Raw genomic sequence first — 144,179 nt, 5'->3', positions numbered from 1 at the left:
TAGTGGACTGGATCATAAAGATTAATGGCATTTATGGGTTAGCCTCAGCCCCACCACCCCACCGCTGTACTATCTCGTGACCGCGGGAAGAATTTTGTGGCACTTCATCACTGGCTGCCCGTATATGATTTAATAATCGTTGCTTTTTATACAATTTATAAATACTCAAGTTCATATCAAGAGATCTTTCTCTTGATATGAACTTGAGTCGGATGACACGCGCGACCTCGGGAGACCCTTGATACAGCACCGGAGGGTGCGAAACATGTCATGTCGGGTCAGACTCCCAGGCGGTGGCTGATATAAGCTAAGTACACATACTATTATTTATGCTCAATTAGAATTGGAGACTATACTTTTTTACCATAGAAAATATTTATAAATTGATTAAAAAGCAACGATTATTAAATCATATACGGGCAGCCAGTGATGAAGTGCCACATAATTCTTCCCGCAGTCACGAGATAGTACAGCGGTGGAGTGGTGGGGTTGAGGCTAACCCATAAATGCCATTAATCTTTATGATCCGGTCCAATTAGTGGGGGCCATGCATAAAATAAACTAGGCTTTTCTGCAGGTGTGAGACATTAGGATGTCCATAATTCCGAGTCCTAGGTCCCAGAACCAATTTATTGCTATATGTGGGGGAAAAGATGCAGCCACTAGAACTGGATTATGGGAGGAAGCGTTCCAGATTTTATTTACTGCTTTACAGCTAGGGAAAAACACACAGATACCAGGCAGAGATGAAAGACAAGGCCTGATCAAAAGGGAAATGGCCTATGCTAAGAAAGCCTCAGAGGTAACTAGTCATTGTCCTTAATATTTATTTCGGTTTCTATCCTATTGTCCCCAAAGAGTTCAGAACGGCTTGCAGGTTAAACATACATATTATAAGGTTGACAGGTTACAATTTGACATACGTAATTACAGAACAAGTTTACTATACAGTGGTGCCTCGCATAACGAACGCCTCGCACAGCGAACGCTGCACACAACGAACTTCATGTCTTGATTCATACAACGAACTTCGTTTCACACAACGAAGTCGCCCGAGCTGCGTTACTCACTGCGCTTAACTGCCCTCTCTCACAGCCCTTCGCCTGGCTCCCTGTGCAGTGGCGGACCGTTGGCTCGCCTCCTTTTATGGAGGGGCCCGGCGCCTACTGCTGATGCTGATGCGTTGGGGGGGGGCGGAGCTACTCTCGCCGCTTCCCCGATGCTAGAAAAAAAAAAAGAAAAGTTAAGTCCCAGTTTTTGCCGCTGAGACTCTGCCCTCTCTCACTGTATACAGTCGTCCTTTTAAGATAAACTCAATATTTTTTATATATCATGGCTTCTAAAAAAAGCAGGAAGGTGATTTCTGTTGAAATGAAATGGGAAATAATTAGAAGGAGTGAATGTGGGGTAAATTTATCTTTTTTTATGTCATCTTAGCATATTATATGCTACAGAACGAATTATTTTTTTTAACATGTATTGTTATGGGAAAACGCGTTTCACATAACGAACTTTTCGCATAACAAACTTGCTCCTGGAACGAATTAAGTTCGTTGTGTGAGGCACCACTGTACAAGGTTGTATCCTAACTTGATACAAACCAGGGATCTAGTCCAAATAGCGTTTCCAGGTTACAATTTGCATAGCTATCCTTAGCAGTGCTTGTTTTTTTCAATACACGTTTTTAACTTAATGCGACACATATTGAGATCTAGTACCGATACATTTCTCTACAATCCATTTGTCATGGGCAGGTAATGGCTGTTACTTCTTTTCTGTGTCCTGGAGCCTGCTGAAAATGTGATAACGTAAGGCACATATACCTGGTGTAACTATCATTGTCTTTAAGCCAGGTTTTAGTAGAAGAGAAAAATGCACATAAACTGAGGGCTCCTTTCACTAAGGTGCGCGCTCAACGAAAAATACTAACGCAAGCTCTATGGAGGCGTCAGCGTTTATCGCGTGCGGTATTTAGCGTGCGCTAAAACCGCCAGCGCACCTAAGTAAAAGGAGCCCTAAACAGAAGGTAGTTACGGGATAGATCGAAGCACAAGAAGATTCAGGCCTTCTGTAATTCTGGTATCCCTTTGTCTTGTAATGTGATGTGTAGAATTTCTGAGAATTTTCTCTATGCAATTCCCTTTAACCCTTTTCTCTCTCTCTCTCTCTCTGCTTGCCACATTGGTTCTTCAGCTAATGTCAGAGAGCCTTAGTGCATATCAAAAATGGAAAAATATTAAAGCTCCATGCACTAACACTTCTTGCTACTGAGTGTCTTGTGTTTGCATCGCCGTTGGGGTTCCTCTGTTTTCTGGTTCTCTTTTCGGTTTCTGGGTTCAGGCAGCAAAGACCTGGCAGCCACTAGCAGGAGAGGGTTCAACCCAAAGAGAAGATAGTTGCTACAGTCAGAAGACCCTACTCTAGCTTCTCTTGGACTGGGGGGGGGCATGCCTCTTGGGAAATCTGCTCATGGACCTAGCCTGCTCATCACTCCTGGGCCTCCTTTGCTGATGAAAACCAGCATAGTTTTCACCTGAAGTATTACCAATAAATATATTTACAGATCAATTATAAGGCTCTATACAAGACATGTAAGAGGCTGCAGAACCAACAGGGGCCACAAGGTGTTGTGGCCCCTGGTGGGGTGAACCTTCAATGACCAGGAAACAGAGAGCATGTTATACTACGGTATAGTGCTGTAGTCTGAAGTGACTTGCAGAAAGGCTGAATTGGTATTATTTTCCAGTTTTAACTGGAACTGTTTACCAGCATATTGAGGCCCATGAGTTATGTAAGAGAGTAAGATGGCTAGAACTGCAGATCTACCAAGATAAGAGTAATAGAAATAAGAGTAGAGAAAGTTTGTGTTCTTTTTTTTTTTTTAACCTTTGAAGTGCAATAGGCTGAGATAGTCATGCTGGGATTGGAACTGCAGATCTACCAAGATATTTAGATATGATTCACGTGGTTTCATATCAGAGAGATACAAATCTATTTTTGGTGTGAAAACTAGTCCAGAAGGACACAGTTTCGATTAGATCTGAGTTTCAGTTTCAAAGAAGTGCTGGAACTTCTCTGGGTTTGACTGACTGTCCTAAATCAGTGATTCTGTAACTGGGAGGCCACCTATTTTTTTTTTTTTTTTTTAACATTGCTTTTGGATAATACATTCAACAAAAGACAAACCATGATGAGAATGATCTTCAGTTCCAGTTTAACCACTCCCACCATTATGAAGCACAGTGAAAAGAGGCACACGCAGGCTGATCCTTATCACAATTCTCTGTGGAGATCACACATATACCTAAAACATAGAGAAAGTACAGACAGCTGACGTGCTGAATTCTGTCAGGAAAAATGCAAATCACGAACAGAGTACAAACAATGGACATATAGATTCTTATCAGAAAACTATACAGATGTCACGTTGATATACGTGGCATCTGCACAATGCATGGATGGCTGGCATGTGGATCCTTTTCAGGACTCTATAAAGATATCAGTCAGATAAATGGAAAGCATGAACAGCTTAGAAAGCGATTCAAATAGAAAAAAAAAAAGTAAAGCAGAACAAGGAAAAAAAGGAAGACTTCAGTATAAGATTATTTTTAAGAAGGAACATTGCAATTGAGTTGATATTTTTAGATTTAGCAGAAACTACTGCTCTATACTGCATATTTCCAAGGGAGGCTCCGATTTTTAAAACCAAGCCCCCCTATATTTAATGATTTAAGGAGTCATTTCCTTTACTAATGAGTACAACACTTGTAGCAAGCAAATCAGAGAGTATACATTTAAGGAAAAACGTTAAAAAGAAGGAAATCCCAATTAGAGAATGACACGGTAACAAAATTCATCACCGTTCTCGTCCCCGCGGATAACCGCGGGAAACCATCTTCATGTCGTTCTTTAAGGAGAGAGGGAAGAATCAGAGTATGAATGGCCACAACCACTGACCTGCAAGCTTTGCTTTGAAGAATGCTGAGATTGAGCAGCAACATTCCAGAGCAGATATTGTGATGTCATAATGCCTCATTCCACCAGTGCCTAAGAGCCAATCACATCAGTGATGTCACAATGGCTTCATTATCCTTGGCTCCCATAAGAATCAGAGTATGAATGGCCACAACCACTGACCCACAAGCTTTGCTCTGAAGAATGCTGGTGTAGAAGGACCGAGGTTGAAATAGACACTAGAAAATAACATGAGATTGGGGACGGGAACGGTGATGAACTTTGTCACCGTGTCATTCTCTAATCCCAATCACTCTTCCATAGACCACTAATAAGAGGGGGCTAGGCTAATAGTTAAGGAGAACAAAGAAAGGAAACAACTTTTTCTGAAAAAAGAGTCAGACTAAGGAATCCTTTTATCAAGCTGTGGTAGGGGGGTTTAACGCGCGTTAAACCGCCTGCCGCGCTTGCCGCTAGCACCTGCATTGAACAGGCGTTAGTTTTTTAGCCGGCCGTGGGGGTTAGCGCGTGATGAAATGTCCGACGGGCTAACCCCGCTAGCGCGGCTTGATAAAAGGACCCCTAAAACTCTATTGGTACATAATAATTCCTTTATATAATCTATGATGTTTTGACATTCCTAGAGTTTTTCTTCATTTCTATAAAGGCCTTCAGGTGTCCTGGTTAAAAAACAAACAAACCATATTTGATACCGAGGTATCTTACTAAGCATTTACAAGGGTATGCCAACAAATATGAGGCACCTAATGCCTGTGTTTCCTCTCTCAAATTTCTTTCTTCTATCTTGTATTATTGTAGTCCAAATCTTCTAACCACAGACCAATATTTGAGAATTTCTAAAATACAGTTTCGTTATCGCATTAAAGTCTTGCTCAAAAACAAATAATTCCAAAAGTGGTTGATCACTGGAATAGTCTTCCACTAGAGCAGTGGTTCCCAAACCCTGTCCTGGGGGACCCCCAGCCAGTCGGGTTTTCAAGATATCCCTAATGAATATGCATGAGAGAGATTTGCATATAATGGAAGTGACAGGTATGCAAATCTCTCTCATGCATATTCATTAGGGATATCTTGAAAACCTGACGGGCTGGGGGTCCCCCAGGACAGGTTTGGGAACCACTGCACTAGAGGTAATTGAGGCCAGCAGCGTGCCAGATTTTAAGAAAAAATGGGGTTGGCACATGGGATCTCTTCACGGAGGGAGTTAGGGGGTGGGACATTGGTATGGGCAGACTAGATGGGCCGTGGCCCTTTTCTGCCGTCAGTTTCTATGTTTCTATCTTGCAAAACATTTTCACCCTCTTTGGCCTGAATTCCCTCTCCTTGAGGGCCCTCCAAATTTGAAGAAGTAGGTAAAAAGTAAATCTTATTAATAGGAGGAATCACAGTGGTGGTGGTGGTGGTGGGGAACTTCAATCAAATACATTTAAAAAAGATCCAGCGTTCAGAACCCTGAGGTTTAATCTTCTATTGAAATTCTCTATTTGTTTCAGTTTCTGATGTATACATGCATTATCCTTAATTATGGTAGCCACTGCCCCTTTTAACTCTTTTATATCAGTCTTAGTCTGTTCACTGCCGGAGGAATAATCTCTTTTTAAATCTTCAAAGTTTGAGAAAGTCCATCGGTCTTACACACAAACTGAAAAGTATCCTGGACAGATTTTAACATTGTAGTTTTAAGTACCCGAATAGCCTTCCAAATGCCTTCCAAAGTCATCACCATTCCTATAACAATCAGATAACAATCCTCCCCACTCCCATTTGCACTTGATTGCTCAAGTCTAGCACTGCTGCCTGAGGGCTTCTTCCCAGCACTCTGGGCTGCTAAGGATCTGCTCCAGCCTGAGTCTCTGCTGGACAGGGTGGTGGTATGAGGGATAGAGGAGACAAAGAGATATCAGGTCCCAAAACTGCCGAAGCTCCTTCTTCAGCATTTAACACAGGACTCACGCCTCCAACCAACCCCCAATGGAGTTCTGATGGTGAACCTGTCCAACGTTTCCTGCAAAAGGGAAGAAGCTTGGGCGAGCAGCAGCTACGCCTTCACACCTCCCTTCCGTTTGGTATGCGGCATATCGAAAGTAGGAAAAAGTTCAATTTTGCAGCAGTGTTCTTTACCCAAGTATATGCCGTCAGAGATTCAGTTTGCTAAATTGCCACGCCCCTCCATAAAAACATTATTTTTCACATAAAGAGTGCTACATCCTTTGCACTCTACTAGGGGGATGATGTAAGGAGCTGTACACTGAATTTCAGAACTGTTTCCTAATGCAGATGATTGTTGCATGCAATGCAGTGAACAAGCCTATGCTCAAACACAAGAGAGCATGCAGATCACTCTGGAAACGTGCATACCTTCTAGTGCATCGGGTGTGCGTTAACAGCAGAATCAGTAGTTTGCACAGAGATTGTAACATAGAAACATAGAAGATGACGGCAGATAAGGGCCATAGCCCATCAGGTCTGCTCACTCTACTGACCCACCCCCAAGTCTACTATCCTAGGGATCCCACTCTCGGTGACAGGTTCCCTTGGCTTAACCCTCTAAGGGATCCCACATGGGCATCCCATTTGCTCTTAAATTCTTGCACGCTGTTTGCCTCGATCACCTGCACCGGGAGCTCATTTCAAGGATCAACCACTCTCTGGGATCTGGAAGTTCCATAAAGAGGCACCTCATTTTAGACCCCAAGAAGGCATCTATCTGGAGTCTATTCTGTAAAGGGAAGTGTAAAAATGCACATGTGTAATTTAGGTGTGACCACATATACCAGCCTTAGAGCTGGTGCAAATGTTCAGCCTAGATTGCTGAAAAAAGGTGTGCATTATAGTATTCTATAATTTATGCACGCAGCTGTGCTCCTCCCCCAGGCTCCCACTTGTATGCTTGCCTTCAAACTACACGCAAACATATAGAATAGTGAGTGTCTAGAATATTGACATTTACATGTGATTATGCACACATATGCACCTAAATCAGTGTCCCGCAAACTTTTTGATGCCATGGCACGGATATTACACAACTCAGGGCCGTGACTTGAGGGCATCCGGAAATGCGCGGTTAAGTGGAAGACGACAGGGGGTAGTGGTCAATGGAGAGCGCTCTGAGGAAAGGGAGGTCACCAGTGGTTTTCCTCAAGGTTCTGTTCTTGGGCCTGTTCTTTTTAACATTTTTATAAGCGATATTGCTGAAGGACTGATTTGCCTCTTTGTGGGTGATACCAAAATCTGGAATAGAGTAGACACCCCGGATGGTGTGATTGACATGAAGAAAGGCCTGGCGAAACTTGAAGAATGGTCTGAAATTTGGCAGCTAAAATTTAATGCTAAGAAATGCAAGGTTGTGCATTTGGGCTGCAAAAACTCAAAATCAATTAGCGCCAATAATTGGGCACTAACAATCAATAAGTGGCACCAGCAGGAGGCCAGGAAAACTTACAGCCTGTGATGGGTGTGTGTGTTTGTGTGTGTAAGGGGCATGAATGTGAGGTTGGATGTAATATGGGAGGCTGAGTATAGGATGAAGGGAGAGATGGTTACCTATGGACCAGAAAGGTGGGTAAGGCAGAAGGTTGAATGGAGGCAGGCGACTGGGCTGGGGCATACCAGATGTCTTGCTCATATATAGAAAAATGACGGCAGATAAAGGCTGAATGGTCCATCCAGAGCATCCACTATCTCCTCCTCTTCCTATTAGCTAAGGCTCTTAACACTTGCATTGTGATGTCATAGAATTTTCTGATTATAGAAACATAGAAACATGATGACAGATAAAGGCCAAATAGTCCATCCAGAGCATCCACTAACTCCTCCTTTCCCTATTGGCTAAGGCTCTTAACATTTGCATCTCTTCTTCCTATAGGCTAAGGCTCTTTATACCTGCATTGTGAGGTCATAGAGCTTTATAGTTATAGAAACATTGTAACATGAAGGCAGATAAAGGCCAAATGGTCCATCTAGTCTGCCCATTCGCAGTAACCATTATCTCTTTCTCTCTCCAAGAGATCCCACGTGCCTATCCCAGGCCCTCTTGAGTTCAGACACAGTCTCTGTCTCCACCACCTCTTCCGGGAGACTGTTCCACGCATCTACCACCCTTTCTGTAAAAAAAAGTATTTCCTTAGATTACTCCGGAGCCTATCACCTCTTAACTTCATCCTATGCCCTCATTGCAGAGTTTCCTTTCAAATGAAAGAGACTCGACTCATGCGCATTTACATTACGTAGGTATATAAACGTCTCTATCATATCTCCCCTCTCCCGCTTTTCCTCCAGATAGCCAGATGCGAGGACTGGCATGCAGGCCTCTGGCTGAAGGAATGCAACAGTGTCATGGAGAAATGGGAGCGAAGAAAGAAAAGCTGAACTATGTCAGCAATGTTGCTAAGGCTCCCGTTTGTCCAGTCCAGCTGGATCTCACTCCCCTGCCCACTTATCGCTACAGTGAATCTGACACATCTGCTGTATTGTGCCAAAATTTCCAATGAGCGGGATGGTGTGGAGCTAAGGCAGAAGGGGGGGACTTTTTCTTGATACAGCCTTCGGGCGAAACATGTCGGAATGACAGGTCCCTTCCTGATAACTATTGATATAGGGAAAACTCAGAAAAAAAGATAAATTGAAAGATTATTTATTTATTTACTCAAGCACTGAAGTATAGAAGCAATAATGCACTAAAGCACTTTATATAAAACATAACGGTCTGATGAGGAGGCTAGTGCCACATAGTATTTGGCCATTCAAACCAATTGGCTAATACTGGCATTTCTGAAGACCAATGAATAAGTAAAAATTATAAATGAATATGTTATGAAGTAATGTTTGTGGAGAACACGAATATAATGATCACAGCACTGAAGACATGGATTTCTCTCTTTCATCTCATCTTGCTCAGCATATCAGTTAAACAGGAAACACCCTAATAGTCAACAGGAAGCTGGACTCGTTCGATGTCACACATCACCAGCATCATTCTGGAATTTTAATCTTATAATCCTCTGATTTATATATGAAGGAGCTGAAGTACAGTTTGTTTTTCTACGGCTAGGTTGGCTCTTTATGATACGACACTACAGTAACAAAAGTGTATGTTTGACTGTAAAACAGCCATGACATGGCGAGCACAAAGGAAATGATGCTTTTACAAAATCATGGTCTCACTTTTACAAAGCAATTGCATTGTAAAGCCGGACATTGTTTCTTGTGTCACAAGTTGGTATATTATCCTCTCTGTACTTTGCTTTTACAAAAAAAAAAAAAAGAAGTGGTAAACGTCACGACTGACTGTGAACAAACCAATGCAGAATACCAATTCATACATAAGACCTCAAACACCCAAGACCAGGGCTGCCCAAGTCCGGTCCTCGAGATCTACTGGCAGGCCAGTTTTTCAGGATATCCACGATGAATATGCATGAGAGAGATTTGCCTGCACTGCCTTCTTGGTATGCAAATCTCTCTCATGCATGTTCATTGTGGATTTCCTTGAAAACCTGGCCTGCCAGTAGATCTCGAGGACCGGACTTGGGCAGCCCTGCCCAAGACACTACTATAGTGTATTTTGTGTCCTTACTGGGGTGAAGTGTTCATCATCGGTCTTGTACAGGATTAATTTTTGAATACAGGTAAACTTATCTTTATGTTTACTCTATTGTGGTGGAATAACACATATTAAGAATATTAACTTATTGCCCGACAGCTACCCAGCCGTTTCACTGGTAATATCCTCAAGGGCTAATGCTCTTCCAAATTACACCTTTGTCTATTTTGACTTTACAAAGGAAATTATGCTCTTCTCACATCACCACAGATTCTGCTCTAAGTATTTGTTCTATGCCAGGGGTCTCAAAGACCCTCCTTGAGGGCCGCAATCCAGTCGGGTTTTCAGGATTTACCCAATGAATATGCATGAGATCTGTGTGCATGCACTGCTTTCAATGCATATTCATTGGGGAAATCCTGAAAACCTGACTGGATTGCGGCCCTCAAGGAGGGACTTTGAGATCCCTGTTCTATGCTTTCTTGAATTAAGATACAGTGCGAATCTCCACCACCTCCACCATTCCATACATCCAGTATTTCCTTCGATTACTCTATCTCAGGGATCTCAAAGTCCCTCCTTGAGGGCCACAATCCAGTCGGGTTTTCAGGATTTTCCCCATGAATATGCATTGAAAGCAGCGCGTGCACACAGATCTCATGCATGTTCATTGGGGAAACCCCGAAAACCCGACTGGATTGCGGCCCTCAAGGAGGGATTTTGAGACCCCTGCTCTATCTCATTTCACCTTCATCCCACGCTCCTTCATTCCCAAGCTTCCTTTCAGCTGAAAGAGACTCACCTTCTGTGCATTTTCACCTATAAAAGCCCTCTTTCCCTTTGGGTTGAGCCTGAGGTGTTCCCTGCAGAGCTGGAGAAGACCCTGGTCACCAGATAGTAGGAGGCAGGAGAAGGGCCAGGAGCTGATATAAAGCAGTCAGCGGTTCTCAAGTGAGACCTCTGTTTTGTCACTTCCTTTTTATTGTTCTTGTATAGAAAGAGGATAGTATCAAAACCTAACTTCACAGATCAATGACTATAACTTTGTTTACAATGCGCAGGAGTGATGTTTAAATGGAAGCAAAGGAAAACAAGTGGGGAGTGGGATGTCAACCTTGGGACCAACAATCTTTATTCCAATTTGCACAGAAATGGTACATATAAAACCATATATAATAAATAGTCCTATAAGCAGAATGTCCTTATTGTAGAAAGATCCAGTAGATATGGTTTTATATGTACTTTTTCTGTGCAAATTGGAATAAAGATTGTTGGCCCCAAGGTTGACGTGGTCTATCCCAGTGGTTCCCAACCCTGTCCTGGAGAACCAACAGGCCAATCGAGTTTTCAGGCTAGCCCTAAAGAATATGCATGAGAGAGATTTGCATATAATGGACTTGACAGGCATGCAAATCTGCTCCATGCATATTCATTAGGGCTATCCTGAAAACCTGATTGGCATGGTGGTACTCCAGGATAGAGTTGGGAACCACTGGTCTATCCCACTCCCCGCTTGCTTTCCTTTTGTTCAACTTTACTTCTCTTTCTTCTGTGTTTAAATGGCAGCTCCAGCAGTGTGGAAGTGAGCCAATGCCAGAAGGACTTCTACGGTCTGTGTCCCATATATGACAAGACAGATCAGGATAGGCTAGAGCAGGGGTGTCCAACCTGCGGCCCCATGAAGTATTTGTGCGGCCCCGGTCGAGGGCGATGCAGTGTTTTCCTCTGCTGCTCCCGGGTGTTTACCATCTTGCCGGCTCCCTCCTCTGTCTTGCTGCAGCATTTGCACATTTGTGCGGCCCCAGAAACATTTTTTTCAGCCAATGCGGCCCAGGGAAGCCAAAAGGTTGGCCACCCTTGGGCTAGAGTTAGCTTTGACGGCAGCTCCAGCAGTGGGGAAGTGTAGCCCATGCTGACGGACTTCTATGGTCTGCGTCCCATATGTGGGAAGACAGATCAAGAGGAGCAGGAGTAGGATTTGATGGCCCCCTTGGTAGCTGGGGAAGTAGGACCAATGGAGGGCAGACGTTTTTTATACTAACTGAGCCCTGAAAATGGCAGAGACGGATCAGGATAAAGTATTGCCTGAGTGCAGGTCTTGCTTATCTCAGAGGGAAGGGAAGACATCTTACAGCGAGACTGAGCAAGTAAAATGTAACAATATACTGGACTGCTGGTTCCACATTGCCTTCATAATCAATGTGATTGTTGGGCAGAATGGATGGACCACGTGGGTCATTTACTATGTTATTGTGGGGCTCATTATCAAGAGAAAATATGTCCAAAAATGGCATAAAGTGGCATTTGAATATATATATATATATTTTTTGCTAAAACATCCAAATCACTATTTTTCAAAACCATATTGTAGACGTCTTTCTCGGCTGGTTGTTTCTTGTTCATCTAAATTTCAAGGGAGCACGTTGAAGGCATGTTTGGGGGGAGGGGGGGCTCAGGGTTTGAACGTTTTGCAGCGATAATTGAACATGTAACAAAAATGTCAAAGGCACCATTTAGATGTTTGGGGGCTAGACCTGTTTTAAAAATGAATAAGGGCCAAAAAAGGTGCCCAAACTGGCCAGATGATCATCGGAGGGATTAAGGCATGACCCCCCCCCCTTTACTCCGCCAGCGGTCACCAACCCCCCCTTCCACCACCCAAAGATGCGAAAGAAACAATACACACCAGCCTGTATTACAGCTTCAGATGGCTACAGAGACATTTCAGCAGAGCAGAGGGGAGCTCTAGGGGGTACTGCAGGGAACGTCACATTAAAAAGTCCCAGGTACACATCTCACCATAACTCGCTTACATTGAATGGTGAGCCCTCCAAAACCCACCCAAAACCTATTGTACCCACATAAAGATGACACCTGCAGACATACGGGCTATTGTGGTGTGCAGTCACTGCAGTACCCCCTGGCCATGCTTTATAGAATCACGCCTTGGCGTCCTAACCTTAGGTGTACCATATTTATGCAGGGTTTTTCATGGCCTAAATACCAGCGCCTACCATTAAAACATGCCCACGATTCACCTCCTAACCATGCCTACTTTCTGATAGGCGCCTTGGATCAGGTCCCCATCTGAAAGTGGTAGGCACCTTCCATCTAGCTCCCTAACCTCTACTTGTCCTGTTTGATTAAATTGTAAGCTCTACTGAGCAGGAACTATCTCTTAAATGTTTTAATGTACAGTGCTGCATACATCTAGCAGCGATATAGAAATGATAAGTAGTAGTATCTAACTAAGTGCAATCAACGCGCAATTGCCAATTATCGGTGCTGATCCAGGCATCTAACTTTAGGCATCTTTTATAGAATCTGATCCAAAATGCACACTAAGCTATTAGTCCAGGGATCTCAAAGTCCCTCTTTGAGGGCCGAAATCCAGTCGGGTTTTCAGGATTTCCCCAATGACTGAGCATTGAAAGCAGTGCATGCAAACAGATCTCATGCATAGTCATTGGAGAAATCCTGAAAACCTGACTGGATTGCGGCCCTCAAGGAGGGACTTTGAGACCCCTGTATTAGTCTATAAAGACCATTTCATGTGAAACGTCCTTTGTAGAATTTGGGCTTAGCATGGATCATCCCAGTGCCTAACTTTGGGTATCATTTATAGAATTTCCCCCTCTGTGCAGTTGAAAGCTTTTTTTCTGTATTCAGGGCTATTCACATGACTTTCTGTCCCGAGTGACAAATCCAATCTTTTAAGCTGATTCCTCTCTTCTATGTATTATCTCCCAGTTTGCTCTTTGTGAATTAATTTCGGGAGAATTGCTTCTAATCTTCCTGCTAAGATTGGTGCTAATATTTTCATGTTGCAGTTCAGTATACCTATAACCCCCACATATATCTGTTGGTTTTTCAGGTTCGGGAAGGACGGTGTCAGGTCAAAAGCGCGCTGGGACAAAGGCGCGAGCAGACAACAGCGCAGCGCAGAGGCGTGTGCCGAAGAAAAATACTGTTTTTAGGGGCTACGATGGGGGGTGTGGGGGGAACCCCCTCACTTTACTTAATACAGATCACGCCGCATTGTGGGGGTGTTGTGGGGGGCTTGGGGGGTTGTAACCCCCCACATTTTACTGAAAACTTAACTTTTTCCCTGTTTTTAGGGAAAAAGTTACGTTTTCACTAAAATGTGGGGGGGTTACAACCCCCCAAACCCCCCCAACGCCGCCGCAATATGTATTAAATAAAGTGGGGGGGCCTCCCCAACAAAACCCCCCGTCGCAGCCCCTAAAAACAGTCTTTTTCTTCGACGCACGCCTCCGTCTTGCGCTCAGTTGTCGGCGCACGCCTTTGTCTTCCGTGTTACTGTCTATGAACCGGGAAGGACAATAGCATTTGCTTTGTACACTGACTTGGCTAATAGGTCACATTCTAAAACCCTGTTAAAGTATTTTGCTAAGAAAGGTGAAAGAAATGAATATAATCTTGTAATACTGAACAAAGGAACCATCTTCTCCTGCCACTTTCCCTTTTTTCAAGTTCTTTTTTTTAATAAGTCTTTATTGATTTTCAAGTAGTAACAGTGCATTACATGGGAATCTGAACATATAACAAATCAAGAAAATCACTTTGAACTTACAAATAATTAAAAGTAATATTCCCCCCCACCCCTTTACTTAATCAATAATAAAATGCAATTTTTTCAAGTTCTTGAGCGTTCTCTCAATGTCTTGTATTCTATTGGACTCTCTAACCACTTCCTGTTTTCTTCAGTTAACCTCACCATACTGCCCAGGTATTTCTGAATTTCTCCATTTGACTCTTTACACTCAGAGGAATATATGTAGTACTTCATAAATCTGTTAAATGCCGCCACAATTTCTTCTTTGGATTTGCAAACCTGTTCCCTTTCCTCTTTACTTTTCCCTATCCCCCTTGTTGCCTTTGAAATAGCCAGGCCAGAAATTTGCTTGCTTTGTTTCTATATTCCATGAAGTCATGTTTTGTTAATCTCTTCAGGTGTTCAGTTTTTACCACGTCTAATCATTCTAGTTTCTGCCCAGTTTTTCCAACCACGGTAATATTTTTTGCTTCCTGTCTTTTCAAATTCTGTGTAGTTCTGCTAGTAGTTATACCAGTTTTTCTCTTTGCTTAACTCTCTCCATACATCTGCCAACTCTAATCCCTATATTGTTTCTTTCAATGCCTTCTCCTCCTGTAATTCTTCCTGCTTCCCTGTTGATTATGATCCATCAGATGAAGTCAGACAGCAATGCATATCTCCTCTTAATACTCTGGTTTCTGTAACCACCTGCTTCAATGCTTCCTCAAAGAATTTCTCTTTGTTCCTAATAGGGGTGCTCATGGTTTCAAGCAGCGTCTTTTCCAAGGCTCTCCACATATCAGTTTTTTCCACTTATCTACTACCATAGGACTCCCAGGGACCCCTGAAGAAGACTTTTTTGTCGAAACGCAGACCGTGTTGGGTCCTACACATTCAACGGACTAGGTCCTTTAGGTTTTTAAGTGGACTATTTTATCTTTATGTGGATTATTTTATTGTACCTTTGAACTTTGATATTTTCAATAAAGTCCATTTCAGGAATGTCGTTACTCCACAGTGTTTTTTTGGTTTCTCCTGGATTTTTTTCTCTGTGGATTTCTTGGGGTCAATTTTCTTTGGTTTGGGCTCATGGTGACCAATCAGCTGAGGATGGGCCAATATCATCTTCATCCTTAACAGGGATAACAGTTGAGACTACATTTAGGCAAATGCTAGATCCAGAGGTGCTAAATGACACTTAAAATGTGGGGGTCTTGAAGTTGACAGAGGGCAGTGGATGAAACATTGGTGGATAGATAGATTGTGAGCCTACCGGGACAGATAGGGAAAATGCTTGAGTACCTGATTGTAAAGCCGCTTAGAAAACTTTGATAGGCGGTATATAAAATCCTAATAAACTTTAAAAAAAAAAAAAAATCTTATGCACTATGGTAATGGCATCTTTGCATTATTCATTATTTTATCCCAAATACCTTCAATGCCATTGGTTGCATCAGACCTTCCAAATATACTGCTTTGTCTGAAGGATGGCCTCTTCCCTTAAACCTCTCAGGTCCACCACACAGAATCACATCGTAAGCCCTATTTACGGTGACATAATACACAAACACATCCGTGAATCAATTTTTTCAGTCTGTGGTCCAGAGCTTTGGAATTCCTTTCCAATGTCCCTTAGACTCCAAACAACCCTTGACAAGTTTAAATTAGAATTAAAAACTTTCCTTTTTCTAGTGTTCAATATTTTTATTGTTATGTAGAACAGAAAAATAGTATAATATGCATAAGAAACAATCAAAGGTAACTTCAAAGAAGTAAAACTATGCAAAGTACCAGTGTCCGTCCACATTGAGCAGATAAGAGAGATCATCAGTCGACAAATGCACAATAATCAGCAGTAATGATAAAATAAAATAAAGGAAGCAATATGATATACAACACGTTGACTATACAAAAGAGCAGAAATAAGATACACAAAAGACAATGGAGCAATACAAGAGAGTAAAGTACTTGAAATCAAAAGAGTATCTGATCAAAGATGGCTGTGGATGTGGTACATTTACCGAAGCGACAATCATCGTCCTACCTAAGGCAGGGAATTTTCCTTTCTCTGATTCGTACTTATAACCCTCAATATCTGATTTTTCTAGATGACCATATGAAGACCAAAGAGCTATCCTTACATACTTATCTCCCCTGTCCTATCAAGACATTGTAGTTCTACCCTGCTTACCTCACGGTCATGTCTCTGTAATTTTTCTCAACACACCCTCCTGACTCCCCAAATAGATTCTACACTGCCTACAAGGCTTTTTGTCTATATGCGGGATTGGGATTCAGAATAAACTTGAAACCTGCCATTTTCCTTTGCTTCCATAGACTTCAACTGTGCCAGAATCAGAATCAGCCCTGTATTACTCGGAGATTTTGCTTTTTGAGTTAACTCCCCCTCCCCCACTACTACTATTGCTATTAATTATTCTTAGAGCCCTATAGTTAACGCACGTTAAAAGGGTTCTTTTTTTTGTCCATAGCAAAACTGTACTCAAAATAAGGTGTCGGATCGAAGCTTTGAGGGTCTAATTCAAGTTTCAAGTTTTATTTAAAATTTGATTGATCGCCTATCCTGGATAAAAAAATGGGGGCGTACAAAAATCAAAACAAAGACATATACAAACAAAGTACGTAGACACAACATACAATTGAATGAGAGGGGAAAGGGATGAACTACCATAAAATCTAGAAAAGAGAACATTAAGGAAAACAACAGAAATGAAGGGGAACAGCTTCATTGCCACTGGATAACTTAAAAAAAAAAAAAAAAAAGGGGGAAGATCAGTGTTCGAAGGCGTCTTTAAAAAGGGAACAGCTTCATTGCCACTGGGTATCTTTTAGGCAAAAAAGGGGGAAGATCGGTGTTCGAAGGCGTCTTTAAAAAGGGAACAGCCTCATTGCCACTGGGTATCTTTTAGGCAAAAAAAGGGGAAGTTCGGTGTTCGAAGGCGTCTTTAAAAAGGGAACAGCTTCATTGCCACTGGGTATGTTTTAGGCAAAAAAGGGGGAAGATCGGTGTTCGAAGGCGTCTTTAAAGAGGAATCATTTCAATGCCCCTTTATCTAGACTTTTTTCCTCCCTAATGTGTATTGGTAGTGAATTCCAGATCCTCGGGGCAGTTACTGAAAAAGTTGTCCTGCGGCGAGTGCTAATAATCTTTAGTGAAGTTGTAGATCTTAAAGCTCTGGGTGGTTCAAACGCAATGAGTAATTAGCAATAAAGGCAGAATAGATGCCATTCCTGGGAGGGATGATTTACAGTGTATGGGAGAACGGATAAGGCACATGCTCTGTGGCTGCCCAGGCACTGTTATGCTTATGTTATTCTGGGATATTTAACCAGCACTAAATCCCTCCAGTAAAATTATTGCTGTAAATTATTAAAAATTTTCCCGAGATGGACTGCTGAGTAGAGAATGACACGGTGACAAAATTCATCACCGTTCCCGTCCCCGCGGATAACCGCGGGAAATAATCCCATGTCATTTTCTAGTGTCTATTTCAACCTCGGTCCTTCTACACCAGCATTCTTCAAAGCAAAGCTTGCGGGTCAGTGGCTGTGGCCATTCATGCTCTGATTCTTATGTGAGTCAATGATAATGAAGCCATTGTGGCATCACTGATGTGATTGGCTCTTAGGCACTGGTGGAATGAGGCATTATGACATCACAATATCTGCTCTGGATACCAGAGACTGTCATTCTGTAGTGTCTGTTTCAACCTCAGTCCTTCTACACCAGCATTCTTCAAAGCAAAGCTTGCGGGTCAGTGGTTGTGCCCAATTCTACTCTGATTCTTCCCTCTCTCCTTAAAGAATGACATGAAGATTGTTTCCCGCGGTTATCCGCGGGGACGGGAACAGTGATGAATTTTGTCACCATGTCATTCTCTACTGCTGAGTATGAGTTGAATATTCTTCTTTGGGCTATTAAGCTTTTTAGGTCTGAAAACAGGTTGCACTGAAAAGGCTTTTCTCGGCTATCAATTTATTGTCATTTAATGTGACCTTGATATCAATCTGGAAATAACAGGAAAGCTGGTTACATACAAGTTCTAGTTATGTACCGAGAAAGACAAGAAAACCAGAACCGGGCCAGCAACTTAAAACTTGCTGGGGTAAATATTTAGCCAGTAATGGTAATTTTTTAACCTCTGCCAGTTTTATTCCCTGATATTCAATACTGAGCCATGTCTAGATACCAGCATTGAATATCTAGGTATGTGCAGACAGGCAACATTTGTGTGGTTAAAACTACTATTAACTGGATATTTTAAACAGAGCAAGGATAGGACTCCGGTCAAGAGTCGAAGTGCTTTAACCAGTCAGGAGTCTCTCTTGCCTGGTTAAATCTCCTATCGCCTCCTGAGTAGTAATATTCAGTGGCACTAACCAGACAGTGCCACTGACTATCTCCACAGATTGCCCAACACAAAAGAAGAAGACATAGGGATTCGGGATTAAAGTCAGTAATGTATGGAGAGAGCTAAGGAAAGAGAAAAAACTGGTATAACGAAGATTGACCAACACAAAAGTGGGCAAGTCAGGTCAGGACAGGGAGCGGCATTGGCAACAAGCCAGGGGTTATGCAGGTGCTAGGACCCGCATAGCTAAGTGGTTGAGTTTAGGACAGCTCAAAAGCTTACTCTATTGAGTTCTTATTGGGGGACAGATCCAGTGGGGTAGTAAAGGGGGGGAGAGTGGACCGTCCCAGGCACCATCTTAATAGAGGCGCCGTGTCTCTCCACCCACCCACCATGCTGGCGGCCTCCCTTCCCTCCTTCCCATACCTTTTTAAATCTTCGCCTGGCTCCCTTCTGAAAATCACTTCCATGTCATGGAGCCAGAACTCCAGGTTGCAGGGCCAAGAAATGACATCAGAGGGAAAGCCAACAGCGGCATGAGTAGCAGGCTGGAGAAACTATGCGCATTAGTGATTTAAAGAGGTATGGGGAAGGGAGGATGTGAGTGTGGCATGGAAGGAGTGGGGGCTGGAGAGGAAGGTGCAGGGGGCACCTCCACTCTTGTTTTGCCACTGGATAGATCCCTTATAGCCAGGGCTGGATTTAACATTTTGATGTCTAATGGTAAAATCTGAGAGCTGGGGTGGGTGGAGAGGATGGGGTTAAGAGATACATTACATTACATTACATTACATTAGAGATTTCTATTCCGCCATTACCTTGCGGTTCAAGGCGGATTACAAAAGAGATTAAAAAACGGAGGGTTACAATGGAAGAACATTTGTCCTTTCTAGAGAGGTAAAGAGTAGGTTATGTAGTTTCTGTGTGGCGGGAAGAGGGAGAGGGGAAGGACGGTAAGTTTGAAGTTAGGGCTGTTTCAGGAATTTCTTGAAGAATGTAGTTTTTATTTCTTTTCTGAAGTTATGGCTGTTTCAGGAATTTCTTGAAGAGTATAGTTTTTATTTCTTTTCTGAACGTCTTGTAGTCTGGTGTCGTTATCAGTAGATTGGAGATTTGGTTATCTAGTTTAGCTGCTTGAGTGGCCAGGAGGCCATTGTATAGTTTTTTCCATTTTACTTCTTTGATCGAGGGGGTGTGTGTTTTTCTATGTCTGATTGAGGTGGTTGTTCAGGTAGGTTGGGCTGTCTCCGTTTAAGGCTTTAAATCACATACAGTAGAATTTAAATAGTATTCTTTCTTGGATTGGTAGCCAATGTGAGTTGATGTATGCTTCTGTAATATGGTCGTGTTTTCTCAATGAGTAGATGAGTCTCAGAGCTGTATTTTGGATTGTTTGTAGTTGTTTAGTCATTGTAGCAGGGCAGGGGAGATAGAGGATGTTGCAGTAATCTAGTAGATTTAGGATTAGGGATTGTACTATAAGCTGGAATTGTGTTTTTTTCGAAGAATTTCCTGACTTGTCTTAGGTTTCTCATCACTGCGAAGGATTTCTGTATTGTTTTATTTATTTGCGGTTGCATGGTACAACATCAGTCTATAGTCATTCCTAGTAGTTTTATGGTAGTTTGAATGGGATAGTTGATTGTGTTAATTTCTATATTGGTTATGGTTGGGACTTTGTCATTTTCGAGGAGGATGAATAAATCCGCCAGGACCACCAAAAAGGTAGAGAATGATAGTGGTTAGTTGTCAGACGAGTGTGAGGAACAGCCTTGCGACTAGAGGGTGAAAAAGTAATTGTTGAAACCACAAATTGGGTTTGTACCCATGGCAGGTAGCACTTAGATAGGGTTAATACTCACTGGAGTAACTTTCTGTCCATCGGCAGAAATACATACCAGAATATGTTTTTGCAACCTAGAAGAAAATCATCCTCCATTAGCTATGAGGAAAATAATGTGGAGAATTGAAGCAACGTGAGACCTTTAGGAGACTCAAAGAGATCCATAGGAGGAAGTTCCCAAGGGGAGAGGATCTGGTGCCAGGCAGTGGAATGGAAAGTTCACTAGTGCAGTGGAAAAAGTACTGAGCTTGTAGAAATACAGCCATGAGGAAGAAGCAGGGCAAGATCATTCACTATGTGTGGTCTCATGACATGGTAGAAGAAACTGCAGATATCGTCGTGTGGTGATAAAACATAGTACAACAAACACAAAAATCCAAAAGAGAAAACCTGGAAAAGGAGGAAAAGCTGGAACTCTGGAAGAGGAGTGCCAATTAGTTACTGAGTGCAAGAGAAGTCCCAGACTATGGAGGAGGCTCATACGCATACATTGATGAATTTTGCGTGAAAGCACTATGTGGAAGATACATAGTAGAACACATCTTTATAATCTGAGACCACTGCGAGAGCAAAATTTATTGCAGAGGTAAAAGCATGCAAATGGGGTATATGCATAGTAGACACCAGTTTGTGTAGTAGGATAATTGGCTGTTAAATTGCAATCTTGTGGAAGGATAGACAATGAAAAGCAGAGTTGATATGAACTAAGATTTCAGTACTGATCTTAGAATTTCCATTAACAGAATTATTGCTCTGGGAGTCAATGTATTTGAGGAGATGAAACTTCTATTAGGTAAGCATCTCAAGAACGAAAACTTTATAACCCTCTAAGGATTGTTGGTGCTACCACACCTGAACAGTAAGTAAAAATTCTGGACAAAAAAACTAGTCAAAAGAGCATTATGAGATACGAAGTAAGTGAGCTGCATTTGCACATGAAGGTATAGGCAAATGCCTGTAAGAGGTCTAGTGAGTACATATAGACTCAAAAATTGTAGGACCTAAAGTATATAGAGGTCCAGCCACTGCACATATTAACATAGCAGATTTCTGCAGATAATCACTCAACCCTCCAAAACCCCACTGCTTCTATTCCCTGTCTACACTTCACCAGCATTTATAATATACTTGATAGACCAAAGGTTTTTTTTCAAATTTCAGTCGATTACATTATAAAAATCTGAACATAGCTTAAAATCACAATAATCAGAAAATAGTGGAACACAACTTGCTCAACTTGAAACAATGTTTATCCAGCAATTGAGGTATACCACTTTCAGGTCAGTATGCTATCCTGATTAGGATGCATAAGTGGCCTCTTCCTCCCTTATAGCCTCTCCCATTCCTCCAGATTGAGGTATACCGCTTTCAGGTCAGTATGCTATCCTGATTAGGATGTATAAGTGGCCTCTTCCTCCCTTATAGCCACTCCCATTCCTCCAGATTCTTCAGAATAAGGAAGTAGTTGGAGTCTCCCTTACATTCCCCCCTCAGTAAACCAAAGCAATGAATTCATTTAGTCTTTCCATCAAGACTTTGTCCTCTCTGAGTGCCTCAATTACTCAATCTAACAGTCCCACAGATTCCCTCCCAGACTTTGTTTTCAATGAACCTGAAATAATTTTGCTATGAATTTTTGCCTTAAGGGTAAGCTTCTTTTAAAATTCTTCTAGTCTTCTTTATCAGTGCCTTGCATCTGATTTGTCAGTGTTTATGCTGCATCCTTTTTTCTTAATTCAAATCTTTTTTTTCCCATTTTTTGAAAGATGTTCTTTTGGCTCTAATAGCCAGACTTAATTTGACCCTACAATGAATCATAGCTGACCTTTCAGAAGTTAAGTACTGCTATTTTTTCCTTAGTGTTTTTACACAAGTTCTCAAATTTGAGATGTTATGATCACTATTGCCAAGCAAGCCCAAAACCAATACCTTTCTTACCAAATCCTCATTCTACTCAGGCTTAGATACGAAATAGCTCCCCCTCTTGCCCAATCCTCAACTAGCTGCTCTAATTAATCAATCATTTTATTAGTATCTTTACCTCCCTAGTATTTCCTGACAATATTTATCGACAATAATGGGGTATGTAGCAACATAAGTAAAGGGGCGTAGGGTGCTAGAGTATTAATCACTGTCAGACAACTGGTTAAAAGTGAAACAAAGCAATTAATTGATGTGCAGGGGAGAGGGGTATGTTCCATTCACAGGTGGGGAGAAAAACATGCAAAAGGTCAATCTTTTCAATAATATCAATGACTGGAGATCCAGAAAAGAAGTAGAGGAAGGTCAAAATGTCACACAAGTGTCCTTTTGATTGGCCACATGCATATAGCCTGGGCATGGGCATATTCCAAGGTTTGCATCCTAGGCTGCCTTTGCCTAAATCCAGACTTGCTTATTATTTGGGTGTCAGGGGGGTGGGAGGCAGGATTGGGGGATGGAGCCACCAACTATTTTCTGTCAGGGGAGGTGACCCTGAAGGTCTTGTTTGTTGGAGGTGGGAAGGAGAAGAGCCCCTGTGCTAACCAGCCCTTACATTTTAAGCTAGAGGTTCTCAGCTTAATCCTTGGGGACTGCCTGACCACTCAAGTTTTAAGGATATCCATACAGTGAAGAAGGTGTGGATGCAAATATATCTCATGCATATTCATTGTTGATATCCTGAAAACTCAGCTGTCCAGACAGCCCCAAAGACTGGGTTGAAAATGCAAAATTACATGCAGCCTAGGACTAAGGCAGGTGTAGTTGAGGATACCCAATGGCAAGGTGTGTTGATATCATGTTGTGCTAGTATTCTATAATCCTGAGGTAAAAATCTATTGCGGGAAGCATAAGCCGTTGAATATAAGGGGGATTTTCCTTGATACAGCCCATTCGGGGCGAAACATAGTCTATGTCGGAGTGCCTACCCCCACCCGCGTAGATGAAAGATGAGTACTTTTTGATACTTTTTGATATTTCAAATATTTATACTTATATATATAAAAACCAAAAAAATGTTATAGAGGCCTATGACGACCATGGGTGCCAATTGATCTGTATGTTCTTTGAAGATGATAGACATACAGTAGGGTACTTCTGAGGTCTGCTAGCCTGAATATTTAATAAATGCTTTAAGACTTTCTTTAGTTAATGCTCTAGTGCTTTATATTTAAAGAGGTCTAAAATATTCGAGCCTGATACAGTGGACTAGTATTCTATAATGACATCTGGGCACCTAGTTGTCATTATAGACTAGACCAGGGGTAGGGAACTCCGGTCCTCGAGAGTCGTATTCCAGTCGGGTTTTCGGGATTTCTCCAATGAATATGCATGAGATCTATTTGCATATTCATTGGGGAAATCCTGAAAACCCGACTGGAATACAGCTCTCGAGGACCGGAGTTCCCTGCCCCTGGACTAGACTCTTATTGAACATTATCAGAATGTGCAAATTGAAGCTCTCTTGTTACGGAATTGCTCCTGTAGGTAGAAAAGAGTTTGGAGTCACATAGATGACATGACAGAGTGAGATTATAAAACCTTATAGTTTTCTAGAGATATGTTCACAAGAGACCCTGGAAGGTTAAAATGCACATCAAGATTATTCTTTTGATGCTATTTTTGGACATGGTGGATTGATTTTGCTCCCAGCTCTGTATGCGCTTATTGCAGATACAATGCATACGTTGACAGTAATCTTGACTGTTCCACTTCAACGCACTTGCAAATACTGAGGACCGCTGGCAGCAATCCCACACCATTTGATGTCAAGTGTATATGAGTCACCCGTGATCCCACTTCACTGATGTTCTGGAGGTTCCTGAAAGCCCCCTTTTAAGATTGCAAAGAATGTCTCGGTGGAGTGGAGCTGGCGACAGCTTCTCAATGAGAAACAGCTAGCTGGCCTTGCAACCTAAGCCTCAATTGGCCCATATGTACATAAAAGCCCAGATGTGGGAGGTGTAGATCATTTAGCATCAGCAGATAGCTTGAATATATCTCAGTTTTTGGAATCTTCTAAAGATTTTATTGCAAAAAGAGCAACGTGGCTAGTAACATTAAAATCTGAGATGGAAAAGCAAGCCATTCTTAAACGTTATTTTATAAACAAACAGGCTCTATTCTGTGGTCAGAGATTAAATGTGTTTTCAGACGTCTCCAGGCAAACACGGTTTAGGAGACGACAGGGTGCACTCAGAGAAGCTGAAAGGGGACAATTTTAGAACCAATGCTAGGAAGTTCTTTTTTACGCAGAGGGTGGTGGACACCTGGAATGTGCTTCCGGAGGTTGTGATAGGACAAAGTACACTAAGGGGGTTCAAGGAAGGATTGGATAAATTCCTGAACGATAGGGGGATTGAAGGATACAGATAGAGGTAGAGATAGGTTTTAGACAGAGTATGGATAGAAGGATAAAAAGGGATTAGAGAAGGATCACATTACAGGTCGTGGGCCTGATGGGCCACCGTGGGTGCGGACTGCTGGACACGATGGACCTCGGGTCTGACCCAGCGGAGGCAACTTCTTATGTTCTTATGACAGTTCCTACAACTCAAGACACGAGTCTTGGCTATAGGAGCTTTATTCTTCCTTAAATTTCCTTGCAAATGTTTGGTGACATATGAGAATAATAAGTACAGTTTTGTTGATCCATGTCATTTGGAAAGTTTCCTGAAAGATAAATCTAAAGTAGATAAATTACCTGAGACTATTGCAGAGGTTGATAAGAAGTGATAAAGTAAAGAAATGAACATTGCTTGTCTAAAGTTATAATTTTAATTACCTCTTTATTTTTGTGAGATCTATTGGGTGTAGTTACAGTCCTAATAATGTGGACTTGGATTTGAAAGATTTATTTCTTTAATGTAATAATTTTGTTTAACATTGGTGTTTATTCCCATTTTTATTTGTTGTAATAATGAATAAACTTGTAAATAAAAAAAAAAAGCAGCCCAGTTGCTCAAAAGGGTTCATAGACAAAACCGCGGAAGACAAAGGCGCGCGCCGACAACTGAGCGCAAGACGGAGGCGCGCGCCAAAGAAAATGACAGTTTTTAGGGGCTCCGACGGGGGTTTTTGTTGGGGAGCCCCCCCACTTTACTTAATACAGATCGCGGCGGCGTTGTGGGTGGTTTGGGGGGGTGTAACCTCCCTCATTATACTGTAAACTTAACTTTTTCCCTGTTTTTAGGGAAAAAGTGAAGTTTTCAGTAAAAAGTGGGGGTTACAACCCCCCAAACCCCCCACAACGCGGCGCGATCTGTATAAAATAAAATGGGGGGTTCCTCCCCCACACACCCCCATCGGAGCCCCTAAAAACAGTTATTTTCTTCGGCGTGCGCCTCCGCGCTGTGCTCAGTTGTCGGCGTGCACCTTTGTCTTCCGCGGTTTTGACCTGACACCGCTCAAAAGCTTTCTGTGCACGTAAGACTGATTAAAGCCAGTTTTACTTGCAAGGAAGCTCCGCCTCTAATGCTCAGAAAGGGTTCTGTGTGGCTGCAACTGATCCCGGTAGCAGCCACTAAGAACACTATGCAAATGCATTACAAGGAGCTCATTAGTATTACAGTGAGCACTCCATATAATGCTCAAAACAGAATGCCCACTTTTTTCAGGCAAAATTTTCTGGCAAGTCAGGAGCTGCCGTAGTTGTGCATGTATGTTATGTGCCAATAGGTCCAGTGCACACACCACATGCACAACAGCAGTTACCAAATAAACTGAAACCCATAAGCTGTAGCTGAGCGGCAGCCCTGCTCTCCCCTGCTGGCTTATCTGATTGGGGTTCCAGAACCATGATCCGCTGAGCCAGTAGGGGAAGCCCTAAACAGCTGAGCCAGCAGGACTCACCAGAACCACAGATCAGCTGAGCCAGCATAGGGAGAGCAGAGCTGTGATCGGCTGAGCCGATGCTACTGGCTTTTGGGGGAGGGGGGGAGCTGTGCCTATCCCTTTGCTCTTCCCAGCAGGCACCAGGCACAGATCCTCCCCTCTTTTACCAGGCTACTCTGCATAATTAGCATGCATGTGATTTGGATGCTATTGTGCTGAGCATAGACTGACAAAAGAAAATCGCTCCCAATCCGGCTTTCTTTGCCAGGTCGCCAGAGCTCTGTGCATCCCACACTCTAAGAGGTGCCATACTGGGACATACCAAAGGTCCATTAAGCCCAGTATCCTGTTTCCAAGAGTGGCCAACCCAGGTCACAAGTACCTGTCAAGATCCAAAGGAGTAAAACAGATTTTATGCTGCTTATCCTAGAAATAAGCAGTGGACTCTCCCAAGTCCATCTTAATAATTGCTTATGGACTTTTGTTTTAGGAAATTAGCCAAACCTTTTTTTAAACCCTGCTAAGCTAACTGCTTTCACCATATTCTCTGGCAATGGATTCCAGAGGTTAATTACACGCTGAGTGAAAAAATACTTTCTCCAGTTTGTTTTAAATCTGCTACACAGTAGATTCATTGCATGCCCCCTAGTCCTAGTATTTTTGAAAAGAGTAAACAAGTGATTCACATTTACCCATTCCACTCCATTCAGTATTTATAGGTCTCTATCATTTCTTCCTTGAGCCATCTCTTCTCCAAGCTGAAGAGCCCTAGTCACTTTAGCCTTTCCTTGTAGGGAAGCCATCTCATCCCCCTTATCATTCCTGTCGCACTTCTATGTACCAACCAACTCAGATTTAAGCCATATTACACTGGCATAGAGAACCGAGGCTCAGAAAGTAGAAAGGGCAGTGAACTAAATCAGTTTTGCAGGATGCCAGGGAGCAATCTGAACAGGTTTGCTCAGTCTTAATTCCTATTGCCTCTCACTTGGCTTTCATGACTGCCACAAATATCCGGGAGGAATGAACAATGGACATAACGCTGAGGGCCATGTTTAGAAACAGACAAAAGCAGAGCAAAGCAACACACACACAAAAAACAATGAATTGTTCTGACAGCCCAACGTTGACATGGTGCATCTTTACAGCAAGGTTTTAATGTCCCGCGGCATCTGAAAGGGACACAGATTTACACAGAAAAACTGTACCTGCGAAAGCTTGTCTCAACTCCACAGTGGGCCTTCTGCCAGACAGGCTAAACTCCAGAACTAGGGCATACGAAACAGTAGATGTTTACACAGCCATGAAAACATCTTTATGCAGATCTGTGCTAGAGAGTTGCACGGGGACAGAAATCCCACCCATCCCCGCCAGGATCCTCTCCGTCCCCACCCGTCCCTGCCAGGATCCTCTCTGTCCCCACCTGTCCCCGTAAGGATCCTCTCCGTCCCCACACATCCTCACAAGGAATTACCTTCATCCCCGCCCGTCCCCATAAAAAGCAGCAATTACTTCTGACAGGATCATCAATTCCAGTTTCTTTTGTGTTTGCGCTGCTGTTTTCCTTGTGGAATCTCTTTGGTGGAACCCTTTTTTTGTTTTCTGTTCAGGTAATTAACTTATAAACCCCCTCTTTTACTAAGGCTGACGTGTCCATTATATTATATGGATGAACCCTGCTTCCAAAGCCTTCCATCCCCGTGGGAGTCCCGTTGGCTAGAGGGGGGTCCCTGTGGGAATCCCGTGGGCCAGAGGGGGGTCCCTGTGGGAGTCCCATGGGTTATGGGGGGATTCCCGCAGGACCCCCACGGGACCCGCGGGATTCCCGCGATCCCCGTTTCCTTGCAGACCTCTAGTCTGTGCCTCAACCTCCCTTTCCCTGCATTGGAAAGCTTATAATAGTGTATAATTGCTTGTAATTCTACAATTGCTGTTAATTGGTGAATAGCTTTAGATACTTGGGGATTATGAACTTTGAAGAACAGGTATTTTCTCTGGTTGCTAAAGGATTTGGTGCACTGAGGCAGCTTAGAGCTATCTGAAATTTTTTAGATGAGAAATCTCTACATACCTTAATTCATTCATTTGTCCTATCTAAGTTGGATCATGGTGATTTACCCCCTCTGCTATTAAACTGCGCTAGAAGTTTCTACCGCGGGGAGCCGCGCTGAATGGCCCACGCTGCTACCAACGCTCTTAGAGTTCCTATGAGCATCGGGAGCAGCGTGGGCCATTCAGCGCGGCTCTCTGCGCTAAAAACTGCTAGCGCAGTTTAATAGAATGGGGGGGGGGGGGTATTAGTGTATGCAGGAATACCAGCAGAGCGACTAAAACATTTACAAACGTTGCGAAATGCTGCGATTCGGATGTTAGGTAATGCACGTATTAGACATCATGTGACTCCTTTGTATTTGAAATTCCATTGGTTACCAATGGAATATCGAATTAAATTTAAGATCTTGATGCTGGCACAAAGAGCACTATTTGAATTACAACCTTTGTATTTTTCCAACTTAGTGTTATTTTGGGCTCCTTTTACGAAGGTGCGCTAGTGGTTTTAGCGCGTGCTTACTGGGCGCTACATTGCCATGCACGCTACACACTAATGCCTCCATAGAACTGGCATTAATAGTTTCCACGTAGCACGAGGTTAGCACGCACGGCATTGTAGCGTGCGCTAAAAACGCTAGCGTTCCTTCGTAAAAGTAGCTCTTTATGCGCCCAGGCGATTATTAAGATCATTGAATGATAACAGAGTAGCTATATCTCATATATCGAAGGCTCATCTTCCCTTGACTAGAAATTGTGCATTTTTAAAAATCTAGTTCCAATTCCACGGAACAGTTTACCTTTAGAATTGAGAAACGAAGAATCTTTCCTAAATTGTAAAAGGCATTTAGGTTCATAGTCAGTGGCGTGCAAGACGCCAGCGCGCTGACAATCCAGCGCCGACAGAAGCGCACGGGGGAAAAAGTAATTTTTAAAGAGCTCCGACAGGGGGTTTGGGGTGGCAACCCCCCCCACTTTATTGGTTAGTGTTCGCGCTGCTGTTGGAGGTGGGTTCGGGGGGTTGGAAACCTCCATTATAGTGAAAATGGAACACTAATCAATAAAGTGGGGGGGGGGGTTGCCACCCCAAATCCCCAGTTGGAGCTCTTTAAAAATTATTTTTTCCCCCACGCGCTTCTATCTTGCGCTGAATTGTTGGCGCTGGATTGTCGGCGCGCTGGCATCTGGCGCACGATTATCCCGTCACCGGCATTTAAAGGCCCATTACTTTCAACTGGCCTTTTTGCATTGATAGGACTCAAATTCAGTACCTCAGCCTGCATGGTTTTATTTTACTTTGCTTATTTTTTAATTGAAGAATGTATCAAATATTGTGGATGATAGAGGTATGATATTTAGTTTAATTTTTGCTTTGCCTTTCCTATTTTTAAATGGCTTTCTTTTTATTACTTTGATTGGATTATATTGTTAACCGCTTTGATCCTATTTGGCAAACTGAGTGGTATATCAAGATTTTTAATAAACCTCATATTGGAATCTACAATCCCAATGACTTATGAGGTAATTATTTATGGAACACTACTGTATGTTAAGCCCCCCATGGATCGTTATAAATGCCGGCTTTTTCTGATTATGACTGGGGTAGGCATACATGATAACTCGAAATTGGAAAAACTGTGATCGACTTAATTTTTCTTTTTGGTGGGCGAGCTTATGTTTAAGTTACAGGTATGAGAAGATGAATGCCAACATTCTAGGGCATTCTAAGATATTTGACTTAGTTTGGGGTCCATTAACATCTTTTGTACAATTGTTATAGTTCTTTTAGCCTTCTTTTATTGGTATAATTCAGACACATCCGGGGGGAGGGTGGGGAGGGATGTATCTTTAGGGTGATACTTTAAGACAGGGGTGTCCAATGTCGGTCCTCGAGGGCCGCAGTCCAGTCGGATTTTCAGGATTTCCCCAATGAATATACATGAGGTCTATTTGCATGCACTGCTTTCATTGTATGCTAATAGATCTCATGCATATTCATTGGGGAAATCCTGAAAACCCGACTGGATTGCGGCCCTCGAGGACTGACATTGGACACCCCTGCTTTAAGATAATTGTAGGGTGGAGGGCTTATATTGTTGTACTAGTACTGATTGTGTTTAAGTGGTTATTTACTATTATTACTGATGTGAACATTGTGTTGCACTTTTTGTTAGTAATAAAAATTAATGAAGATTTAAAAAAAAAAAAAGATTTTTTAAAAAAAAAATCTGAAAGGTTTATTGCATTACAACGGGGATATTTTAAGAAATTTCAGGATGTGTGGAAACCATTAACAAAGTATTGTAAATATTAATTTGAAATTGTTTCCCTTATATTTATCAAACTTAAGGTATAGGGAGGGGGGAATTTTATTATTATTTGTTTTATATGATAATGGAATATATGGGTGGGAGGGATGGAAAAGGGGAAGGCATAAGAATTTATGAAATGCATCAATGATTGTTTGTAAGTGATGTATTTATTGTTAATGTGAATGAATATATTTAACACTTAATGTAATTTTGAAAATGAATAAAGAATTATTACCCTAGGAAAAAATACCTACAGAGATCTGGACCTACTTATTCTGAAAAACCTCCAATCAATAGAGGCAAATGTGTTTACATATTCATTGATGACAGGTATTTTCAAAGAGGCCCTTTTTTTCCAGGCAAAACTGTTTTGTACCCATGGAAATGGCTTTGAAAATTGCCCTACCCATGCATGTCACTACTCCCCCCCCCCCCCAAACACACACATTCTTGTCCTGAATTCTGGTAATTGCCCTGGTTGTCCAAACTTTGTTATAAACATAGCACCGCCTTGATTTGTGTAGACTTTAGGATTTCTAAAATTCTTTCTTGTTCTACAAACAGTTTCACTGGTTCCCCTTTGAATTGCTCAAACGTCACCAAAAAGAAACCTGATACCTTCAGGGCTTCGGCAGGTACATCATACCGTATGCAACTCAGGATGAACTTAACAATTGCTCTTCCTAGGATAGTGGGAAGGAGGGTGGGTGGAGATTGCTCCTTTGTACCTTAGCAGAGGCGATTTTTCACCTGTCCGCCTTACCCTCTTCACTTTAAGGCACTGCTATGTGGGAAACAGTCATTTGGCTGAACCTGCTGTGAAAACAAACCAGACAGGACGTGGAAATTAAACAGGGAATTCCTAGAGGGAGCCATCGCATCTGTTAGAGGAAGCACAGGTAAGACCACTTGCATGGTGGAGGGCTGCCAGATTTCTCTCTTAGCTCTTTAGAAGACATTCCCCAAACAGCACCCTAGAAATATATGGGGATGGATGGACCTTACTATGGTTTTATTTTTCTTTCTTTCTTTAGAAATAGTGTAGAGTAAATAGTATTTTTTTTTTAAGTCATAAAGGAACGATTGCCTTTTATCAGGCAAGATACCTGGCGACCCCCATGCTGAGTTAATCAGGAATGGACCTCAGCTCCCAATTTGGCACAGGGTCTCTAGTATTTCTTTTCCACTTATCTTAGAATAAAACTAGGCGACCGACGACAGACTCCCAATGTACATTTCTTAACAGTATGGGGCCAGGTGCTGTTTTGTGCTCAGTGGTCATCAGATGTCCAGTCTGGAGGGCACTAAGTGGCGATCTCGAGAAGCCACGTGGGCACAGAGGGGGGCCACCCCGTCTCATGGCGTAGCTTAGGATAGAGGCGAAGCTTGTAAATGAGGAACATGGTAAAAACCAGGATCAGCATGAGAAAGGCAAATATATCTCTTCTAGGCTCTTTTAGTGTGGATATTGCACAGAAAAGCTGAAGCTTTTGTCAGGATCTCATCATACCTGAGGACATAATTGAAACTCATGATGCCAGACTATGCTCTTTTTCTACCTGTTGTTTTTTTTTTTTTTTTGGGGGGGGAGGGGTGGCTGTTCTCTCTGAGCTCTCGGGCCACAACCACAGCTGAGATTTGGCACAATGATTTGCAACTAACTACCTGGGAATTCCCCCTGTCCTGAAACTCGCCTAGTTTAGTCACTGCAGCAACGGTCCTTCTCTGGGAGCCACACACCCCATTACAGGAGCTGGCTTTGTGGGAGCTGCAGCCTTCCCAGTACAGAACAAAGTTCTTGACTATATATGTCCAGGGAGATGTAATTTCCATCGGGTTTAGCACCCCCAATAATTTTGAAAAAAGTTGGCTCCCCTGCCTCCCAGCGTGTTTCCAAACCCTGCCGCTAGGAGCCCCCAGGACGGGGGTCGGGGTTCAGTCCAGGCAGTCCAGGCCTATGGAAGTGCTTCCATCCAGCTTACTTTTCTTGTAAAACGTGAATCCTTTTGCAACACGTTAGGAAAGGACTTTGGGCTAGATTCACTAAGCAAACCAATCGTGTACCGATCGATTTGCGCTCACTTTCCGACCACGGCTCGATTCACTAACCTTCCTCCAGACCCCATCCGCACCCGATCCGATCTGTGCATGCAAATGAGTATAAAGGCATGTACATTTCTTAAGGCATCGATTCATGAAACCATGTTGTCCAAACCGACTGGCCTTTCTGATCCAAAAAGTTTCGACTGCTGAGGACCAGTTGCTTTACATCCTCGCTGACTGTTCCTGCCTAGCAACTGCCATGTGCATGTTAAGAACCCCCATTAAAAATATATATCTACCCTGCAAAAAATCCCAAATATATCTAAACTTTATATGTAAACTTTCATGTACATAAGCGTTAGAAATATTTTTTTGATGTTTTTGGAATGCGCATAGCGAGTGCGGGAGTGAATCTCGGATTTGTAATGCGCATGATGAGAAAATCACAGATTAACCCCGTGCTCTCCTTGCGCATTGTACATTTCATATATCAATGCGAAATAAAAAAAAAAATAAAATAAAATAACTTTTAAGGGCCAACTATCCCTCTCCCCTTCCTTCTAGCTAGATTGTCGCGTGCATCTGACGTCACGGGGTCGCCTTTGGTTGCTTCGTGCTTTACGGCAGAAAGAGCCGCACAGCCTCCTGGGATTCGTAGGCTGTATATAGCAGCGCGTGATCCCAGCGCATTCAACTGCTGTTAACTGTTGTGCCTTCTAGCAACTTAACAGTTCTTTTCCTGAGAGAAATGGACGGCGCTCGTCGGCTGCGCTATCTGCTTCTTTTGGAACACGAGTATGCCGAGGAGAGGTTAGTAAAAACTACAGTTCTCGCATTGCATTTTTTACGATGACAATGCTTTGCGGTAGGCACTTTCGGAGCCCGCCAATGATGTCCGCGATTAAACCCCGCCCCATTTCTACGCAGCGCAGTCCTAAAGAGCTAGCGCATGCGTTATGTGCTTCAAAACCACGCACGCGCGTCGATCGATGTTACAGCGAGACGTGTGCGCGAATGGGGGGGCGTGTGTACGATTTTGATCATTTGCCTGGACAAGCTTTACTGAATCGATCGGCCAGAATGACTTGGAAACGGCTAGGACACGAATCGGAGCGATTTGTGGACTTTCGTGAATCTAGCCCTTTATTGGGTATTTTGCCATACAATTAGAACATACAGGGAAGGGTTTGCAGGATTCAGGGATGCTGTGATCTTGAAGCTAGGAATAGCTCAGTGTAAAGTACTGCCAAAGTCTTATCAAGCCGATTTCAGCATATCTGCTCCACAAGTGGCTCTGGGGAGTCCCTGCTAGGGATCACCCATAGAAATCTGAATTCCTGCAACTTTTTAGCCAACTTTTTAACCAGTAGCACCAACACCACTCCTATATGGGTTTTTTTCCCCAGTAAAATGCCCATCCCCCCCCCCCCCCCGATTCATTGTGTCCAATATCGAGGTTAATAATGAGCCCTTTTGCTGCCTGCCTTGTACACAGCCTCTCGGGTGCCTTGAGGCAAAAATGCAAGTGTCGCATCCGAGCTGTGAATTAAGGGACTCTCGGCTGTAAAACGGATGATTAAAATAATAATAATAACAGCTTATATACCGCAATACCGTGAAGTTCTATGCGGTTTACAAAAGATTAAGCAAAGGTACAAATTGACTGACTTCAAGAGGGGAAGAGGAAAGAGAAGTAATTAGACAGTAAAACGCATGTCACTCTTCCCAATATATTCATAGGCGACTTCTTTACCTACTACACTTTTCTAAGACACAAATCCACATATTTTGCACGGCTCCAGCTTGTTTGCTTTTTTGTGTTTGCAAAGTGAAGGGTGTTACTATCAGTCCACTCATAAGCGTTTTTATTTTTTCACCGCATTTAGTGCCTCTTATAATAATAATAATAATAACTTTATTTTTATATATCGCAATACCACAAACAGTTCAGAGCGGTTTACAGAGGAAGAGACTGTATACAGACAATGATATTACAAAAAACTTTCAAAATTACATGAGCATGGTAAGATTAATCAATTTTTCCTGGAAGTGTTTTAGAAGTACATCATGGTAGAGATGGAGTCAGAGAAATTTGTCAAAAAAAATAAGTTTTGATTGACTTCCTAAAAGTTTGGTATGAAAGAGCGTTTGAGATAAAGTTGGTTAAACATTTATTCCATTTGCCTGCTTGGAATGATAATGTTCTATCCAGGAATCTCTTGCAGACACAATTATGAAAGTACAGTCTGCTTTGGCAGTAGTTCAGCTACAAAAGGTGAACTATAAAGCTTGATTCAAATTGACATATTTTAAGGATACTCATATCCAGGGCACTTTAAGATGAACTGTAGGGGGTAAATAAGGCTGTTAGCACATCTCTTCCCAGTGGAATAGCGTCGGGTGCAATTAGTCATGATAACATAGGCGCTCCATTTGATTAATGGTGGTGAAGAGAAACGCAGCCTCACGACTTTGCATCTATTTTGCCTCGGTTAATTCTCCTCGCCTGGTCTTTTGAGTTCAGAAGTGTCACGTGCTGTTGTTATGATACAGAGAATTAGGTCAATCAATGAGCAACAGGTGGTACCTTTTTCTGGGATTAATTTACTGCATTTGCGAGTAGCTTCTGTAAACTGCACCCTCTTCAGGTACCCTTAAAACAAAAGGGCACCTGAATATGCAAAGAAACCACAAGCCAGCATTACAATGGAGGTGTAAAGTGAAGGGGGAGGAGAGGGACATTAGCAAGGTTCTCACCAACCTGGTTACCAAACAGTTAATTTACTGACAGTTATTACCTGGATGGTGTAATTTCTTTGCATTATTGTATGCATTTATAAGCTGACATGAACTTTAAAAAAAAAATTGTACTAAGTGAGAAGAAATTGGCATGTCCATATTCCTAAAATATGTTATATCCATAAAAATGTTGGTTCGGTGTGCCTTCACTCCTGTACATTTCTGCAGTGTTCACATAAAGAAAATGTTTCCCCCACAGTATTTCAGAACAGTTGTTTCAAGGCATGCCCAACTATAAATCTGCGCAGAAAGCTCGGAGGGCTTTAGCATGGCAAAGTGTGTGGCAGATTGTATTTAGATGTAGTCAAATGTACCGTATGTTAATGGCGTTGTTTGCTATGCCTTCCCAATGCTACGAGAACAGCACACAAACCTTGCTCGTACTGCTGGAAAAAAATAACGCCAGCTAGGAACAGGCGCAGGAAGGTTTGGAGAGAGGATTTCTTTTGGAAGTGGAAGAAAGTACCAGAATTGAGAAATAAAAGTGTAAGTCCAACCAAACCTGAAAGTGAAAGTACACATTGATGCCTGTTTTCTGTGCTTAAATATAAGCTTTCCAAGTAAAAAAAAAAAAAATTGAAAAGCTTATATTTAAATGCACAGATGAGTGGCGTCGATGTGTGCTTCATAGTCGGGATTGCCTGGCGCACTTGCACAAGAATTACACTTAACCGCAAAACTCTTTTGGTTTCTTATTCATATAACCAGATCTTAATTTATACCCCTGGGTGGCCTGATGCCCTAAGAAATTTGTCTGGAAGCATAAGGACCGGCAAGCTATATTGATTTTTTACATTTCGCCAATCAGGGAACCCCTTCTGAATGGCTTGCTTCAACTGCAACCACTTATAAATTTGAGACTTTGAAATACCGAATGATTGTTGCAGTCGTGAAAAATCAAGCATTTTCCCATCTAGTGTACGTATACCTGCCTGCATCCAATGCTTCCAGAAGACCTTAGACTCGCCAATTAGAATCTTGGAGTTCAGCCATAAGGATTGACACGTGGATTTTTCTACTGGAATATCTGTTAAGTTGTTAATAAATTTCAAGGTTTTCCAGGTGTCAAATAAAATACTATTGTCCTTAACATAGCTGGTCAACTTGATACTCAACACATGAAACAACCGTAATGGGGACATAAGTTGCCACTCTAAGTAGAACCAATCAGGAAGGATTCAATACATACCAGTATATAGCTTAAAGAACTTTAATAGCTCTCATTTTTAATTTTTTTGTTGGTTTTGCAATTTTATCATTTCAGTTATAATGTGCCGTGAAAAACATTTGCTCCGTATAGTGTGCTACGGAAAACATGTAATCCATTTAGTGTGCCGGAGCTAAAAAAAAGTATGAGAGACACTGGTATAAACCCTAGCTGTTTAGGTAATTTTCTTTGAGACTTTACCTCCCTTTTTAATGGACTGATGAGCACTATTTGATTTCTAAGATTTATGAAACTTTCCCATATTAATAGTGCTAATTTTGTGCTTTGCTTTACTTATTAAGGGAATGAGGACTTGTACACTGCCTTTTTGTGGCTTTGGCATTTCAAAGCAGTGGGCCCTGGAAGATTAAGTGACTTGCCCAGGGTCACAAGGAGCAGCACTGGGATTTGACCTTGCAATCTCTGGGGGCACAGCCCTTCCTCACTGAGTTGAGGATATCCCCATAAATGTCTATAGGTGCAAGGAAGGCGTAATGAGTGTGGGTTCTGTGGACAGCAGTGTGTGAGTGGTGAGGATTGCATGGGAATCCCAAAATAGCTAGATTGCCTGCACATTTATTAAGTGAATTCTTGTGAATTATTCTTTAAAATGCAAAAAAAGAAAACCAAAGACTAGATACTACTAATTAGTGGTATTAAGCAGGGCTAAATTGTCCATTTTCTCAATCGTGGAGTACTCCATGGATTTGTACTGGGATCAGTGGAAAAATAGCTTGTTCAACTAATCATACAACATGTAACTTGATATAAACAAACTGACAAGCAGCTAATAAATGTGTTTACCAAGACCTCAAACACCCGAGACACTACTTGAACTGATTTAGTGTCTTTACTGGGGGTGACGTATTCATCATTGGTCTTGTTTAATTTTTTTAATGCAGACTATGATACCATATTGTATCTATAAGGTGCTGTATATAAAAATGAATAATTTAGAAGAGCACTTAGTTTGTGGCCCGACGGCTACCCAGCCGTTTCACTGGTGAGTTTCCTCAGGGGCAAAAGCTCTTCTTATCAGTGTTATTTTATACACTGTTGTTAAGTCCCTTTACTGCACCTCTGCTGTTAGCATAAGAACATAAGAAACGCCTTCACCAGATCAGACCTAGGTCCATTTGTACTGCGTCCAATATTGGTCGCCGTATCTTAAGAAGGATATGGCGTTAGTCGAGAGGGTTCAAAGGAGAGCAACACGTCTGATAAAAGGTATGGAAAACCTTTCATACACTGAGAGATTGGAGAAACTGGGTCTCTTTTCCCTGGAGAAGAGAAGACTTAGAGGAGATATGATAGAGACTTACAAGATCATGAAGGGCATAGAGAGAGTAGAGAGGGACAGATTCTTCAAACTTTCGAAAAATAAAAGAACAAGAGGGCATTCAGAAAAGTTGAAAGGGGACAGATTCAAAACGAATGCTAGGAAATTCTTCTTTACCCAACGTGTGGTGGATACCTGGAATGCACTTCCAGAGGACGTTATAGGGCAGAGTACGGTACTGGGGTTCAAGAAAGGATTGGACAAATTCCTACTGGAAATGGGGATAGAGGGGTATAGATAGAAGATTACTGCACAGGTCCTGGACCTGTTGGGCCGCCGCGTGAGCGGACTGCTGGGCACGATGGACCTCGGGTCTGACCCAGCAGAGGCATTTCTTATGTTCTTATGTAGTCCGGCGATCCGCACACGCGGAAGCCCAGTTAGGTACTCCCTGTAGGAGACCCGGATTTCCCGTATCCCTCGATATGATTTGCAAGAAGGTGTGCATCCAACTTGCGCTTGAAACCCAGAACAGTAGTCTCCGCCACAACCTCCTCCGGGATTGCATTCCAAGCGCCCACCACTCGCTGTGTGAAACAGAACTTCCTGCCACTCAGTTTCAGGCTATGTCCTCTTGTCCGTGTCACATCTGAAAATGTCAGTAATGCTGCTTCCTGGTCTATTTTGTCAAATCCTTTTAATATTTTAAAAGTCTCTGTCAAATCCCCTCGCAGTCTTCTCTTTTTGAGGGTGAACAGACCCAGTTTTCTGAGGCGTTCTTTGAAAAAAAGAGAAGACTGCGAGGGGATTTGGAAAGGGGAGCAAATGATCTGGAAAGGGGAGCAAAGAGTGAGGTGATCAGATCTGCAGGGGACACAAAATTATTTAAACCTGCTAAATCGCAAGAAGATTGTGAGAAATCAGAAGACGACTTTGTGAGACTATATGAAAGTGGTTGAGCCTTATCATGTAATTAACATTTGAAAATAAGATAAGAAGGCTTGGCAAGCAGGAGATATTAATTAGAGTGGACCATTACATGTCATCTCCTTCGTATTCTAGAGAGGAGGATCCTTTAACTATTAGTAAATGGGCTTAGTGTGAGCTAATGCAGGATTTTCCCGTGTGCCATGCCAGTTTCTAGCATGGCTATAAATTTAACCTTTTTCCATTATATCTTTGTCTGGCTGTGTGGTAGTGTTGTCATTAGCACGTGGCCACTGAAAAAAAAATTAGCATGGGAGCCCTTACCACCCTCCTTCTTTAAAGGCACTAAAAGCTGTCATGTTAAGTCAGCATTATTCAGTTCGCTTGCTGATGTCAGATCACTAAGGACTCCTTTTACTAAGCTGTGGTAGCGTTTTTACAATGCGCTAACCCCTGCGCTACGCAGAAAAACTAACGCCAGCTCAATGGAGGCGTTAGCGCCTAGCGCAGCTTAGTAAAAGGAGCCCTAACTAAATAGCGCTTTCATTCCCATTCTCTGCCCCTTGACATGCACCCGCAATGGTGAAGGGGTAGACCACTCCAGACGCCATCTTGGCGGGGGCGCCGGCATCTCTCTCCTCGCACCCACCCATCTCTTTACATCTTTGCCAGCAGAGAGCAGCATCTCTTACCTGCTGCTCATGCAGGCCTCAGCTTTCCTTCTGACATCACTTCCTAGCTGTGGAGCCAGGAAGTGACCTCAGAGGGAGAGAGGAAACTGGCAAGAGCAGCAGGTAGGTGATGCTGCTCACTGCCAGTGAAGATTTGAAGAGATTGGTGGGTGGAGAGGAGAGGTGCTGGTCTCACCAAAAGGAATGTGGGGAGAGGGGGGGGAGAATGCCTGGGGGGGGGGCATAAAACAGTGCGGAGGGACTCATAGTGCAGCAGTACCAACCTGGGCATCTCTTTTCCTCAATATGCCTCTATACCACCTCTCAAAATTTTTTTTAAAAACTCAAACACTACATTCAATGGCTTAGTAAGGGGGGGTAGGGGATGGACTGCCCCAGGCACTGTCTTGGTGGGGGCACTGATACCTCTCCGTGCCCCCCCCCCACGCCATGTTCGCAACCTCCCTTCTCCCCATTTACCTCTTTAAATCTTTGCCAATGCGAGCAACTTCTCCCTCCTCTGCTCATGCCGGTCTGACTCCCCTCTGAAATCACTTCCTGGTTGTGGAGCCAGGAAGTGATGTCAGAGGGAAAGCCAACACTGGCACAAGCAGCAGGCTGGAGAAGCTGCTCGTGCTGGTGAAGATTTAAAGAGGTATAGGGGGAAGGGAGGGCTCGAGTGTGGCGTGGGGGAGGAGGGGCGGAGAGGAGGGCACAGAGGGTGCCACCACCCCAGGCACCTCCTACCTTCGCTATGCCACTGACTACACAGTTAGCAAATGGCAACTAATGAAAGACACCTTAACCTTTCCTGCATTAGGCTATTTTTTCCTGTGTTAAACGTGTGTTAGTACTTAACGTGGTTAAGTAAAAGAGCCTCCTAATATGATAAATTGTTAGATGGAAGGTAGAAGGGCATATCTCAGCATCATTTATATAATCAAGGGTATATGGTTTCTAAGTAATGAATGTATACAGAGAAGTATGCTGATATCTGGTAGATATCTTTTTATATAAAATATGATTTGCTTAAACTCTATTTGATGGTATTCTTTGGTGTCTTTGGAAATGAGACCTAGTTAACCAAACAGCAATAATCATTGAGAAACGTGGTTCCTTGTAGGTTTTTTGCTGATTGAAGGCTGAGAGGACACACTGAGAATGAACCAGCTCAAACTGAATACTGTTGTCATTTTACTGGCAGGTATGGTAATCCGATAAATACATTAATCTGCTCTTTTTATTCCCTTGCCTCTGTCCCTGGGCTTTGTTCAGCATTCCTAGAAATTGCAGTATTTGTTCCCATATCTAAGATGGCTAAGCTTAAAGAAAGCTTACACTGAAAGTTTGAAATTGCCAGGTTTAGAGGTCTACTTTCTGCATGGTGTAATAAGAACAGATTCTCTTTAAGAAATAAGAACATAAGAAGTTGCCTCCGCTGGGGCAGACCAGAGGTCCATCCTGCCCAGCAGTCCGCTCCCGCGGCGGCCCATCAGGCCCACTGCCTGAACAGTGGTCTCTGACTAATTTTATAATTTACCTCTAATCCTGTCCCTATAACCTTACCTCTACTCCTATCTGTACCCCTCAATCCCTTTGTCCTCTAGGTACCTGTCCAGACCTTCTTTGAAGCCCTGTAGCGTACTTCTGCCTATCGCATCCTCCGGCAGCGCGTTCCATGTATCCACCACCCTCTGGGTGAAAAAGAACTTCCTGGCGTTTGTTCTAAACCTTTCCCCTTTCAATTTCTCCGAGTGCCCCCTTGTACTTGTGGTTCCCCTTAGTTTGAAAAATCTGTCCCTGTCCACTTTTTCTATGCCCTTCATGATCTTGAAGGTTTCTATCATGTCTCCCCTGAGTCGTCGCTTTTCCAGGGAGAAAAGCCCCAGCTTTTTCAATCTGTCAGTATATGAGAGGTCCCTCATACCCTTTATTAGCTTAGTTGCTCTTCTCTGGACTCTCTCAAGTACTGCCATGTCTCTATTAAAGGGTGTTAAGCCTGTATATGCACTTAGCGTGTGTGAAAATGCATACCAAAAAGTGTGTTGGCACATTTTGTGGTAAGTAATTTGTCTGTGTGCAATAAGCGGGCAGTATTTTTTAAAAAGTCATTTTCTAGAGCAGGTGTATCAGGGAGAGAGAATGGGCATGAACATGCTATCACATTAGTGCATTCTGCTTACCATGTGCTAACTGGTTAGTATGTCCATAATGCAGGAGCCCTCATCATCTCCTAAGCCTTCGAGAAATGAGTTTAGTGCAAGGAAAAGTCTTGCATTAACATGCATTAAGCCCATTTTGCTTGTGCACTTTAGTAGACATACCCCTGAGAGTTTTCAGAATATTATTCTTAATTTTCTGGCGAATGAGAAGGAGCGGGTTGCCAGGTGCATTGGAAAAAAAAGGCTAATATCTCTTTTCAACATCCATTATTTGTGAAGATGCAAATTAGCTATTTTAATCAATATTGCATTCAATTTTGTACTTAGGCATGAGGGAGCGGGCATCCCTCCTGTCGATTTTTGGTGGGGATGGGAGTGGGAGGGAGGGAAGGCGAAGAGTGGAACTTGGGATCTCCTGCAGGTTCAGCTGATCATGACAGGGGAATCCCCAATCAGATGATTGGCAGGACTCCCTGAAGCCATGATCAGCTGATGGAAGGCTGCAAACTATTGTCATATGATCCCCCAGCAAAGATAGGCATCAGAAATGTAGGCCAGGTGTTTTCCGGGCCTACATTTCTGGCACCTCTTTTTGCATGAATCGTGCCTACTTAGGTGCTTTAGGCTACCTAACACCACTTCTGGCGCTGGCCGTGCCTACTTTGGCATTTGGCGGTCTACAGTGCCGAAGTAGGTGCAAATCTGGTGCCGTTTATTTAATCGCCGGTAGGCACCTCAACCTTGCCATTTTTTTTGCTATTTCTAACAGCATTTTTCAATTAATGTAGGTATCCGTAGGGCGCTGGTTTTAGAATTTTCCCAATGTCATCACGTGCCATACGCAGACTTCCTCCCTGCTCAATGTGATTTGAGGAGGCTTTTGAAAACACGGACAAAGTGCTGGGTTTTGAAAAGCCGTCCGGGCCCCCGACATGTCCTCAAAAGGAGGACATGTCCAGTGAAATCCGGATGTCTGATACTCTAAGTATGTGGAACTCAAAAGGGGGCATAGGCAGGGGAGAAGCATGGGCGGGTAATGAGCATTCCTAAATGTTTGGGGCACTGTTACAGAATATGCCCGATCCATTCTCAACTTAGGTACAGGTATTTAGGCCTGGTTTTCACTGGCATAAATGGTCGTGTCTAAATGATATTCATGCGCACAGGCGCTACACGTGATTCTAAAAACCGTGCCTAACTTCAGAGGCGTTTTACAGAATCACGCTAACTGCTATCCTTTTTGGCACAGATTTTTTTTTTTTAGGAATCATATATAGAATATGACCCATTCTTCTCCCCACAACAAGAAAATTGACCCTGATCCCTCCACAAAAGGAACACGACCAAAAAACAAAAGAATTGTGAAGAGTTGATTTCCAAGAGGAAGGCTTTAATTAAACAAATAGATAATCCACATAAAAATGTCTAGGGTCTGAACCTCTGAGAACATGTGGACCCAACACGGGCCGTGTTTCGACACTATAGTCTTCTTCAGTGCAGAGGTTTATGCTTATTATTTAATCCACAAGCCTGCATTTAGGACCAATAGGGACCCCTGAAGATAGTGTCGAAACACGGACCATGTTGGGTCCACATGTTCTCAGAGGCTCAGGCCCTAGACATTTTTATGTGGATTATCTACTTGTTTAATTAAAGCCTTCCTCTTGGACATCAACTCTCCACAATTCTTTTGTTGTTTTTTTTTTTCTTTCTTCTCCCCACCCTTATGGGAGTTGCTTGGGCTAAACTTACATCCCGTAACCCTAGAGTCATGTTTTTCATGCTGGTCCTGGAGTATTCCTCTAGCCAGTTTGGTTTTCAGGATATCTGTAATGGATATGCATGAAACAGATTTGCACACACTGCCTCTATTATATATAAATCTATGCCATGCATATTCTTTGTGATATCCTGGAAACTAGACTGCCCTAAAAAACAGGAGAGCCAAGAGAGATGGGATATGATAGAGACTAGAGAATGACACGGGGACAAATTTTTCCCCGTCCCCGCAGGAACTCATAATGGTCCATATCTATTATCATAGCCCAGAGAATAGGTTGCTAACATACCATTCTTTACACTTGCAAGAGCAGAGGCACAGGGAGAGGAGAAAATAAGAGTGAAAAAGGAGGTTTAGGACTGATTCAAGGACAGTAGGCATCCTAGGTAAACAATCTTTATGCAAGGGCATTCTTGTGCTGCTGATCCATCAATTACCTCAGTGTTCATGACCCCCATACAAGACATGCTTGAATCATCATCTGCATCATCAATACCCTCATCTTGTATTCCAGGAGTATTTAGAAGCTTTACAAATTCAACATCACCAAGTGCGGAGAATTCTACAGACTCAGAATTCAGAGCATCTGGGAATACTACAGGGGCCTCACCGTTATCATCATCAGTATTACCTGAAGTTGGAACATCTACAGCTGCTCCTGGTATTACACATTGGACTAATCAGTCATCTTTTACTCCATCATCATTTGCTACCAGTATATCCACTGTTGGCACAGTTGAAGGAAATATTTCTACCCCAGTTGGAGTTACCACATTTACCCCCATCACATCTGTAAATAATGGAACTACTGGCCTTTCTGATATTAATACAACTTCACCACTCTCACCAACTGCAAGTTCATCCATCACAAATTCTCTTAACACATCTTCAATATTCAGCATGCCAACAATCTCTCCAAATTCAACATTACAAAGTGAAGTTACGTCTATTGGACCTCACACAGCCACTTCAGCATTCATAGAATCTGTAAACACTACTGGTGGATCGTCCATAGCACTGTCATCGTCAATGCTACCCGAAAGTGGTACATCTACCAGTGTTCCTAGCATAACAACATGGAATAATCAATCATCTTCTACTCATTCATCATTTACTACTGACATATCCAGTGTTGGCACAGATCCCTCAACTGAAGGAAATATTTCTACCCCATTTGGACTTACCACATATACCCCCATCACATCTATTAATAATGCAACTTCTGGCCCTTCTGTTCTTAATACAACTTCAACATTGTCACCAACTGCAAGTTCACCAATCACACATGTAGCTTTTAATACTACTCTCTTAAACAATAGTTCAATCATAGCTGAATCGACAGCTACTGGATCATTTCCAGTTATGACCTCTGATTCTACAAATTCTCATAACACATCTTCAATATTCAGCATGACAACAGTCTCTCCAAATTCAACATTACAAAGTGAAGTTACTTCTATTGGACCTCACACAACCACTTCAGCATTCATAGAATCTGTAAACACTACTGGTGGATCATCCATAGCACCGTCATCGTCAATGCTACCTGAAAGTGGTACATCTACCAGTGTTCCTAGCATAACAGCATGGAATAATCAATCATCTTCTACTCATTCATCATTTACTACTGACATATCCAGTGTTGGCACAGATCCCTCAACTGAAGGAAATATTTCTACCCCATTTGGACTTACCACATATACCCCCATCACATCTATTAATAATGCAACCTCTGGCCCTTCTGTTCTTAATACAACTTCAACACTGTCACCAACTGCAAGTTCACCCATCACACATGTAGCTTTTAATACTACTCTCTTAAACAATGGTTCAGTCATAGCTGAATCGACAACTACAGGATCATCTCCATTTATGACCACTGATTCTACAGATTCTCATAACACATCTTCAATATTCAGCATGCCAACAGTCTCTCCAAATTCAACATTACAAAGTGAAGTTACTTCTATTGGACCTCACACAGCCACTTCAGCATTCATAGAATCTGTAAACACTACTGATGGATCATCCATAGCACCGTCATCGTCAATGATACCTGAAAGTGGTACATCTACCAGTGTTCCTAGCATAACAGCATGGAATGATCAATCATCTTCTACTCATTCATCATTTACAACTGACATATCCAGTGTTGGCACAGATCCCTCAACTGAAGGAAATATTTCTACTCCTTTTGGACTTACCACATATACCCCCATCACATCTGTTAATAATGCAACTTCTGGCCCTTCTGTTGTTAATACAACTTCAATACTGTCACCAACTGCAAGTTCACCCATCACACATGTAGCTTTTAATACTACTCTCTTAAACAATGGTTCAGTCATAGCTGAATCGACAACTACAGGATCATCTCCATTTATGACCACTGATTCTACAGATTCTCATAACACATCTTCAATATTCAGCATGCCAACAGTCTCTCCATATTCAACATTACAAAGTGAAGTTACTTCTATTGGACCTCACACATCCACTTCAGCATTCATAGAATCTGTAAACACTACTGGTGGATCATCCATAGCACCGTCATCGTCAATGCAACCCGAAAGTGATACATCTACCAGTGTTCCTAGCATAACAGCATGGAATAATCAATCATCTTCTACTCATTCATCATTTACTACTGACATATCTAGTGTTGGCACAGATCCCTCAACTGAAGGAAATATTTCTACCCCATTTGGACTTACCACATATACCCCCATCACATCTGTAAATAATGCAACTTCTGGCCCTTCTGTTGTTAATACAACTTCAACAATGTCACCAACTGCAAGTTCACCCATCACACATGTAGCTTTTAATACTACTCTCTTAAACAATGGTTCAGTCATAGCTGAGTCGACAACTACTGAATCATCTCCAGTTATGACCACTGATTCTACAAATTCTCATAACACATCTTCAATATTCAGCATGACAACAGTCTCTCCATATTCAACATTACAAAGTGAAGTTACTTCTATTGGACCTCACACAGCCACTTCAGCATTCATAGAATCTGTAAACACTACTGGTGGATCATCCATAGCACCGTCATCGTCAATGCAACCCGAAAGTGATACATCTACCAGTGTTCCTAGCATAACAGCATGGAATAATCAATCATCTTCTACTCATTCATCATTTACTACTGACATATCTAGTGTTGGCACAGATCCCTCAACTGAAGGAAATATTTCTACCCCATTTGGACTTACCACATATACCCCCATCACATCTGTAAATAATGCAACTTCTGGCCCTTCTGTTGTTAATACAACTTCAACACTGTCACCAACTGCAAGTTCACCCATCACACATGTAGCTTTTAATACTACTCTCTTAAACAATGGTTCAGTCATAGCTGAGTCGACAACTACTGGATCATCTCCAGTTATGACCACTGATTCTACAAATTCTCATAACACATCTTCAATATTCAGCATGACAACAGTCTCTCCATATTCAACATTACAAAGTGAAGTTACTTCTATTGGACCTCACACAGCCACTTCAGCATTCATAGAATCTGTAAACACTACTGGTGGATCATCCATAGCACCGTCATCGTCAATGCTACCCAAAAGTGGTACATCTACCAGTGTTCCTAGCATAACAGCATGGAATAATCAATCATCTTCTACTCATTCATCATTTACAACTGACATATCCAGTGTTGGCACAGATCCCTCAACTGAAGGAAATATTTCTACCCCATTTGGACTTACCACATATACCCCCATCACATCTGTTAATAATGCAACTTCTGGCCCTTCTGTTCTTAATACAACTTCAACACTGTCACCAATTTCAAGTTCACCCATCACACATGTAGCTTTTAATACTACTCTCTTAAACAATGGTTCAGTCACTGGATCTTCTTCAGGTCTGACCACTGTTTCCACAAATTCTCTGAATACATCTTCCACTTTCACCTTTACTACAAGCTCTCCAAATTCAACATATCCAAGTGGATTGAGTTCAGCTGGAACTCAAACACCCTCATCGGTATTCACAGCATCTGTGAATAGTACCACTGAATCATCCATAGCAACTTCATCTTCACCGTCAACTGAATTTGTGGCAACTACAGTTGTTCCTAGTGTAACCTCCTGGAGGAATCAATCGTCATCTACTCAATCATCACTTTCTACTGTAACAGCATCATCAAGTGCAGGGGATGTTTCTTCCTCAGCTATTCCTAGCACTTCTGTTTCTGTTCCAAATGCAAAGAATGGAACTTCTGCTCCTTATATTGCCACAACCTCATTAAATATTTCAGCAGGAACACAGACCATGGCACCAGCTTCTGCTTTGCCAACTACCCCCACAAACTCCATCAACGCATCCTATGCATCTACTTCTGCTACCAGTTCTTCTGCTTCACCAGTTTCCCAGTCACCACCATCAACTGTTACTCAAATAGTTCCCATTGCCCCTGTTTCTCAGCCCTTGAAATTCAGAGTTACAAATGAGCCATTTACTGATCAGCTGGAAAACTCATCTTCAAGTGAATTCATTAACCTGAAGAAAAACTGTGAAAATCAGGTAAGATATGAAAATTGATTCCTAACCTGATTTTATTAAGACTAGATCATTTTCACTGTATTCCAGTCTAAAATTTTCACTTTACTTTCTCAAAATTGCAATCATTGTAGGGGGGGCACTTCTTCATGAAAAGATTTAGAGATCTGGTATCTTTATCTTATATCTGTTGCTCAGTACGAGGGGGTGCTGAAAAGTTCTCAGCCCAACCAACCAACTTCCTAAATTCTGAGCGTTATTTTGCCACTGGAGCTGAAAAAAGTGTTATCACTTCGTTAAGTGCCAGTTTGCAGAAACGGAATTCTATGTTTTTTGACATTGTTTCAGATCATTGAATGAACCATATCCACATCATTCTCGTCTTGGTTGGGCTGAGAACTTTTCTGCACCCCCTCGTATAGAACTGCATATGTGAAGGAGTGTAAATTCATCATTGGACGGATGCCTGTGCTGCAGCCATCCACATTTGATTGGAAATACATTTTTGAATCAGATAATTCTACTTCCAAATTTCTCTGTCTACAAGAGCCACAACCTGTTTAGAATGAATGCAGTGCCCTAACCAGACCTGGACATCCTATATTTTGTTATATTTATTTATAGTGATATATATATATTTAAAATATTACATGCTGAAGCCTGTTTGATCCAGGTTAGTTTTCCTGTGAATTAAAGGCAGCCACTTCCCAATACCACTTCCCAATTCCCCAAAGCAACCTCATCCACTCTTTATCTCCTTTAGAAATTATCTTCTTGCAATACGTTTTTGTAATTCTTTTGTAATCCGCCTTGAATCTCAAGGCAATGGCGGAATAGAAATCTCTCATGTCATGTAATGCAATGTAATTGTGCTTGCTTCTCTCTGTAAATTTATGTTTCCTAAGCTTTATTGTCATGTCTCTATTTAAAAACACCGGAATGGTTTAAACTTTTAGTGATACAGAGGACATGAAGTGTAATTACAATTATTCATTAGCTCTCTTGGCAATGTTAACGTATCTCATCCGGTCTGCTGGTTTTTAAATGGCCAGACCATTATTATTATTCCTGATTTAGGGGTGTATTTATCAACATAGGCTACCGTTAACATGTTTTATTTCACCACTAACTCAGGTACCATTTTCTGCAATGACACCTAACGAACTGGGGTTAACCGTGAAATCACACATCTTAATGGTGGCCCATGTTTAACACTTTCCATCTTAATTCAAGAAAAGGGAAATGGCTCTAGAAATCAAAATCACTGCTATACTGTATGTCATAAAAGTCAAATCTAGGGCAGCCGAGCCATTATGATATCATTGATGAAGTTGGCTGTTAGTCATTGGTGGAATGAGGCATTATGACATCACAATATCAGCTCTGGTTACCAGAGGTCGAAACCTTGTTATACTAAGAGGGGGAGGAAGTTATCAACGTAGGCTATTGTTAAGATATGTTATTTTGCCACTAACTTGTGCAATTTTAGCATAGGTCCCATTTTATACAATGAGACCTAGTTTCCAATAACTGGGGTTAACTGTAAAATAGTCCGCCTTAGTGGTTCTGACTCTTTTTCTCTTCTTTAAATAATTCTCTCGCTCTTAAAAGCATTTTGTTGCACAAGTTGAAATACAGTTTGACCATAGAACTTTAATGTGGTTTTCTTTACATCTTCAGCTTACACCAATATACAGAAACAAATTTTTCAACTTTCATCATGTGAATGTGTATCAGTTTACGTAAGTATGGCACTGTGCTTACTGTTATACCAGTATATCTTGAGTTGGAAGCCTTTGGTGAAAACCCTCGATTTCAGATGAGTGTATTTCTTCACAGCTTTATATATGCTTCATATCTCTACCAACTGCTTACTTATTGCATTCAGCTGCAGTCCTCGCCAACTAATATGGTTAAGTTTGGGATTCGGGCCTTTTATTGCTTGACACATATATATTGAATTTATAAAATAGACTTTGAGAAATCAACAAAAAGAAGATTTTGTATGAATGAAAAACGTGAGAAGTGATAATTATTTATATATGTTTTGGAGTTTTTTATAAACCCGTGATGATGAGTGGAGGGTTGGGCACTTGTGTAGTCCCAACTTCCCTCAATTGAGGTTTATTTTTCTCCTTTTCACCTTTTTGGTTTCGAGTATGTCAGCTATATCTTTGTACATATGGTCTGGATGAATCCCTGTCTATAACTGAATTTCACAATACGTATTTTTAACAGATTTATTACTGTGCTTACTGTACATAGATTATTTTAGCTAATTTTTACATACCTGTATCTACATTTCCACAGATTCAGAGATGTATTGAGACTGTTATGAAAATCCGTGCTAAATTTACTAGTGGTGTTTCGAACAAAATAAAGAGCAGACTGAACAATTAGTTGGGTGAAAAGGAGACTTCGTGTTTAAGACCTTCATTTTCAGTTTAAATTGATTTTCACTCATAAATTCCTACAGGCCAGTGCTCAGAGATTTGCAATCAAATTCTACTACTCACTTAACACAACAAAATTACCATGGCATGCTCAGCAAGAGCATGCAAATTAAGGTCATGTTAAAAATCACAGTATTAATTAGCTGTTCACTATTTTTTTTCTGTCAGTGCCTGAGCACTGACTGGCTTGGGCATTGTCAAGAAAGTTGATGTTTAACAAAAAAAAAAAAAAAAATCATGCCAGGGTGACCCTTACCTTAACCTCCTTCCCTATTAATTAAAAAAAATAAAAGCTTTCCCTGGTCCAATTGCGCACCCCCTGGATATCCCACTCGAACATCAGGTGACTTCCCTGCCTTAAAAAATAAAATCCCTGATGGTCCAGTAAACCCTTCCCTGCCCCCTCACAAAAGGTCCCAGTGGTCCAGTGGACACTGCCCCCCATCCCTCCCCCCCCAATAAAATCCTGATGGTTTAGTGGAAACCTGGGCCTGGTCTGGCTAGACCCCACCCTCACCCAAGTCCACCCTGGTACATCGGGTGACTTCTCTGCCTTAAAAAAATATCCTTGATGGTCCAGTAAACCCTTCCCTGACCCCTCATAAAAGGCCTTGGTGGTCCAATAGAACCTGAATTCCTCACCCCATAAAGTCCTGGTGGTTCAGTGGGAATCCCGGCCTGGTCTGGCTAGACCCTGCCAAAGTCCACCCTGATTTCTTAGCAGTGGCCCTGGCCCACCCCTACCTCACCACTCCTTTTTTTTTCAGTTCAAAGATTTTATTGATTTTTATATACAGCAAGAACAGGAAATATTAACAAGGCAAGCTACAAATAAGCTGCACAAAATAAGGAATCTCAAAATGTTGACGAATACGATATAGCAGATTGAACCACGCCTATTTAACAGGAGAGTGTCAGCACAATCTGCAGCCAACAATTTGCACAGTATTCAAAGCACCAAGAGACACCGGAGCCATACCCCATATAAATGTGAAAGATGAGCCATAATATGATATACGTTCTAATATTGGTAACTATAGACTAGCATAGTAACTGAATGACATCAGTCCATATTACAATGAGTTGACTCCATATTTTGAGGTAGGAGCTTATAGATTTATGCTTTCGGCAATGACGCTTTCTTATTTTACTGTAAGGCAAAGCATATTCCACCAGGTGACGTAATTCACTTTAGATAAATCTTCCCAACAGTGTAAAATGTTTTTAAGAGCCATGAACAGCAATATGTTATTATATAGGGTCATCATAGTCTACTACATACACTGCCTGATCATAATGCAAGATAGCTTAACTTATTGTTGTATCTCACCACTCCTGATCCCGACATACCTTATAAGAAGTGAAGAAAAAGAGAAGAATGCCTACTCCCTCTTTCCTATGGGCAGCATCATCAAAATGGTAGTACCCTGCCTTGCTTGGTGCATCTTGGGATGCACTGGGCAGGGCCTAACTACCAAATAAGGGCACCATCATTTTGATAATGCCACACAGGAGGAGGAAGAGGAGGAAATAGGCATCCTTGTCTCATCCCTCACTTCCTAGAAGGTATGTCGGGGTCAGAGGGTGGGCCAGCGCCACTGCTAAGTCATCAGAATGGACTTCAAGGGGTCTGGCCTCCCATGGACCACCATGGCTTTGTCTATGTTTTGGGGTGGCATTGAGATCCACTGAACCACCAGGTCCATTTGTGAGAGGGCTGGGAGGGGTCCAGCGGATCACTAGGGACTTTATTTTAAGGTTTGAGGGGAGGTGGCATGGGAAGTCCATTCAGGTCAGGGTGGACAGGTTGGTGGGAGAGAAAGGGTGTCATTATATACCCCTTCTCTCAGTCAGTCCTTCTAATGCTGCCCCAGACCTGGCATTTTTTTTTTTATCGGCACTAAATGCACCCAACATTTTTTTAAAGTACTATTGCAGGGTACTAAATGACCATATTTAAAATATGGTCAGCACCCATGTTGAAACCATTAAAGCATTGGGCAGTACCCCAATGTGGGTCCTAATCGCCTTTAGCATGGGCATTAGGTTTTGAGCATTGGCCCACCAGAGTTTTTGCAAAATGAAAATCGGTTCAAACTAATTTCTCAAAATTTATTCAGGAAGAATCAATGAGTAGATCTGGTGAATACATGGTGGGAGGAGTTGGGGCCTACACCTCACTCAGAAGTTTCACCAATATTAAATTATTATCAGGGAGCACAAGTTTGTGTGAGGAAGGCATACAGCAGGGGTGTCAAAGTCCCTTCTCGAGGGCCGCAATCCAGTCGGGTTTTCAGGATTTCCCCAATGAATATGCATGAGATGTGTTTGCATGCACTGCTTTCATTGTATGCTAATAGATCTCATGCATATTCATTGGGGAAATCCTGAAAACCCGACTGGATTGCGGCCCTCGAGGAGGGACTTTGACACCCCTGGTATATATGATAGCAAAGGGCATTAAGACCACTTCAAGGCAGTGTTTGAGGTGTGGAGAGAAATTAGACACCTTACTTTAGGCCTCTTGTACTTGCCCAAACATTCAGCAGTACTGGAGAAAAATCAATACGTATGGTTTATGCTTTTACTGTAATTTAATGAATCACCTTTTCTCAATTTGATAACAATATGATGTACAATAAAATAAAATGGGTGAAAAGAACACCATTGCATTAACGATAGGAAAGAAAGAAGTAAAAGAAGAAGGCAATTCAAGATTTGTTAGGCTAGTGCAGGGGTGGGCAACTCCGGTCCTTGAGGGCCGGAATCCAGTCGGGTTTTCAGGATTTCCCCGATGAATATGCATTGAAAGCAGTGCATGCAAATAGATCTCATGCATATTCATTGGGGAAATCCTGAAAACCCGACTAGATGCCGGCCCTCGAGGACCAGAGTTGTCCACCCCTGGGCTAGTGGATCCCCTTCCCCCCAGATGTTCCCCCTACATTCCAATCATTTCCAAAACTTAAAGCCCTCTTTTTTTTTTTTTTTTAGCATGACCTTTGGTAGTATAGCAGTGTTATCGGTGACCAAAGTCTGAACCTTGAGGCCTGTTCCCTTTGTCTGAGTGTATGATTTTTTCTCTCCTATCAATTTCTCTGGTGTTCTTTACAAATATTTAATTTCATCTTTGTAAACCACCTTGACTCGCACGTTGGACTAGACTGCTGCACATCTTGTAACAGACCGTCTCTTCATATCCTATTCACCTGTACATATAGGCTGCCTTCTATTTTGACACCATCTGTTTATTCCTCTTCTGTATGTATCTCAATTGCATTTGTCTCCTCAGCAACCTATTATGATGTTTTTTGTTGTTGTTTTTTTTAATATTCTTTATTCATTTTGAAAACTTACAGCAAGCGTACAGGAATATATCACTAGTAACAACAATAACACTTGTAATTCTCATATAATTCTACAAACATAAAAATTATATCCCGTCCCAACCACCTTCTTTCAAATATTATAATCAATTATATCATAAATATAATATAATCACATAATATATTGAAATTTCCAGAAAAACTCCCTCCCACCCCCCAATGTGTACATATATTCATCCAAGGAAAATGATGTTTACTCCTTACAATATCGTTCCAATGGCCCCTAGATTTTTATAAAATTATTATAGTTCCCTTTCTGTATTGCAATGTCCTATTATGATGTTTTATTACAACGTTGGTATCATATCTTTGTTATTTGAATGTTCTAATGCATGCCTTTTGGTTGTTTCATTTGTATTGTACTGTGGGAATTGGTAACCTCGTCTCCCTGAAAGGAAAAGGCTGAGAAAGTATTCTCTAGCCCGGAGAGAGGGGAGGGAGTATGGAATTATCTCCCCCTCCTCCCCTCCCCCCCCCCCCGTCCAGAAAACAAAATGAAAGAAGGATATCAGCTGGGATTGCTGCCCAAAGCCAGGAAAGTGCATATGTAAACTTGTAATCAAAACCAAAAAACTTCATTCCTTTAGTCATGCTGCAACCAACACAGCTGTGCACCAAATGAATTTCACAAACGAAAGAAAAAGCCTCAGTAGAGAAGTCATTAATTATAACTTTTTGTGAATTGGGACATTTAAACTTGCTTTTTTTAAATTCCAATCTAAATTTAGTCGGAGTCGGTGCATTGTTTGGCAACTCCGACTCCGACTCCAGGTACCCGAAATTTCCTCCGACTCCGACTCCTCGACTCTGATTCCAACTCCACAGCACTGAATGGAGGGATAAATAATCAAAAACAAAAAACTTCACTCCATTAGTAATGCTACAACCGACTCAGTTGTGCAACAAATGAATTTCACAAACGAAAAAAAAAGCCTCAAATAACGGGAGAGGTGAACCCCACTCTACCACCCAAACATCACAGGCAGAAAAAATTTTCGTTAATGTGAAAACCAACACGGTGAAAAAAAACAAGTGATAGTCCCAAAGATAAAGTCCACCATCTGATGATCGTTTCGTAGTACTACGCCACTGCTTCAGGGCCTCAGTATAAAAAATAGTCCATATAATGGACCAAATATCTGTTCATCCTGTTTCCTCCTCTGTTTCCTCCGCTGTGTTCATTAACAGAGGAGGAAACACGCTGAACAGATATTTGGTCCATTATATGGAGTATTTTTTATACTGAGGCCCTGAAGCAGTGGTGTAGTACCATGAAACGATTGTCGGACTTTATCTTTGGGACTATCACTTGTTTTTTTCACCTTGTTGGTTTTCACGTTAACGAAAGTTTTTTCTGCCTGTGATGTTTGGGTGGTAGAGTGTGGGTTCACCTCTCCCGTTATTTGAGGCTTTTTTTTTCGTTTGTGAAATTCATTTGTTGCACAACTGAGTCGGTTGTAGCATTATTAATGGAGTGAAGTTTTTTGTTTTTGATTATTTATCCCTCCATTCAGTGCTGTGGAGTCGGAATCAGAGTCGAGGAGTCGGAGTCGGAGGAAATTTCGGGTACCTGGAGTCGGAGTCGGAGTTGCCAAACAATGCACCGACTCCGACTAAATTTAGATTGGAATTAAAAAAAAGCAAGTTTAAATGTCCCAATTCACAAAAAGTTATAATTAATGACTTCTCTACTGTAAGAATAAAGACCAATGCATGCAGTGCCTCACGTAACCGCAAAACAAACACGTGCTTCACTATATGGCACGCAACGCACAGTTCGGAGCACCAATACTTATAAATGTATTCTCCCTTGTTGTTTACAACTTATTTCCAACGTTCAACAAGGTTTTCAATACCTCGTTGGTAGAAATCACCTGGTGTAGACTTGAAAAATTCATCCAACCAAGCTCTCCCACCATACGCACAACATCTTTTTACGCGGATGAAGATCTTGTTTCATGCGAGGGGTCGTTTGTTTACCGGAGTCGGGGAGTCGGAGTCGGAGTCAGAAGTACAAAAAACTGAGGAGTCGGAGTCGGAACATTTATCTACCGACTACACAGCCCTGCCTCCATTCCCTATTTTGGATTTTATGTAAACTTGTAACCCATTCTGAGCTCTTCTGGGAGGACGTGATATAAATAAATAAAGATAGGACAGTTTTAACCAAGGAGACTCTAGGACCCTGGAGGAACCAAGAACAGGGCAAACTTAGGTCCCATAGTACAAGAGATGAGAGAAATTCCTTGCCACGGAATCCAGATCATTCCCCTCAGAGCCAATCTCCCTTTGGGAACACAATAAAGCACATCAAAACCCACCAATAGAGAGTGAGGAGACCCTGGAAGTTGGAGGGGAATTGGATGAAAAGGAAAGGCAGCAAGAGATGGGAGAGAAATGGGCAAGGCAGCGGGATTCTTTAGATCTGTCAGAGTCCATGGAGACCCAAACATCGGGGAGAGAAACAGAAATTTGGCAGAGCAATGCTGAGGGTTGCTAAGGATTTTGAGTAACAAATGGGACACAAGTCAGATAAGTAACTGGTTTGTAGTTTCTGAGCAGTGCTGCACAGCCAGCTGCTTGGTAATTTCAGTTTGAACTGTGCTGGAAGAGAAAGCAGCTTGTATATGTGGTTTTATCAGGACGGATTGCTCAAATAGTAATCATTCTGGTGGCTAAATCTCTAAATTTAAGACTATAAAATACCCTACAGAATCAGCTATCAGGCAGAACAAGGGGAGGGCCTGATTAATGCAGGAATTGGATGGAGTTCTCCCTTTCCTTTCCCCCATTTTTTTCAGGTTATACCTTGCTGGAAGTGGGGAGGTAGCTGAGACATTTGGTTTTGGGTTTTTTTGAAACTGAACTTTATTGAACTATCCCGAGGGTGGAGAAAAAATAAACTGCAGTGCTTTAAGGAACTGAAGCAAACAGCAGTGCTTTAGCCTATAAGAGAAAAAAAATATAAAGACCTGTTTGGAGCTTGTGTTCTAAAAGAAGAAGAAAAAAACCTGTTTGGCTTTTTTTGTTATATTTGTTGAACTGACAGAAGGAAGTTCACTCAAATATGGCTGAACCTAAGAGCTTCTAGACTCTAATTGCATTGTGGCTCAGAGAAGCAGAATTGGAGAAAAAAGATTTTCTGTTTTTGGTTTGTCCACAAGCACTCTTGTGAGGAGATAAGGATCCCATGTTGCATTCTGTCACCCTGGATTAAATAAAGGAGTGTTGGTTTGAGAACAGCTGGCTGAAAGACTGTCCTGTGTGACTTGAGAGATGGAGAGATCTGAAAGGCAGCTCTACCCCAGGAGGATGCTGTGGGGGCATAACTAGGCGACCGCCTAGGCTGCCGCATTGACACTGACATAGATTATATTTTTGCTATATAATTGTTGTATAGTGCTGTTAAATATGACCATTTCTATATAATAGGAATTGAATGGGCTTTGGTGCATCACTTCCACGGCTTTGTAAAAAGGCCCTAAAGTAGCGGCTCCAAATAGTTGAGAATGGTTGATTTTTTCATGTTAGGGGTCCAAACGCAGTCTTCAAAAGTACATGCTTGAACTTCTGTAACTTTTTAATTTTTTTTCACATAAAAGGATGGGATTTTGACTGTTGTATTACAAATTATATGCTCTTTCAGAATTCATTAAAACCTCTTTTTCTATTTCTGGCCACTTTAGGTTTTTGGTAGGTATACATGTATATTCTTAGATGCTTGTATATTGTCTGTGAACAAAAAAGAGAGGGAGCCCAAAGTACAAAATGCCAAAAATTGAGAAAGAAGTACGGTGAGCCATCAGTATTGGGTTGGCATCAGTAGAAAACTTTATTAGAAGACCCAGCATGGTCGGTGTTTTGGTGGAATGCTTGCATCAGGGGTCTTCTAATTGAGATTATTTTCCAAATCAAGGGCTGACTGTTGTCCCTGACAGACTAATTCTGATTGAAAACCGTATTTTTCACACCATAAGACGTACTTTTTCCACACCCCCCCAAAAAGGGGGTGGAAATGTAAGTGCGTCTTATAATAATAAATTTATTTTTGTATACCGCCATACCCGAAAGTTCTAGGCGGTTCACAATAAATTGAACATGATACAAATAGTGCAAGTTATTTAGAAAAAAAAATTCAAAGAATGGAATGGAATACAATGGAAAGAAATACATACAATGTAAAATACATACGATGTAAAAGAGTGCGGAGAATTTTACAAAGAATAAAAGATAAAATTGTAAAAATGTATTTAAGACCCTAGCCTATTGAAGAATTGAGGTTTTTATCTGTTTTCTAAAATCAACATAAGAAGAGGCTTCTAACAAACTTGGCATTTAATTTAGCCACCTGAAAGGAAAAAGTTCTTTCACAGAACCTTTTAAACTGGCAAAATTTTACTGAGGGATACGCAAACAAATATATTATTCGAGAACTCTTATTAGTGTAGCTCAGGTTAAAGTGAGGGTTAAAGATACAAATTTGCCGCATATTTTTAACCCCCACCCACTGCCGCTGCATATTTTTAAACCCCCCCTCCACCCGCCGCCACCGCATATTTTTTTTAAATAAACCCAACCCACCACCGCTGCATCTTTAATCCCACCTACCCGCACGCTCGCTCACTCCCTGCCGTCGTATCTGGTGGTCCAGCCAATTTCCTGGCCAGAAGCGCAGAGATCAGGATCAAGCCCTCTGCGCTCCCGCTTGGGCCTGCGCCGATCTCCGAATGGCTGCAGTCAGCTCTCGTGGGAAGTCATTATGCCATTGTATAGATCCATGGTGAGGCCCCACCTGGAATACTGTGTGCAATTCTGGAGGCCGCATTATCGCAAGGATGTGCTGAGACTGGAGTCGGTGCAAAGAATGGCCACCCGGATGGTCTCGGGACTCAAGGATCTACCATACGAAAAACGGCTTGACAAATTACAGCTATACTCGCTCGAGGAGCGCAGAGAGAGGGGGGACATGATCGAGACGTTCAAGTATCTTACGGGCCGCATCGAGGCGGAGGAAGATATCTTCTTTTTCAAGGGTCCCACGACAACAAGAGGGCATCCGTTGAAAATCAGGGGCGGGAAACTACGAGGTGACACCAGGAAATTCTTTTTCACTGAAAGAGTGGTTGATCACTGGAATAGTCTTCCACTACAGGTGATTGAGGCCAGCAGCGTGCCTGATTTTAAGGCCAAATGGGATCGGCACATGGGATCTATTCACAGGGCAAAGGTAGGGGAGGGACATTAAGGTGGGCAGACTGGATGGGCCGTGGGCCCTTATCTGCCGTCTATTTCTATGTTTCTATATGTTTCTATTTGGAGATCGGCGCGGGCCCAGGCGGGAGTGCGGAGGATTTGCTCCTGATCTCTGCGCTTCTGGCCTGGGCGCCGCTGGTTTTGAAAGATGAGAGCCGTCTAAGGAATTAAAAAAGGTACCGAGAGGGTATGATAAAAGGTACGGGGGGATGATTAAAAAAGCTTTTGGGGGAGTATGTGGGGGGATGATTTAAGGTACTGGGGAGGCAAGTGGGGGTATGGGGATGATTTAAGGTACATGGGAGGATGATTTAAGGTACTGGGGGGGGGGGGGGGGTGGGGCCTCCTGCCTGCCTATCACTAGGTCACTAGACCTGCCTGCTCTGTGCCTTGCCCCAGCCTACCACTAGACCACCAGAGGGGGGGGGGGGGGACAGCAGGGTGCAGAGCCTGGCAGGGAGAATTTGGTTCAGAATGGGTTTTTTCTTGTTTCCTCCTCTAAATCTAGGGTGCGTCTTATGGAGCGAAAAATACAGTATATTCTAAGATCAGGAAATAATCTCAATTAATAAGATGCCTGATGCAGGTGTTCTGCCAAAACACGGACTGAGTTGAATCCTCTAATGAAATGTTCTAATCTAATCTTTGATTTTTTTTTTAATACTGATTCATCCCAACAGGAGGGCTCAACTCGGTTAACAAAATATTAATAAAATTATACAGGAGATTAGAACAGAAACTATGGGTTCCTTTTACTAAGGTGCGTTAGGGCATTAACACGCGGAATAGCGCGCGCTGAATTGCCACACGCGCTAGACCTTAATGCCAGCATTGAGCTGGCATTAGTTCTAGCCGCGTAGCACGCAGTAATATCCTGCGTGCGCTAAAATCTATAGCGCACCTTAGTAAAAGGAGGCCTATATCTTTTAGGCCAGAATTTTATCTATTACATTACATTACATTAGTGATTTCTATTCCGCCATTACCTTGCGGTTCAAGGCGGATTACATCCAAACTAAAAACAAGAATTTCATTCCAAATTTGAAGTAATAGAATAAGCGATGAGATTACCAGCGGGAAGTAGAAATCTTTAGGAGATAAGAATAGGGTGAATTATGGGGTTTTAGATAATATTTGGTAAATAGAATATTAGAGAGTACTAAGGTTTTATGTGTTTTTTGAAGAGTATGGTTTTAATATCTTTCTTGGAGGTTTTGTAGTCTGTGATTGTAGTTAGTTATGATTGATTATTTGAAAAAGAAAGATCATTAGTAAAGTTCTGAAATAAATATGTCTTCAGTACTTTACGAAAAGTGGGTAGATGAGAGAGAACTCTAATTATAGAAGGAAGGGCATTCCAAACTTTTGCGAATAATGCCAACCCGATTCTAAAGGATCATCATACTTCTTTCTCAATTGCATACTGTCTGTGTCATTAATAGGAAACTTATATAGTAACATAGTAAACGACAGATATCTTTAATAACTTAGCTTTCGGTTTCTGCTGATCTGTTTCCAGGCCTGGCTCTGTAATAGTGGATTCTAACATTGTGTTTCAAAACAACACCGAAGCCCCTTCCACTGATGCCATTGTCCGAGCTCTGTACAATAACATATATACTACTAACATGCACTTGGGAAATTTTTCACTTGACGTTGAGAGCATTCAGTCCAACAGTAAGTAATGAGATGCTTATTGATTTGTCTCTTTCAATTGGACAAAAGCAGCAATGTCAGTTTAGGAGCATTCAAGAACATGATTCTCTGCTGGGGTCAGTAGAGAATGATGGTGGTGGCTAACAGCCGCCATTGGGAAAGGACAGGCATTCAAGTTAGTAGAAGTATTAAGCTAACTCCCTCTGTTACTAACGCATAGCGTGGGTTTTAGTGCCGGCAGCGGCAGTAACTGCCCTGACGCTCATCGAATTCGCGTTAGCAAAGGAGGGTGATAAATCATCATCTTTTATCCCTTTATTTTGTTTATTTTTATTAAAAATTTATATACCATGTAACACTAAACGGTTTTAAAATAAGCACTTAATTATTTGAAGTTTCCTTGTAAATGTTTGGTTAAGTTACAAGATACTGAATTTGTCTTTTGGGATCCCATTCAATTGCAACAATTCCTGGCAGCTCGTGAACAGAAGTGAGTTTTCTTTTCTTTTCTTTTTCATTTATTGATGAGAAATTTGGGTAGGAATGTCCAATGTCCTAATTTTAGTTGGGAATGATTTGGGTTCATTGGAACTCAACCCATCTCCTTGTTTTCCCTTAAAACTTAGATGATATAAGCAATATGTTTCCCCTTTTAGTGGGCTTGTAAAGGATTGTTTTTTGTATTATTTTTTGTATTGAAAACTTGTATGGAAACCTTTTTTTCCTTGATATCTTTATGATATTGTAAATGTATTAAATTCAAATAAAAAAAAAGCACTTAATAAACAAATATATAATAAAATGGACATACAATCCTCAGAAAAGTACCAAGGTATGGATAATTCATTGACTTTACCAGAAATAACTTAAAAAAGGCTTCTATGAATAGCTGCATCTTAAGACGTTTTCTAAACCTGCCTTTTTCACTGCAATTTCGTATCTGGCCCACCACGGAGTTCCATCTTTTTTTCAGCTTCAACTACTGACCTGCTGAAACCTGTCGCAGTGAAGATCAGTTTCATTATTCAGAAAATCTTCATCTCATCCCTCCAGAACTCCAGCTCAAATGAATATTCTACCCTGCAGAATCAAACTGTCATCTGGGTGAGCTCTTTTGCCTAACTAAAGTAACCTTAAGTTCCAAGGCTGGGCATGGTGAAGGGTCTTGTGCAGGTTCTGATCGAAATAAGCTTAGACTTCAGTCTTAACAGCCAAGATGTTTCCTGTCACCTCTAAACCAAAAAGAAAAACTGCAGAGATGATGGACAGGATTCAGGAACTTTTTTGACTCGCAAGCAGCACATCGTCATGGCAATTCACACCATACCATAATGTACTTTTAATATCACAAAACACGTTCATGATTGACACATTATCTCCACAGTTTTATTTGATCACCATACACCACTGGTACACACATTCACACATATTATTACACATTTGTGACAAAAAAAAAAGTCTTCGCAGACTCCAGCTTATCCAAAATACTGCTGCCAAGCTGATTTTTGCAAAACGCAAATTTGATCACGTCTCCCCACTGCTTACCAATCTTCACTGGCTCCCAGTACTTTCCAGAATTCATTTCAAGTGCTCCTGCCTGGCTTTCAAGATCATTCACGGCATCCTAATCCCTCTATCCTTCATCGCCTCAACGCCTGCTACCACCAGATCCGCCCACAGACATAAACTATCCTTCCCCTCTCTACACGGCATCCTCCACCCAGGCAAACTGGGAAAATCCCTCCTCTCCAAAGTCACGGGCCTTTGGAACCTGGGTTCCCTCCAACTATTCTGAAAACAACTGAAAGCCTGGCTTTTTTCTAACATATAACATTTCTTCTCCTGTTTACATCCCCTCTATTCATATGCTCTTGTAAATCTTTCTCCTCTCTCTTTTTTTATTTTTAAGCTTTGTAAACCGTGTCGAGCTCCACTTCCGTGGAGATGATGCGGTATATAAACTTAAGGCTTAGTTTAGTTTAGTTTAGTTTAATGTACAACACACATACACATGAGTTAGTTGAATTGTATTATATTTTGCAATAGGACCCCTGAGGAAGAAGTTTCATCGAAACAGGAACCGTTTTTTAACATTGAGAACCACATTGTGGAAAACAATAGTTTTTTTTGTCTTCAATAAAGTTCCTGAATCCTGTCCATCATCTCAGCAGTTTTTCTTTTTGGTATGGCTGCTTGCTCTCCACTGCAGAATTGTTGGACTTCTCTTTGTCTCGTCTCCTGTCACCTCTACTAATTTAATGTTCATAGTAATTACAGATCAGTCCTGCCTCTCACTTTGCTTTTTCAAATTCAAGGGGGCCACATTCCATGACAATAGTTAACTGATAGTCTTAAGTGGCAACAGCGTATTGCATAGGCAGAGAGGGAGGGGTATTGGTGAAGAGAGGACAGAAAAATATTCTCAATCACCATTTCAAAAGCTTTTAATCATTTTCTGAACCTTCAACTTGTTGTTTAATGGAGAAGGTGCTTGTTGAACAATAAGTAGTATGTGTGGGTGGCAAGGGTGGCTTAAGGCAATCTTATGATGAGAGGGCACCTCCTCCCCCAATATATGCTTATTTGCTGAAGAAGGTAAAAAAACAGATTCTCTGGATCTTCTTACTGCTACCTTAAATCTCCTTGGGCTAGCACAAGCCCTCACTCCATTATGCTCTCCTCTTTCCTGCCAGGGCCTGGAACCTTTATTTACCTTTTATAAAGGACACTGGCAGTGGCAGCAGTTCACCTAAGCGGCTCTCGGCGTCTTCTCTGTACTGTGATCCACCCACTCTGATGTAACTTCCTGTTTTCTCAGGGGCAGATCACAGTACAGAGAAGACTCTGAGACCGGAGGCAGGGTGGCCTATGTGAATTGTGGCTGCCACTGGGTGGCTTTTAAAAGGTATAGCGGTATATAAGAAATAAAATTAAATTAAATTGAAGTGTTCTGGGATGAGAAGGAGAGGAGGATGGAAGGTGAGATGCCATACCAGAGGTGGGCAGGGAGATGGAAAGAGAAGTAGCAACCGGGGGTGGGTGGTGAGGGAGCAGGGTATGTTCTGATGCAGTCAAAATGAGCACTGAGAGGATAGCAGGCTAGCCAGTGGTAAGGAGCGATCAGAGAGCAACTAAGTGCTGCATATATAGTCCAGCACATGCTGCCTCTAGCTTCTTCTCTCGGCTAACCACTCATTTAGGGCTGTTCTTTTATCTCAGTGCTGCTCCCCGGAGAATACTGCCTTAGGTCTCCACCTCTGTTGACTTCAGTGGCCTAGTAAGTGGGGGAGGCAGTGGGGGCGGTCCGCCCCGGGCGCTGTCTTGGTGGGGGCGCTGACACTCATCCTTCTCTCCGCACTCGTGCTTCCCTTGCCCATACCTCTGTAACATTCTCAGTGCAAGCAGCTACCCCCTCCATCTGCTGCTCACGCCAGCGTCATTGGCTCTTCCTCTGATGCCACGTCCTGGACCCGCACCTAGGAAGTGACGTCGGAGGAAGAGCCGCCGCTGGTGCGAGCAGCAGGTTGCGGTTGATGCTCACGCTGGGAATGTTAAAGAGGTACGGGGAAAGGGAGAGGGTGCGTGCGGCTGGAGGGGGTGGGGAAGGAAAGAATGGGGGCAGGGTTAGAGAAGAGGGTGGGGGAGAGGCCCCAGGTGCCTCTCACCTATGCTACACCACTGGTTGGCCTAATTATAGGACTGCCCCCGAGTAGAATGCTTCACTTTAGAATTCAATAAACAAACTTTGGGGTCAAATCAGTGATAGCAACACAAGCTCCCCTCTACTGCCAAACACTGTGTGATGTAAGACAAAACCTTGCAAATAGACCATCAGACGCAAACCATACCATATCAGCACCAAGTTAAGAACTCAAAGAGCACCAACCCTACCTATGAAAAGTTAGCATTGCAAATGTTTTAGAACACCAGCTGATCTCCAAGCATCAAAGGTGTGGGTTTTTATTTTTATTTTTTTTAAATTAAGCATAAGGGACGAAGACGGGCAACTACAGATTCCTATACAGAACCTACATATCAATAGAATTCCTCATCCCTGTTACACAAGGAAAAGACAGGCCATTACGTACCCCACACAAAAAAAAGAGATTACAAATTAGAAACATAGGGCTCCTTTTGCAAAGGTGTTCTAAGTGTTTTAGCGCCCGCTAAATCAACACGTGCGCTAACCGCTAACACGTCAATAGGATAACATGGACGCGTTAGTGTTTAGCACGTGATAATATTTATCGTGTACTAAAAAGCATAGCGCACCTTTGTAAAAGAGAGGGATAATGTAGATTTTAAAAATGAAAAGGAAAACAAAAAGAAATCATACTGTGAGATGTGAATTCCCAGAGAAACAGAGATGCATTTCCGTCAATACAGAACAAAATCTAAAACACGCACATTTTTGAGTATTAGAGCAATTAGCATATGAACATTGAGCGATGACACCTCGACCCTGAAGAAGAAATTGAAATATGTTTGTCGGAAGAGGGAACATAAGAATTGCCGATGCTGGGTCAGACCGGTGGTCCATCGTGCCCAGCAGTCCGCTCACATGGCGGCCCCCAGGTCAAAGACCAGTGCTCTAAATGAGTCCAACCTCACCTGTGTACGTTCCAGTTTACAGGAACTTGTTCAACTTTGTCTTGAATCCCTGGAGGGTGTTTTCCCCTATGACAGACTCAGGAAGAGCGTTCCAGATTTCTACCACCCTCTGGGTGAAGAAGAACTTCCTTACATTTGTAAAGAATCTATCCCCTTTTAACTTTAGAGAGTGCCCTCTCGTTTTCCCTACCTTGGAGAGGGTGAACAATCTGTCTTTATCTGCTAAGTCTATTCCCTTCTCTTCTCTGAATTCAGATAAGTTTTTTTGATTACTTTTGATGAAATAAATATATAAAAAATTACATCAAATATTATTATATGTTTGAACATCAGATCGATGAGGACTAGTGCTGTTTGGAGCTATTGACCCCGACAGCTCACTGAAGATCCACCTAAAATTGATACCTGCTTATTACTTGAAATCCACTCTTATGTGATAAGAATTGAATTGGATTAGCAACACAGTGATATTGGAACAATTTTGCTAATCACAGCAGCCCACTAGTACTTTTGAGTGTTTCACATTTTCAAAGCGATCCTTTTCTTGCTCTAAATATCTTTGTTTTCTGACCTTTTTATTTTTCCAGATGGGTTGGTTCTAGTCTCTTAACTACTTCCTTCTAAATTTTTTCTAGGATCTCATTTCCATTTTCTGTCTTCTTCCTAATGTCTGACTTTAACACGAAACCTTCTGTTTCATTGTTGTCTCCGTTTCTCTTATCTGCCTTTTTATGAACTTGTAACCAGATTTCATACCTCCTTCTCCCCACAATCCTCAGTCTCTTCTTTCATCTCCTTACAGCTTTCTACTTCCTACATGTTCCTCCTTCTCCTCCCACCCCCACTCCTATCTCACTCCCTTCTCAGCCTTCTATCCCCTGAATTTCATTCACTTTCTAGTCCCCTATTTCCAGCCTTTCTTTTCATTGCCTCCCAGGCAGTGGCGTGGCAAGGGTGAGAGGTGCCCCTTCCCGCCCTCTTCTCTGTCCCCATCTCTAAAAGCTTCTTCCCCGCCCCCTCCTGCCACGCACGCATGCCGCTTCCCTTCCCCTGTACCTCTGTAATGTTCCTGGCAGGAGCAGCAATCCCCAAGCTGCTTTTGCACCAGCATTGGCTCTTCCTCTGACGTCACTTCCTAGGTGCGGGGTCCAGGAAGCCGTCTGACATGATCGCGTCAATGTCCGCACATGCGCAGAGGCCCTCCAGATGTGGCCCCAAGCTCGGGGAAGGAGACACAAGGTTCATGTGGGGTGGGGCTGTGTTGGAACTGGGCCGGGCTGGGAGCGGAATGGGGCAGGGCTAAATTGGGCGGGGACAGATTTTTTTTTTTTTTTTTTAAAGAGGAAATCTGGTAAGCCTAATCTCTTCTCCCACAGTTCCTTCTCTACTTCCCTAGTATCCACAACCCTATCTTTCTTCCACCTTAACCCCAGAATTCATCTCAATGCTCCTCCATCTGCACCTTCCCCTGCATATGCTCATGTCTCGTATATGTGACACACGGCAAATACAACCCTCAGGGATCTTTGTTCTGACACAATATAGCAGTTCTTATGAGTTAAAGGTAAATATGCTTTGCATCCACAAAAGTCCAACTTCCCCCCAATAAGTGCAGATCATAACCAGGACATTTCTCCATGGAAATCACAATACAATTATTCTGATTCTCATGTCGTCGGAGCAACAGCAACATAATTCCTTCTATTAGGCACATTGTGAAATGCAAAACCTAAAGAAAATCCACTCAACATTTAGCAAACATGTCATACAACAATAGCACTAATGCTATGATTCAAAATGAAAAATTCTGCACAAAACTGTTGGAAATTCTGAGCACAATATTTTAAAATTCTGCATCTTTGGGGAAATTCCTAATAATCATAAGGCTTAAACTACTCCCCCAGCTTCCTCCTCCGCATTTTTTTTTTTTTAAACCTTAAAATCCACTTTGACTTAAGAGTAACTACAGACTAGATAGTGATTTTCTGTGTCCTGGACATAGAACCAGTTAGTTGGGTTTTCAGGATATTTACACAGAGAGAGCAATTTGCTAAGGCATCTTGAGCATGCGGAGCAAAGTTTTACAAGCTCAGGTAGGTGCTTATAAAATTGCCCAGGCGTACCAAAATCTGCAATAGAGTACGCATCCCTGATAGTGTGGATAACATGATGAAGAGCTTAATGAAGCTTGAAGAATGGACCAGAATTTGGCAGCTATGATTTAATGCAAGGTAGTGCATTTAGGCTGCAAAGACCAAAGAGCCTGCTGCATGGGCTGGAGGTGGTAGGAAGGGAGGGAAAGAGTCTGGTGCATGGGATGGGAAGGGAGGGAAAGAAAGCGATGTCCACCCGCTTTGGGCTCAAGCCCGTCCAAAATTGGCTGACTATGCTACTGAGTTACACTAGTGTTTGATAAAGGAAACTTGGTGTCTACTTTCCTTTATTAAATAGGCCCCAAATGGATTCATCTTTATAAAATTACTCTCTCTGTGTGACATATATTTCATTAATCAGCCTGTCTATCTGTCCCCTGTCTTTTAGTTGCGTACTGGTTAGTCTTCAGCTCTTGGTCCTATCTGTGGTCCCCCTAAGTCAGGGGTGTCCAATGTCGGTCCTCGAGGGCCGCAATCCAGTCGGGTTTTCAGGATTTCCCCAATGAATATGCATGAGATCTATTAGCATACAATGAAAGCAGTGCATGCAAATAGACCTCATGTATATTCATTGGGGAAATCCTGAAAATCCGACTGGACTGCGGCCCTCGAGGACCGACATTGGACACCCCTGCCCTAAGTAGTTTTGATATGATGTTGCATTTTTGGTTCTTTATACTGATAGCATTTATTTCTTTTCAGTTGACCCCTGCTTTGACTGCATCATATGGGCAAAGCCTACAGGAGAATCCTGATATCTCCTTCAGGTAGGCCTCAATTATATTTATTCAGGGGCCTTTTTACTAAGCTGTGCTAAGCACTCACACATGCTTACTGCATGTATAAGAGCGCTACCACATAGCATACTCAGTCCTGCGGTATTTTTTCTAGCATTGGGGGTGCGATTGGGGACAGAGTGGGTTCAGCTATGCTAATCGGTTAGTGCACAAGCTGTGCTGATTGGTTAGTGCAGGAGGTCTTACTGCCTAGACAATAGGTGTAGTTAAGGGCTCACGTGTTGAATAGGAAAATTAGTGCATGGCCATTATTACAACCGTGGTAAATAGGGCCATTTTACAGCTGTGCTAAAAGTGGCCTTAGCACGCAGGAAACCCATGTGCTAGTCACAGCACAGGCCACTTTTTAACACAGTAAAAGGGTCCCTTAATTCTTTATCAAGATTTATTTACTGCCTTTTTGAAGACATTTATGCAAGGTAGTGGACAAGATCAACCTAAACATAGACAACAGACAATATCACAGGTAAAGATATCCAAATAACAGTACGTATAACGTCGATACAATAAAACATCTTAATAGACAGCACAGGGTAGGGTTACCAGACGTCAGGATTTCCCAGGACATGTTCTCCTTTTGAAGACATGTCTGCGGGTCCAGACGGCTTTTCAAAACCCGGCACTTGGTCTGGGTTTTGAAAAGCCTCCTCAAATCATGTCGGGCAGGGAGGAAATCTGCGCATGCGTGGACTTCCTGCCCGACAAGAGCAGGCAGTGTGGGGGCGGGGCTAGGGCGGGAATGTGGGCAGGATTAAGGCATTACAGGGTGGGGATTGGGTGGGTCTGGGGGCGGGACTAGGGAGTCTGGATTTTCCAGTTGGAAAATCTGGCAACCCTAACATCGGGTGTAAGTGTAAGCTACTATCAGCAAGAACATAGCAATGTGAGTGTAATGATGTCTACTCCTTAGCATCTTTGTTGTCTCAAAAGATCACCTGAACAGAGATTAGACTTTAGAATTGCATTCTGTTCAGCATATGAAGGTTCTCATTTTGTTTCTGTGTCTTGCTTTATGCGCAGTAATGGAGACCAATGGGTTTCAGTCTCTGCCAACTATAAGCTAAAGGCTCCTTCTTCTGTAAGGAACAAATCTGTGGCAAACTCTCTGGCCAGATGGAACTCTACTAGCATTTTGGTGTGGAGATCCACCATTTCCGTAAATGGTAAGAAAAGTCGCTGTTAATCTTCAGAAAGCTGCCTTCATTTTTCTGCTTTAGGGAAGGAGATAACTAAATGGTACATTAAGTATTATTTGATAATGCTATACATATGTAAAGATCAGCTCAGAGACATGGAGGGGTTTTACGGAAGGAAACCCCTCCCCCATACCACTTCACCACCCAATCACTGCTAGATCTTCCATGCTTTGAAGCATGAATTAGTGCCAAATTTGTGCCAAATTAATATCAAATTAGTGCAAACAATCAAAAAAAAAAGTTCAAAAGTTCTTAACTTAAAGCTTGGTTTTCTTGGTTTCAACGTGAACACGTTTCGTGCTCCTACTTCAGGAAACCAAACAGCTAAGAGTCCAGCCGCACTAAACAGAATTTACTAGGCGGCGGTAGGTGATTTGAATCTTTAAAGCAGCTCATATATTCAAAAAGATGCTCCCACAAATCTTTTCACTCCCTCTTTTTGTACTAGTGGTATATAGATACCTTTTCCCTGCATATTTTTGACTTAGGGAAGAAGATGGCATTCTTCAAGTTTATTCAAGTTTATTTATATTATTTGATTGAACGCTTTTCCAAGTTACAAAGCGTTTTACAAAAGATAAAATAGGATTTCGAGAAATCACTTATACATAGTATATTAACCAAACATACAAGGGTAACAGCTTTAAAAACCACTAGAAACAGTAGGAAAGAGGGGAAGAAATACAATTTTTAAAGAAAAAGTACATAAAAGGGAAGTACATTAGGGGGGTGTGAGGAAAAGAATTAGGGACAGAAGAAAGGTCAATAGGGAGGGATATTGGTAGTCTGAATTTAAGGGAGGTTGGAAACAATAAGATTTTACCGGGAAAGTATACTTTCAGTTAAAGGCTTCTTTGGAAAGAAGGCACTTTAAACTTTTCTTACATTTTTGCAAATCCTGTTCAAGTCTTAAGTATAAAGGAAGAGAGTTCCAAATCGTTGGGGCAGTAACCGAAAAGATAGAAGCACGGCGTGTTCCGATAATTTTTAAAGAGGGAACATTTAGAGTAGACTGAGAGGATGATCTAAGAACTCTAGACGAACTATATGGAATCAGAAGCCTATCTATGAATGCAGGAGTATTTGTTTTTATTGTCTTGAAGACTAAAAGAGCTATTTTATATGTAATCCTGTATGATATTGGCAGCCAGTGAGCTTTTTGAAGTAGAGGTGTGACGTGGTCAAATTTTTTTGAACCTGAAATTATCTTTATTGCAGTGTTTTGTATGAGTTGAAGACGCCTTATATCCTTTAGATAAGCCCCTTTTAATAAGGAATTACAATAATCTAATTTTGATATTACTAGGGAGTGAATTAAAGTATTAAGAGAAAACGAATCGAGAAGTGAACGAATCATTCTTAGCCTATAGAAACAGTTTTTTACCAATGCACTGATGTGTGCACGGAACGTGAGATTATTGTCTATTAGGTCTCCCAAAATTTTTGTATTGGTAGTTTGATTAAGGGGTTTATTGTCGATTATGATTGGGTTAATGAGTCGTACCCCTTCTTTCCATGAGAAAAGCACAGTAGTGGTTTTATTGATACTTAGAGATAGCTGATTGACGTTCAACCACTCATGGATTTTGGCCAGCTTTTGGTTAATATTAAATATGTCCTGGGAACTTCTTCTCATATGCACTCTGCTTCCTCCTCTCCCTTCAAGCCTACTTTGAAATGTTACCTTTTGGTTAAATACATTAACCACACTGTATTCAGGAACACACTATTCGTAAGAGAATACACTTGCACTTCTCAATTCTCAGTGGAGAAAAGACCTCAGTGTCACGTTGGATCAATTCAAAAAATCCTCCGGACATAACATCTTCAGATAAAAATCTGAAGGTGTGAACACATCCTTTGTCTGAAAAACTCCACGAGTAAAACTGCTTTGACACGCTGCTCTCTCCTGCCGGGTCATTCATGGTCGGAAAATACCGCAAATGACCTGCACCATGAATTGCTGACCGCAAATGACCGGGGGAGCACTGTATTATGGATATACTCTGTTATGTTTTATTATATAGGTAAACTTGTAACCCATTCTGAGCTCTCCTGGGAGGATGGGATATAAATCCATAGAAACACAGAAACATGATGGCAGATAAAGGCCAAATGGCCCATCCAGTCTGCTCATCCGCAGTAACCATTATCGCCTCCTTTTCCTATTGGCTTATAAGTCTTTGCAGTTTTTGTACGTTTCACTATTGGATTCTCGTTAAAAATAAAAGAAGTGCGATGATTAGAGGTGAGAAACACAGACGTTTATCTGTTTGGGTTCATCCCGAGGTCTGACAATGTAAATGATCTCTGAGCACTACAAAAAAGATGTGATATTCAAGTGTAAATGACCTTTCAATATAGTTAGAGCCAATTCCATCTTTTCTTTTTTGCATGCGCTACATTTTGGGAGTGTGCGATCTTTATAGTTTGTTGCTTCCTGGGTTTTTTGGGGGACTCAAAATTAAGCACCAGGATGATCCACGCTAAAGCAAATGCTCTGTAAAGGCCGCTTTTCATGGAATGCCCTTTCTAGAATATTACCTCAGTGCAAATTTCGCACCTAATTTTGGGCATGAGCATTTATGCCTGCCAAAGACTGGTCTGGAAGTGGGAGCCCAGCTGATGCAATTTAGGCATGCAGATGCAGCTGTTCTATAACATTGAATTAGAAGGGAAAACAGAAGTGAGGGAAAGAGGAGAAAGAACATAAAACCAAAATGATCAGCATCTATTATACTACCTAACTCTTATTTCCTAGGTATAAAACCAGATCTTGTTCTCTTCAATGTCAGGATGAGGATTACAAATAGGGATTTCACAGATTCTCTACAAAATAAAAGCAGTCAAGAATCGGAGTACCTGAGAGGGAATCTAACTGAAGGGGTAAGGAGCTCATTTTCTAAGACTTTTCCTGCGTGTGTTTGTGTTACTTGCAAGCATCCTAGTATTATTGAAATTCTGGAGGGGAACTTTGCAGGTGAAAAAGTTGATATAAGAACATAAGAAGGGCCTTACTGTGTCAGACCAATGGTCCATCAAGTCCAGTAGCCCGTTCTCACGGTGACCAATCCAGGTCCCTAGTACCTGGCCAAAACCCAAGGAGTAGCAACATTCCATGCTATCGATCCAGGGCAAGCAGAGGCTTCCCCCGTGTCTTTCTCAATAACAGACTATGGACTTTTCCTCCAGGAACTTGTCCAAACCTTTCTCAAAACCGGCTACGCTATCCGCTCTTACCACATTCCCTGGCAACGTGTTCCAGAGCTTAACTATTCTCTGCGTGAAAAAAAATTTCCTCCTATTGGTTTTAAAAGTATTTCCCTGTAACTTCATTGAGTGTCCCCTAGTCTTTGTAATTTTTGACGGAGCGAAAAATCGATCCACTTCTACCCGTTCTACTCCACTCAGGATTTTGTAGACTTCAATCATATCTCCCGTCAGCCATCTCTTTTCCAGGCCGATGAGCCCTAACCATTTTAGTCTTTCCTCATACAAGTGAAAAACAGTGAGACATAACAAGGAGCCACTAGATAGCATCAGCCTAAATTAACATCTATAACAAGTTCTGGATGAAACCCCTTGTAGAGTTAGTAACATAGTAGATGACGGCAGATAAAGACCCGAATGGGCCATCCAGTCTGCCCAACCTGATTCAATTTAAATGTTTAAAATTTTTTTTCTCAGCTATTTCTGGGCAAGAATCCAAAGCTCTACCCGGTACTGTGCTTGGGTTCCAACTGCCGAAATCTCCGTCAAAACTCATTCCAGCCCATCTACACCCTAACAGCCATTGAAGCCCTCCCCAGCCCATCCTCCCCCAAACATAAATAGAGCATTCAATACAGATCAATTTTAGAAGTGAGCAGGGAAATAACTAGTGTCCAAAGCGAAACTGAGAGTCACGAGTGAAACAGCTTCTAAATTTGACCTGGATTGAATGCTCTATTTATGTGATAGAACAACCAGCCGTTGAGACTCTTGACAAAGGCATAGATTCCGAAACACTGGCAGTGTTGAGTCTTCGAGACCTCACAGTGCTACTATCAATATATCTTTACACCCATGGCTGAATTATTGACATCTCATCCTCACGACTCCTTTGTTGTGCCTATTCGTAGTGAAGCCCAAATTCGCAATTAAAACCTGGCAATTTAACTAGGCTTTCCCAGAGTTATTATTATTATTATTAAGTTCTTATATACCGCCATACCCAGGCAGTTCACATCAATTAAATTAGGATCCGGTCTGAACACGGATTTACAACATTTTGTAGGAATTACAAGCAACGAGGAAGGAAGTATTGGGGTTTTAGCAGAAGTTTATCATAGTTGGATTGGAAGAGACGAGGGAGGGAGAAGGGAACCAAGGGAGGGGAGGGGGAGAGAAAGGAGGGGGTGGGGCGGGAGTTGGTTTGTTGCAGGGGAATAAGGGTTAAGGGTCCTGTTCGTGGAAAAGGTATGTTTTGAGAAGTTTTCTGAAGTCGAGGTAGGTCGGGGCCTCGCGCATCATTTGGGCTAGCCAAGGGTTCAGCTTAGCCGCCTGGAGACAGCACCTCAGTTTGTGTTTTTGGCTTTGTCGCCCGCTCCCATCTAATCTTTCCTCTTCCCCTCCCATCTGACAGCTCCCGAGTTATAATGACTGCAGAATGATTGTTTCTGTCCTGTCCAACATATGGTTCTTTGCTTTTAGATTGTAAACTATCTTGCTCTGTAACACCCAGTTAAAGATGGTTTAGAAAGTGATAAATAAAATAAATTACATTCTGTATTAGTCCTTGAGCGTCACTGTGAATTTGCCTCAGATGTGATAGGTACTGTAGTAACAGAATAATGTCCTTGAGCTTCATGTAAGTTGCATCGCCACTTGTCAATATTTTGTTGGCATGCAAATTAAAACTGTCCGTGAATCCATGGTAATGTTACTAATGAGTCAGGAAGTGGAGCATACGCCTTAACAACAATCCCCGTGGATATATACAAAGATTTTCAACCTTGTTTCTCTGTTGCTTAATTTCTGAAGATCTGTTTTTCAGCTGGGTACAATTCTTCGTGGCACTCCCCAGTTTGCAGAAATAGTGGTGGACACATTTCAGTGAGTATGTTGCAATTCTTTGAAAAAAATGTTTAATGAATTAGACCCAAACCTTTCAGGCTTTTTCACAGTGGTACGCACCGACAATGGAAACCCATTGCAATGACAATTCATTGCTGGATTTCTGGGCCTTTCAAGGGGATAATCTCCAAGGTTACGTTCTTGCAATACTCGGATTTCTGTGAAATTTTGTCACAAAGCTGAGAGTCAAATGTGATGCCTTGTGCTGAATTTCATCTCAGACTCATTGAGTTTTCACTGTGTACAAATGCCATATATTCCTGGTAAATGTTACCTCATGAATTGCGATGAGAGATGCGTGCAACTTAACGTCAAATGATCACATAGAAACATGGAAATAGACGGCAGATAAGGGCCACGGCCCATCTAGTCTGCCCACCCCAATGACCCTCCCCTACCTTTCTCTGTGAATAGATCCCACGTGTCTATCCCATTTGGCCTTAAAATCAGGCACGCTGCTGGCCTCAATCACCTGAAGTGGAAGACTATTCCAGCGATCAACCACCCTTTCAGTGAAAAAGAATTTCCTGGTGTCCCCGTGCAGTTTCCCGCCCCTGATTTTCCACGGATGCCCCCTTGTTGCCGCGGGACCCTTGAAAAAGAAGATATCTTCTTCCACCTCGATGCATACTTAAAGCAAATCTCCCTAGTGTCCAATCATGCTTACAGGACAATCAGAAACCCTCCAAATCATCCAAAATCTCAACCTTTCTAAAGGTAATTGGATGCCAAGTCCTCTGCCATTCAGGTACAAAGTAAGAATGAGCTAGCATTACCATTTCCACTGTTACACGTCATCAGTGTGTCCAGAAATTATGGCATTTAGTTTATAAGCTATTATTATTATTTCTTACTATGGGGCCCATTTTATTAAAATGTCAGAATTGCCACTCCAAGGATCATAATAAATATCATCCAAATAGGAAATCGTGGCGTGGGTATCTTTCATTGATCCAAAACCTTCATATACTAACGTGACCTAATTAATCACTAGTTAATAAATATATGTATCATACACTACTCAAAAAAAATTAATTTATGTGTATTGACTTTTTAATTTATTTAATTTATATTCTTTTATTTGATTTTATTTAAAAAACATTTTAGTTTCAGAACTGTACAAAATAGCATATCAAAAAGTGCAAATAAGAAAATAAGAAAATCAAAACTGTGCAAATAGCAAAACTTGTACAAAATCGCTTATCACAAGTTTTACTATTTGCACAGTTTTGATTTTCTTATTTGCTTATTTGCACTTTTTGATATGCTATTTTGTACAGTTCTGAAATTAAAATGTTTTTTTAATAAAATCAAATAAAAGAATATAAATTAAATAAATTAAAAAGTCAATACACATAAATTAATTTTTTTGAGTAGTGTATGATACATATATTTATTAACTAGTGATTAATTAGGTCACGTTAGTATACGAAGGTTTTGGATCAATGAAAGATACCCACGCCACGATTTCCTATTTGGATGATATTTATTATGATCCTTGGAGATTCTTTCCTTCATTAGTCTAATTAAATCTTCATAATTGGGGGGGGGGGTTTCAGTTAATTAACCTTTTGTGGATCTAGTGTTTTGTGTGGTTAATTTTTTCTTTCTTATTTTTTTGACCCTTTTTATTAAAGCCATGGCAAAAGTGGCCTTAGTGTGCCCTTACCTCGGGTCTAGGCCACTTTTGCCACAGCTGGAAAATAGTCAGATTTTCCTATTTCCGGAATTAATAGCCTTGCGCTAATTGCGCAGTTAGCGCATGGCCATTAAAAATATTACCGCATGAGCCCTTTCCGCCACGCATTTGTAGGCGGTAAGAGTGCCCACGCTAATCAGTTAGCACATGGCGATGCCACAAGTGCTGATTAGCACTGTCACACGCACTCTCCGCCCCCAAACATGCACCCTTCCAAGAAAATAAAAATATTTTTTTAGCGCGTGGCATGGCGCATGCAAATTTACAATTACAACAAAAGTATTGGGAAATCAATTCAAATCATCTTCTATATATATTACTATATCTTACTCATAAAAATCTCAGTTCTGGAATGTTGCTCTCATTGGATCCGGAATCTTGCTATTCTTTGAGGTGCTGGAATGTTGCTGCTACTTGGGTTTTGGCTAGGTACTAGGGACCTGGATTGGCCACTGTGAGGACAAGCTATTGGGCTAGATTGACCATTGGCCTGACCCAGTAAGGCTATTCTTATGTTCTTATGATTTTTTTCATATGGCAGAGTTTTTTTTTTTGGGGGGGGGTTCCATTTCATTTCATATGTATTCATTTGTGTTCTGTGTACGTATTGTAAATTTTGTCCCTTTTGTATCATCTTTTACCTTTGCTGGACCTGTATTTGCTGGACCATGACTCTTGTTTGTGGTGATTCACTTTTGGATAACCACTGTTGGTGTTTTCTTGTTGTTCTTTCTCTTACAATAAAAGATGAGTGACTTGAAATATTGCTAACATGGCTTCAAGGGGATTTTGTTTGCACTAAATTCCATGCAATATCACGAACGGTATTTCAAGAAAACCTTAGCTACAGATTTATGAGACGTCACTAACCTCCCCCTTTTACAAAACCGCCGAAGCGTTTTTTGGCACAGACCGGCATGCTGAGTGCTCTGCGCTGCTCCCGACACTCATAGGAACTCTATGAGTGTTGGGAGCAGCGCAGAGCATTCATCGCACTAGCCTGCACTATAAACTGCTTTCGCAGTTTTGTAAAAGGAGGGGTGGGGTAAGTTTTGAGGAAAATTGCCACTTTGCCTAGTTTCTGGTGCATAATTTTACAGCTGCAAGATCACTGAAGAACCAATCTGCAAAACCGCTTCAGAATTGTAAAATCTGCAAATTGGATTGTTCTGTTATGCACCCTACTTGTCATTTTTCCACAAATAACTGTGGTTGTGAAGCTGATAACGTTTAGGTAGATTGCTTTTTTGGTGCGTTGACCGAGTACCTTAAGCATGTTTTTCTCTACTTTGAAAACAAATGACAGTGATCATCATTCATATGAGTGCTTAGACCTGGACTGTTGCGTTATTGTAATCCAGCTCCAGAACACTGAATAAAATTCTAAATACCTGCATTTTAGGACTAAGATGAATGTAATCTCATGCCTAGCCTTTTTCCCTCTGCTAAACAGGCCAGGATCCGTCATAGCAAATGCAAATCCAACTTACTTTGAAGGTGGACCATCTGAAGCAGAAGTTTGTCAAACAATAGTCAATAATCTGAATGAGCTGCAGAACAGAGGCCTGTCTGTGGAACCCAGTTCCATTAGTAAGTTTTAGATTTCCCTATATTTTTTTTACTTGGATAAGATGAACGCCAGCTAGTTTGATATACTGTATTATGTAGTTATGTTCCTGGCTGTAATTTGCATTCTAGTTCTTGGGAGTTGTTGGATTCTGCATCAGTAAAATTGGCCCACTTAGTTTCAACTCAAGGATGGATTTTGTCTATTATGGCCCTGAATTTTTGGAATCAAGATTCCACTGGATGCAAAGAGGGGGACTGATTTTTGAGGGCCTGATATTCAGCTGGCGGTAATCAGCGTTTTGCTGACTGCCACCAGCGTTAAACCCTGAAATGAAATGCCAAGTTATATCCGTGCTCTGTCATTGAATTTCTGGGTTTATGAAGCAGGATAGTGCATAGCTGGTTAAGTGCAATATTTAGTACTTAACGGGCTATAGGTCACTGTATACAGATAGAACTGACTTTCATGCAGTCCTGTTTATGTGGTTAACCTGACCAGGTAAGTGCTGATTGTCGGCATTTAACTGGTCTGGCCCACCCCTGCCCCTGGAAAGCCCTCAAAGTGGTTGTTTTGCAGTTCGACGCTAATCTGTTATTTTCCATGGCATTAAGGGCCGGATATTATAAACGGTGCGGCTTGGCTTGGTTGTCAATCAACGCTAGGTGCCATTTCTGGACGCCACCTAGCGGTGTCTAGGTGTTGCTAGGCATCCTGGAGGTAGGCATCTGTATATTAGGCAAGGTTTTACCTGGCCTAATATACTGGGGCCTAAGTTGAACGCCAAACAATCCCTAAGTCAACTACACCTATTCTCCACCCCTAACTACCCCTACTTTTCAGATAGGTGTCATTAGGCATCGGAGAGTGTCTCCACTTAGGCATTGCTAGGTGTCCTAAGAGTTTGACGCTGAACTCTTAATTGCTCATTTTAATTTTTCTTTTTTGATTGGCTGAAGACTGGCATGGTCAATTACCACACCAATTAAAAAAAACAACTTGAGCACTGATTCCGAAGTTAGGACCAGATTCTGTATAGGGCACTAACTGTTTAAGTACTGCTGAAAATTAACAGCCCTGAATAGGTGATTTAACTGGCCAGGAGCCGTTTAAATTGCTTTTAATGTTGACCCATTGATTTGTAGGTAGAAAGTTAAATCTATTTGTTCAATAAAGTATTTTAGGAAGAGTTCTTTTTAAAGCATATGATGGGGACTTTGAGAGGTTCTAAATAGGGGAGGTAACGTGGTCAGGTGGGAGGTTGATCTGAGAGTCATTTTTATTTATATTTGCTTTATATTGATGTCTAATATTATTATGATCTAAAATGGAAATACAGAAAGTCAAACCAGAAAATCTTCTTAGAACAGAAAATCAGAAAGGTTTGGGAAGATGTGAGCAATTTGAGGAATCGGAGAGGAGGCCTGCTTAAAAATAAAAAGAGTAAAACTTCATCTTATTAAAAAGTACAGCACTGATCACAATATCATCTCAGATGTATGAGAAAAACTAAATAAAAAAAATGTGGCTGTACCATAGGAAATTCTGTGCTATGAAAACAAAATTATCCTGTACAGACATAACAACCAGTAAAGAACAAATCAACACTCGTTCTACAGAAGCCTTGAACCTGGTCAACAAACGAATGAAACCACTGCATGTCCTGATAAAGTACCAAACACAATCTTTGGAAAATGTTGTGGAGAAACCAAAGAGAGTATAATTAAAAGGCACAATGGACTGAGAAAGAGAAGCTGATGACAGATATTGTGACAACAAGTAAAACAGTTGAAAAACAAGTTAGAAAGATCCCCAGGAAATAATGAAATCCATGAATTCTGGTTAAAACATTTGTCGAGTTCACATCCGAAATTAGCAGTACAGTGAAATGGCATTCTGCAAACAATAACTAATAAAGAATGGTTGAGAACAAGGAGAATCTGTTTGACCCAGAAAATAAGGACAAAAGCAATGAGTCTGACAACTCTAGGCCAATTGCGTTTCATTACTTGCTAAGAATCAAACACTAAATAAAGCATACGATATAATCCTAAGGCTCTCTATACTAGTCTAATATTCTTAGAACCTTAAGACAGTAGTCCAGCAGCAAGAGAGGTGCTATCCAGTCTTTTGCCCTGAGGCTCGGATTCTGTATAGGACGCCTGGGAGGGGCGTCCTATACAGAATCGGGCCTATGCCCACCTAAAATAAACCCGATGTGGCCGCTACACTTATCGCAACAAGGGATCTCACTGCCGCGATAGGTATAGCGGCTGCCTGTCCCCCCCTCCCCCACGACGATCACCGGCAGGAGGGTGCCCAACCCCTCCTGCCAGAAGGCTGCCCACGATCGCCGACACTTGTGCATGCACAGATGCCTTTCCGACACGGCTCTGAGCAAAAGAACAGGTTGAGGGGGGTGGGGCGGAGGTGGGGGGGGGGCGAGGCTGGGGTAGAATAGAGAAGGGTGGGGCTGGGTAGAACTTGGCGGGCCTTCGGGGAGTGGGAGCCATGGGACCGGATTTTACAATAGTAAAATCTGGTAACCTTAGTCAAGCATTGTTGTGTTCCTTTTATCTTACAAATGGTTAATCAAAGCTTAGAGCAAATTTTCCCAGACACATGGAAACATACTTTTATTACAGCCATTCTCAAATCTTGTAAACTTGGAACATCCAACACTGAGCACTGTACTGTAGACCAATCTCCAATCTATGTTGTCTTAGCAAAATCACAGAACAAGTTGTTCTGGGTCAGGTTATTACTTTCATAGACAAAACAAATACTTTAAATGCCACACAAGCAGGATTTAGAACAAATCATAGTATAGAAACAATTCTTTGTAGATTCATTAATGATGTATTAGAAATTTTGGATAATGGTTATCTAGCCTTTGCAGTTTCTTTGGATCTTACATCAGCATTCAACTTAGTAGATCATGATCTAGTACTTAACAGATTAGCAGAAATGGGCATTTGCTCCTCAACACTGGGATGGTTCATGTCGTTCCTTGAAAATAGAACCTACTTTGTTATCACTGCTCACTCCCAATTTTCCCGCTTTCAGCTGCCTTGCGGTGTTCCTCAAGGCTATGCTTTATCTCATGTTTTATTCAACATCTTTCTGGCTCCCTTGCTGACATTAGTAGAAGAATGTGGAATCAAGATCTACTGTTACGTAGACAACATCTTACTTATAGCAAAAAATTGATCCTATCAATTTAACACAGTGATTATTTCATTGCTAAACAAGAATAAGCTTGTTGTAAATTTCAATAAAAGCCAGCACTGGTCTCCATACCTCAAGAAGGATGTGACTTTACTGGAGAGGGTGCAGAGGCGAGCCACAAAACTAGTCAAAGGTATGGAGAATTTGAGCTACCAAGAACGCCTCAGAAAACTGGGACTGTTCACCCTCGAAAAGAGAAGATTGAGAGGGGATTTGATAGAGACTTTTAAAATATTAAAAGGATTTGACAAAATAGACCAGGAAGAAGCATTACTGACATTTTCTGATGTGACACGGACAAGAGGTCATAGCCTGAAACTGTGTGGCAACAGGTTCAAGACAAATGTCAGGAAGTTCTATTTCACACAGCGAGTGGTGAGCGCTTAGAATGCTCTCCCAGAGGAGCTTGTGGTAGAGACTATTGTTCAGGGTTTCAAGCGCAAGTTGGATGCACACCTTCTTGCAAATCATATCGGGGGATACGGGAAATCCGGGTCTCCAACAGAAAACACCTAACTGGGCCTCCGCGTGTGCGGATCGCCGGACTAGATGGACCTAGGTCTGATCCGGTGAAGGCGTTTCTTATGTTCTTATGTACCCCCGTGCCAGATTTAAAGTTATCTTTTAATGATTCTAACATTCCCCTGGTTAAGAAAGTTTAAATATCTTGGAGTCATTGTTGACGCTCAGACCAAGTTTCTCAGACCAAGTTTCAGAAGTTGTAAAGAAAGGCTTCCACACCCTCAGAGATTTGAGAGCTGTAAGACATCTAGTTGGCAAAAAGAATTTTCTTACTCTGATTCACGCATTCTTCACGTCAAAAATTACTAGTATAACATCATTTATGCTGGAATCTCAACTTTTAACATCAGACAACTCCAAACCTTCCTCGCTTAGATTTGTGGCTAGGCGGGTCATAAATATTTTTAAATAAACAAATTTTAAAGCAATAAATAAAATACAGCTATCAAATTGCTAGGATATAATATGTTATCATGTTATGCTGCTTATTCTTCAGTACTATTGGTTACCAGTTTCATATCGCATTCAATTAAAAATTTTGATGTTGACTCACAAGTGGTAGAACAAAAGAAGACAAAAGAGGCGACCTGTGATGCTCAATCTGTTTATTCACAGTGAATAATCAGATTGAGCATCACAGGTCGCCTCTTTTTTTCTACCTTATGGAGGTTGAATCTCCTGTATTTGTGTAACTCACAAGTCATTGCATACTTTAGAACCCAGTTATCTGAATTGGTTAACTATCCCTTGTACTCCTTCATGTGTGCTTAGGTCCCTTCAAGACAACAAATTAGTACTGCCAACAGGATCAATTGAGAATCCACTTGACACAAAGCTTTCTTATACTTAGCAGAGGTCAGGAATTCAAAGCAGAAGGTCAGCTTAGTTAGTTTCGTGGAGTGTACATCGCACCGATGGGGCCTTTTCCAAAGCCACAGTAGCGAGGCTGCCAGGGCAAATGTACCAAAGCCCAAAGGAATTGAATGGGCTTTGGTGCACTTATCGGCTTTGTAAAAGTGGCCCCAAATGACTTAGAAAACAAGTATACTTTAAACTGCTGTCTGAATGTCGTTGAGGAGTCAATTTTCCTTAATTCTAGAGAAAAACTATTCCATAATTTGGGGAAAACCACTTGAAAAATAGTAAAGTCCTAACAGACTAATTGTTTGAAAGGTTGGAATATCCCTCTTTCTTGGAATTCCTCAAACCCTAATCCCACCAGATCCTCCCACAAATTAAAACTATCCTTCCCCTCGCTAAAAGGCATTTCCCACACAAGAAAGCTAGGGACCTCCCTCCACTTCAAAATCACTGAGCTCTGGAACAATCGTACCTCCCCTCTTCGGAACTTGAGCTCTCTCCAAGTTTTCCGCAAACATCTGAAAACCTGGCTTTTCTCAAAAAATGTAAATCTCCCTCCGACTTAGGAATCAAGGAAACTCTTATATCTTGGCATCCCAAGTCCTCTAAATTTTCTTCACACTTCTACCTCTAACCCTCTGTTGTAGTTCCTTCCTATTTCTCCTACTTTAAACCGCGTCGAGCTCTACAAACGTGGAGATGATGCGGTATACAAACCTAAGGATTAGATTAGATTAGATCTTAATGATCTCACTGGTTTATAGACCTTAAGGTTAGAGGACACCTGAATTTTAGCACTCATCCAGGAAGAAGCATCTGATTTGGTCTTTATTTGAAATTGCTGATTTTCCAAAAAGGATTCAAACCAAGATGAAACTTTACCAGATAAACCAAAGTTCTCTAATCTTTTTATCAGTATCTGATGATTTATAATGTCAATTGCTGTCCAATTGCATCCAAAGTGGCCTTGAAGTACTGTTTTCCATTATTAAATCCGATTTTAGTTGTATCTAAGACAGATACTAAAAGTGTTTCCATATTATGTATGGGTCAGAATTCAAACTGATGATTATCAAATAAGTTTTTACTCTCAAAGTCTTGAAGTTGTTATAATAATAATTTTATTCTTATATGCGCCAAAACTTCAGTTCGAGGCGGTTTACAATAAGAAAAAGCTGGACATACAGCGAGTTACAATAAATATCCAAATGTTTCTCAGAAAAATACAGATTACAATTGAATCAAAATATTTCTCAAAGGCGGTTCAAAGTGAGAAAAGAGTGAACATACAGTCATTAGGGACCAAAAGTATCAAATATTTCCTAAAACATAGAAAAATGCATTCTCAAGCCCTTTAGCCCAAAAAGGTATTGATGATATAAGGCAATGGTTAGTTTGAATTTTAGAGTCTAGTTTTTCACCTTTCAATAAAGGTGCAACAGCAGCTCTTTTAAAATGTTACTACTACTAATCATTTCTATAGCACTGTTAGATGTACGCAATGCTGTACATTAAACATGTAAGAAACAATCCCTGCTCAATACAGCTTGAAGGAGTCTGGGACTGGTTTTCCTAAGGGTTGAACTAAGTTTTCTGTTTAATAAAATGCTAATTATGTTTAGCTGCAGACCTAACTTATCTCATGTTCTAGCCTGCCTGCCTTGGGTGTTAGCTTGGGCATTCTAACTTCTTATGGCTATCTCTGCATAAACGACATGTAACAGAAAGACTGCAGGGCTTAGATAAGTGACCTGCTAGTGACCTGCTAGTGTGAGCTTAGGACCAATGATTGTTAAGAAAAGTAACACGTGAAAAGTTTTTTCTAGAATTCAGTTGTATAGCCTTGAAGTACTGTTTTCGGGACTTCTGAAGCCAGCTTGGAGCTCAGAAGTCGCATATGTATGCTAATAAAACCTGTTGCTTTCTTCAAGTCTCTAAGTTTTGTGGCTGCCCAAAGTGACCTTTCAAGCTTACCATGGAATTAAAAGGGAATGATAAAACAGACATGAGTACTTTACAAGTGAGTGGGAGTTAGGAGTTAAAAGCATCCTTGAAAAAGTGGGCTTTTAGCCTAGATTTAATACTGCCAGAGATGGAGCTTGGCTTACTGACTTAGGCTGGCTGTTCCAGGCATACTGTGTGGCAAGATAGCAGGGACGGAGTCTGGAGTTGGCAGTAGAGAAGGGTACAGATAAGAGTACTATACCTGTACTCGGGGATCGGTTTATCAAACCAGTTATGGATTTACACTGTTCGTCTTCTTAGCCTTATATACAGATAAAGGATCAAGTTTACAATATGTATTATTTAAATTAGAAACTATTTGATTTGAAGAAACTAATGAAAAATCTTCCCATTATTTTCTCAAAAATGAAATCTGAGTTAATGGTTGGCATCAGTGGCAGTTCAAACTTTCTAATAACATCCAATATTTTAGAAAAAAAAAAAAGGAATAACAAACGTATGAGTTAAAATAGTGTATAGTTTATCTAATATAATAAAGAGCTAGCCGCGCATGTGCATTGCTATTTGCGTGTTCCGTGCGTGTAGGTCTGTGGCCCAAGGAGTGCGCATGCGCGCTAATACGTCACAAGCTGATCGCCTCCACAGGCCGCACCGCAGCCAGACGGACCGCGGGAAGGGAAAGGGGGGGGGAGGAGGGTTTCGAGGGAGCCGGCTGGCCGCATAAATTATTTTCATTTCAAATCTGCCGCCGCCGCGGCTCCTCTCTCATCTTCCGACATAATATAAGTGCAGCTCATGAGAGGAGCCGCGGCGGCGGCTTTGAAAATGGCTCCCTTAGTTCTTCACTGGATTTTTTTTTTTTTAATTTAAAACTGCCACCCTGGCTCCTCCTGTGTCAGAGAAGGCTTCCGACGCAGGCCGGATCGTGAGAGGAGCCGCGTCGGCATCTTTAAACTTAAAAAAAAAATCCAGCAAAGAACTAAGGGAGCCATTTTATCTCCATGCTGCTACGAAGGAACAGGTGAGGGGGAGGGAAATGCTGATGCTGATGCACAGGGAGCAGGCAGGCATGGCAGGCAAGCAGGGGGAGAGGGAAAGGGGCTGCTTTGGGGGTAGGGGTGTGCTGGGAGTACACAGCAATCATGGGCAGGGGATCACAGAGCAGGCAGCCATGGCTCATCAATTAATATATATCATTTATAGAATAGTGCTTTAGAGCCAATTTCTGCATCCTAAGAGTGTAGGGAGTTCCCATTGTCATTAAAGACAGTGGGGTCACTAGTATGGCAACATGGCCCAGCTGACATTTAACTGATTTGGCTGCAAAAAGAAAGAAATATAATCTCATATTGTCTTGTATAAAACTAATTTCCACCAAACTCCATGAACCCTACTACGCTGGTAGGGCTGGTCTCAGTTAGGGCGCTGGTCTTTGACCAAAAGGGCCGCCGCTTGAGCGGACCGCTGGGCATGATGGACCACTTATGTTCTTATGTATGTTTTCACTGTGTGTGTAGCCTCTTTTTCTTGATCAAAGCTAGATTCATTGTAAGGCCTGACAAACAAATCAAGTAGCAGATGGCAGATAATAGCCAAAATGGCCAGTCTGGTCTGCTCAGGAAGGTGATTAGAGTTGTAATTATTTCTCTTCCTTCAAATAACTCTTATCTTGATGTTCTCTTTAGTAATTGCACCTTCTACAACTACTGTACCTCCAGTTCCTCAGCTTGAAAGCTCTTTCCCAGGATATGCAGTAGCCATCATTGTCATGTGTAGCTTGCTAATCTTGGCTATTCTCATATTAATAATTCTGGTGAGTAATGCTAAATTGTATAATTTAGTAATTATAATGCAGCTGACACTGTTTTATCCATTGATCTGCTTTTGACTGAATTTTAAATTTATGGGAGAATCTCAGAAAGTGCTATTTCATAAGATACCAATCGATATTTCAAAAGACGTGAATACAGACGTTAATGAGCTTTCATCTACATAAGCAAAGAATCCTGTGGAATTTAAGCAGCTAAAACCTCCGTCCCCTCACTTATACAGCAGACGTTGATTTTCTTATGCAAACAGTCTGGGGCCTTGTAAGGGTGTCAAGCCCTTACCCCTGAATTTCTGTATACGTTGCCATGATTTCAGTGCTGAAATTTTGATCTGTGTGCAAATTTAACTTATGCTCCAATTAACTGCAATTAATTGGCAATAACCGAAATTCGGGTGTGCATCACCCTACGCCATATTCTATAACCCCATGCAACTCAGTAGGGAACATGGACAGGGGAGTGGCCGGAGCGTTCCTAAAAGTTGCATGCGGGGTTATAGAATAGCCCTAAATCACAAATAAAGTCCACTCTCTTCTGAAGTCAGGAAGGCAGCGAAGGACCATATAAGCAGAAAAATAAGCAAGGTGGAGAAAAAAAAGACCTCAGTTCAAGCCTCAAAGGACTAGGGAACACAAAAACGCAGGTGCATGCATTAGTACAGGGGTGGGCAATGCCGGTCCTCCAGGGCCGGAATCCAGTCGAGTTTTCAGGATTTCCCCAATGACTATGCATGAGATCTATTTGCATGCACTGCTTTCAATGCATAGTCATTGGGGAAATCCTGAAAACCCGACTGGATTCCGGCCCTCGAGGACCGGAGTTGCCCACCCCTGCATTAGTACAAGCACAAGTGATCCCATAACAGTCATAGGTTATTAAAAAAAAAACAACCCTCCACCGGCTATTTATTACAACAATGCCTAGGCCCCCTCCTCACCAGACATCAGGTACTTCAGAGTCTTTCAAATAGTGCTACAAAATCCCACACAAACAGCCAACATTTTAACAGCACAAAAATCACCAAATCGCCACTTATCTCGTACTGCTCTTCCTAAGACTGTGTAGGAAACAAACAGTCGCAAATCCTCATGGGAGAACCCCGTTTCGCTAGGCGCATCCTCAGAGGAATAAGCTGCTCCGCATACGATATTGCAAACAGTGGCACTGTACAGAGGAATTCAGGGATAAGCGCTTAACACCCTTTAGTTACAAGGCTCAGATGGTTTGCAAGGGGCTCCCCTGCCGCATAAGAAAATCAACGTCTGCAGTATAAGTGAGGGGACGGAGGTTTTAGCTGCCTAAATTCCATAGGATTCTTTTCTTATGTAGATGAAAGCTCATCTACTTCTGCAGTTGATTATAATCAAGACCTTCAGTGTCCTGCAGCAACTTCCTGGTAGATTCAATGGCCAGATTCTGCAGAACAGTTTGTGAGATATTTTGAGCAAAACACATAAGGCCCAATATTCAGCCAGTAGCAGTCGGTGTTTTGCTGATCGCCACTGGTGTTATACCTGGAAAGCCAATGCCAAGCCATGTCTAGGCTCCGGCATTGAATTTTTAAGGTATACCGAGCTGGTGAAAACATACCCAGTTAAGTGCAATATTTGGCGGTCCTATTTATGCAGTTATCTTAGCTGGTTAAGTGCCAAAAGCCGACACATAGCCAGTTAAGTGCCAACTCCACCCCAAGAATGTCCCCATAATAGCCAATTCTGGCTGGGCATTTTTAGTGGCACCATCTACGGTAGTTAATTGCCACTGAAAATGCCTGATTAGCTCCGGACAGGCGAGTTAAACAGCCAGGAGCTTTTCCTGGCTGTTTAAACGGTTTTGAATATTGTGCCCATATTTATTAAAAATTGATAATTTCCAAAACATTTCACCGAAATAAAATAATTCTCCAGTCTTTTCTGTCAATCATTCTCCCCCACCCTCTCACACTTTCAAGTCAGTTTTCTTACTTTTTCTTTTTCATTTCTCTTCTTTCTTCCATCTTCCTTTATTCTCATCACAATCTTTCTCTTTTTCTGAAAGGATCTCGTTATCTCTCAACTGCTTCTGCGTCTTTCCTTTCAGATTTTAACCTCATTCTTTTTATCACTCCTTTATACCACTCACCCTCTTCTTAATCCCTTCTCCCATTTAATCTTTCAGCCCTCCTACTTACCTATTTCCTTTGTGTTCATCTTCTCTTATTCCCCACTCCCATACAGTGGTGTAGCGAGGGTGAGAGGTGTCCCTCTCCCGCCCTCTTCTCTGCCCCCCCACCTCCACCAGCTCCTTCCCCACCCCCTGCCGTTTATGCTCCACTTCCTTTCCCCCATACCTCTGCAACATTCCTAGTGTGAGCAGCAACTCCCCAACCTGTTGTCACACCAGTGTCGGCTCTTCCTCTGACATCACTTCCTGGTCCCGCGCCTAGGAAGTGACATCTAGATCGTTTTACATTACATTAACAAATGTGAATGAATCCACTAGATATCCAGGTATAAGACCAGATAATACCTAGGGTGCTAGATACCTTTGGGCCAGCTGCGAGGGGAAGTAAAAGAAAAGTGCAGCCTGGATGGAGGAAGGAAAGAGTAAAAGAAAACAGTGGAGTTTTACATTGCTTGAGGTTGTTGACCTCGCCAACATCAGGGGGTCAACTCTCCATTGTTAAAATCTTCATAACACTCTCTGTAGATCTCTGATAAAATGTTCCCTAAAACATCTCCTGTTGGATTCTATTTTGGCTAGTATTTTCTTCATCTTAGATTTTTTTTTTTTTTAATAAATCTTTATTAATTTTCAAATGTTAACAGTGCCATACAATGAATTTAAAACATAAACACTACACAGAATGCACTTTAAATACACAAATAATTCAAAAAACAATCATTTTCTCTCCCCCCTCTCCCCATAATTAATAGAAGTACATATTTAATTTCAATAATATAGATAATTAAATATAGCAAACAATAATACATTCCCCACCCTGGATGTATAAGGAAGTCAAATAAAAGGAAAGGTACATGACAGTTATTGTGACTCAATAAATGCAATCAATGGGCTCCACACCATTTTGAATGCGTTACTATATCCCAAACATTCTGCGTTCATTTTAGATTTTTGATGTGAAATGACTGCACTGTGAGGGAGGCCACCAGCACTGACTATGCAGGTCTTTGCAGTTTATTGGAAGTTATCTGGGCTCGGCTGATATCCCTGGGCATAGCCAGGACTGCATTCTGTGAGATCCTACTTCCTCGATTAGCTATCCATGCACCAACGTTGAACATCAGTGGTGTCCGGATAATTTCTGTGTCTGCCCTGTCCCAGCACCAACCAGAGAGCGCTGCAGTGGTTAATGGCCAAGACTAAGTGCTGCTGAATTAGTTTCTAGGCTGAGCAGAGTGACATAGCGCAGTGTTTCTCAACTTGGTTCTGGAGTACCCCCTTGCCAGTCAGGTTTTTAGGATATCCACAATGAATATGCATAAACTTGATTTGCATACACTGCCTCCATTATATGCAAATTTCTTTCATGCATATTCATTGTGGATATCCTCAAAACATGACTGGCAAGGGGGTACTCCAGGACCGAGTTGAGAAACACTGAATTATAAAGAATATATATGTCCCAAGAATGACTCACATAATTTATCAGCCTAGAGGGTGTCTGAGATCAGAAAATAGTATGAAACTGAGCTTAGAGGGTAAGATGTCAATTAGAGAATGACACGGTGACAAAATTCATCACCGTTTCCATCCCCGTGGATAACCGCGGGAAACCATCTTCATGTCATTCTTTAAGGAGAGAGGGAAGAATCAGAGTATGAATGGTCACAACCACTGACCCGCAAGCTTTGCTTTGAAGAATGCTGGTGTAGAAGGACTGAGATTGAAATAGACACTAGAAAATGACATGGGATTATTTCCCGCGGTTATCCGCGGGGGCGGGGACGGTGATGAATTTTGTCACCGTGTCATTCTCTAATGTCAATCTCTCATGTTAGGATTGGTGCAGCGATGCTGTCTGTGGCAGGTGCTAAGCTTTGGAATGCGTTGCCTGGAATTTTGCGGTACTATGCTGGGAGGATGAATTTTAAGAAAATGTTGAAAAATCAATTGTTTGTTAGTTCATTCCTGTGTTAGTTGTTTGGTTTTTTTTTAAATGAGAGTTGTTCTGCAATTATGTCTGTATGTGGTGTTTGAATTGTTATGATTGTAATTTTTGTAAACCGTATAGTTAATATATAATATATAACTTTTTAAAAATAAATATATTTTTTTTAATTTCTCAGGGTAGATGACTACATTACTGCAAATACTTGTTAATAGTTTGTCTGATAAAAGTATGAGCATCCCAGTGATCATTGATATTGGGAATAGCAATTCAGACAAGGGATGGTCTCTCTCAGTCTTGTCTAAACTAAAAACATGATTTTCTCTTCCTCTACAGGCACTGAAGACAGACATCTGTAGCAAACTTGCAAGAGCCTGCGCCTTGACATCTCCCTATACTTCTGTTAGGAATACGGAAAACATTAACTTGCCAGAATGGAGGGTAAGAAAGCTTCTCTTAAAACTGCAAACTGCAATTTCAGTGAGAGTCATCGATTGCCAGGAAATTGGACCCAAAACACTAAGGGCTAGATGCACTAAAGTCAGCGATCGTCGCTAAACCTGTTTTTACAGCTGTTATTGACCCGATGCACAAAATGGGCCACCGCGTGTTTTTCCCCTCGATCACCCATTTTCCAACCTGGCCATGCAAATTAGCTAAAACCCCATGCAAAATAGCCAAGTGACTGATGCACTAACATTGCTTGGCTATTCCAAAAACAAGGGTTTTTAGCCTTTGTAAAAACCGACAACCTGTTTTATTTTTTTCATTGGCACAGATATGTTGCGTGTGTTACACACGTAAAATATCTGTCCCATAAAAAAAAGAGAAAAAGTCCCCCACTGCTGATGACGGCAGCCCACTCGAGCCAGACCCCCCCTGAGCCACTGTCCCCCCTTACCCAAAACAAATGGCAGGAGGTATGCCCAATCCCTCCTGCTATGCAGAGCATCCCCGCACCATGGCCCCCCCACGTGCCAGGCACCCAGGAGGCACTGCCCCCCCACCGAAAAAAATGGCAGGAGGGATGCCTACTCCCTCCTGCCACTGGACATCCCCCCCTGATCCTCCCCATCCCTTTTTAAAATGTTGGAAGCAGGAAGCCTGCTCTCAGGCTCCTGCTGCGGGCCCGCCTGTCTAAATGATGGGCCTTCCCTTCCCCGGTGCATAATGTGATGCACAGGCAGGGGCCAAAGGACCTGACTGATTCAGATGCCTAAGGCCCCTACCAAGAGGGGGGACCATAGGCGTCTGAGTCAAACAGGTCTTTGGCACCTCCCTCTGTATCCAGCTACTGAGGGAGGAGCCTAAAGCCCTTATTGGTCAAGCCAGTTGGTCAAGCCAATTGCACCAGCATCAGCTCTTCCTCCAATGTCATTTCCTGCATCTGCACCTAGGAAGTGATGTCAGAGGAACAGCCGATGCTGGCACGACACCAGCTTGGGGGTTGCTGCTCATGCCAGGAATGTTACAGAGGTACAGGGTAAGGGAAGCGACGCATGCAGGGGGGCGGTTTTGCGGAGCTTTATTCAGCAAATGGATCAGTAGATAATCCATGAGTTTTCCTTTACGGACAATAGGGACCCCTGAGGAAGACATACTTTGTCAAAATGTTGGGTCCCCTGTTTCTAGTGGATTGGGTCCTATATGTCTATAGGTCTTTCTGTGGATTATCAAGCATAATATAGTCCAGCTCAGGAACATCAACTCTCCACAGAATCTTTTTGTTTTGGCCTTACAAAGCTTGTTCCAAGAACTTTGGAAATGAAAAGCAAGGCCCTGATATTTTTTGTTGCTTAAAGTTGCCATAATGGGACAGTCCATTAAGCACAGTATCCTGTTTTCAACAGCGGCCAATCCAGGCCATAAAGAGTAAAGCAGATTGTATGCTGCTTATCCTAGAAAGCAATATATTTATATTTATATATACATATACACACACATACACACAATATTGATATAATATATATCAGGGGTGCCCAATAGGTCGATCGCGATCGACCAGTAGCTCGCCAAGGCAAAGTGAGTCGATCATCCAGGACTCACTTTTTCTTTGGCGATCTATCGGGCCGATCAATCTTCCTCTCCCCGACATCAATTCTGCCGTCAGAGAGGAAGTTCGGGCCAGCCAATCGCTGCCTGGCTGGGCGGAACTTCCTCTCCGATGGCAGAATTGTCGTCGGGGAGAGGAAGATTGATCGGCCCGAAGCAGAGAGAGCATGGGGCGGCGGCGGCGTTATCCATTGGTGGCGTTTGGGTCCTGTTCGCCGATGGCAGCGGCAGCGGCAGTGGCAGTGGCTTGGGGAAGGGCAGGGAGAAAGAAAGAAAGGGGGCAGGCAGGGAAACAAAAGGAAAGAAGAAAAACAGAAAAAAAGAAAGGGGGCATGAAGAGAGAAAGAAAGAAAGGTCAGGGAGAAAGGAAGAAAAAGTTGGGGGAGGGAATGAGGTGTGGAGGAGAGGAAGCATACAGGCTGAAAGAAAGATTGGATGCACAGTCAGAAGAAAAAAGTGCAACCAGAGACTCATGAAATCACCAGACAAGGTAGGAAAAATGATTTTATTTTAAATTTAGTGATCAAAATGTGTCTGAATTTATATCTGCTGTCTATATTTTACAATATGGTCCCCTTTTACTAAACCGCAATAGTGGTTTTTAGCGCAGGGAGCCTATGAGCGTTGAGAGCAGCGCTGGGCATTCAGCGCAGCTCCTTGCGCTAAAAACTGCTATTGTGGTTTAGTAAAAAGGGAGGGGGTGGGTATTTGTCTATTTTTGTATGGTTGTTACTGAGGTGACAGTGCATAGAGTCATCTGCTTTGACCTCTTTGAAAAAACCCCGGAATAGGAATGATAATTAACAATTCTATGCGTACAGTGTGCGTTGTGTGTTTTTTTAAATTTTATTGTTGGTAGATCATTTTGACTTGGTCATTTTAAAAGTAGCTCGCGAGTCAAAAAAGTGTGGGCACCCCTGTTATATATGATAGTGGCACTAGTTGCCGCTATCTGTGGATGTTCAGAAGCAATATCCCCCTCATTCAAGATACTGAAGGGAATAGACTTAGCAGATAAGGACAGGTTGTTCGCCCTCTCCAAGGTAGGGAGAACGAGAGGGCACTCTCTAAAATTGAAAGGGGATAGATTCTGTACGAACATAAGGAAGTTCTTCTTCACCCAGAGAGTGGTAGAAAACTGGAACGCTCTTCCGGAGTCTGTCACAGGGGAAAACACCCTCCAGGGATTCAAGACAAAGTTAGACAAGTTCCTGCTGAACCAGAAAGTACGCAGGTAGGGCTAGTCTCCGTAAGGGCGCTGGTCTTTGACCTAAGGGCCACCGCATGAGTGGACTGCTGGGCATGATTGACCACTGGTCTGACCCAGCAACGGCAATTCTTATGTTCTGAGCTTTAGCACTTAGGGCTCCTTTTACTAAGCTTCGATAGTGGTTTTAGCGTGTGCTAAATTGCCGCGCGCGCGCTAGATGCTAACGCCAGCATTGAGCTGGCGTTAGTTCTAGCCGCGTAGCGTGGGTTTAACGCGTGCAAAAATTTGCGGCTTAGTAAAAGGAGCCCTTAACGTAAGAGCCATTTGTGCACTAAAATGATAAAATGTTAGCACTTCTGCGGGTGAGCAAACGCATATGCGCCTACCTGCTCTGCGCCTTCTCCGTGCTATTCTATAATTGTGTTCTTTACTGAAGTAGAAAGTTTTATATGTTGTTTCCACAGGCTCACTCGTATAACGTAGCTCATTAATTTGACATCACCGGAGCTCACAAGATCGACGTCAAATGTTTCCGGCAGCAATGTGAAAGCACCATCTAGAGAACAAAAACCGATGGCTGGCGGACACACGTGGCAACCCAAGGTTGGGACTGGTGAGCAGACACGCACCAGCCACGGTTACCCGTTTCCCTATATTACCGCACCCCAGCTGCAGGCCGACTGTTTGTAAAAAGAGTGCCGGCTGCCACATGCAGTTCTGCGAGGGACGGCCTGATTGTGCAACGCTCTGCCGTCTCACACATGTTACGCGCAGCTTAGAGATGGGGAGTGGCCTTCGTAATATCTCCGCTGTACAGGCTGAAGTTAGAGACTGCTGGACAGTCCCTTCTTGCGCCAAACAAATTAGGCCAGAAGTAACCAACAACTGTACATGAGGGGCCTTTTTACGGTTTTTACCATTAATAGAACAATTTAATGCATGTTAGAAACAAAACCTTCACAGTAACCTTTTGCATTGAACGAGGATGTGGTTACTATCAGAACTGCCATACTGAGACAGACCAAAAGTCCATCAAGCCTATTATCCTGTTTCCAAAAGTGGCCAACCCAGGTCCCAAATACCTAGTTAGATCCCAAGTAGTAAAACTGATTTTTATACTGCTTATCCTAGGCATAAGCAGTGGATTTCCCCAAGCCATCTCAATAATGGCCTATGGACCTCTCCTTTAGGAAATTATCCAAACCTTTTTTAAACCCTGCTAAACTAACTGATTTCACCACATTCTCCGGCAACAAATTCCAGAGTTTAGTTACATGTTTCTCTGATTTGTTTTACTGCTAGAGGGAGGAGGAGCAGTTGTGATGTTACCACCTGTTAATCTAGCATTTTTAATGTAGAAAGCAGTTTTGCTGTGCAGTTAAAATTTCCATAGTAAGAAGCTGCTTTGCAGTTAACATTACTGTAATATGTGCTAACATCTCTGTACTGCTTTCCATACCCCTTTCAAGATAATATATGGAAAGAAATAGAAATAATAAAACAACACAAAAGGAATAAAGGTGATACCTTTTTTATTGTACTAGTGCAGGGGGAGGCAATTCCGGTCCTCGAGAGCCGGAGCCAGGCCAGGTTTTCAGAATAGCCACAATAAATATGCACGAGATAGATTTGCATCTCAAGGAGGCAGTGCATGCAAATCCATCTCATGCATATGCATTGTGGAGATCCTGAAAACCTGACCTGGCTCCGGCTCTCGAGGACCGGAATTGCCTGCCCCTGTACTGGTGCGTTATTTGATTAGCTTTCGAGGTAACCCTTCTTCAGATCAGAAATAAGCAAATGTTGACAAATGCCAGTATATTTGCAGTAAGTGAAATGTAAAAGCATTCCAATGATAAGTCTCACAGGAGGAGGGAGGAGTGGACAAAAGGGGCCAGGTGGGTGAGAGACAGAGAGATATGGATAGGTGATAAGACTGCGACAGAGCAGTAAAATTTCATGGTTTGTAATGCGATAGAAAGTCTTTGATGAGTCCTGTCCCACCCAACACCCTTTGTCTTTCACCCCTCCCTCCTCCTGTGAAACTATCATTGGAATGCTTTTATGTTTCACTTAATATGCTGGTATTGTCAACTTTTTCTTATTTCTGACCTGAAGAAGGATTAACTTCGACAGCTAATCAAGCAATGCACCAAGGCCCCCTTATATCAAGCTGCTTTAGGGTTTTTTAAATCACCAGCCGCGTGGTAAAAGCTCCGACGTTCACTATGAGGGTCGTCGCTTTTACCGGAGCAGCCGGTGATTAAAAAAAACAACACAGCTTGATAAAAAGGGTACCACCTTTATTCCTTTTGTTTTATTTCTATTATCTTATCTTAAAAAATGGACTAACATGGCTACCGCACCATTTCGCACCCCTTTCACAAACTCTTCCCTGCATTTGAATAAAATTCTGCATTAGATGTTTAATATGGGATTTATTGTGTTGTAATGGGATTTGCTATGCAGATGGATTTTATTTAAACATCTTAACCAACTAATATGCTTCTAAACCCAAATTAAATATTTAATACAGTTTAGGAAATATGTCCCTACCCTATTAATTGTACTTAGCCTTTTGGGGAATATGAATTAGAGAATGACACGGTGACAAAATTCATCACCATTCCCGTCCCCGTGGATAACCACGGGAAACCATCTTCATGTCATTCTTTAAGGAGAGAGGGAAGAATCAGAGTATAATTGGGCACAACCACTGACCCGCAAGCTTTGCTTTGAAGAATGCTGGTGTAGAAGGACTGAGGTTGAGATAGACACTAAAGAATGACAGTCTCTGGGATCCAGATATTGTGATGTCATAATGCCTCATTCCACCAGTGCCTAAGAGCCAATCACATCAATGATGTCACAATGGCTTCATTATCCTTGGCTCACATAAGAATCAGTGCATGAATGGCCACAGCCACTGACCCGCAAGCTTTGCTTTGAAGAATGCTGGTGTAGAAGGACCGAGGTTGAAATAGACACTAGAAAATGACATGGGATTATTTCCCGCGGTTATCCGCGGGGACGGGAACGGTGATGAATTTTGTCACCGTGTCATTCTCTAATATGAATGTCATAGTTTAACAGAATCATGTTTATGTGTAAATTCTCCATTTCTGCCAGAATGCTTTCTAATGAGCTCCTGTAAACATTGCTGAAAACTCAGCCTCCTTGTTGTGCTGCCCGAAAGAGCCTAAATTGCTGACGTAGCAGGGTCATTTATAGCCACTTTTTGGAAGGTTTGACCTTTGCTAGGATTTCTACAGGCACAGTAAGAAATGCCTGTTGGAGGAGTTCGTAGAGAGACAATGATTCCAGTTTTTATTTCGTTTACTGAGAAGAGACTATTATATTTATGCAATAAAGAGACTATTTTGTTACTCTGTGATTAGAATTAAATAGTTGGCCAATGACTTATTTTTAATGAATGGGTCAAAACTGTATGCTCGTAGCTTAACTGCACCTTGTGTCTCATGGTATCCCCTTCCAAGCAAATCAGGACCTCAGCACTGCCACTTAGCGAAGGGTTCCAATCACCGACCCACTGAACTACTGGATGCAAGGTTATGAAAAAAAGCTCTGAGATTTTATTTTTATTAACTAAAAAAAGAAGGATAGCCACATTGCTTCATTGGTCCCATAGTTTTGTAGCAAAACCCTGCTTGTTAACCTCTGAACTAGTCTAATTAAAAAAATCCCAAAACAAACCAAGCCAACATAATTCATCTGTTAGTGGCTTATACTGGCTAGTTTTTGAAACATTCTATGAGATTTTAATACATAGGTTTCTCTCACCTGTTAAGATGTTAACAGATGAATTCTTACATATTCTAGAATCTTTAGAAAGCACCCAATATAATGAGATGCTTCTAATAAGCATCGGAACAAAGCCAAGGACCCAATTCCTTGATCACTTTGTTTCATTCTACACACCTTCAAGAGAACTAGTCCTCAATTGATTAGACTGGTTGACAGAGTTGCCAGCTGGCTACAGATTTTCAGGTCAGGCTGATACAGGTTAGGTTTTATCCCATTGCATGGTATTTTAATATTTAATTAGGGAATGCAACAGGGAAATCAGAGCAAATATCCTTGTGTGCAATAGGATAAAATCAGGACTACTGGATCAATCTGTCCTGAAGAAAAAAAAACCAAAGCCAGTTTAATGCAGAGTAAAGGGTCAGGTCTTGCCGTTTACTTGAGCATGTTACAAGAATCAGGCAACCAGAGTCAACTGTTTCCAGCAAGGTCACTGTTCCCTCTCTAAGCTGAATGGGAGTCCTCCAACAGTATTTCTGCCAGTGCTTCACTATTGTATTTTCAATCGCAAGGGACAGGCAGGTTCCCTGGAGTCCTGCAGAGCTTGCCTGCCCCTCGCTATTGAAAATGTGGATTAACCAGCACCTCCTAGTGGCAGGACTGTAGGTCAAGGACCCTCCTGATCAGCTTAAAGGGAATAACGATTGAAGGCCACACTTCATGAGCACTGGCTGCTTTATGACTAATGTGTCTCATGGGTCTAATTAGGATGCCATTAGTGCCATGTTTTCTATTGTGAGGAAGAAGATAGGGGAACAGGGCTGGCATTAGGTGTGGAAGCTAGGGTAGTTGCCTTTGGTCTCCAAGCATTTTCAAGCTGAAGCATAGCATGAAGAGACATTTAGGGGACTCCCTCCCACATTTCTGCCCTCAGACCCTGCCCATCTAACATCAGAGAGGGAGGAGGTACGGATGGTGAATTGGATCAGAAATGATTAAAAACTGACATTCTTCCACTACTGGTTCAACTAGGCTCAATCATCTCCTCTCGTATTCTCCCAATTTTTATTTATGTGCTAATTTGTATTTTCATTAATATTCCTTATTTATGTAAATGTATTCAGTTATATAGTAACCAGCACGACAGGGAGATCAAAGGGAAGACATGACTGCAAGTAGGGTTTCAGCTTTAAAAGAAATTGTGCCAATTCTATAACCAAGGCAGTACCATTTACACACATTTAGAATCCTAGTGCATATGCACTAGTCTGCAACTATCCACTTAAATTACATAGTGTGTATTCACAGGGGGGGGGGGGACATACACAGGTGAGGAGCTCTACAGCTGGCATAAGTGCAAGCACCTACAAGTTAGGTGTTTCTTTGCCAGGTTACGCTAGAATCCAATAAAGGAAATCATTAGAAACATTTTTTTCCACATTCTGAAACTCATTAAATTCAGCTTTCTACATTTTAAATAAAATATTCTTAGTGCGGATTTGTTGTTCTTACATGGAAGAAGTGTTAGAACTTGAAGGAGTAGAAGACAAAAATCCAAAAACTAAGATCTTTGTGTAAACCGAGTCAAGCTTCTAATTTAGAAGATGACCTGGCCTACAACTCTAAGGATTAGATGCTTACTTTCTTTATAGAATAGGTTTCCACCATCTGCCTTTTGATCACCCAAGGGGAAGGGCCCAGTTACGGAATTGCCTCCTCATTAATTACTTCCCAAAATTATTGGACCGGAGCTCTTTTATTTCATTCCATGTAGCATGCAAATGAATTTGGTTATTCAACCACTTTGACTATTCAGGCGGAAAGAGTTTAAAATCTCGGTCTACATGGACCAGTTTCAGGGGTTTCTTTACTAAAGCTTAGGGAAGGCCAATGGCTATTAGTGAGCATTAAATGCCAGATGGCATAATAGGTTGTATTGTACTTACCATTTCTTGTACATCTATGCTATCAAGGACTGTAATCACCCTCCCCCCCTGTACCTGTGCTCAAATGTTTCAATAGGTGATACCCTGGCATTTAAAAATTTTATATTTTTGTGCACCGCTTAGATGCTTAAGCAGTATATCAAATTTTAAATAAACTTTGATGTGTAGCATTTAGCACACACTAAAACTTCAGGAAAAGTAGCTCCCCACACCCTTAAGTCTTTATTTTGTGTGTAAAAATCAAGATCTAATTCTGCCTTCCACGACCACCAAAATCTATATTTTCCTTTATGAAATTAGAATGTACTTGAAACTCTTCATTGCATGATCTTTGCCTTCTGTTGTGTGCAACTTTACAAATTAATATATTAGCTGTTTGCATAAAGAACAATGTGGGAAAGTTTACAATGTACCAAATGCTGTATGTTTTGTTGGCTATACACCATATGCCTTTTCTTAAAGTAAATCTGTGTTAACCCTTCCATGAAATAAGTGTTAGAACATTTTGTCCATTTTTCAGACACTGAACCTCAAGGTTTCCTCTCTGGCATTTCTACTGTTCTAATATCTTGTAACTGTGAGACTATAAGGTATCTGAAGTGCTGGCAGGGGTCTGGGATAGTGACTAAGGAATTGGGATCATAAAATAATTTCTACGTGAAGACATGCAACATAGTAGATGATGTCAGCTAAAGACCCAAATGGTCCATCAAGTCTGCCCAACCTGATTCAATGTAAATTTTTCTTCTTAGCTAGTTCTGGGCAAGAATCCAAAGTTGTACCTGGTACTGTGCCAAAGTTCTACCCTGTTCCAACTGCTGAAGTCTCCTTCAACACTCACTCCAGCCCATCTACACCCTCCCAGCCATTGAAGCCCTCCCCAGCCCTTTCTCAGCCACAAGGCCATATACAGACAGAACGTGCAAATCTGCCCAGTACTGGCCTTAGTTCAATATTTAATATTATTTTCCAATTCTAGAACCTGTGTTCTTCCCACACTTCTTTGAACTCCGTCACCGTTTTCCTCTCCACCACTTCTCTTGGGAGTGCAGTCCAGGCATCCACCACCTTCTCCATAAAATAAAATTTCCTAACATTGCTCTTGAATCTATCACCCCTCAACCTCAAATTATGTCCTTTGGGCCAGATGCAGTTAGAACCCAGAATGAACCATTCAAGATCGTTTACCAAATGCCTTTTCAAGGAAACAGCTGCACAAAGACAAAATATGTACTGTATTTATAAAGAGAATCCTCCAGTGCCAAGAATGGAACATATCTTTTGGCCATTTGGATTGAATGATATGCACTGAACAAATACAAACCCATTACAACCTAGATGCCTCAGGACCACACACTAATCTGCACTTATTATGCCACTGGCTAGTGAAATGGGATAGATTTGAAACTTGTAGTTTAGTTCTGCCATCAATATCAGAGTATTTAAACAAACACTACCAAAGAAGGTGAGGACAAAGGGATTGAGGGGTACAGTTAGGAGTAGAGGTAAGGTTATAGGGATAGGATTGAGGTAATTTATAAAATTAATCCCTGTTCAGGCAGTGGGCCTGATGGGCCGCCGCGGGAGCAGACCGCTGGTTGGATGAGATGGACCTCTGGTCTGCCTCAGTGGAGGCAACTTCTTATATATTCCTTCTTCATATGCTTTTTGACATAATAGCTGTTATACTAAAGTGCAAATATCCAAAAGAGTAAGTAATTTTCACTCTCTAAAAGCAGAGAAGCATTTGAAGTTGTTGTACTCAATACTCCTCGGGCTTCTAACATGTTGTGCAAAGATGCTGCTTCAGAGAGCCCGTCAAAGAAACATATCTTGTAGTCAAAAAATTTGCAACAGTCTCTGCTTCACTTCCATCTCAACAGTTGCATAATTGTAAATGCCATAAAAGTGCAATGATTGAGAATGAGACGTTGACTAGTGGGCTTGATCCCCATTATCACCATTTTTTCTGCGCACTTTTGTGTAACAGCTATTACATGTCAAAAAGCATAGGAAGAATTATCTGCTGGTTGTGTTTACATACAGTAGTTGTCTTTTGCTCTAGCAGTACCGTAATTGTATAAGAAAATTCCCCCAATTTGTTTTGGTTTCCTACAATCTATATCAGAGAGCAGCCTGGTAAGTAGTTCTGGCTTCCCAAAACAGCCAAACTAGACTCATGGTCCAGATTCTTCTGAAAATAGGCCTTAGAGAACTCAAAAAAGCCAATAAAGAAAATAAGTAAATTAAAAAGAACTGGCCAAAACTTAACTCCCTATGAGAGCAAACACCAGCCTGTAATTCTAAGTTAACAGTTGAAGAAATTTAATAGGGCATCAGTTCAGGCCTTCATACCTTTTAATCCACATTATGCCCCGGCCAGGCACTCATAGGTGACAAGCACCAGACCAAAGTTCTAAGTATATGCTGCCCTGTACACCATGTCCCAAAATTTCAACTGTCAGTAAAAGGTATATGAATATATAAGACAGGAAAAAAGCCTGGTGTGAGTTCTCAATGGGAGGAAAAAGAATTAATAGCACTAATAGAACCCCCAAACTATCAAACTTGCATCAAAAATTTATTATATGCAGATTAATTAGCTGGTATGAGGCAGAATCATGAAAAGCTGTAGCGGTGAATAATATGCTACTTAGCCAAGTCCCATCAGATATAAATATCGCCACTCTCAGCTGAGTCTAGTCAGGTTTAGTATCGCCACTCGACAGAACCTCATTTCAGATTCTTCGTCAGGAGCAAAGACTGGTGGAAGCTGAAGGAGGAACATTTGAAATTTTGGAACACGATGTACAGGGCAGGGCTTTGGTCTGGTGCTAGTCAGCCATGAGTTCCTGCCCGGGGAATAATGTGGATTAAAGGGTATGAAGGCCTTTACTGATGTCCTATTAAATTTATTCAACTGTTAACTTAGAATTACAGGCCGATGTTTGCTCTCATAGGGAGAGAAGTTTTGGCTAATTGTGTTGATTTACCAGATTCTTCTGAACATGTGATAATTTGAGACAGGTGGTATAGTAAGAGGCTAGTTTGCAAAAGCACAAACGTGGTAATATGTAACTAAATCTGTGCTTTGAAACCAAGTACTTAAGTCTTGTCTTGTTTAAAAAAAAAAAAAAAAAAACCATATGCACACACTAAACATGTGCTTTCAAGGTTCTGTAATCCGAACCAGAAGCTATAGTAATGCCACCAGGTTTTCCTTTATTTCAGAAGTCTAATTTAAGGTTGACAGTAGATAAGGTTGCCAACTTTTAAAACAATAGAAAAGGCCTGAGTGGCAAAGGGGCATTGGTACTTTCTTTTTAAGCAGCAGGACCCAGTCATGGGCCAAACTTTCCTCAGATCAATGTCAGAGACTGGTAGATGGCTACAAGAAGCATTTCACTGCAGTTATTTCAGCCAAAGGGGGTAACACTAGCTTTTAGGGTGTCCTAATTTATTCCTCAGTTAAAATATACATTTTTGTGGATATCTTTTGTTTCACAAGTAAATCAAGGAAAAGTTTTGTTGTTTACCTGCAATTACATCACTTTCTTTTCCAGAGAAATAATTTAAAAAAAATAAATAAATGTGAACATTTCTTAACTGAATATTTCATGGGGTGTCCTAATTTTTTCATATGATTGTATGTTATTTATACTACACATTTTTATCTACAGGAAAAAGGAGTGGGTTATCACAAGAGATATTACAGGTTGAAACCATGTGATTGCATATTTCATACTAACACTCAAAAATATACATTCTGCTGTGTAAGTGTTGCTGGGACCACCATTGGGATATACACAAAACTAAAATCATGAGAATTTATAATATAAGTGCAAAGTGGAGAAAAACAGACCTTAATAACTTGACTCTGACTCACAACATGTGCACTAGAGCCCATATCCACACACAACCAACATCAACACTTCACACACAACCAACATCATTCATAATTAAATCTTCAATGTGCGTCATCTTGAACAGTCCACAACAATAAAATTATGAAATGTAGTGCCAACAGTAGTTAACACACGAATATAAGCGTTGAGTATAAACAAACTGGTCAAACCAAAAGTAGCAATTGCATTATAAAATTTATTTTTTTAAATAAAAAAGATACACTTCCTAAAAAAAAAAAAGGTATAGAATCATCTTCCATAACAAAGGGCAGCAATAGTTCAAGCATCTGAATTCCATCCAGATATTCAGTGGGAGAGGCGATGCGTAAGTAGCTCTCCTGCCAATGTGTTCTGGTACCCAAAACCCAAGCCTAGAGCTCACATTCAAGAACTAGGACCTACTACAGAGTCCAACATTTTGGCAGGAAAGTATATCCATGTTCCACCCTCTCCATAAAAACCTCACAAAAAACTTACAATGTATTCCTTTCAGTATAATCCCATGACTTCTACCTAAATCCAGATGCTTGTTTCATCAGTCACCATGATTCTTCTCGCCATACCTTGAGTTACTTGCAAGATTCCCTTAGTTTCGAAAGCCAGTTTAATGAATTTGTTTGAAACTTAAACTGCAACACTTTTTTTTTCAACACAGCTACACAAGTGCTTTATCCACTAAAAGCACTACCCCCTCCCTCTTGTTACCTAGTGTAGCTACTACTGAGCAATCTTAACGGTACACATAGCAAACAAAAGATTGTAGCTGGGATGACCAAGTTTAATCAAGAAACTTTGGTACAGCATTTTTCAGACTGCAGACTTCTGGAGGTCTCCCACATGATTCATGGCTGGGGGAGGGAAAAAAAAAATTTACGAGATTTACTAGTGTCATTCAAAACCATCCATAAAAACTCTTAGCAAAAGTTCTCCCTTTTCCTCCATGACTTTCTGGGAAAAATGTTATGTTATAACAAGCTCAGAGAAACAAAGGCATACACTAAGGAACCCCTTGTAGATAGGCAAATGAAGAGGGCTTTCTAAACCTGCCTCAGGGACCCATCTGTCGGGTTCTCAGGAATCTGCAGTATGCATTATATATATTTGTATACACCTGGATTTCTTCCAGGAACAGTGTCTCAAATGGATTTGTTTCCTCACATATGCTGGTTTAGAAGTGAGGTTCTTTACTAGCATGGTATCTCTTATGATTTAGGTCTAAACACTTGACATACTTGCACTATGCTCAAAAGGCTCGCTTCCAGAGCTCGTAGGATATGTATAGGAAACCTAGACATCAAGCTATGCTTGAACATTTGTTATCAAGGTGGCGACACTCAAAGCCAATTGGAAATGTGTTCAATATGTACATTTCTTATGTATAGTCATTATGGATACCCTGAAAACCTTCCTGTGTCATTTCTTTTAGCAACTAACTGGCAGATTAGCCAACTCGATAGAGCATCCCCCAAAAGAATAGTCTACGTCTAAAGCAGTGGTCTCAAAACTCAAACCCTTTGCAGGGCCACATTTTGTATTTGTAGGTACTTGGAGGGCCTCAGAAAAAAAATAGTTAAGGTCTTATTAAAGAAATGACAATTTTGTGTGATGTAAAACTTTAGTTTATAAATCTTTCCTTTTGGCTAAGTCTTAATAATAATATTGTCATTTATAGCTAATGAGACATGATAAAGAAACTTTTATTTTACTTTGATAAACATACCGAGGGCCTCAAAATAATACCTGGAGGGCTGCGAGGTATTTGGAGGGCTGCCAGCCTGTTTAAATGCTTTGTGCATTTTACAAAAACACAAACAAAAACACGTCTTTACTTTTGCTGTTAGAATTTGAAGCAACACTGCCATAAACAGGACTGACATTACAGGTGGGCAAACATGGCAATGCCCTGGCCTGCATGCCACTGGCACACTCAAACCTGCCTGAAGTTGAAAGACAACCCACAAGCAAACTTTGAGGGTCCCTTCCCTAGTGTCTGCCCTGGGCCTCATCATGTCTGGCATTTGTCCTGGCTGTAAACTGATTTGATTGCAATGCAGCATGCTCTCATCCTACAGAGCTGGTCTATAGGGCCATATACATTTGGGAACGGAGGGCCATGATGGGGGGTAGAAGAGGAGATCTCCTGATGGAGGCTTTTTTCTCCAATTTGATATCACCACTATTCCAATTGTACTTTGTTCGTTTGTAGGATTGCGTTTCAATTAAAATTTTATTGCGATTAAAACGGTATGTTATTCCCGCCCCTGCAGCTCCTTGTGACTGAGCAAGTTACTTAATGTACGCATATGTGTGTGCGTCCAAATCACAATTAGAAATTTTAATCAAAATGCATCCCTAACAAGTTGGAATAAAGTTAATGAAGATAATACAAATTGGTAACATTTCAGTTTTGAATTTAAGAATGTAAGACAGCAGGTGGAATAGCTATAAACAAGCCTTACAATTTTTCCAGCGTCTACTTCAGAAAAGCAAGCCTTTTCAATAGTTTTCTCCATTAAACAGTGGAGGGTGGAGATGGAATGATTTGGAGAACCAGTTTTGGAAAGAGTATACACTGGAGGGGGCAGCAAGGATCTAATGGTTACCAGCCTGTTGGATTCAGGATAGGTGCAGCACACCAAATTTGTATGCATTACTTTCCTGTGTGCACATATGTCCTGCACCTTCACAAGAATACCCTGAGAAACCAGCAGCTATATCAGAGGACAGATCTGACACACTAAAACAGGACATCCCTACGTAGTGGGTTCTTTCCCCAAAGTTGGAACAAACAACTTGCACTGCCACTACAATAATCCTAATATGATGCATGCTACTAGTGAAGAGCCAGACTGGATTGGTCCAATATTTTGGGAAAACAGCAACTTGCTTTGACAGCTACTATAGCAGACCAGTCTGAAGAACCTCAGTTTGACTAATGTGAATTGACATTAATCCTCCTCCCATTTTAAAATCAGATTCTGAGAAAGTGTTAAGCCTGAAAATGTACAAAATTAGACATCCTTAAGAAAAATTTTTTTTGCATTGTAGCAACACAATGCTTTTACCATTACACACGATACTGCAATTAACATGGTTCCAACCTTGTGCTTAGTATCTGCCCTGGTTAATCTCTGGCCCACTTCTAGCCAGTATGGTAAAACACCAGTTTTAACTGCTACTGTGCAGAAGAGCTAGCAGCACTTAAAGTGTTACCTGTTCTGGGGAAGAGCTGAAGCCCCGGTTATCCATTTCAACAGCACCCTGCCCCATTTCAGCATCATGCCGCCTTTGGATTGTGGCCTTATTCCGGTGACCAAGCATCCCTGACTTCATGAACTAGCAAGAAACCAAGCACAAAAATAAAAAATAGAATATGTATGGCTAAGGGATTTTTTTTCTGCATTTGTCTGTGGCCTGTACTGTAGGCCACTATTTCCAGAAGAGCCTTCAGTCTGGCCTAGAGAATGACACAGTGGCAAAATTCATCACCGTTCCCATCCCCGTGGATAACCATCTTCATGTCATTCTTTAAGGAGAGAGGGAAGAATCAGAGTATGAATGGCCACAACCACTGACTCACAAGCTTTGCTTTGAAGAATGCTGGTGTAGAAGGACCGAGGTTGAAACAGACACTACAGAATGACAGTCTCTGGTATCCAGAGCAGATATTGTGATGTCATAATGCCTCATTCCACCAGTGCCTAAGAGCCAATCACATCAGTGATGTCACAATGGCTTCATTATCCTTGGCTCACATAAGAATCAGAGTATGAATGGCCTCAACCAGACCCACAAGCTTTGCTCTGAAGAATGCTGGTGTAGAAGGACCGAGGTTGAAATAGACACTAGAAAATGACATGGGATTATTTCCCGCGGTTATTCGCGGGGACGAGAACGGTGATGAATTTTGTCACCGTGTCATTCTCTAGTCTGACCTCCTGACATCCCATATCTTAGCAGTTAGGATTATCCCATTCTTAGAATAAATGAAAGTGTGTTCTAGACGTATTAGAATTATTGGATTAGTCCTTGAATCTCTGGGTTCTTACCAGAATAGCCAGAATGGGTATGAAGAGGATGCTCAAGCCACACATGACAATGATGGCAACAGCAAAACCAGGGAAGTCTGTGTACTCAAAAAAGGGATCTGGCTTAGAGTCTACAAGATTAAAAAAAGTAAGTTTAGAACAGGTCCACATTAGAACATTAATCAATGTCTTTATACACTGAACCCTCAAGGATTGGTAAGAATTACGAGTAGAATATTTTAAGACAAACCACTGAAGTCAGAGGTAAACAAGGAAAAACTTGGGAAGATTTTTATACTAAAATAAAATACTCTGCATAAGAGGTTGTCTCAATGGCAGTGCAATACAGATCATGAGTTTCATTTCTACTGCCGAGTGGGTGCCTGGACTGTTTGCCTGCGACCCAAGGCACTCTACCATTTCTTTCCTGGAACAGTGTTTCTCAACTCGGTCCTGGAGTACACCTCTCTTTGCTAGTCAGGTTTTCAAGATATCCATAATGAATAAGCATATAATGGAGGCAGTGTATGCAAGTCAAATTCATGCAAATTCAATGTGGATATCCTGAAAACCTGACTGACAAGGGGGTACTCCAGGACCAAGACCAAGTTGAGAAACGCTGGCCTAGAGAACAAGAAGAAATGCCATCCAGATTGCCAGCAACCCTGGGGGAGGAAAAAAAAAAAAAGTTTACTATTATGTAAACCTAAAAGCCCTCAACTCCCAGCATAGGATGAACTAGATGTGACCAAATAAAGCCTTGCCCTTTCTTTTATGTACTCATAGGATTTCCAACATCCTATAAAATATAAGGTCTGCCTGTAAAGCAAGACCCTGTACAGCAAATGGGATAGTAAAATGTGTCAGTGTTTTGATACTTAAATGAGGAAATATGTTCCAGTGCCTGAACACCTGCCATATAAGTTCTCCCAGGCTATTTCATGTATTCACCATCCAGTGATGTACCAAGGGGGGGGGGGGGGGGGCGCAGAGGAAAAATTGCTGAAGAGAAATGGGGAACAGAGTGGGGAGAAGATGCTGGAAGGGATGAAGGCAGATGCCAGACTGGGGGGGGGGGGGGAGAGGAGGGAAGAAGATGGGTGCCAGACCAATTTGGAAGGTGGAGAGAAGGAGAGGCACAGTAACACAGCAAATGGAAGATGCAGAGAGAAGAGACAGTGAATGGAAGGAATTGAATGAGAAGATGAGGAAAGCAGAAACCAGACAAAGGTAGAAAAAAATATTTCTTTTGCTTCAGGATAAAGTAGTATATTAGTTGTGTTGATAAAAATTTATAAACAAAGCCTTGCCAGCTGAACATCTTTCTCCAGTTCAGCAGCCAGAACTTTGATTTATAAGGAAGGAATAAGCTAAATATTGCAGTACTGAGGCTTGTATGGATGCTGCGGGAATGGTGAAGGGAAGGGAATGGCGGTGACAAAGCGGTGAAGTGGACAGTGCAGTGATGGGGACAGATTTTCCCCCGTGTCATTCTCTAGTGCTCACGTCAAAAGCTTCCCTCTGACTCAGTTTCCTGTTTCTGCTTTTGACTGAGCACTGCATTGCCGATCTAAAGTTCTGTTGATGCCAGGGATAGAAGGAGGCCCGTTGCCGATCTTAAGGGTCATCGCGGGGAAGGGAGGGCATTGCAGATCTTGTTGCCAAAATCAGAAAGGTGAGGAAGGGAGAAAGATGGGCCTGTGGTGGATGGAGAGATTGAGAGAAGGGGGCAGATGATGGAAGTGGGGAGAGAGAAGAGGGCAGATGATGGAAGTGGGGAGAAGGAAGAGCAAATGCTGAATGGAAGTGGAGAAAGAACACATACTGGATGGAAAAAGGGAAAAAGAAAAAGGACATATGCTGGATGGGGGAAGAAGATAGCTAGTGAGATAGTGGAGGGGTGAAGGAAAGAGGTGGCATGCTGTGGGTAGACAGTGAAAAGAGGGAAACTGAGGACTGCATAGTAAGAAAATTTAATTTAGACGGAGGCAGAAAATAAAGGAAGACCAGAGAAGGTAAAAGAGAGGAGAGAGAGAGAGAGAGAGAGAGAGAGAGAGATGCCAGAGAACGGGGAAGGAGACAGATATCTGAGCGGAGGAAATGAGAAGAGAGAGATATGCTAAAAACCACAGGGGGAGGGAAAGAGATGAAAGGAGAAAGATGCCAGACCATGAGGGAACAGAGGGAAGATGATGGGATGCCAGACCAAAGGGGAGGGGGGGGGACTCTAGAGGAGAAATGGCAGGGGGAGACAGTTTCTGGAAGGGGCAGACAGTGGATGGAATGGGCAGATGCTGGATTGAAGAGACAGGGCAGACGCTGGAAGGAAAAGAAGATAAAAGCAGAAACCAGAGACAACAAAAGGTAGAAAAAAATCATTTCTATTTTGTCATTAGAACATATCAGATTTGAAATATATATCCTGCTAGAGACATAACTGGGTACTGCAAAGCCCAGGCAGTGCTTCTTTAGCTTCTAGCTGGCTAAGGGCTCTCTCGGACCAGGGGGCAGTTGACCTAGTTGCACTCCCCTAACACTATTCCTGTCATGTGACTACAATATTCTGTTAGCATGATATTTCTGTGTAGCATTCTATAATAATTTGGCTTGTTCAGTTTTCTTGATAGTAGAGATGATATATGTGAAGGGGAGGGGAGACAGGAGTTTTGTTGGTCCTTGCCCTGTATGTTTATATTTATAAAATGACAATTGTACAGAATATTGTTTCTTTTTATACTTTAATAAAATATGTTCAATATAAAATCATAACAGACTTGTGCGGATGGGATCAGATGGTTTGCGGGGACTGAGCGGAAATGTGTTTTTTTCATTTCAGTCTTAGTAGCTTTCTGGTCCACAAAATAATTTTTATTTCTGCTGGTCCACGGGTGTAAAAAGGTTGAAAAACACTGCTCTAGAGCAGAGTCGGCAGCTGCGCTGAGGTGGAGGAATGTCCCCCCAATGACTCGTCTGCCGGCTTTGCTTCGGAAGTAGTAAGTTATGTTGGAGGGGGTGGACCCAGCATGCACAGTCATCGCAGGTCCTTGCCGCAAGTCCCTGCGTCTGCCGGGTCAACCCCTTCCGACATAACTTGCTTCTTCCGGAGCAAAGCCTGGAGTCATCATGGGACCTTCCAGCACGTGGCTGCCGACTCTGCTCCAGAGCTAGTACGTCGGAGTGGGGTGGACCAGCAGCTACAGTCTTTGTGAGAAAGGAGAAGGACTGCTGGAATGAAAGAGTGGTGCAGGGAGAGAAAGGGGGCAGGGTGGTATGGAAGGGTGGTGCTGATGGAATTGATGTACAGGGAAAGGGGAGAGAGACATAAGGGGGAAGGATACTGGATGGAATTGGATCAGAGGGAAAAAAAGGGGTCAGATGCTGATTGAAGAGGGGTAGATGGTAGTGTGGTGGGTAGAGGGGGAGCCTATGCTGGATGGAAGTGCAGATGAGAGAGATAAGGGATAAGGGAGCAAATGCAGGAAGGAAATGGGAGGAGAGAAAGAGGGGAGGAGACAATGGAAGGGGTAGAGAAAGAGGGCACATGATGGAAGGAGGGGATAAATAAAAGGAGGGCACATGATGGGGAAAAAGGATTGTGTTAGGGAAATACTGGAGGGGGTGAGGGAAAGAGGTGGTGAGCTACAGGTAGACAGTAAGAGGAAATTGATGAGGGTAGTAAGAACGTAATCTAGATGGATACAGAAAATAAATTGAAAAGGAAAATGAGGGAAGAAAGGGATTGCAGAAGAGAGGTGTGGGAAAGGGGAGGAGAGAGATGACAGACCAAGGGGGGTGAAAGGAGAGATGGAAGGGGGAGGCATAGGAGAGAAGATGCCATTTAGGGGCAGAGAGAGGGCAGACAGTGGATGGAAGGAAAAGAGTAACAAGAAGATGAGGAAAGCAGAAACCAGAGAAGACAAAAAGGTAGAACAAAAATTTTCTATTTATTTATTGCTTTAGGAGACATGTGTCACTGTTTCTATGGTGTTGCATTGTATGCAGAGTCCAGCTTCTTGCTGGTTCAATTTAACCTTTGTCTATGTATTTCTATTTTATCCCCCCTTTTACAAAACTGTGAAGCGTTTTTTTAGCACCAGCCGTGGTGGTAGCAGCTCTGATGCTCAGAATTCCATGACCGTCAGAGCTGTTACCACCGTGGCTAAAATCCACACTACAGTTTTGTAAAAGGGGGAGGGGGTTAGTTTGTGATGACATTCCATACTAGGCAAAGGTGTTTTCTATGTTCAAAAGACATGGTTTTCTGTTAGGATTGATCTGTACTAGTCTGGCTTGTTTAGTTTTACAATGGGTGTATTGCTGTTGTACTGCTCACTGCAGTATGAAAGATGCTGCCTTTTCCTAGGTACTCATGTGCAACGTGTGGCTTGTTACTAAAAATCATGTTTTTCGTACAGATGGGGGGGGGGAGCCAAAAAATGATGGGCCCCGGGTGTCACATATGCTAGGTACGCCACTGTCGCCATCCTTTCTAAAGAAATGAGGCTCTCCTGAGTTGCTCTGGTAGCTTAGAATGCTTTGCTTTTTATTCATGTATACATTTAGAAACATGATGGCAGATAGGGGCCAAATGGTCCCATCCAGTCTGCCCATGTGAGATTATATAGTGTCAAGTCATCTCATATAAACTTTTGGTGTAGCCACTGAATAAATTCTAACCTGCCTGGCCTGCCTCCAGTTTAGGTGATATGGCCCCCCAAAAGGGCACCATGTTCACCAATAAACTTGCACAGAAGCATTACTAGTGAATCTCAACTAGTATACTTGAACTATGCCAAGTTTTATCAACTCTGATGTGTACAGTCAAGTGGTCTCCACATAACTGCAAAAACCAGGATTTTATTTCTATTCCTATTTATGTAAACCTCTAAGCCCTTCCCCCCAAAAAAACAACCACCACCTGGTATTGTATTATACAACTGAGCTACATGCTTTCCCTACCATTCTAGAGGAGAGTGTGGTGTAGTAGTTAAAACTACAGCCTCAGCATCCCGAGGTTGTGGGTTCAAACCCACGCTGCTCCTTGCGACCCTGGGCAAGTCACTTAATCTCCCCATTGCCCCAGGTACATTAAAGAGATTGTGATCAGGCCAGACAGGGAAAAATGCTAATGTACTTGAAAAATTCATGTAAAAAAACAAACAAAACTATTGAGCTTCCCTGGGAGAACAGTATAGAAAGTTTAATTAAATAAATACATGCATGCCTGCATAATCAGTTACAAGTCCTTACCTCCAACAGTTAAAGAGGATGGAGCTACCTTGAAAGCTGACCCAGCCAGGATTTTATCAGAACCAATTGAGCTGATGAGGGTTTGTAGAACATCTTGACTAGTTGGTGCTGGCTTCTGGAATATCAGGTCACCTCGACAAAGTACAAACCCACTCCTACAGACAGGATATCGTGCTTTAATCTTTGGACAAGAAGAGCCTGGGCAAGGCTCGCAGTGGATCAGTAAGAACTAGGGCTAAAAATATAGGTTTTGCATACTAAGGCTAATCAAGACATCATACATTGAGGATCAAAAGTGTCCCTCAGAAGATGTGGTCCAGGTGACAAGAATCGGACCTAATCTGGCATGAATCACCCAGGCTGGCTTATGTTATCACTCAAAACTTTCCTTGTAAAAAGTGGTGTTTCATACCCATTAAGTCCAAGATACAAAATTAAAAAATTTTTTTTTTGGGGGGAGGGGGGATGAGACTACCTTTCCCAACGCAAGCTCAACATTTGACTAAGCCCTTTTGGGAAGGCATCTAGATAAACTTTTTAAAGATTTGTTCCCGTCAATTGATACAAGTGAAAGAGACTGAGGTAAGAGAAATCTGCAGGAAATAAAAAGCAAATGTAACCAATACAAATGACTGGGGTAGGCAAGTTTTCAGATTAACAGCTCCCGATTAGAGAATGATACGGTGACAAAATTCATCACCGTTCCCGTCCCCGCGGATAACCGCGGGAAATAAACCCATGTCATTTTCTAGTGTCTATTTCATCCTCTGTCCTTCTATACCAGTATTATTCAAAGAAAAGCTTGCGGGTCAGTCACAACAGCCATTCACACTCTAATTCTTCCCTCTTTCCTTAAAGAATGACATGAAGATGGTTTCTCGTGGTTATCCGCAGGGATGGGAACAGTGATGAATTTTGTCATCGTGTCATTCTCTATTCCCGATCAACAGTCCTGCAAAGACGACAATTTAATTAAGGTCACATGGGGGGGAGGGGCGATATGGGACTCTGAGGTAGAAGGGCACTCCATTACATACTAAAACTAACACATGGAGTACGAAACCTCTATAGCTACTGCAAATCACTTGACCTAGCCTGTAGTGGCAGTATCCCTTTCATATAGGCAGTATCACTGGCATGGGCTGGGACCCCAAACTGATATCATACGCTGGATACAAACAAAGTATAGGCCAGGGGTGTTCAACCTTTTGACTTCCCTGGGCCGCATTGGCCCCCCCAAATTTTTCTGGAGCCCCACAAATGCTGCAGCAAGACAGAGGAGGGAGCCAGCAAGACGGTTAACACCCTAGGGCAGCAGAGGAAAACACTGCATTGCAACCGGGGCCGCACAAAATACTTCACGGGGCTGCAGGTTAGACACCCCTGGTATAGGCCAACCTAAACAAGGATTGTTGCCACTGTACAGCTACGCATACTTCCCAAACCTCAGTATTTTTCAGCAGCAGAGGTCTTCATGTAAATCTAAAATAAGGGCTGCTAAAATTTCAAAGAGGCAGAAGATCAGGCATCCCCATGCAGCACAAATGGACACCATACAGATTTAGCATGTTATGACATCCTCTTCCCCTCCTAGCAGCCTCTATTTGGAACCAGCTAGGCAGCAGCTCTAAAACCCACTGTGGTATTTCCATAGATGGCTCAGCCTAGAAGATCCCCAACATAATACTCACAAAACATCTCTGATCACTACTTGCAAGAAGTTATGATCTTTACTGAGAGCATGGAAAACCTGGAAAAGGTAAGAAAGTGACTTACAAAGACAAATACACAGTAAAAAAAATAAAAAAAAATAAGTCTCATCCGCTTTTCCCTTCTATCATGCCTCTCATCCAGAGTACTCTATTGTAGAGTATATACTAGAAGCTTTTTACATCTTTTAATTTAGTTTAACAAATCTGTATTCTGCACTGACAGGTTCTAGTCAGATAAGTTAGAAAAATCAGCACAGTACAGATCACAAGTCATCCCAATTGTAACAGTGTCTGTATAAAGCCCAGAAACAGTATTTCATAGGAAGAGATCATTTTGACACTGGTCAAGTTTACAAGCGAAACAAGTAGCTCCATGAAACTTACATTTAGGTAAATGGCGTCTCAATGATAGAATACACTCATTGATTTTAGGTACATCCAGGTTTTGTTTTAAGCAATTTAAGGTTATTAGTATTAAATGAGTCAAGTGTGATCAAAAACAAGAACAGCACCATAAATTAGGATACATTTGAGTGTATTAAGATACTTGCCCTTAAAAAAAAAAAAAAAAAGATCCTCTTCCCCCCACTACAAAAATGGGGATCTCTCATATGTTCATTCCCTCTCATCTGCTCTGGCAGTTATTTTGGGTTCATAGACAACAGCGCGAAAGACAAAAGCGCGCGCCGACAATTGAGCACAGTGCGCGCCACCACGCCGCTCTAAATTACAGTTTTTAGGGGCTCCGACAGGGGGTTTTGTTGGGGGAACCCCGCCAGTTTACTTAAGACATCGCGCCGGCGTTATGGGGGGTTGTAACCCTCCACATTTTACTGTAAACTGAACTTTTTCCCTAAAAACAGGGAAAAAGTGAAGTTTTCAGTAAAATGTGGGGGTTACAACCCCCCACAACGCGGCACGATGTCTATTAAGTCACACTCCCGTCGGAGCGCTAAAAACAGTAATTTAGAGCGGCGCGGCGGTACGCGCTGCGCTCAATTGTCTGGGCACGCCTTTGTCCCGACACCGTTATTTTGTGTACAAGATGTGATGTTTTGGTGAATGCAACAAGATGTATCGTTACACACTAAGCATTTCAGCCAGCACTAAAGTCCCAATTTTTAGTCTGCACATTAGAGAATGACACAGGGAGTGATCCCCGCAGCGAACCGCTGCGTGGCTGCGGGTTATGGTGACCTCATTAGCAAATCGCCGCAGACGCGGGGACAAATCCTTTCACCACCCGCAAAAACGGTGAATAGATTTGTCCCCGCAGGCCAATGTCCCCCCTTCTAGGAACCGCTATTTACCTGTGTTTCACCTGCACGTTGCCGCATTGACTCCGCCCCCCAATATACTGGCTCCTCATTTGTCAGATCAACCCTTCCTGCCAATAGAACCCGCCCCCCCCCCCGACGATCGCCAGCAGGAAGGTGCTCAGCCCTTCATGCCGACAGAACCAGCCCTCCCCAACGATCGCGGCAGGAGGGTACCCATCCCCCTCCTGCCTACCCCAACCCCCCCCCCCACGGCCCTCCCGACGATCGCAGCAGGAGGATATCCAACCCCTCCTGCCAGCTCCCCAACAGCCCCCCTATGATCACTGGTAGGAGGGTGCCCAACCCCTCCTGCCGGCCCCCCCAACGGCCCCCTATATCGCCAATAGGAGGGTGCCCAACCCCTCCTGCCGGACCCTCTCCCAACAAACCCCGCCATCCCGAAACACCACCCTTAGTCTTACTTTCCAAGTTGGACCGGACAGCTCCTCGCTCGTCTGGCCAGCAGGCCTGCCTCCGTCCAAATGAGGCGGGCCCACCCCTCCCCTCCCCTGCCTAACCCACAGGATCCTAGGGCCTGATTGGCCCAAGCACCTAAGGCCCCTCCTATAGCGGGAGTGGCTTTAGGTGCCTAGACCAATCAGGCCCTAGGATCCTGTGGGTTGGGCAGGGTAGGGGCGGGCCCGCCTCATTTGGACGGAGGCAAGCCTGCTGGCCATACGTGTGAGGAGCCGTCCGGTCCAACTTGGAAAGTAAGACTAAGGGGGTTCCGGGGTGGGAGGGTTCGTTAGGGGGGGGTCCAGCAGGAGGGGTTGGGTACCCTCCTGCCGGCGATCTTAGGGGAGGCCATTGGGAGGACCGGCAGGAGGGGTTGGGTACCCTTCTGCTGCGATTGTCGGGAGGGCCATTGGGGGGGGGGTCTACAGGAGGGGTTGGGTGCCCTCCTGCCGTGATCGCTGGGGGGGAGGGGAGACTTGCAGCCGTAGCCGCGGTCACTATGCTAATCACGATTAGCATAGTGACTGCGATTAGGTACACGATTAGGTACACGATTTGCCGCGATTAGGTACAGCGGCCGCGTCTACTTACCATGTAGGCTAACATTGTAAGCATTAAAAGTACATGTCGTGTTTGTTTTTGTATAGTTATTAACTAATATTTAACTAAGTTTTAAAGTTTTAAAGAATGTTTCCTTTATATGTAAATAAAGAAAAGTATTTAAAATCGTACCCGTTTGAGGCTTTTATATATGCAGCGGTGACGGTGACGGGGCGGTGAATGGGGTTGCAGTGGCGGTGACGGGGCGGTGAATGGGGTGGCAGTGGCGGTGACGGGGCGGTGAATGGGGTGGCAGTGGCGGTGACGGGAATGGCAGTGACGGGGCGGTGCAGAGGATGGTGAGACGGGGACGGGGCGGGGACCAATTTTTTCACCGTGTCATTCTCTACTGCACATTGCCCATCTGTGGCAATCATGCCTTCATCCTTCTCCCCCATTAAGGATATTCTGCTTCTCCAATTCAAAATGGAAATCTATTCTATTAAATTCCTGAGTCTGTTAACTACTTGTATTGACCCCGAGAGAAACTTGAGCCCTACAATAGCCCAGTAAGAGCACACATGTACACACTACTACTACTTACGTTGTACCAGAGAAATGTAAACCCTCAAAGTAATTTGATATTGTTCAAAATCTGAACGTCAAGACATCATAAGACATGACCATTCAACTGCATTAAGATTCAACGCCAGACACAGCCAGCTTCACCATGTACAAGTGTATGGGGCCAACCCAATCCCTTAGTCATGATCCCATTTCTCGCTGCCAATGAAGTGAACTTCTGGATACGCACAGCGGTGGACAGATCCCTGGTGAGGTTCTGGAACGCCAAAGATGAGTGGTCTAGAAGCTGTGTGTCAAACTTTCTATTTATGACTCTGAAGGTAATGGGAAAAACTTGCAGGTCCAACTGGACACCTAAAAATGGAAAAGGTGCGTTAAAGAAAACACTTTCTTGCATAAAGGGTTGTAATATACAGTGGTACCTCGGTTTACGAGTGCACCGGTTTGCAAGTGTTTTGCAAGACAAGCAAAACATTTGCAAAATCGATACCTCGGAAACCGAGTGCGCCTAGATTTGCGAACGCGCACCCCCGCTAACCGGCACCCTCCCCCCCCCCCGCCGCAACCTGAGGTCCCCCAACCCACCTGAACCCTCTTCTTACTTCAGTGTAGCCTCTTACTGCCAGTGCCCGAAGATCTGCCTCCTGTGCTGGGCCTTGAGCATGTGCGCATGCTCAAGGCCTGAGAGTTCACGTTCTCTATCAAAGAACGTTTCCATTATTTCCTATGGGGAAACTCGCTTTGATAAACGAGCATTTTGGATTACGAGCATGCTCCTGGAGCGGATTATGCTCGTAATCCAAGGTTCCACTGTACTGTATTTCAGGGATTACACATTTATAGAACTTGGTCCTCTTCCCTGCCATTTAAAGGTGGTCTGCCAATTAACCTGGTAATCTGCTGTGGTGGCAAGCCATCAGCAATACAACCAGAGGTTCAGTAAGCAAAATGCGTATAGAATAGCTGCCTTGTCTTAACTAAGTTATCATCTTGCTTGAACCATTGTCAGCTTTTCTGTTTAACTGCAAGTCTATACTGACCACTAGCACTTGACCAAAAGTTGCATACATGCTACTTAGGAAAACCACTTGCCTAACGCTGTCCAAGAAATTTAAAGGCCAAGGTAGGATGGATATTTATCAGCCCATTTCCAATATCCTGTTTTTAGGTAACTGGTCAGAGTTGCTCCTCTATTGTTTTAAATAATTTCCATGTCCAGGCAGGGTTTTTGGCTGAAAAATTTCCATCTTGCACTGATCACACCGACTTTGCTCCTGTTCTTTAGCCTCTTCTGCTATTCTTATTTCACTATTTAAAGTGGATGCTATAAAATGGATGGCCCTGAACAAAGTCCCCATTGAGATTTTACAATCTGCATTCTTTGACAATCTTCATAAGTGTACACTGTGGGTGCCGAGGGAGAGGGCAGTCCATGTTTTTTCAATTTACATGTTGGCAATACCATCATTTCATATGCTGTTTTTTTATATCCCTTAAAAGGTCCACTTAAAATGAATGTGTACAATTGTCAAATAATTGTTAGGTGCCCCGAGGATTGGATAGTCAGGAACATTCAATATGGGTCCTCAATGCTATTCTTATCTGCTCAGGGCCGTAACCTAGGAGAGATGGACTGAAGTTTAACACACTTAAAAAAAATTGATTCAGCAACAAAGGCACAAGCTATCGGAGCTTAGGGTAGTTTACTTAGAAGTACTTCATACTTGCTGTAAGTTCAGAATTGTCCTTGTACAGGGCAGAGTGTGGATGCCTCATTTTGAATGACACCAGGCTTCTTATTGAATATTGCTTCCCCACATTTCAAGATTGCCTGGCTTTTGGATCTAATGGTTCATGGCATAATTCTCGATAGCCTTCTTGTGGTCTTTATATTGAAGAAACATGGGTTCAAGGCACTAGCCTTATAAAGTGAGCTCTTTATTTGTTGGTTAGTCCCAAAGCTGCTATAGAGTTGTGGGAGCACTCTAGAAGATATCCCAAAATGCTCTACACCATAGCACAAAGGCAGACATCCTCCAAAATCAGCAAGGTGTTGTCCTCCAGATGGGTATATAGATTCCATACTATGATGTTTTGAATTCTGAGGTCTCCTTTCCACTAATGGGTTCCTCTGTTATCTCAAGGAATGGGTTTACCAGGGGTTAGGTAAGTTGCCAGCATTTCCCTCCCTCCCTTCTGCTCCCCCCCCCCCCCGAGGGTTACCCATCTCTCTGCATTAGACAGCAAAGTTTAGATTTCTTCCTACTTTTTCAATCAGGGTGAGAGAAAGTCAAAATGATCAAGTCGTCAAATAAAACAGCATGCTTAATACTTCCCAGGAAAATTGAGACATTTTAAGACTGCAATGCTTTGCTAATATTATATCCAAGCAACTAGTTAGCTGAAATGCAAAATTAGTTTTATGTAGATTTAGTTTGCAAATTCACCCCATGGCAAACAGTTTGGCCAGAATCCTTTACTCAGATGAAAGCTGAGTAAAGGATACACCTGACCAGACCAGGCATGGAGTCCAAAGGGAGAAGGTCACCATTCTCACAGAACAGTTGAAAAATTCTCCCCACCATACTTCCTTTTCTCTTCATATTGTGTCTCCTGGATTATGAATCCATTTCCATGTCCCATTCCAGACTTTCCCCGTACCTACCTCTATGAATGTTTCATGTTCCTCACGGGGCTGGGGGGGGGGTCCCATATCCTCCCTCCTCCCCCCCCTGAGGTAAGCTTCTCTTCATTCTGGTTCCCTTCCCAGAATCCTGCTCTTCATGGGTTCTACCTTTGGCCCTTGGGGTTCCTTGGGATAATTACACCTAGAGGAAGGCCCTACATTCTTTGGGCTACTGAACTTTTGGCCCAATGGAGTGTATTTGCACATTGCTGGGGGGTTTGAAGGTGCTCTGTGAGATCTTTAGTAAAGAGGTGGGGCTTTTCTGCACTTTCTAAGGGTACTCTATCTCCCTCATCACAATATTTATACCGTTTCTCTTTGAAGTAAAATTCTTCGTTTGAATTTCTATATATTGCTTCAGTCTAATTTACATTATACTGTATTTACAGCTTGTGTCCTTGGGCAACCTAGCCCTGCCCTTCAACTCCATCCTGTCTTCTTTACTGATATGGTACATACTGAGTTTCACCACCTGCTGTCTTGGGGGCATACACAAAGGCCACTCTTATTCATCAATATAAGGAGCTCCGATAGCCAGTCCATCTTAAAAGGTTAGGCTAGTATGCACTAGTAGCATTCTCGTGGCACTTCTTTACAGTCTGGGTCTACCACCTAAGTAGTTTGTCAAGACTTTTCTTCAGCCATTGGTTAGAATTAGGTACAAGTTGATTTTATTTTAATGCACATGTATTTGCACATTGTACCTGAGTGAACCAAGGTAATTGGCAAGTACATAGCAAGTGGAATTAATGCAGATATAGGTTGACATCCTTTTTAAAAACATATTTGCAAGAGAGGTCAGAATGACCTACTAAAAGCAAAAATTTGTGGCAACCCTTTCTGCAGCAAATTATACTAGGTGAGGGGGTGGGGGGGGAGGGAAGGTAGAAGAAAAATGTCTCTAGTACATGAAAGAAAAAAGGGAATAGGGCATTCCCTGTCCAAGCTGTACCCAATCACTCTCTAAATGGACTAGATCAGGGGTATGGAACTCTGGTCCTCGAAAGCTGTATTCCAGTCAGGTTTTCAGGATTTCTCCAATGAATATGCATTGAAAGCGCTGCATGCAAATAGATCTCATGCATATTCATTGGGGAAATCCTTAAAACCCGACTGGAATACGGCTCTTGAGGACCGGAGTTCCCTACCCCTGGACTAGATCAAGGACATCAAGGATAAAAGGCATGCAAAATTCTTAAGTTGAAATGTGCATAAATAGCGTCTGTGGTTCCTGATTCCAGTGCAGGGACAGCAAGCAAGTGCACACCCATTTGCTGGGCTCTTTCCCATATAATTGGGAACAGCACCACAGAGGAAGCATGTTTCACCAATTGCCAACCTCTTCCTTGCAGCCACTAGCTGTGTGATATAATATTTAAGCCCAAATACTGACCGTTTACCGAGAGAGAGGTCAAATCTACTGATTGGTTGACAAGGTGCTTCAACAGCTGCAAGATTTGGTGGACATCAGTGTGTATTTGGGTGTCGATGTAAAGGTCTCCTTGGCTGAAGAGGTCACCTCTGATATTTCTGCAGAAATGAGATTCAGGTCAATGGACAGATCAGATCAATCGTCTTGTATCAAGAGTAGTTACAGCCAGAGGCCATCAATGAAAGAGGATCCACTGAGCCACAGTATGGTGGCAGACCCAGGAACCATATCTATGTGAATTACTGATAGGGCTGTTTTCACCTATGCATTGCAGAGATCACTGCATAAGCATACAGTATTGCCCAATGACTACTAGCCAGTAATCAAGGTCTGGATTTGGGGCACTAAGTGTTACCACATTACCAATACTCAAGTACCCGAGTGTAAAAACTGCATAAGACAACCTCCATTGATAGTGGTATATAAATAGTTATATACTAATTTTCATGGACAATGACAAAGTGAATTTCCCTTATGACAAATGGGCTCTGCCCCGCACATCCCAGGATGCACTGCGATTTCCAAGATGGTGGCCATAAACAGATCTGAGGTATCAGGGGTGGGCGAATGGGCCATTAGACCTGCCTGGTGGTCTAATGGAGTAAGTCGGGGGGGAGGGTCAGGACTGGCCAAGCCTAGCTGGGAAGGGGGTCTCACTGGGCCATAAGGTGTATATTATATTTAACAGGGAGCAAGAATTACTGCACCATTGATTTGAATGCTCATTACTCCAAGCATGGTGCAGCAATATTCCTGTGCTAGGTTTGCAGCAAAATGAAATGCTACTGCAAACCTTTGAGCCATTAGCTCACCAGTTACTAATACAGAACACTGAACACTTATTTGCAAATAACTTGGGAATAATAAGCTGGGATAGTCCCTTCCTGCAACCTACAAGGCCCTGACATTATTCAAGGCATTTCTATCCTACTGATAAAATTAGTTATCCGAGCATGGTAGCAAAATGATGCACCTACTAGCCTTTAACACTCTAATGCTATCCTCATAAGCAGGTTGTTCATTGGACAAAATTTGTATTATTCATTAATGTTTATTAAAATTTTTGACCGCACTTCGGTTTAGCAACAGCATGGTTTCCAAAAATAAAGAGAAGAGAAAGGAATGCCATTTAAACATAGAAAAGCAAAAAAGATGAAAATAAAATGCAGAAGTTTTCACTGACTTTTCAGGAAAGACCAGCTCTTCCAGTTTGATGTGGGGGGGGGGGGGGGGGGGGGAGGGGGGGAGGAAGAGAAGGGAAGAAAATTCTATCTAATATATGAAGTCACTTGGGTAATGTGGCTGAAAAAATAAGGATAATGAAACATCTTTGTGCAAGCTAAGTCAGGCAATAATAGGCTTTGTTGCTTGGAAATCGTCTGCTGTTTGGTTTGTCTTCACACTGAGAAAAGCACTAAGCTATATGCTGTTGGTACTTTTTTTTTTTTTAACAGAGTAAAAGCAAACCAAGTTATTTGTGTGATATATTCTGAGGGCTGTTCTTGATATATTTTGTTCATAATTAGAAATAAATTATTGTCTGGACTAATCATTGGTGTTGAGTTGGTTTGACTTTCTGTGCACAATGCAAAATCCAGTATGCCTCAAGTTGTACTTTTGATGTCCTTTCAATAAAAATAAAAATTAGAAGAACCTATTACAGGCTTAAAATGTTTTATTTGCAATTCCTTAGGTCCATAAAATTGCATAAAATCATCTTTCTGCTTTGAGCAGGGACAGTGAGGGAGTTGGAGATGAATCTTTGTACCGAGGCCACTCTACGTGCAGATACCCTGAAAGCTTTTCTGGTTACATAGTTTCAGCTTAGAAATTTGTCAGATGTGCGTGATGGCAGTCTCATGCTCTTCAAGCTTCCCTTAACCAAGGATATGATAGTTATGTAGATCTTTGTTATACATGCTACTCAATTTAACAATTCCCCTCCCCATGTTTATCTTTTCTAACTCCACCTAGCTCATACACTGCAGTACCCATCCTTATCCAGGGGCTATGCAATCATGGCATTAAGGACTATTACCAAGTACAGTTCCACAGTGATGGACACTCTCCAAGCCTTGGCTAACCCAAGGAGAACCAAATTTAGTCTTCTGCATAATTTTCCCCCCCTCCCTCCCACCACCACTGAGCTAACTCATGTTATACTATTGCACCACAGTACCTTAAACAAACTAAGAATATCTAAAAAATTAATACTTTGCATTTAATCAGCAACATGAATTCCCCCCCAATACCTTAATATAGCATTCACACCAAAAAAGCTGGTATTTTTACAAGCACTTACCTTACTTCCACAAACTGAAAGAGACTGATAGCAAACTTTCTGCTCAGAATCCGAGTCACCTGTAAGCAAGAGACAATCAGTAAGGTGGCCATGATTTCTAGACCTCGATTTCTCTGGCTGCTAGTCATAACAGGAGTACTTCATGTGTGCCACTAGCTGCAGCTCACATCTATAGTCCCACAACTCATCTTCCCCTACATCTTCTGGAGACTCCAACCCAGATGAATTTCATCCATGTATTGAAACTGCTTCCACAAGCCCTCCCCACCCACTACATACTTCAGTCTGTTTACCTTAGAAGGATGAGTATCATATTTGCTTTATAAGGGTAAAGTTACCATGATATGTTACCCACAAAATTCTGAAATCAAGTAGACTGCTTATAAAAGCATTTATAAGTTTGATGTGGAGAAATATACCTGTGTGGAAGGTTGTAGAATGGCAGGGAAATGTTTCTGCCCTATAGTTACTCATCAATTCACAATTAAAATGTCTTTGGCATTTCTGGGACAGAACTTAAGACTTACCTCATCTTTCAAGTTACTCAATGACCCCATGGTGGGCTGCAAGAAGTCAGACAGAGCCACAAAACCCATTCTCAAAGTGCAGAAGGAAACAGACAGCATCTCGGGCTCCAGATTTTGCAGGGTATAGTCTATCAAAAAAAAAATTAGTATCTTCTAGGAGCAAGGAGAAAAAGTGGAATAGATTTAAGAGTGAAACTAAAACCTAAGCAGAAAGCAAAGCAGAGAAATCATAGGCCAAATGAACAAGATATGGTAAAAGTCTAGTGCTCAAATAAATCTCTCTTCTAGAAGGCACAAATGTAACACCTATTCTATAATATATCATTTGACTTAGATTCTACTTCCATGGTTTAAAGTTTTACACTAGGCAGAGTTTTATTTCAAGCTCTTAAGGGGCATGATATTTCAAATGCTTTTCTATGGAGAGTGAACATAATTCAAATTTTGGCTGTCGGTGACTAGTCTGTAGATAAAAAGGGGCTGGCCCTTGTTTAAGGCAGCAATGTTCAGCAGTACGCTAGATAATTAAGCGCAACACTGTTGAATATACGAGTTAAGCATTGGTACTTAATGTCAGTAGGCCAGCTGACTACTGGGCCCATGATTTCTAATTTGGGAAAGGGTGTGTAATGGGAAGATTCAAGCTGTTAATGTCTCTGGAAGCTAGAACCTGTACCCTAGCAAGGCTAAAAAAAATTTTGGCTGCAATGGAGGTACTGCCTGTCTATCTCTCCCTCTCCTCCCCCTCCCCCCCTAAAGCTCCTATCTTTCCAAAACCACCGATAGTGGACTCCAAATAAAATTTATGACATGTTTTGAACAGAGAAAGATACTTGTGTGGTACAGGACAAGTTATTCACAAACCACTGTGGTGAAGTTGACTAGTTGCTTACTTTTTGACTGGAGAGAATGGACGTCTATTGACCAGTTGAAAAGGACACTTGCTTTCTTGTACACCTCGGTGACAACCGTGCGAATGATGTCAGAGCTAGAAGGTATTGGATGGTCCTTTCTGAACTTGACCTCACAAAAAACCACCAAAGAATCATTTCTGCAGAAGAGGAGAGATGGACAAGTAAGCTACTATTTTAAGGGACCACTCATCTGAGGATATTTGTTCAAAGCACACAGTTTGAGTGATGAATGTTCAAACCACCATGGGGGCCAAACGCAGCCCCCCCCCCCCTAGGTCCATGGAAATATATGCAGAAGTATCATTAACCAGCATTTTTTTTGTTATCCAAAATACAGAATAGGCAATCTAGCAGTTTGTTTTCAGTTTTGCTTACTGTACAAGGGGTCACTGAAAAGTTCTCAGCCCAACCAACAAAGTTGGGGCAGTCTCCATCAAGGGCTATACACTTAGTCCAGTGATTTTCCACTTTTTTCCATTCTGCTGGAAAAATACAGAACAAAAGTAGAAAATTGCTGGACTACTTTGTTGGTTGGGTTGAGAACTTTTCAGCAGAACCTCATATATACTTGAAATAGACCCATCTGAATATAAGTCAAGACATTTCTAGCTTCTCCCCACCACCACATAGCTATTACAGATCACTTGACCTAGCCTGTAGTGACAGTATTCCTCTCAAATAGACAATAACATACCACACAATGTGTCAAGACCTAGACTGCTACCATAGGCTTAATACAAGTCAACCGCAAGCCATTTTGAACAAGGATTGCTGCCACTGTACAAATCCTTACCAAACTGATAGTGACTAAGATTCCCAGTATCAGGGAAGCATAGAGGTCTTCAAAGATCCAAAGAAGCAGGGGAGAAGACATCCCCATACAGGGCAACAAGCCATAGTACTGCCTGGGGTGTTGTGACCATTTCTTTTCCTCCTCTCCCCACCTCTATTTTGGATCCAGCTAAGCAGCAGCTCTATGCAACACTGGTGGTGTTTCCATAGAAGCAACAGCAGTGCATGGTTTCTCTCTCCCTCCTACTGACCTGCTGTTCTTCAATGGAAAGAAATCCACCAACTCCCTCTACCAGCAACTGAAGCTACAACCTATTCACACAGATATGCTAAGGAAATTCTCATTGGCCCACGCATCTCAAAAGGGTTTATTTTTGATTAGTCCCCTCCTTTCTTCCTTCCCCTTGGTGACCTACCCCCACCCAAACCAGCAAAGCTTCTATCCCTTCCTCTGCCAAATAGGCAGATCTTGCACATCCTTCACGTCCTCCACCCCCCCCCCCCCCAACCATGGGTAGCACCCCACCGGGCTTATCGTTTCACCTTTGTGATCTAGTGGTATGTTGGACCAGGAGCAATCCTCACTAACTGCTGCCCATGCTGCTTCCATAATAATAATAATAAAAAATGGCAGCCATAACTTCTAGCTGCAGTCTAGCGAGATTCACAATGGCTGCAGTGACATCTAGTGGTCCAATGAAGCTGCCACAGACTAAAGAAAAAAATCATTTTACTTTAGTCAATGATATACAATACTATGCCACAGGTAGTCTATGTAGCTCTATGCATTTTCAGTTCTGATATTATGCAGCATTACAAAAGGCCACATGAGTGTCAGTACAACCCCTAGTAGGCTACTTCTAAAGGTTGCGTGCTCCTTCACTAGTGGAATGGAGCATCATGGCTATATTACATTTAGCTACAGAAGGGCTCAACATTAATACTCTTAAGGTCACCAGAACTTGAGCCTTGCCTATTTTACCAAAATCTCTCTAGTTCCCCTTTGAAAGATATGGTAAGGAAAAAAAAAAAAAAAATAGAATGGCCAGAGACTTCTGTTTTTGGTAACTATGAATTTTATTCTCTCATAAGCAACAGAATTATCAAATAACTATTAGATTATTGTGCCTCCTTATTTTATATCTAAAAAATGTCTAACTTTTAAGAGTGCTTCAAAATTTTTAAACAAAACCATTATTGTACTTATTGGATGTGCTCAGACCCAGTGCTGCCACTGGATAGGCAAGGGTTACCACGGAGTCACATCAATGGCCCAGAACCGCCAACCCAATGTCACATTATTGCAATGCATTTAATGTCAACCAATATATTTTAACCAAAAGTACTTTTCACTTATGTGAATGGCAGTTCCACTGCCACCATATTGCCTTGTCACTAGAGCTTTAACACCCCATACCATGCAATGTGCACTCTTAAAAATGAGTGCAGACAAGGCCTGGTTTTCAATGTAAGTGGTACACAACGTTATCTCTGTACATCCTGGTCTAAAATTTTAGGGAGCTCCTGTGTCTCATTCACAGGTGACAATATGCAACTAAATTATGTGACTATTCATAATTTTTCCCAGAAAAAAAAACCAAAGATCTAAAATATTGATAATAGGATCCATGAAGTAAAAAAGCCAGCCAGCCAAGATTTAGTCTGATTTTCTAACAACCTATGTAATAAAAAAGTGAGCTCAGTGTTTATTAAGTACTGTTAGAGTGATGGCTTTAGTCATGTTTTCCCAGAGTCACTTGTATATTCTGTTCACAAGGAGGATGCGTGCAGTAGTGTCCTCATGAAAATTTTGTTTACAAAAACAAGCATCATATTCTGTCACTATAGGCCTCTTGTTTATGAGGAGAGAAAAGTGATTACTGTAGGCATAGCTATAATTTAAAGACTAAGCACTTCTGATAAGTAAAAATATTCAAACTGCTAGAGTTTAGTGACTAAACCTCCATGGACTTTAGAAGTTCTCTAGCAAGACAGTGACTAGAACATTAACAAGCTAGCAGAATACTTACAAGAAGAGGAGCACATTTGTTTGGAGATAGCGCTTGCCATATCTTGAGAAAAACATTTTATTTAACTGGAAACAGAAGACAAAGAGTATTAGAAGCAAAGTTCATGGACAGATTTGCCTCATCTCAAAGGGCTAAAAGATCGAAGTACTGTACCGATGTGAGCGACTGCTCCATTGAACTTAGTCTAGTCAAGGCAACTATAGACAAGTAATATTTAAAGTCATCTCAGAAAGACTTTAGACTATACTAATATGATCAGAGGGAGCAGGACGTACTGACAAGTTTATTCTGGGAATTCAGTGCATGAGGTGCAAGTGAGTTGGCAAGGAACAAAGTTCAGATAACGAGCCTTGTTCAATGGGTAGCCATAACAGTGGGTTGGATGGCTGTTATTTACCTTTTTGATGCAGCTTATTTTCCTAGAGGACGATACCAGAGTTGTTACCCAAAGCTTTTTAATCAACTAGATTCTCTACTCCTAGGAGCTTAGACATTTTGTATTTAATATACCGTTTTAAAAGTACAAAAACCACCACCAAACTACATTACATTAGAGATTTCTATTCTGCCATTACCTTAAGGTTCAAGGCGGATTACAAAAGAGTTATAAACGATGGGTTACCATGGAAGATCATTTGTCATTTCTAGAGAAGGTAAAGAGTAGATCAAGTAGTTTCTGTGTGGCGGGAAGAGGGAGGGAGGAAGGTATGTTAGGACTGATTCAGAAATTTCTTGAAGAGTATAGTTTTGATTTCTTTTCTGAACATCTCTTAGTCTGGGGTAGATTGGAGATCTGGTTATCTAGTTTTGCTGCTTGAGTGGGTAGGAGGCCATCGTATAGTTTTTTCCATTTAACTTCTTTGATTGGGGGAGGGGGGAATGGGGTGTGTGTTTTTCTATGTCCGACTGAGGTAATTTGGATGAGGTGGTTGTTCGGGTAGGTTGGGCTGTCTCCATTTAAGGTTTTAAATAGCATACAGTAGAATTTAAATAGTATTCTTTCTTGGTTTGGTAGCCAGTGTGAGTTGATGTATGCTTCTGTAATATGGTCGTGTTTCCTCAATGAATAGAGGAGCCTCAGAGCTGTATTTTGGATTGTTTGTAGTTTAGTCATTGTAGCAGGGCAGGGGATGTAGAGGATGTTGCAGTAATCTAGTAGATCTAGGATTAGGGATTGTACTATAAACTGGAATTGTGTTCTTTCAAAGAATACATATACTGTAGTGTTGCATACATCCAATACACGCTAGCATCATAAACCTCCAGGACCCATGACCCATGACCCAAGGAACAGAGCCCCACCCATAGATACCCATTATTTCACACTGTTCAGAAAGATATACTGTATATATCCAGTGATATAAATGTATCAAGCATTTGGATCTGCCACCTACTATAAACTATCTCTTTATAACTGATGTTAATTAGTAGCCAATACTTTGATTCTACTTCATGAAAAAAAAATCACAGAAAACCTAATTTGTCTTGGAACGCCTTGTCAGTAGAATGGAAAGAAGCTAGAGGTTATGAGGTTAAGAGGAAAAGATGTCCCATTTTCTAAATTATACTTACAGTTAATATTACTTCATGCTCCAGTTTCTTGTAAGTAGCAGCAGATTTATTTTGAAGGTCCTCTGTGAATGGAATACCAGCAAGACAGAATCTGAGTGGTAATGTACCCAACATAACAGCAAGCTCATCTATGGTAGGTTCACTCTTAGTAGGCATTTCAAATAGGGGAACATCTGACCCCAGCACCAGCGATTCCAGCAATGTTGGGTCAGTTTTAGCCATTGATGCCATCCATTCAGAAGTCTCAGAGGTCTGTGATCCAATTGTAGTAAAGTTCAAAGTAGTCTTTGGTTCTCTAACCAGCAAAGGGTCAAGTCCTGGTAGTGATGTTGTTAACTTTGTACTAAGGAGAGAATCCTTTAAAGATGCCAACTCTGTAACAAGGGGATTTGTTATAGCTACAGATGACATGCTATGTGCCTCATTTTTTGAAGACGTTTGTCTTGTTCTAAAGTGAACCACTGCAGATGTTGTCAACAGGGACACTGGTATTGTAGTGAAGGAACGGGTCATTGTAGAAGTTAGCGATTCCGATACCCTACTTCCAAGATGCTTTGTAGGCAGAGACAAAGACAATGAAGATGGTGTAACATTTTGAATAGTTCCAGTGGATAAACTGGAAAGATTTTGTGAGGTTGAACTTGAAAGATGTTCAAGTTTGAGTGACAAAGGTGAAATTTTATTACTATGACCTAGGTGGAGTTTATAAGTTGAAACATTTTGAAAATCGGATCTTGTTGCAGTGGTATTGGACAGCAAGGCAGCTACACTGCTCTCTGTTTCGGTAGACAAAGAATAAAGTAGTGCACTATAATTTGACAGCCCTATTGTTGCTTTTAGTGGAATATGAGAGGTAGCAGTATGGTGTCGATAGTCAACTGTGCCAGTAGACCTGGCTCTACCAGTAAGCGATTTCTTAGCTCCAAGTAATGCTAAAGTCATTCTGGTATTTGGATTCTGTGTTACTACACTAGAGTGACTTGTAGATAGTTTGATTCGAGGGAACTGCATTGGACTGGTGACATCTAACAATACCACTGAGGTATTTATCCATTGAGGAGCTTGGGATACAGCAGTTGTGTTGTAATTATATACTGTAGCAGTACAATTGTGCTGAAGAGGCACTGTGTAGGGTTGCAAACTGGGAGACACACTGGAACTGGTGTGGAGACTATTTGCCATTGTACTCTTTTTAAGTGGTAAGATATAAGGTACACCTTTCTTTGATGTTTTATTCACAACTAAATTTGTAGGGCTCAACTTATTTGCAGTAATGGAAAACATACTTTTATTTATTCCAGTTGGAACATTTGTGGTCTTCATTAATGAAGTCTCCAATCTACTGGGCATGTTTGAAGCAGTAGTCACATTAAGCTGAAGGGTAGAGAGATATGAAGACTCTTCAGAAGTAGCATTTTGATTAGCTGTTTGAATTGGAATGTTCATGCTGCTTTCTGCAACTCTTGAGTCCATAAAAGAGTTTGTAACAGATTTGGAGCCAGTAGTCACAGCTGTCATCTCTCCATCTCTCATAGAAGAGATGAAAACGTCAAGATCCAGGGTAGTGTGCTGCATGTTGGTATGTGTGGAAGTGCTAGTGGAAACACTGGAAGAGTTGGATTTTGCAGTCTCAGATCTATCAATTAATATTGAAGGTGATATAGAAGGATCATGCTTCAATACATAAGATGAATCAACATCAAGATGTGCTCTCCTTTCAGTTATTCCGATAGAGGAGGCAGCAGCTTGTGCAATAGGAGGAACTGTTTGCTTTTTGACTAACGTAAAGTTAGTGAATGCCTCTGTTCCCAGGATACCTCTCTGGGTTAGAGCATTCTCAGATACTGTTATGTCAATGTGATTACTAGCTTCTGTACCAGTAGGTTGTAAAGGATCAGGCATATCAAACATAGTAAATTCTTCAGCCATGTCAAATCTCTTTGGAACATCAGGAAGTACGGAGATAGACTGTGATGAATTTAACACTTTTGATGTTGATGTCAGCCAGTCATTTGATTTAGTTGACCAAGATGCATCTTCAGTATGGAATAGGAAGAGATCTGAAGAACTCTTTGAAGAAGTAGCTATGCGTGGTGTTGCAACATCAGAATTCCTGGTAGAATCAGTATTTTCAATTTCCTGAGATGACAAACTAGATGGCATTTTGTCTTCTCTACTCAGTTCAACCTGGACTTCAGGGTCAAAAGTTTGCTTGCTAGCATTTACCATCATGCTGGATCCCAACACGTTTTTCATTGTTTTGTAATAGGTAGTAGAAACAGATGGTCTAGTTACCAGACCAAGAGGAGTGCTTTTTAAAAAAGGTGGAGCAGCCTTAATGTCACTTATGGACAGAGTGACTCTTGGCCAGTCCCTACTGCTATCATTCAGATTAGATGTCCATTCAGATTGTATTTTAGCAGGGCCTGGTGTGCTGCTAGTAGAACCTGTAGCCACAGTACTAAATGAGTGTACCAATTCATTACCAGAAATGACAGGGGCTACAGATGTACAGGTAAAACAGCTGGGAAGTACAAGACTGTCATTTTTCATATGAGCTGGTTCTGTTAAGTAAGTATTTGAATATCCTTTTGGCAAAGTCCTTTTTGAACGATTAGCTCTTATAGTTGTAACACCAGAGTTAAGATCTGGTAACAGATTTATTGCAGAATGATTTGACTCCGTCATTCCACGGAATGGAGTAAAAGACCAGGCAACAACATCTGGCTGAATCATTCTAGAAGTGCTATGCGATACATTAGCAGACAGTCTACTAGCTTTGGTAGCCAATACGGTAGACTGGTTTAGAGAGAACACAGAAAGAGCAGCCTTTTCTACAGAGGTGAGCCCAGATGGAGGCATTATACCGAAACTCGAAAAGGTACCAACTGAGGCACCTATTGAAGTGTTCAAGTTGCTTAGTAAGCTGGTTTGAAGATTCATGTTCATTGTAGGATAGGTAGAATCTGGAATAGTCTTACTAGTTTTAGACTCCCTTATTAGTGGCTTAGTTACAACAGCAGTGAAGAATGACTCCAAGTTATTCCTGTGTGTTGTCTGGGAGGTTTTTAAGGTAGCACCTGGAAAAGAAATATTAAGCAGTGGTTGTAGATGAAATTCAAACTCTGGCAAACTAGTACTGGAACCATTGGACACCAACTTGAAGAATGGTAAAGTTACTGTAACTAGAAGTTTAGACGTCAAACTAGAAGGTGATACTGTAGTGTTACGTTGTTCAGATGTGACATTGGATTGTGCCCCTAGGTGTGTTGGGACAGACTGCTTTACCACATGACAAGGAGAACTGGAAATATTTGTACTAGGTACTGATGTGGTCTTTTGGGTTGACGAGATTAATTCTGACTTAGCTTGATATAGAGAGGTAAATGTCTCAAACGAAGAAGAATTGGGAGGAGCCAAAACATTAGTTGAGTTGCTGCTTATAAGAGTAGATGAAAAATTCAAAGTGGGGAAAGCTACATTTCCAATATGGTCTGTAGAGACAGGACTGAAGATATTTGAAATAGTACTCTCTTCATTTTGTTCTGTGTTAGACTCCATGGAAAAATGTTCAGGAGTAACTGGGGAAAGTGCCACAAAACTTACAGGACTATAATCCTTTAGTATATTGGTTTGATGGCTAGAAGATGCTGTAGTAGGTTTAACATACATTTCTGTAGAAGTGATATTATCAAACCTATCAGCAAATGTTAATCTGGAAAAATCTGTGTGACTTCTTAGAGAACCTGCTATGACCAAAGTGTCACGTGTTGGCCATATGGGAAGACTGGTGACAGATGGGGATTTTTCCTGCCAAGGTTCTAAATATCTACCTTCCAACAGCACCTTTTCACTTGTGGGCCTCAGTGGAACAGTAGGATGATTTACTTCTAAATCAAGACCAATATTCAGAGCTTCATGAGGTGAGTGGGTAACAGCATCCCTATCTGACATTACTCCAAAAGTGGAGTACATGGAACTTGTAGAAAAATATGGAAAAGTTGCATCTCCTACAGGAAGAGGCATTTCAGTAGTTGACATAACATTGGTTCCCAACTTGACATCTATTGCAAACTGAGCAGAGCTCGCCAATCTCATTAAGTTTTCTGTACTAGTAATAGTTTGATTAGGAAATTTATATATAGGCATTATAAACCCAGGCTTGTCAGTGGTTACTGACCCAGAAGATCCCATTCTGAAAGTATCTGTTCTTCTCAAAGCCAGTAAGCCTACTGTATGAGGAGAGAGACTAACCTTGTGCTCTGTATTCATAAAGGGAAACTGGGATATTAAGTTACCACTTCTAGTGTCAGATTGATGTGAAACATTTGATGTAATCCAATGCCGAGTCGCATCTGAAACAGACTGTGTTTTGAAAACTAAGTCAGCAATGCTTGGAACACTTGAGGGCTTCATTAACCCTGAAGATATATTGCCCTCAGGAAGGGTCATATTTAAGCGATCCTTTAAGTCTAAGTCAGTAGTATTTCTAGAGCCCGAGGGGAAAAGCTTAGACACTATGAAGTCATAACCAGCAACCTTGACTCCTTTTAAGGAAACTGTGGTACTTGCAAACCTAACCTTTTCCACAGGAGACGCACTCAAGCTGTGCATTATTGCAGTTGATCCGATACTGGATGGCACGTTTAGTCTTTCAGCTCTTATGAAGGGGACAGGTTTTAACAGCACCTTAGTTTTGCGTGTATGACGCATACTAGATCTAGAGTCAGTAGGGCTACTTAAACCAAGTGATTTATCAGTTGTGGTGGAAGAAACTAGATATGCTAATTCAGCGCTCTCTTTTCCAGAGATTGTCGAGTTTGCCGTTTTATCTAATAGAGGTGTTGGAAGATAACTGGAAATGTGTTCAGTAACAGAAGGTACAACTTCATCTTTTTTAGCTATCAATTTTGCTATTGGCAAGTGGGTAGTTGCAGGCAGATTTATGCGCCCAAAAAACGGAACAAAGGGGCGTGCTAAGCCTCCCATCCATGGGTTGGATTTCAAATCATTGGCAGCATTCAGAATCTTGGCATCACTAGAGACCACAACCTTACTCTCATCTTCATGGGCCCTTGACTCTCCATGCAGTACCTTCTTTCCCCCCAAAAGAGAAGCAACCCATTGTTCCAAGGCAATCTGCCAAGCTTTTTTTTCTGTTGTAGATATTTTTGAAGAAAATGAATGCACTTTTTTGGACTGGAAAGTTTTTGGCAAATCAGTAATTGCTTCCAATTTTCTAGTTTCCCTTCTTAATCGGTGCTGTCTCATCTTTAAGTCATGCGTTTCAATGGCCTCATTGGATGAGGAAAAGGGAGTGGACATCTGACCAGTGACATACGAACCTGAGCTCAATACCCAGCTGTTATCTTTTGTATCTAAGGATAGAGAGCTTGTGTTCAGAATACCACTAGCAGCCATAAAAACTGCCTTATTTGAACTATTTTGCTGCAGTAATCTCTGTCTCCATACGATATAGTCCAGAAAAGCTAGTTTTGATTTGGGCAATGTTTCACATGCATAACTCTGACAAGGTTCTGGAGCCGATTGGAAATGTGGAGAAGAGAATGTTGACGTACTGCTATGAGCCTGCCAAGCTTGAAAAGAAGATTTTGGAGGTCTTTGTGCAGGTACCCCCATGTTATGTGCATAGGTTCTGGTAAAGGTAACAAGACAGATAACCATGGCCAAGCAGCATCGTAATGGTGTCATCATACAAGCTATAGCAAAAGGCGATATGGATCTCGTCTTCTTTGATGTCCCCTTGTACCTCTTCCAGGTTGTTGCTGAAGCTTCATCGAAGGTATCCATATTTTTTAAAGGTCCTCTCTCACTGGTCACCGCAGAATCCATCTTGATCGACTCTGCTGTGAAAGAAAGAGATTCAAGTTAAAGTTCTAGGAATGAAAGTGGGCTAGACAATATTGAAGTTATAGTAAATTCTGCTCAAGTACTATGCCGATGTCATCTAAATGGAAGCCTGCCAACCAGTCCAGATGCCAGTTTATGCTACACTGCCAACAGATTGACATCACTGCAGTAAAGGAATGGTAAAGACAAAGCACTTTATCAGCATGTAAAAGAAAATGAAGACCGCCCCCCCCCCCCCCCCCGTTCCCCAAAAATGAATACAATTCAAATAAGGTTTACGTAGTAGCTCCTTTAAACCATTTCAAATGGTCCCTTCCCTGGTGAAAATATATAGGCAAGCAACTTCACTTGTCATATCCTGGAATCAAGACCCCTGACCCCCCCCCCCCCACCCAGAAACTGTAACTGCAGCCCAGTTACAATTATTTTAATACAAAATCTGACAAAGCTATACAAGTACCCCCACAAGGTTACTCAGATTCACGATGCCTCCTGAACGGGAAATACTCGAGCTAATAAATGAGACAGGCAAAATGTCTATTGCTAACCGACAGAATGGTTAATACAGGGCAGGAGAGTCTGCTTAAACTATTCTGTGGGTGGTTAAGCAGCAGGCATTTGTTATCTGCACTTTCATTTTTGTGTTTTAAGAATCCTCCTTAGGGGAAAGGAAATGGGGGGACTTGTATACCACCTTTGCTGATGTGGCATTTCAAAAGCCGACATTCAAAGAGGTGGACATTGGAGGATTACGTGACTTGCCCAGGGTCACATGGAGCAGCACTGGGATTTGATCTCACAACCTCTGGGTACAGAAGCAGCAGCTCTACCAGAGAGTCACAGCCCTTCCTAATGGGAATGAATAAGGGCTAGATTCACTAAGCTCACCAATCGTGTCCCGACCAGTTTGCGAGCATTTCCCCGATCCCAACCCGATTCACTGGCCGATCAGCCTCCAACTCGATCATGCAAATGAGGGGAAATGGCATGCAAAGTAGGAAGGCAGTGATTCACTAAACTGACGGAACACCGATTGGGCTGGTCGATCCAAAAAGAAGCGACTGCTGAGGACCAGTCGCTCACGTCCTTTCCGACTGTCCTGCTCTCTGCTGCCCTGAAATCCCAGCCCTTGTGCAAAGTGCCCTGCTCTGCCGCCCCCGCCTCTCTGTGAGCCCGTGGGTTTAAAGCAGGGCTGTACTACGGCATGTTCCATTTCAGTCTGGCCGCTTTCTATGCTCAGTGCTTATGCTTTCAGTATTGGTGCTCCATAGTATTGCAGCCACCCCTCCCCCCTTCGTTTTTGACCTTGAAGACCAAATGCATGTGCGGATCACGTCTAGAGCCAACCAGGATGGTCTGCGTGTGCGCGGCGATCACTCTGCAGCGATCCATGGGATGTGCATCCGATCGGATAATTTGCATGGGGACTCTTTAGTGAATCAGTCATCCGGCCACGATCGCCCACGGATCAAATCGGTGAGTTTAATGAATCTAGGCCCCCAAGTCATCAAAAGACCTCACTGCTCACAAGAAACCTCTTACACATCCAGGGTGGGGGGAGGGAAATGTATTTTGAAAATTAAAATTACTTATTTATAATAATGTAATCACATATGTCTTATTTAATTAATAATTGGGAGGAGGGTGAGTGAAAAAGATTCTATTATATATTATTTGTGTAATAATGCATTTTATGCAGTATTTTATGTTCAATCAATTGTATTGTACTGTCAAAGTTTGAAAATCAATAAAGATTAACCCCCCCCCAAAAAAAAACAAACCCCTTACTACTACAAATCATTCCTATAGCACTACTAGAAGAACACAGTGCTCATTACATAAGTGCAATGACTTCCTCACAATCCAAGGTGATTTATTTTGAACCTGGGGCAATGGAGGTTCAGGTGATGTGCCCAGGGTCACAAGGAGCTACAGTGGGAATTGAACCCAGTTTCAAGTTTATTAAAGTTTTGATTTGAACGCAATATCAAGTAATTTCAATGCGTATAACAATAATTTTTTTTTTTTGGGGGGGGACAAATAAAAACCATTTAAAACAATAAACGTACAATCTTATCCACAATTATTTAAAGATACATAAGGAATACAAGGATAAACTACATTTCTTTAAAATTAAAAAAAAAACCACAAAAAGAAAAACATTTAGGGAAGAACATCAGGATTGCAGCTCACTGCACTAACCATTAGCCTACTACTTTAGCATGGCATAGGTTTTTACTTAGGTTCTCCTTCTGGGGCTCTTGAAGAACCCAACATTAAGTGAAAAGAGAAGCAAGCCTTTATTCCACAATCCCAACAAGAAGAGAACCCTGCTTCTGCAGAAGACTATGCCCTTCCCTCTACCCTTAAGAGGAAGGAATCAAATCCTTTCCTCCCAACCTTCCCAGCACTGGGAAGACAACCTTTGAGAATATCCACTATGTTGGGGAGCCTCAGCCTCCTCAGAGCACCAAGGTGTCTCCAAGCTATGGACAACTCCTCCCTCTCAGGACCATTGCAGCTTAAGAGACCCAAAAACAACATATCAAATCAATTTCTAGACTATATAACCAGAAAGTTTCATGCGGTTCACAAAAGATTAAGTATTCATCAACATTACAAAATTGAAAACCAAGAAGATTAAGAACTCAACATCAGAAAATGAGGAGGGGGGTATCAACCCAACTTGATGGATCTGAGAAGCACTAAGAATGTCTTGCAGAGGTGCTCCCCACCCCAGTCCCACTACCTTTGCTTTGTCTGTCTTTCATAATTCTGTGGAATACATAAGCCAGGTCTGCTAGGTCCATCAGCCTTTTCAACTTAGGGATAAGGAGAAAAACAAACAGCTGAAGACCACAGGCCATCTTAAGACAATGCACCAATGGGAATGGCCATCTGCTATGATAGCAGGGGTTAATTACTCCCCCCCCCTTCCCATTCCATGCTCTTCCTGTTTGGGAAGGCCATTCCACTTCCCCTGCAGGGGTTCCAAGCCTACCATCAAAAGGCAGTATTAAGAGCAATGGCTGTGTGGCAGGCACTTCAAGTCACATAGCACCAGATAGCTTTCTTCATCTCTTCAGTGAGCTTTGTGACTAACCCTAGCTGATGCTAGAAATAAGTTGGTCCTCCACCACACCACCCACAATTTCCCCTTTAAAAAAGCTTTATTAGCTACTGTTCTGTACAAAAATTGAAAGCAAAAAAAAGAAGAAAGAAGATTGAAATCCCAAGATTCCCCTATCAGGAAGGGCCTCTTGTCCCAGGTCCCTACAGGGCAAGAATATTATGGATACTGTTGCCTTTGTTACTAATCATCTGATGGAGATGTAGTAAACGTGCCTTGTGTGTACCACTCCTTTGTTACAATATCATTTATAAACTTTGTTCTGTCGACAGCTGCTGGCAGGTGGTATAAATCCAAGCCTGAACTATATAGCAAGAAAAATGGAAATCTAGTTTAAAAAAACCCAAAGACAAAAAGCCCACCTTCAGGTCTTCTTACTGTAGAATAGCACCAGGATTTCCTACCATAAACAAATCTCAACTTGGGAAAATGCGATTATAAAATTGTATAAGGAGATCCATTCTCTGCGTTAGAGACAGCAATCCAAATTCAACTGACTAAAAGCCAACACTTATGTATTTAGATTTACAATGTTCATGCTCCACAAATACCAGGCACTGCAAGTTTAATAAATTTGGGACTTGACTAAAATATTGGTTTGTGAACGGAACCTTGCAAATGAGTACAGCTTAACAGGACAAGCTTACATAGTTTTAAAAATAAGGAATATAAGGTTAAACTGACGTTTTAAGGATCAAGTCACAAATGAAGCACAACAGACATCAAACTTTTCCGAAAAGAAATCAAAACTCTTCTATTCAAAAAACACCTTCCATCATTCTAACCTACACGCACACGCATATCCCTTCATAAACACCACCCCTATAGTATCCCCTAGGCAAATTCTTTAAACCTTCCCCAAAATCATACTCAGAAACCTAAAAATACAACCTCCACCCGGGATCAGCATATTGCTTCCCTTAACACTATGTAAGCAACCTCTCCATCTGTAACCAGAATATTCCGTCCCTCAACGTTATGTAATAATATTCCTAATTTGTATGTATTGCTATTGTTATGTAAACTTGTTATGTATATGTTATATACCTGATATGTAAACTCCCTGGAAATGTCCAGTTTTCACCCAATTTTATAATCCGCTTAGAACCGCAAGGCACAGGCGGAATAGAAATCTCTAATGTAATGTAATGTAATATTTCAAGTGTACACATCTCTCTAGGCAGCTTGAGATCTAAGCATAACAGATCATATGTGCAAAAAAAAGCTCACATGCTGCTTTTTAATAACATAAGCTATGAAGTTTCTCAAGGATCAAACTCCAAAGCACTTGAGCAGGGCTTCCCAAGTCTGTCCTGGGGCACCCCAAAGCCATCAGGTTTTTCAGGATATCTCCAAGTGGATGGTCCTGGAGGAAAAGGCCATAGTCTGTTATTGATAAAGACATGGGGGAAACCACTGCTTGCCCTGGATCGGTAGCATGGAATGTTGCTACTCCTTGGGTTTTGGCCAGGTACTAGTGACCTGGATTGGCCACTGTGAGAACGGGCTACTGGGCTTGATGGACCATTGATCTGACCCTGTAAGGCTATTCTTATGTTACCATGAAAATTAATTTGGCTCTATGGTAGATATCCTGAAAACCTGACTGGCTGTGGGGTCCCCAGGACAGATTTGGGAATCCTTGAGTATAAGGACACCTTGAAAAGTGAATTTACTATTTGCTTGACAGAACAAGAAAGATTAGCCACCTCAAATCAGAGAAGCAGCCGCGCATGCATTCTCTCCCTTCCTGGGCTGGGCTTATGGTTAAACTCATTCAATCCCAGGCTCAAGGAACAAGTACATAAAAGGCAGCTTTTTCATAAAAAAGTGTGAACTTCAGAGTTGAAAAGCATTAAACATGGAACTTCATAAAATCGGGAATATTCTGAGCTTCTGAAAATAAGAGCATGTTGTATGACTTACGTATGAACAATATCAGCAGCAAGTGGAACACCTGGAAGCAGGTAGCATACTACCTTCTGTTCTTACTTATATAAGGGAATACAGGCAGTCCCCAGGTTAAGAACGAGTTACGTTTTTAAAGCTGTTCTTAAGTCAGCTTTGTATGTAACTTAGAACTTGTAGATTTTAAGATTCTTGCGGCTTACCTCTACTCCTTACCAGTGTTCCCTCTAAGGTACAACAAAATACAAACACTACAGAAACCTGCCAAAGAAACTTGAGAAAGAAACCTACCTAGAGGCAGCATAAATCACAAGGTGCTAAGAGTGGCAACTCAATGACCCAAACAACTGTAAACATACGCTAAATAATGTGAATGCTATGAAATTTAATATAATTTAATTTAAGTGGAGTACCCTCAGTGTGATAGGGCAGCGAAGGGAGATATACTCTAGCGCTTCACATAACGAGACAGGGACCAACAAGCCCCTGCCCCCACACCATCATAGGGTACCTCCTTGTGTGTAATAAATCAAAAATAGTGAAAAATAAATCACCACCAATCAGTGAACACAAGTGAGGTCAATTAAGGAACCTCCCCAACCAGCTCCCACAATAGAAATCAAAAACTGACTTAGCTTAAGATGTTCTTGGAAAGTTGTCAAGACAGCAGCGACCCACAATAAAGCACCGCTGAATACCAAGTCCAACCAAGCCTGCTTTCGGGACACCAAAATTCCTTCTTCAGGAACCCATGATTGTAGCAAAAATTACTGAAGATAATCGAGCCGGCTGAGGGAGGGCGGAGCTAACAGAGAGGGGCGCACAGCATACACAACCACACACTGTTCTTAATGTGGCCAAGCATCATACCTAAATCTGCTACAGGAGAAGTGTAGGAGTCTATGCCCCACTAGAAAGGCTTCTCGGTGAAATCGGTGCAAGCCGCAACTGCGTTCTTAAGTACGAGTCTGACTTAAGTCGGGCAACTAACTCTGGGACTGCCTATAGTTTAGCTTTGCTTGATAAACCACCGTTTGGAAAAGCCATCACAGCTTTTTATAATATACAAGAGGGGCATCTGGGCGCGATCAGAAAGGAATAATGAGGAAGGAAACCCCTTCATGACGTGTTGACCCACCTCCCATACCAAGATACAAAGGCTTAAAAGACTTACCATGCCAGCTGAGAGAACAAGTCTCTTCCTTAGGATACTGCACACCCCTCAGCCTTTTCTGGAAGGGATAGTTACCTAGTACAAATAAAATTTGTGTTGGTAAAATAAGACAAGGAGCTCTTTGGCAGCAACCAATTCCAAGCTAAAATCTTCATGTTCTTGTTTCCAGTATTGTGAAAACAGCACTATGTGGCTCATTTCTGGCTTTCAAACCATGCAACTATGAACAGACATGCTTACAACTCATGGCCATTCATTGGTGGTATCCTGACAAATGACTGATTTAGGAGTGCCCTGAGCATTAGGATGAGAATCACCAGCTTGGGGGTGGGGGAGGGGAAGAACATACACTCCTATTTTCTACTGGAAAAAAAATTCAAGGGTGGCTATTGAAACAGGCCAATGGCTCTTATTTTAACAACCAAGTATGCTTGGAATTGTAGATGCTACATTTCCTCTTTTACAGCTGGTGTTAATGGCCCAGTTTTTTAAGTCTAAACCTAGTAGTTATTTTTAACTCACAGTAAAATCCTAAGGTCCGAGACAGCAAAAAAAAAAAAAAAAAAAAAAAAAAAAAACCAAAACAAAAACAAAAACAAGACAACAACTGGAATGCTGGCTGTGTATTTTATACTAAGCCGTAATACTAGAAAAGATAGAGTTATACCACTTTTTTGTGACGTTAAGAGAATACAGGAAAAGTGGTAAAGACTAGTTTCTGGCCTTTGGTAATATGTTGGAACCACCCACGAGTTTAACCCCCTAAAGACTTAGCAACAGGTCAGCCCTGTTGACCTCTGAACCAAACGTTTAGTTGTGTCACTTTTTGTCATTACAAGTCATTAGAAATAGGAGACGGCGCAAATATCTAAGGAGGATGTTATACCAACAATATTCGACGAGTTTAAGGGCCCGTTTTACAAAGCCGCGCTACCGGCTGCTGCGCGGTAATGGCCCCGAAGCCCATAGAGATCCAAAGGGCTTTGGGGGGCCGCTGCTAGCGCGGCTTTGTGAAACAGGCTGTAAGAGTCGCTCAACGTTAACGCAATGAACGCAACGTAGAAGTCATTCTTTCTTCAGATGCAGAATTGAACTCTCAGACAGACCAACTCTTCCCCCGCGGTTCATTTTCTTCTAACACCAAAGGATCACCCCCATCTTTCTCTAACTTAAACCTTCTTCCCCAAGGGGTTCCTCAGCTCGCACCCCCCCTTCTAAATTTCTTGCTGGTTTTCTCTCTTAATCCCCCTCCCCCATGCCTCAGGCTCTTGGAAGCTCAATATACCACTTGTCTACACCCCCCACCCCCATCCCTCTCCCTGGCTCGTCATATAGTTATCTTGCTACATCCCACCTCACGTCCTTTAGTCTTCGGCTCCCGCTACTATAGTCTATGGAAATTCTGCATCTCCCACCAGTAAAACCATATTATACACTCATGTACTAACACGCGATTACCTTAGCACTAATCCTCTAGGAATGGGAAAAAAAGAAGAATGAACTTAGGTGTGCTTCTCTTGTATGTTTTGATGGGGGGGAGGGGGGAGGGAGTTGGAAAGGGATTGGTCAGCTCCAGGTGTGGAGGGTGTCCTCGTTTGGACCCAATTAGCATCAAAAGCAGGTGAAACTACTCGATTCTAGCTCAGGGCTTTGGGCTATTGCTTTGCTTTTCCAAAAGAGGCTGGAAGGAAGAACATTTCTAAAAGTATGGTCCTAGACCAGACATGGGCAACTCCGGTCCTCCAGGGCTGGAATCCAATCGGGTTTTCAGGATTTCCTCGATGAATATGCATGAGATCTATTTGCATGCACAGCTTTCAATGCAAATTCGTTGGGGGAATCCTGAAGACCCGATTGGATTCCGGCCCTCGAGGACCAGAGTTGCCCATGTCTGGTCTGGAATGATTAGAAACAAGTCAAATGTCATTTTAATGGCAGGAGTGAAAGCTAATTTTCCATTCAATTAGTAACACTAGAGCAGGGGTAGGGAACTCCGGTCCTCGAGAGCCGTATTCCAGTCGGGTTTTCAGGATTTCCTCAATGAATATGCATGAGATCTATTTGCATGCACAGCTTTCAATGCATATTCGTTGGGGGAATCCTGAAGACCCGATTGGATTCTGGCCCTCGAGGACCAGAGTTGCCCATGTCTGGTCTAGAATGATTAGAAACAAGTCAAATGTCGTTTTAATGGCAGGAGTGAAAGCTAATTTTCCATTCAATTAGTAACATTAGAGCAGGGGTAGGGAACTCCGGTCCTCGAGAGCCATATTCCAGTCGGGTTTTCAGGATTTCCTCAATGAATATGAATGAGATCTATTTGCTTGCACTGCTTTCAATGCGTATTCATTGGGGAAATGCTGAAAACCCGACTGGAACACAGCTCTCGAGGACCGGAGTTCCCTACCCCTGCACTAGAGTGTAAAATGATTCCGGAGCTACCGAGTTCTAGGAGGAAAAGCTTAGGCTGGTTCTGGCTTTCTAACAACTTCATCCTGATAACTTTACGGGCTCTTGAGCAGGGGCGGAATCACCGGGACTGGTGGTATTTGATGAACTATTTGCTGTTACGACCTATTTGTGCCTCAAATCCTTTATGGCAGGGGTGTCCAATGTCGGTCCTCGAGGGCCGCAATCCAGTCGGGTTTTCAGGATTTCCCCAATGAATATGCATGAGATCTATTAGCATACAATGAAAGCAGTGCATGCAAATAGATCTCATGAATATTCATTGGGGAAATCTTGAAAACCCGACTGGACTGCGGCCCTCGAGGACCGACATTGGACACCCCTGCTTTATGGTAAAT

The 144,179-nt window shown here is 42.0% G+C and overlaps 3 protein-coding genes across 5 annotated transcripts; 2 read left to right on the top strand and 1 right to left on the bottom strand.

The window, feature by feature from the left end:
- Positions 1 to 43,733: 43,733 nt before the first annotated feature.
- Positions 43,734 to 47,613, top strand: LOC117348105 (uncharacterized threonine-rich GPI-anchored glycoprotein PJ4664.02-like). Its single transcript, XM_033919805.1, has 2 exons — positions 43,734 to 47,444; positions 47,536 to 47,613. Exons 1-2 carry the CDS (start codon positions 43,734 to 43,736, stop codon positions 47,611 to 47,613), a joined length of 3,789 nt encoding a protein of 1,262 aa, XP_033775696.1.
- Positions 47,583 to 94,641, top strand: LOC117348498 (taste receptor cell protein 1). Of its 2 annotated transcripts, XM_033920714.1 has the most exons (12): positions 47,583 to 47,888; positions 49,545 to 49,606; positions 60,476 to 60,633; positions 61,586 to 61,716; positions 68,079 to 68,143; positions 69,194 to 69,336; positions 72,131 to 72,255; positions 74,405 to 74,463; positions 77,637 to 77,773; positions 86,012 to 86,139; positions 90,603 to 90,707; positions 93,993 to 94,641. In XM_033920714.1, the coding sequence occupies exons 1-12, from the start codon at positions 47,637 to 47,639 to the stop codon at positions 94,017 to 94,019; spliced, it is 1,392 nt and encodes a 463-aa protein (XP_033776605.1). In that variant the 5' UTR covers positions 47,583 to 47,636; the 3' UTR covers positions 94,020 to 94,641. The 2 variants fall into 2 exon arrangements, with proteins under 2 accessions (XP_033776605.1, XP_033776606.1); XM_033920715.1 differs by lacking the exons at positions 47,583 to 47,888; positions 49,545 to 49,606 and adding an exon at positions 56,074 to 57,396.
- Positions 94,642 to 103,656: 9,015 nt separating this feature from the next.
- On the bottom strand, positions 103,657 to 142,887 carry LOC117348599 (mucin-3A-like). 2 transcript variants are annotated; one of them, XM_033920904.1, is made up of 14 exons: positions 142,831 to 142,887; positions 141,373 to 141,447; positions 129,290 to 135,156; positions 127,718 to 127,782; positions 124,875 to 125,032; positions 123,982 to 124,109; positions 123,455 to 123,513; positions 121,114 to 121,250; positions 117,264 to 117,388; positions 114,114 to 114,172; positions 112,423 to 112,577; positions 107,194 to 107,303; positions 106,358 to 106,480; positions 103,657 to 103,992 (listed from the first exon to the last, which is right to left on the bottom strand). In XM_033920904.1, exons 3-14 carry the CDS (start codon positions 135,140 to 135,142, stop codon positions 103,987 to 103,989), a joined length of 6,978 nt encoding a protein of 2,325 aa, XP_033776795.1. In that variant the 5' UTR covers positions 135,143 to 135,156; positions 141,373 to 141,447; positions 142,831 to 142,887; the 3' UTR covers positions 103,657 to 103,986. The 2 variants fall into 2 exon arrangements, with proteins under 2 accessions (XP_033776795.1, XP_033776796.1); XM_033920905.1 differs by having other exon boundaries at positions 129,290 to 135,153; positions 142,831 to 142,881.
- Between the last annotated feature and the right edge of the window lie 1,292 nt (positions 142,888 to 144,179).

This window comes from Geotrypetes seraphini, chromosome 14 (assembly GCF_902459505.1).
Source record: "Geotrypetes seraphini chromosome 14, aGeoSer1.1, whole genome shotgun sequence".
In the NCBI taxonomy this organism is placed as follows: Eukaryota; Metazoa; Chordata; class Amphibia; order Gymnophiona; family Dermophiidae; genus Geotrypetes; species Geotrypetes seraphini.
Note: the sequence above shows the minus strand (reverse complement) of the source record. Positions and strands in the feature narration are given on the sequence as shown.

What these genes read in the sequence shown, in the direction of transcription:
- LOC117348105 (XM_033919805.1), top strand. Translation starts at nt 43,734, where the DNA reads ATGCAAGGGCATTCTTGTGCTGCTGATCCATCAATTACCTCAGTGTTC. An exon ending in CAACTACAGTTGTTCCTAGT is followed by an intron (nt 47,445 to 47,535) that starts GTAACCTCCTGG and finishes TTTCTTCCTCAG; the next exon opens with CTATTCCTAGCACTTCTGTT.
- LOC117348498 (XM_033920714.1), top strand. Translation starts at nt 47,637, where the DNA reads ATGGCACCAGCTTCTGCTTTGCCAACTACCCCCACAAACTCCATCAAC. An exon ending in TGAGAGCATTCAGTCCAACA is followed by an intron (nt 60,634 to 61,585) that starts GTAAGTAATGAG and finishes TCTTTTTTTCAG; the next exon opens with CTTCAACTACTGACCTGCTG. An exon ending in ATCCACCATTTCCGTAAATG is followed by an intron (nt 69,337 to 72,130) that starts GTAAGAAAAGTC and finishes CTTATTTCCTAG; the next exon opens with GTATAAAACCAGATCTTGTT.
- LOC117348599 (XM_033920904.1), bottom strand. Translation starts at nt 135,142, where the DNA reads ATGGATTCTGCGGTGACCAGTGAGAGAGGACCTTTAAAAAATATGGAT. An exon ending in CCAGGGATCTGTCCACCGCT is followed by an intron (nt 114,173 to 117,263) that starts GTGCGTATCCAG and finishes TACCTTTTCCAG; the next exon opens with GTTTTCCATGCTCTCAGTAA. An exon ending in ATCCTCTTTAACTGTTGGAG is followed by an intron (nt 107,304 to 112,422) that starts GTAAGGACTTGT and finishes TTAATCTTGTAG; the next exon opens with ACTCTAAGCCAGATCCCTTT.